The sequence below is a fragment of the Dermacentor silvarum genome, chromosome 7, assembly GCF_013339745.2.
Source record: "Dermacentor silvarum isolate Dsil-2018 chromosome 7, BIME_Dsil_1.4, whole genome shotgun sequence".
NCBI lineage: Eukaryota > Metazoa > Arthropoda > Arachnida > Ixodida > Ixodidae > Dermacentor > Dermacentor silvarum.
The window spans coordinates 130,865,873-131,010,051 of NC_051160.1; the positions used below are offsets into that span (position 1 = coordinate 130,865,873).

Genomic DNA, 144,179 nt, shown 5'->3' on the forward strand with positions numbered 1-144,179 from the left:
TGAAGCTGAAAATTGTTTCGACATAATCCGCCCATTCTCCTTTTTCTGTCTGTCGCAGCTTTGAACTATGGCAGCGCGAATATTCATGCCACTTTGTGACGGTACAGATAAGCTTACACCGAACAAAAGTAAAAAGAGAATTGAAGATCGAGTGTGAGCACATGGAAGCGAAATGGCATGCGGGAGTTGTACTTGGTTGGGTGAGGGAAACTCTTTTTTTTTAATATCACGCGATAATCTTTGTATCTCTTGCTTTTTTAATGGAGGTGCTGCAGCTCTTGTTTTTATGACCGTTGGTTTATTTCATTTGCATGTTTCAGCGGTCAAATATGTGCTCTCCTCGAGCTTTGCTAATGCCATATTTCATTTAATTTCTTACTTAGTATAATTTTCAGCTTCCTAGTGCCATCTCTTTGCCTAAAGCGCGCGCTGCATATACCAACAAACTTTGATTTGATATATCAAAGGTTGTAAACGCGCATTTGCGTCTAGAAGGCCGCGAAGCAGAATCCGCAAACGTAGAAGTAAAAAGTGTTGAATATCACCTAGGTCGCCTAAACATTCTCTCTTTCTAGCGCCATGCGTCGAACTTCAACACAGTGTCCACGGCTGTTGGCCTTAGCGCTATTAAATTTGCATTGCCTCCAATAGCACCTCAACATACAGGCATTTTGGTTGGTATGTTTTACGTTGGGACGCATTCAGTGGAGTGTACAAAGTGTACAGATACTTTTATGAGAGAGAGAAAAAAAGACGTTTATTAAATTTAAAGAAAATGTACATGTATACTAAGAGGCAACCCCAGTGGTTTTTCTGGTGTGGTGCCTAGATTAGGTTAATTGTTTCACTCTTTATAAAAGTAGATGAGCAAGGTGTGTTATATTATAGCTTTGCGGTTTAGAGTTGTCCCTCTTCGAAGGATCCAGTCATTGAGCGTGACGACTGAGCTCTGCAGCCCAGCAAGGCAGATTCTTAGCAGTGAGGATAGGCCAGGACATGTCCATAGCAAGTGGTGTGCTGTGGCTGGCGCACCCGTGGTGCAAGTTCCACAGGTGGGGTCAAGTGACTTGTTAATGTATTGGGCTTTGAACGCAGGCGTGACTGCCGTGCCTGTGCGTACACGGTGGAGTGCCACGCCGAGTAGGGAGGGGCTCACGGCCTTAGGGCAGAAGCGCTTGTAGAGCAAGCTTTCCATGCTGTCGGATCTGCAGGTGAGCATCGACAGCATCGACAACTTCTGCCAATCGGTCGGCAACGGAAACGGGGCAAGGAGAATGAACAATGAATGGATAATGCATGTTGAAATAAACAAACAAAGAAAAAAAAGAAATACCAGCAGTACATGGAACTCGCTGCTAACCTATCACAAAATCGTGTGCGCCGCGAACATCAAGTTATGGTAAAGAAAAAAAAGTGAAGCACAAGAAATTCAACTCAAGAACACATTGGATCTATGAAGAAAAGGAGCTCAAGAATGTTATGCATGTACACCCATGAGTAAAAGTACATGGACCACAGGGTCGCCGAAAAAATGAATTTCTTTGTAATCAACATGTATAAACTGAAATTGATGAGTACACTGGAAAGTTCGCAATGGCAAATTGGACTACAGTCCTCAATTTCACGTTGAATTCGCAAGCAATTGAAAAAATTTGCTTTAGCGTGCAATCCCTGGTCCATATGCATTTTATCATGGGTGTACGTTTGAAAATGTTATGCTATTGTTTGCTACTTATTGTCATTAGGAGCGAGTACGATTTCATTTCGTAACATGGTGCTGTATTGCGAGAAAGAAGGAAGAGTGGCTCAAGAAGTTAGTGCCCGAACGGGTTGCGCTGATGATCCAGCATCGGTAAGATATGACGGATAGGCCTTATATGGCATGCGCTGAAAGACGAATTATAGTGATAAAACTTGTCGAAGTTCTACGATTCTTCGATTTTGCATTAGAGGCAATTTATGTAGTTTAATGTTACTGTTACGTCGGCGTAGCCGTCGGTGGCTGCCTACGATATATTACATACAAAGAATAAGGCCCAACTGGAACGAGATCATCGCGTTGCCCTTCGACTAATGCTGACGTTACGTCGTGGGCCGCAATCTGTTCAGTTACTCACTGAAGCGCATCAGAAGCGCGAGGCCGCAACCACCTTGTGTTGCGGCGTGTGCTTCGCCTCCTGTCCGTGCCGTGCACACAACACCCCCTAGACGTGTTACGTGCACATGTTTACATGACATGGGACGTTAAGGAGAGCATGCGCGCGCCGCGCGCTATGCTCGGGAGTTCGCGCCGAACGCGCGCGGTGTCGACTGCAGCAGGCGCCTCTGGCGGCGGCTCGGCAGCTTTCGACTAGCCACACCCCGGCAAGTGTGGAGGTGCAGCTTTTCCGTGGCGTCACCGGAGAGATAAAGCTCGGAGTCGCCCTGACGGCGGCAGAACTCTCGCTGACTCTGTGGCGAGTACATGTAGCCTTGACAGGGGAAGACCAAAGAAAATTCGGACACCCGAAGAAGAAGCCGCTAACCTTGAAGCGCGTCGTGCGGCCAAGCGAAAATCTGCGCGTCGTCGGCGAGCCAAATTAGAATACTGTGTCTAGCAACACTTCGCACTTCCTAGCAAAACTTAGCCAAGCCTAGTAAAACCTGGAAGAAAATAGGTCGGTCACCAGCTCCGCTGTTTCCTCCAGTCTTGCACCACTAGTGCACGCTGCCCACGTTTTACAGCGTAAGCCGTTATGGTTGGCGATGGTGTCCACCGCCGGTGGTGTCCGGTGTCCGTAGCAGCTATCGCCGCGAATGAGAAAAAAATACCCAGTTCCCTCCGGCAACTGGGTATTTTTTTTTCTCATTCCCGGGTCCGCTGCGTGGGAGTCAGCTAGTCCACCACTGAGCCACACCAGCGCTTGCTACCTTTGAGCGGAAAAAATGCCCTATAAATGCGCACTAGCGCACTAGGAAACACGCGATGAGATATGTGCGACGCGTAGCGGCGATACGTGCACACTGTGCATTGCATTTGCATATTGTTATATCAGGTGTCTTGCAGGGGCAAGTTGGAATCAGCTAGCGCAAGACAGGGGTAATTGGAGATCACAGGGAGAGGCCTTCGTCCTGCAGTGGACATAAATAGGCTGATGATGATAGTGATGATGATACCAGGTGACATGCCATGTAGCAGAAGCACAGGTAGCGGTAGAAGGTTTGACGAAGAAAAGAAGTTTATTGATATGTATCTAAATATGATAGCAAAAATATACATTATGTACCTGATCAAATCAATATGGCTAGGTGGTTATGTCCCCGCCGCGTTTCGAAAGCAATGCCAGTGAATAATAATAATAATAATCATCAGCCGGCTAGGTGACTGTCTGTCAGTGCTTTGTTTTAAAAGGGATGCGAATAATTTCATGATCATTGCAACGTCCCGGTCAAAAGAAGAAGAGGAAGCGAAGAGGGAGACGAAGAAGATGATGATCGAATGAAAACAGTAAACAGTTGATCAGTCTCGGATCCTTTATTTTACATTTGGCGCAGCCGACACGAGACGGATAGAAGTACGAGTTGGTACTACTACACCGGGACAACTGTAGGTCACGTCATACCAAGCCGAAAATGAAGAACAAGTTGAGGTCCAGGAGACAGCGACGTCACCGAGGCAACTCCAGTTCATCGCAAGGCTAAAGTCACCGAGGCCGATCTCGTCAGCCGAGGTATGTGGAAGATCCATATAAAAATTTTCGACTATGAAAAACAATTCAGACAGTTATCTAGTAGCAAGCCCTTTCGAAATGACAATAGCCAGGACATTGCTACGCTTATGGAGCAGATGTTGAAAGAGCAGGCGTCTCAAATTGAGCAGCATGGACAATTGTTGCTATGCTAACAGAGACTCTGCGCGCTAACAATGGTCCCAAAGCTGAATTAGTGAAGCCGGACATGTTTGACGGGACGACCGCGCCGGCAACCACTTGGCTAAAGTTCTTTGAATACGCTTGTGAAAAGAACTGCTGGGGGACGTCAGAGGATAAAGTGCAAAATATGAGGCTGTTTCTTGTACACAATGCCAAGAAATGGTATGAGCTCCGAATAACAGACCATCAGGACGACCCCTGGGATCACTGGAGAGCAAGTTTTATCTCCGCTTTTGATCAGAACCCGGTCGACCTATGGAACAAAGGTATATTTTTCAAACAACGCTCAAGTTCACTAGTTGACTATTTCTACGAGAAGAGACGGTTGTTACTGTTAGCAGATCCTACTTTGCCATAGTCATCTATTGTGCTGTTAGTCATCCACGGTATGACAAAGGAATGCCAAAGAAAGTGCGAATAAGGTCGCCCAAGACAGTTGAAGACCTACTGGGGTGCCTTAAAGACGTTTGCCATGAAGCCCCTGGGCCCGTTGCACGGTCTAATTGGATCCATCGAGCCTGAGTTCTTGTGGATAATACCGCGACAGCGATGACAACATCCACCAGAAGCGCAGCTTCTGGCTATTCCCCTTGCAACCGAGACGTGAAGGAGACAAAAAACGAATAAACATGGATGAACAGCCCCACACGTATAACCAAAACGAGCCTGTCTACTTGATTCAATCAAACGTTTTGCAAACGGCACTGCTTATTAACGGAAAAGAAGTAAGTGCCCTAGTCGACACAGGAGCTTCAGTCAGTCTGATTAATCGAATCATGGTGAAGGCAGATAGCATGCGACAAGGTATAGTGGTAACGTTTAAGAGCTACGATGGATCGCCTCGCACACTGCACACCTGGACGAGAGTCAATATACATTTGGCTGGGGAGGACTTCACAATAGAAGCGCTGGTTATGCGTGATGCCGAATTCTTGTTTATACTATCAAGACCCGACATGAAGAAGCTACGAATGAACATTTCTTGGAAAGATGAAGTGACTCTAGACTCCATGGTTTCAAGTGTCCAGACACCGCCACAGAAGAGGACTGCAAAATGCGCTAATGATATATGGACAATGTTTCCCGAACTTATATGCCTCGATAAATATTCACCTGCACGATAGGGAAACAGCGCAAATAAAACACAAGACAAGAAAGGAGACACACACGAGCGCTGACTGACGACTGAATTCTTTATTCAGAAAGGAACACATACCAAAAGAAAAAAAAAGAAAGAAAAGAAGAGTGGATCACTGCGCATGGGCAAAAAATAGACACCGATTAGATTTGGATTCTCCCACGAATTATGACGGTTCCGGAGATATGTTAGTTCTGCCTCAGACAAGGCCACAGACGGAGTGCTGACGCACGACGCACCTTTCCTTGCAATGGCAGCAGCCTCAAAGATTTCTCGGGCACACGCGTCATAGTAGCGTTTGCGAATCCACCTGCAGCCTCTGTACCCGAAGTACCTTTTGAACTTCGCGACACAACTGTTGTACGGAAGAGAGCCTACAGGATTTCTCATGAAAAGAAAGTATGGCTGAAACAAGAGCTGCAACAAATGCTGAATGCTGCAATTTATAATAAGGCCCTCAACTTCACCTTTTGCGTCTCCTATAACTATTGTCCCTAAGATGATGGTTCACTGCGACTTTCTACTGAATATCGGCAAATCAACACCCAAACAGAACTGTATCCATTCCCTGTGCCTTTGTTTGATGACACCATTAATGACACTGGAGAATGCCAATGGTTCTCACGAATTGATGTGTGCAAAGGTTATTGGCAGGTACCCCTTCAGGTCAAATCAAAGAAGTACACGGAATTTATAACGCCATTTCATATATATATATATATATATATATATATATATTGTGAGCATTATTCATACGCTTCATATTCTCATCTGTACATTCTCATCATCACCGTTTTGGGGCCTGGTAGTGGGGCTCTCGCTCGAGAGAATAAATGAGAGTCTGACTGCCTAAACATCCTCTCACAAGTGGTGGAGTGTGCTGTCCGGTTCCTTCGTCCTCTCGCTGTCGGTCTCTCTCCAGCTTCACCTACGCTACATGCCTGGAGCTCCGCTCGGGTCGCCGCCTCTACCAAGTGCACTCGACCAGCAAGACCAGCAAGACCAGCAGGCCACTACCGCGACGTCCACCTTGCCTGCGCAGGCGGGAACCCCTGCTTGGACGGTCACCACCCCTCAGGAAGGATCCACCGGTGTTTGCTGGACTTCCCGGTGAACACGTTGAAGACTGCTTGGAGCTATACGAGCGCGTGAGTGACTTTAACCACTGGAATGAATCTGAAAAACTTGGGCACGTCGCCTTCTACCTCACCGGCGTTGCAAGAACTTGGTTTTATAACCATGAGCTCGATTTCGTCAACTGGAGCACGTTTAAACACCACCTACGCCAGATTTTCGCGAACTCTTCTGTCCGCTCAGATATCGCCAAGAAGAAGCTTGCTGAGCGTGTCCAGCGCTCAGGCGAATCGTACACTTCGTACATAGAGTACATGCTCACCCTCTGCCGCCACGTGAACACCTCCATGCCAGAGAGTGACCGTGTACGCCACCTGCTCAAGGGTATTGGGACTCTGGCATTCAATGCTCTTGTAGTGCTGAACCTCACTACTATCGCTGACATTATCAGTACGTGTCAGCGCCTCGATGAGCTTAATATGCTTTGCTTACACCCTGACACATCTGATTTGAAGGCGTCCAACGACAGCGAACTACGTGCCCTAATTCGCTCCATCATCCGTGAGCAACTGCACGCCCACGCATCGTCTACCCCTCCTGAGATCCATATGACCACTCCTGGTGGCGGCCTCCGCCATATCGTGAGGGAAGAGATAGCTGCCTTGACCTGTCCACAAGTCCCGAGCCCGCAACCCATCCCTACGCCCACTTACGCCCAGGTTGTCTCTATAGTGCTACCCTCCCAGCAGCCATCACAGCAGGCATCTGCACCGCATGGGTCTCTGAATCCTATCACTACAGGAGCACCACCTTCTCCGTCTTACAACGCATGGAGCCCACCTCGACCTGTTTGCTACTATTGCGGCATCCGTGGCCACATTTCAAGGTTTTGCCGGCGCCGTCAGCAAGATGAAAGGCGTGGCTATGACAGGTTTGAGAGGGATGAGTTTTCTGGCCCGATACCACAACGGCGGCGTTCTTACTACGATTATTATCCGCAACGTTCCCCATCTCCGCAGGAATTCAACGCTGCCGGTTCATTGCGTTTCCCGCGCCGTCGCTCTCCATCACCAATGCGGCGCTCCTCTTCCCCTCTTCGACCGGCTACTTCGTCCTCCGATCACCGCCCGGAAAACTAATGTTGAATTCCAATGGCGGAGCCGGAGCAACCGACGGACTCCGCGAGCGAGCACTCGACTCTGGCGTAGAGTAACGCCTCCAAATCCGCGAGAGGAACACAACCTGCGCCGCCGGAGCAAGGCGGAAGCGGAAGTTCTATCCTTCGGGCGCCAAGTTACCCAGGATACCTTGCGTGTTGTCATTCCCTTCCGCTGTTAGCTCCCAGTACAGTGGCTACTCCCAGCACCGCCGCACCGGTCACTTGTCTTTTCAGCGCCGTTCACCCGCTGCTTAAAACTGCAAAATGGATATCTTGCCAATTAAGCGTGCAACAGCTTTTGTTTGCTATGGTGAGCACACAAGATGCGGACAAACATGGTGGGTGTCTTCGCAACTTGAAGGACGTCCTCGATGAAGCTTACTACTTCGGGCCTCTTCGCGGGAATGAGGAATATCCTGTCGAATTCCCGCTCATAAGCGGCAGTTTCAGCGTCGCTGGCACTATCCGAGAAATCGCTCGTGTCGGAACTTGAGCTTTCCGACTCGGAGCTGTCGCTCTCCAGTAGCAGAAGCAATGCCGCACGCTCTGCCAAACTAGCCGAGCCGTTCATGCATGGAGGTAAAAATACTTTTTTTCCTTCCTCCATGCGTTCATGTCGTCCGCCATTACCATCGCGAGTCGCGACCGGCTGCGCCCCCCAGCAGACAAACGTCGTAAAGGAAATGCGTCACGCAGAGTTCCGGTCCACTCCGCCGATTTTGGCAGAGCATCTTTTCCTGCTCCACGGAGTCACTCCCGCTCCGAATCCACTCCGACTCTCTCATTGGAACATTTTACTCCCGCCCTCACTCTGTCATTGGAACAAACTTGCTCCGAAACGAGCAGAAAAACTTGTTCCGACTCCGCCATTGGAATTCAACATAAGTTGTGCAGCTTAAGGACGCAAAGCTGCATCCAGTGGACAATGTGAAACTCCTCCGACGCGCCCGTCAAATGTACTTTTGGTGTTTGTTGAAGGTATACGTACTGAAGCCTTGGTTGACACGGGTGCATCGCTTTCGGTTATTAGTAATGACTTGTGTTCTCGACTGCGAAAAGTGAAGACACCATATAATGGCCCTCCCCTTCGTTGTGCTAATGCAGTTCTTGTTCAGCCCTCCGGTGTTTGCACTGTGAGTGTTTTCATTGATGGCATCCTTCACCACATTCAGTTTGTGGTGCTATCTTCGTGTACCTACGCGATGATCTTGGGATGGGACTTCCTGTCCTCCGCTTCCGCTTTCATCTCTTGTCGTCAGCGCACTATTGATATCAAGGACACTGAATCTTCGTCCGCTGTCGGTGCTCATACACTGCGTTTCGTCACGTCTACCGACTGTTTAATTCCCGCGGGCAATGAGCATATCTTAACGCTGACTTCCGACACTATTGTTAATGGTGATGTGTTCCTTGCACCCAGCAGTCACTGTATCTCTGGTGGGCTTAGCATTACTCCTAGCCTGGTGCGTTTCCAGGACGGTAGAACGTTCGTCGCAGTTCATAACCCTACTTCTTCGCCAGTTGTGCTCTCCCAGGGCACCACTGTGACTTGCTTTACTGACACCGAACCTCTTTCGCTAGTACCTCTTCACACCGAATCACCACCTTTGTCTACCACAACTGATGATCATGCTGCTACCGCTGCTCTAAAGGACGCAATAAATCTTGATTTGACTGCTGCCCAGAAAGAAGACCTTTGGGCGCTACTGCGAAAGGACAGCGCCTTATTTGACGTTAACTCCAAACTTCTGGGGCGCACTTCTGTCGCAGTGCATCGCATTGAAACCGAAGGCAGTTCTATTGTACGCCGCCGCCCGTATCGCGTCTTCCGCAGAACGGAAAATCATTGCGGACAACGTTAACAACATGCATCATCATTAACAAGAGACATCATTCGGCCATTGTCCAGTTCTTGGTCGTCTCCTGTTGTGTTGTTCCGCAAGAAAGACGGCTCTGTACGATTTTGCGTCGATTATAGAGCACTTAATAAGATCACGCGCAAAGACGTATATCCGATGCCAAGAATCGAAGATGCCATTGACTCCCTCTAGGGCGCTGAATATTTCTCAAGTCTAGACCTCCGATCTGGGTACTGGCAAATACCCATGGACGAAGCGGACAAGGACAAGGCAGCCTTTGCAACGCCTGATGGGCTTTACGAATTCAACGTCATGCCCTTCGGTTTATGTAACGCTCGTGCTACATTTGAACGCATGATCGATACAGTTTTACGCGGCCTTAAGTGGAAGACCTGTCTGTGTTATTTAGATGACATCGTTATTATTCTACAACTTTTCGTCAGCACCTTGAGCGTTTGGACGAAGTATTCACATACATTTCCAACGCTGGACTCCAACTCAACAGAAAAAAATGCCATTTTCCCCGAGAGAACATCAAAGTGTTGGGGCACCTTATCAGTAAAGATGGCGTTCGGCCAGATCCTGACAAGGTTGCTGCCGTGCTTCGCTTCCCTCGCCTCGAAAATAAACAATTAAGAAGCTTCTTGGGCCTGGCATCCTACTTACGCCTATTTTGCTGCCATGGCGTCGCCGCTGCACAAGTTGCTGACGTCGGGCACTGCTCTCACTTGGACAGACGACTGCGAGCTTTCTTTCCAAGCCCAAAACCAAGCCTTGACATCCGACCCCGTCCTGTGTCACTTCGATGAGAACGCACCAACTTGTTTGCACACCGACGCTAGTGGCCATGGGATCGGTGCTGTCCTTCTACAGCATGATACCACTACACGAGAGAGAGTCGTTGCTTATGCCAGTCGCGCATTAACGACTGCCGAAAAGAACTACTCGATAATACAGCAGGAATGCCTCGCAGTAGTTTGGGCCATACAAATGTTTCGACCATATCTTTATGGACGCCACTTCACAGCCATAACCGACCACCATGCCTTATGCTGGTTGGCGTCAATGAAAAATTTGTCTGGACGCCTTGGTCGCTGGGTGGTCCGATTACAAGAGTACGATTTTGACGTTGTCTACAAGACTGGGAAAAAGCATCAAGATGTCTCGCAGCGAGACAAAGCATCAAGAGCTTTGTCTCGCTGCCCCCTGCCACTATTATCTTCGAGCACGTCTCTGCATTGCTCGCCACTTGATAATGAGACTAAGTCTCCACTTACGCTATAACCTCTAGCGGTTACTGACACGCCATCTTCTAATCGCGGAACTCAGTTCGCCTCGTGTCAACGTTCTGATCCCTACTGCAGCAGCATCATCCAACGCCTGCGCGGTACTATTTATGCACCAAATGCCCAATTACGTCGACAACTGCGACTATTTAACCTCGACAACGATGTGCTGCACCGCTACATTTACAACACCGACGGCCACCGCTGGGTTCCCGTTGTTCCACGTTTGATGCGTACACAAATCCTTGAAGCCTTTCACGACGACCCATCTGCTGGCCACTTGGGTTTCCACAAAACATACCACCGCGTTAGGAGCAGTTTCTTTTGGCCGGGCATGTCTACCTTTGTGGCTAAGTACGTCGCTTCTTGCGTCCAGTGTCAACGGCGGAAACAACCTACTTCACCTCCTGCTGGCCTTTTACAGCCCATCCCATGTCCCGAGACACCTTTTGCCATCGTTGGAATTGACCTGGTCGGACCTCTGCCCATAACGCCAGCAGGTCATCGATGGATCGTGACAGCTGTCGACCACCTCACACGGTACGCAGAGACCGCACCTCTACGCTCTAGTTCGGCCTCAGACGTTTCCGGCTTCTTTCTGGATGCCATTGTGCTGCGTCATGGTGCACCTCGTGTACTGTTGAGTGACCGCGGCAAGACTTTCATGTCACAAATGATCGAAGAAGTACTCAGAGCTTGTGGCACAGTTCATAAGACGACATCCGCATACCACCCTCAAACAAATGGCTTAACAGCGAGATTTCATCGCACGCTAACAGATATGATATCAATGTATATCGGGCCAAGCCACGACAACTGGGACAAACTTTTACCGTTTGTAACGTTTGCTCACAACACTGCTATCCAACGAACTACAGGGTACTCACCTTTCTACCTAGTTTACGGCCGTTCGCCGACATCACCATCGACGCCGCTTTCTTAACTGCACCCAACTAAACCTCGGCCAGTATACCAGAACAGTTCGTCTCGCGACTTGGCGAATGTCGTGACCGTGCTCGCTTCAACAAAGAAGTCAGTCAACTAGACCGCAAGCAACGTTACGACATCTCTCGTCGAGATGTCTCCTTTCGTCCTGGAGATGAAGTGCTCCTTTGGACGCCCATTCGTACACCAGGTTTGTGTGAGAAGTTTGAATCGCGCTTTCTTGGCCCTACATTATTAATGAACAAACATCCCCAGTGAACTATCGCGTTACTCCCATCGAGGTTTCTTCCGACCATCGTTATCGTCGTTCGGAGATCATTCACGTTTCGCGTCTCAAACGATTCGTTCGGCGCCTCCCTCCTGGCTAATTCGCGGCCTGGCTAGCCGCTTGCGCGCGCGGGGAAATTAGTGTAAGCATTATTCATACGCTGCATATTCTCATCTGTACATTCTCATCATCACTGCTGTGGGGCCTGGTAGTGGGGCTCTCGCTCGAGAGAATAAATGAGAGTCTGACTGCCTAAACCTCATCTCACAATATATATATATATATATATATATATATATATATATATATATTGCTACACGCGTGTGGTATTTGACTGTTTGAACGAGGTGCGCGGGCGCCATCACTCGAGCAAAGAGGAAGAAGAACGAGCTGGGCTCGCGCGGTGACTCTAACCTGTCAGCGCTGCAACCACTGTTGGAAATATAACCTGTAAATAGTTGCTTGTCTTACTGACTCGTCCTTTGCGCAACATTGTGGTGGAGGTGGAACGTTCCCCGTCCTCGCCACGGAGCTCCAAAGTGGCCGCACCGTCGTCTTCTCAGCCATGGCTTCCGATGGAAACACCCCGTCGCCACCTACACCTGCGGCCCCAACCACAACGTACGTTACGGTTCCTATAGTCTCCGTGATCCTGGGACATTCTCCGCCCAAAATGGCGTTGACGTCGACGACTGGCTCAGCATGTATGAGCGTGTTAGCCGAAACTACCACTGGGACCCTACCATCATGCTTGACAATGTGATCTTTTATCTGGACGGGTCACCGCAGGTCTGGTTTCGCACGCATGAGGTCGAGTTCTCCAGCAGAGACATTTTCGAAGAGAGGCTTCGCGACTTATTTGGCAACCCGTCAGATCGCCAACAGGCTGCGTGAAAAGAGCTTGCTACACGTGTCCAGTCGTCAACCGAATCGTATGTCTCCTATATACAGGAAGTGCTCGCGCTTTGCCGGAAAGTCGATGAGCGCATGACCGAGGTTGAAAATGTTGGCCATATCCTAAACGGCATTGCGGACGACGCCTTCAATTTGCTCGTCTATAACGACGTTTCTACTGTCTACGCCATCGTCAAAGAATGCCGCCACTTCGAGGTATAGCCGAAAGCCGCCGCGTCGTCCCACAGTTTTCCCGGCTCCCAAACACCCCTGCCACATCCTCTTGCTCCGCTCTTACTGCCACACGACCATTTCAAGAGAAGGTCACGCGTATCGTTCGCCGAGAGATCTAAGCGGCAAGTCCAGCCCCACTTTGCCCACGACCCCTTGACGGTACCTTTGACCAAGCGGCCCCTACTACTCCCATTATACAAGCAGTTGTGCGGCAAGAAATTGCAAACCTTGGCATCTCTACCACCTGCTCTGTCTCCCGACCTGATTCGGCACCCATTCCTATGTCCACAACCTTTAATGACCAGTATTTCACTCCCAGAACACGCAATCCTGCTGAATGGCGCACCACAGACGACAAACCGATCTGCTTCCGCTGCCACCGAGTTGGTCATGTATCCCGCCACTGCCGCACCACCTGGATGCTGCCGTACTGGAGCTCATTCCCTGCTCCTCGCCCACACGCTGACGCTCGCCGTTATACTCACCTAGCCGTCTGTACCCTACTGCTGATGCCCCTGACAGCCGCACCTCCGGGCGATCGCCGTCGCTCCCCGTCACCCCAACCTCGCCGCTTTTCCTCGCGAAACCACCGGACGGAAAACTAGGCCATGCAGCTCAGGCCATGCACTAGGCCATGCAGCATCAGGCGTTGCAAAGGCTTGGAGGCAGTGCTGCATCACGTTCGTCGTGTACAAATCCTCCGTTGACGCTTCTCACGAACACGAACCTAATTGAAGTAGACGTATATGGTGTCCCGTTGATGGCATTAATTGATACTGGAGCCCAAGTGTCCATAATGAGCGCTAACCTATGTTGTCGCCTCAAAAAAGTTCTTACGCCTGCCGTCACTCGAGCCGTACGCTTCGCAAATGGCGCCACTTTTGCCGTCAGGGGTATGTGCACTGCTCGCATTGAAATTGCTGGCTGCCAAGTTCCCGTCCTGTTCACCATGCTAACGAGTGGCCCTCATGAACTAATCTTGGGGCTCGATTATCTGACGACGCATTCTGCCCTCATCGACTGTTCCGCCGGTACGCTGTGCCTCGAGCTTCCTCTTCTTTCCGACGTTCGCCCCGAACAACCGAACACCCTCTGCACTACAGCGTTTGTTCGGTCACCTCCAAAAGCCCTAACCTTCGTCGAATTGATCTCAACGGCAACCGTGCCTGATGGCGACTATGTCGTCGCACCTATTCGTGATGTCCTCCTGGCACGCGACATCTCTGTGCCACACTCCGTCGTTACCCTTGCCGCTAATCGGATGTGTCTCCCCGTTATCATTTCGGCTTGGCGAAGCAAGTGTTACCTGAAGCCATAGCGGTGGCCACGCTCCGGTCAGTGACAGCCGACCACGTCACTGCTTTTGCAGCCGACGCATATCCAGATCCTCCTGATTACCCGCAGGATGCCTTGAACCTGGATGGCCCATTACATCCCATGGTCGCTCCGGCCCTCGCCCCTGACCAAGCAGCTGCCCTATATCGCCTTTTGCTTTCCTACCGCGACATATTTGACACTGACAATCGACCACTTCGTCAGACGTCCCTTGTTAAGCGTCGTATAAACACTGGTGTTGTTGTTCGCATTCACCGCCGACCGTATCGCGTGTCCACGCAGAGCTGCAAGAAGTAAACAAGATGCTCGCCAAAGGCATTGTTGAGCCCTCGTCGAGTCCTTGGGCATCGCCGGTCGTGCTCGTCAAAGAGAAAGATGGCACGTGGCGTTTCTGCTTTGATTACCGCCACCTAAACCGAATCACTAAAAAGGACATTTACCCTTTACCACGAATCGACGACGCTCTTGATTGTCTTCACGGTGCCAAATACTTTTCGTCCATAGACCTTCAATGTGGTTTTTGGCAGGTTTCCGTAGATGAGCAAGACCAAGAAAAGACCGCTTTCATCCCTCCAGATTGATTGATTGAATAACTTTTATTGTTTCAGTCCTGCAGAACGCGTATTAGCACGTCGCGGGCCGCTCCCACGTCGGGACCGACAGGCCTAGCCTGCCGGCCGCATCGTGGGCCTGCTGGACAGCCCAACGTTGCTCAGCCAGGAGTGGGCTGCGGAAAGCCGCCTCCCACCTAGCTGAGCTGAGGTCAGGGCTTGCTATGAAGATACATCCCCAGAGCATGTGCGAAAGTGTTGATCTATTCCCGCAAGCAGGGCACGCATTATCGGTGTGAATCTCCGGATATATCGCATGTCACGTGAACAGATTAGGATAGGTCTCTGTCTGCAAAAGTCTGAATGTCAGTGCCTGAGGCCTGGTGAGCTTGGGGTGAGGAGGAGGGTATTGTCGCCGCGAAAGATAGAAGTGTTTAATAAGTTCATTATAAGTGGCGGGCGCGTCCCTACCATCCGTAACTCTCTCCTCGGCCGATCCCTCCAGATGGCCTCTACCAATTCAAGGTTATGCCGTTCGGTCTATTCAATGCCCCCGCGACGTTCGAACGGATGATGGACTCTCTGCTTCAAGGATTCAAATAGTCAACTTGCCTTTGTTACCTCGACGACGTCCTTGTGCTTTCTCCTACGTTTGAGACGCACCTTGAGCGCGTCGCAGCTATTAACAGTGGAGCTGCTTAAGCCGGCCGTAATGTGTCCCTCCTGCCACTGCGTTGCCTAGCAACCACCTCGCGGAGCGTCGCGCGCTATGCTTTGGGAAAAGAAAGATAAAATGAGATGGAAAGAGAGTGCGCGCGTCGTGCGCTATGCTCGGAAGAGAGAAAGAGAAAACGATAGCGAGAGCGAGTGCGCGCGCTACGCGCTATGCTCGGGAAAAAGAAGGAGAAAATGAGAGCGAGAGAGAGACACACGGAGAAACAAATTGTAGCAGCACCAACGAGGCAACGTACAGAGGTGCTGCCGTCGCCATCCGCGCTTCTCTGTTTCCACAAATTAGTAACATTAGCGCAGAACGCTCGCAGTGTCCCTGACTGCAGCAGCCGCCTCTGGTGGTGGCTCGGCCGAGATACCACCAGCTGCGCGTTACTTCGCATGCACCGTGACTTTCTTCCCGGCGTGTCGTCTGCTGCGCGCCGCCCGTACACTGTGCATATATATATATATATATATATATATATATATATATATATAGCTTTCGCCCCACTTCCCCTGTATACGTGTGCTCGGACTGGAAGTGCTTTGCGAGGCATTCCCTGATACCACGGATGTAAGCCTGCTGCTAGAAGCGCTAGCTAGTTCTTTAATTGCTGCTCGGAGGGCTTAAGATGGGTGTTTTTGTTCAACCTGGTCTCGCCAAGTGAAACGGCTGCGAAGAAAGGGAAGAGACAGCTAGCGCATTTTTGTCAATGATCGTTGCTTGACAAGCGAAATACAATGGGAGGATTAAGTGCCAGTGGTGGGCGCCCATCGCGGCGACGGTGCCGAGATTAGGCAGAGGCGCAGCTCATGACATGCCAATTATACCTGACACGTTTTGAGGCGAGTAGAGCCGGCTGGCACTGAGCAAACGTAGAGGGTGCGTGACGACGCCATTAGCACCCAAGAGTACACAAAGCTGACCTAAAGAAGAGCGAATATCGGTGCTTCGTCACGTACATCGCGTGCTGTCGACCTGACAGCAAAAGCTTAGATGTCCGTGACTGTCGCTGGCTCCTGATGTGCGCGTGCCGGGCCTGTAATACGCACAGAAAGCGTGAACGTAGTGCTCATTATTCACCACGTGCACATTTTGCATGGTAACCACCGTTGACAACCCGTCTCGAAGACCGTTGCCAATTGACCGTCGTGGAAGGCTTCTCCGAGCAAGCATTTACTGAATAGGGGTACATGAGCCCAAAGTGTCGGTTGACAGGTTTCATGGACGTATGACCCGCAGCTACTATGCTATCGGTTTTTCTAAAAAGTGCAAGCGGGGAAGGGGTCACAGTAAAGGTCAAGCACTTCGGCTTGCAGGTACTGCCTGCTTATTAGGATTTTATGGAACCCATTGTGCTGGGCGCTGTGGCTTTGCCAGGGAGCACGCATGCTATGCATCTGTCACCCCCTCCCCTCCCCCCTTTCTTGGAGCGCTGTTTTTATTTGTATGTTGTTTTTAGGGAGAGGGAGAAAGACACCGTAAAAGGTGGTAGAGAAAAGGGCGCTTGGAAGAAGCGCAATGCTGGAAGCGCCGGCGAACAAGGCGATCCTAGCACAGGATTCGTGATTCGTGCGTCGGCGGACCACTCATAGCCACTCAGTGGCGATTGGGTGGTAAATGCTTGGGGCGGGGTACCGAAGGGTAGAAAACGTGGCCCCGTTGCCCCGTCCAAGCGTTCTGGACAAACTACGGTGCTGGACAAACTACGGCACCATCGACTATGTCGATGGTGCCCTATTTGTACCAGTTCCGCCTTGTATGTGTACTTGCATTTATAAATTCTTGTAAATAGTGGTAAATAGAAAGTGTTTTTGTTTTCTCGTCATCTCTGTCTAATTCAATCTCGGAAGAAGCACTCAGCGAACCCGTCGCCGCTATCGTTAGCGGCAGTACATCCTCTACTTGCGTAGACCGGCTCTGGCGGTGCGTCTCGGACGCTCAAGTAGAGGAGTGGTACAAGAAGAACCTGGACTTTACTACGGACTACGAGGAAGTGCTTATACACTTGGTATTATTTCGTATAACTTAGCATCCCTTCGTAAAGCCACGACCAGCTAGAAACCGATCAGCTCCGCTTTGTCTTTAGCCTTCCGCCACTAGTGCAAGTTACCCCGAATTTTTTCCTCGACGTCTTCCGCAAGGCTGGGTTCCAATTATCCAATTAAACTCATCGAAATGCCACTTCAGGCGCCGACAGATTACAGTGCTAGGCCATCTCGTCGATGCTTCCGGAGTAAAACCCGACCCGGAGAAGGTTCGTGCAGTAACGGCTTTTCCTGTACCTCAGTCTGTCAAAGACGTCCCGAGTTTTGTGGAGCTCTGTTCTTATTGCTGACGGTTCGTGAAAGATTTCGCAGCAATCGCTCGACCACTCACTGAACTTCTGAAGAAAGACGTGTCTTTTACGTGGGGTTCCCCTCAGGCTGCCGCATTTTCACGCCTTATCACGATTCTGACCAATCCACCGATTTTGGCCCACTTTGATCCGTCCGCACTTACAGAGGTGCGAAACGATGCAAGTGGTTATGGATCGGTGCTGTCTTAGCACAACGCCAAGACGGACACGACCGCGTTATAGCCTACGCTAGCCGGCTCCTGGACAACTGCAGAGCGCAACTATTCGATTACCGAGCGCGAAGGTATTGCTCTCGTGTGGGCTGTTTCAAAGTTCCGCCGATATTTATATGGCAAGCCTTTCTCAGTAATCAGAGACCATCATGCGCTGTGTTGGCTTTTGTCGCTCAAGGATCCTACTGGCCGGCTCGGTCGTTGGGTCCCTCCGACTACAAGAATATCCCTACACCGTGACGTACAAGTCGGGACTCCAACACCAAGACGCAGATTGCCTCTCTCGCTACCCAGTCGAAGACCTCGACCTCTACGTCTGAGCCTGACACCGACGCCTCCGTTCTCTCTGTTTTTCCGCTGGTCCATGTCGCCGACGAGCAGCGCAGTGACCCGTCCTTGCGTATTATCATTGACCGCCTGGAATCGCCACTTGCCGACAGTTTCCTTCACTTATTCACACTTCAAGATGGCGTACTCTACCGCCACAACGTTCACCCCGACGGCCCAGCGTTAGTCCTTGTGATCCCTAAACACCTTCGCTCGGCTGTTCTCCACGAACTTCACGATCTTTCCACTGCCGGTCACCTCAGTGTGTCACGTACCTACGACGGAATCCACCGACCCTTCTTTTGGCCAGGGCTTGCTCGCTCCGTTCGAAGATACGTACCAGCGTGTGAGAAATGCCAGCGACGCAAGACACCATCGACGCTCCCTGCTGGGTACCTTCAACCAATCGACATTCCCGCGGAGCCATTCTTTCTTGTTGGTTTAGATTTGCTTGGTCCTTTTCCTCTACCTCTGGGAGCAGGTGCATCGCTGTGGCCACAGATTACGCCACGCGCTACGCCATCACTCGAGCGCTCCCTACAAGCTGCGCCACAGATGTTGCCGGTTTTCTTCTACGCGACGTGATTTTATTACATGGAGCTCTGCAACAACTTCTCACAGACCGTGGCCGGACATTCCTGTCAAAAATTATCGCGGACATCCTGCAGTCCTGTGCCACGAGGGACAAGCTATCCACGTCATACCATCCGCAAATGGCCTCACGGAGCGTTTTAATCGCACTCTCACAGACATGCTCGCGAAGTATGTCCCTTCAGACCACACCGACTGGGACCTCACTCTGCCAGTTTGTCACCTTTGCCTATAATTCCTCGCGCCACGACACAGCCGGCTATTCCCATTTTTCCTCCTGTTCGGCCGAGAACCAGCACTGCCCCTCGACACAACTCTCCCTGTTCACGCGGCACCCACCAGTGAATATGCACTTGATGCCGACGCCCGCGCTGCTCACGCAAGGGAAATTGCCCGTGACCGCCTTCTGAACTCCTAAGAGAGTCAAATGTGTTTGTACGACCGGCGACACCTAGACGTGCACTTCCCGCCTGGTTCTTTGGTGCTTCTATGGTCTCCTGTCGAGTCAGGTCGGCCTGTCAGAAAAACTGCTGTCTCGTTACACAGGCCCCTACCGAGTGCTTCGTGCCGTGACACCCGTCACCTACTAGATAGCCCCTGACGCCCCATCTGTTTCCCAGTCCAGCGATATCGTGCACGTTACACGACTGAAGCAGTGTCACCCTTCCAGTGATGACATTTCGACGCTTCGGGACGTCACTTCTGCCGCCGGGGGATTATGCTACACGCGTGTGGTATTTGATTGTTTGAACGAGGCGCGCGGGCGCCATTCACTCAAGAAAAGAAGAGGAAGAACGAGCTGGGCTCGCTCTGTGAATCTAACCGGTCGGCGCTGCAACTGCTGCTGTAAATATAACATGTAACTAGTTGCTCGTCTTACTGACTCGTCCTTCGCGTAACAATATCAGTAGTAAAACAGACGATAGTAAACAGTATGACAACATTAATTAGTAGCAGTTATGGGCAGTAATTCTGAATTAAAGTGAATTAAGGGGAATTAAAGTCAAGTGAAATAAAGTTAGAACAAGTTAGAGTAAGGCGACCTAAGGTGGAGTAAAGTGAATAAAGTGAGTTAAAGTAGATTAGAACGGATTAAAGTGCATTAAGTTGGATTAAAGTGGATCACAATATTAACTCGTAGCTACTTGGCGATGAGTTCTGAATGGTTGCTGTCTGGTGATTATTGAACGCAGAGAAAAGAAAGCGGTGAAAGGATCACAAACAGGTTGTATAACTTTATTTTATTTTTTATATTACAATACTGTTAGCCCTTCCGGGCTGTTACATGGTGGGAAGGGTACATTCAATAAATACAGTACAGTTCCAGCTCTTTTTCAAAAGTTTCTAATGAACAAGTATTGTCAAATACTCGTCGGTCAAGGTTATTCTATTCTATAATTGTTTTAGGCAGAAATGAATATTTATGGACGTCAACGCTTGGCACGTAGGGCATAACTGCAAATGGATGGTTAGTACCTGATGACCGTCTACCGGGCGGCCGCAACTATAAGCCGGAATTCAAATTGAATGCATTGTGATAGAGCTGGTAAAAATACTTAAGCCTAGCAATTTTTCTGCGAACAAAGTTGGCAGCTCTGCACGTGCAAGAAGTTCTGTTACGGACTGCGTTCTTCGGTAACAGGGAAATACAAACCTCACTGCCATTCTCTGAATGCGCTCAAGCTTGTCAATGAGATATTTCTGATTTGGATCTCAAATTATACTTGCGTATTCCACAGTTGGCCTTACTATTGATTTATATGCTCTTAGTTTGACATCCGGTTGTGCATCTTTTAGCTTTCGCCGTAGGAATCCAAGTTTTGTACATGATCACTCCAGTTCATGTCATGAGAAATCGTAATTCCTAAAATATTTTAATTTACTGGAACGTTTAGTTCTATGTTGTTAATTATGTACGGGAACACAAATGGCGTCTTCTTCTTAGACACATTCATAGAAGTAGACTTTTCATAATTGATTAGCATGTTCCACTTTACACACCAGTCATATACAACTTTCAAAGAGTCATTCAACACGACCTGGTCTTGCAGGCTTTTTATGCGACAAAATAACACAATATCATCCGCAAACAATCGAACTTCGACGAGAGGATGTATGTCCTTCGCGATATCATTGATATATAATAAAAACAATATAGGACCCAGAACGGACCCTTGTGGAACCCCGGATGAAACTTATGCAGTCGAAGAGCATTCTTCGTCTATTACCACAAAGTGTTCTCTGTTAGTTAAATAAGCCTTGATCCAATTGATAATTTGTTCATCAATACCAAAGTCGTGCAGTTTGTGTAAAAGCTTCACATGACACACTCTGTCGAAGGCCTTGGACAGATCTATAGTAATAACATCAATTTGTTCTCTCGAGTTTAAGACTGTAGCAAAAGCATGAGTAATTTCAAAAAGTTGTGTTGTTGTCGAGAGACGGCTACGGAAGCCATGCTGCTTGCCGTAAAAACGTTGAGGACTTTCAATGTATTCTACAACATATTTAGATATTATATGCTCTAATATTTTACATGCAGAACATGTGATAGATATAGGACGATAATTGGAAATGTCCAATTTATCACCAGTTTTAAAGACGGGCACAACTCTTGCTAACAGCTAGTCACTCGGTACAGTGCTCTCACGTAACGATACTATGAATATCTTCTCTAAAAAATAAGAAACACATTCGCAGTAACGCCTCAAAACTCATAAGGTATCTTATCGTATCTTAAGTCTTTATTGGTGATAACTAAGACATGTCATAATGCTTTAGCATTCAAGTCACGTAAGGATATTTAAGCGACAGTCAACATTGTTTTTGCGTATGGGCCGCCACAGGGCTATCGATTAAAACCCCACCGCGCCTCAACCCGCGATATCAATCTTTGGAGTAAACTGTAATAGCATTCATGATCCAACGTTAAAACCCGCCGAGTTTGGCTACGTCATAGTGTACAGCTATCGCTTTAAAATCAACCATCCTTTTAATCTTCGGCGCCAACATCTGTCACATCCAATTACCCTTGCAGCCCCCGCCACATACGAGTTGCACGCCACCGCCCGTACTTCGGCCGGCAGCATGCTGCACTGTCATTGCTTGAAGCGCCTGCTGCGTCACGGCGCGAGGCAAGTTTTCTCCCCCTCGCCAGAAACCGCCGTAGTTTCTGCGCGCGCTAAGAGTGTCTTTTACATGCGAAGCAGCTTATGGCGGGGGCTTTGTCCGTCCCTCCGTCCCGCGTTGGCCCACACCCCCACAGCGCATGCGCGTCCCCTCCCCCTCTCTCTCCCCTCCTACGTTCCCCCATTTCTCTCCTCTAGAAATCCGGAGCGGCGCGCACGACAGGTGGTGCGACAGCTGCATACTCCGCTGGGGGCGCCACGGTTGTTCCGCGGTATGAAAATGACGGAGCGCGCGCGCCTCGTTCTCTCTCCTGTGCAGCGCCGCGATGAGCGCTCGCGCCGCTGCCTCGAAACCATCTCCCGCTCAAGCTAACCATCTCCCCGCTGCTTCGCATCTACACATGGTTCCATTTAGCGGGAGATGGAGTAATTTTTTTCTTTCCCCATAACCACTACGATTAGGAGCATCTAGGTGGCGTTGTTAGTAGAACTAGGAGTGCCTTCACGGCAACACCTGAAACAAAATGGCAGACCATTGCTCAACTCTCCGAATCAACTCTGCTGCTTAAAGTACGGGCACATCGAACGTAACGTATAACTAGTGATCACTAATGACTTGGCATCATCAGTTAATTATGATAACCAAAAACTACTCATGTAATCACTTTTTTATTTATACCAATGACGACGCGCGCGAATGAAGGCTACTAGTGTCATACTAAACAAAGTGAATTGATCGCAACTGACTCGGTTCTACTATATCGTAGTTTTTATAATTGGATCAGTGTTTATATGACTTTCATTTGACATCTATTAAACTATACTTTATAAAATGATAGAAAATTCAACTGAGCGCATCACTAGTAATCACTAATAACTGCCAGTAATCGGTCAGCAGTGGTAACCTAATAAATACTAATTTAATTACTTTTGCATTGATAATAATTACGACGTATGTGAATAAAGGCTACCGCTTTCACATTAAGTAAAGTGATCTGTGATCACTAGTAACTCAGTCGTGCTACTCCTAGTTATCATAATTCAGTCACTCTTTGAATGACTTTTCATTTGATATCTATGACGCAATGCTTTATGAAAGGTAGACTTGGCGTATCAGTTAATAATGTTAAGTAAAATGCTCATTATTTTAAAGTTCTAATGGCCCCAATGTCGACGTGCACGAAATAAACCGACTGCTGTACCAGGAAAATAACGGATTCATTATCACTATTGACTTCATCATTCATGTTACCAGCAGACCTCGTTGTTGAATTACTTGCTTTATGATGTTTCATTTGATATCCATTACATTGCAGGAGTGTAAAAGCGAGAGAACTAAACATAGTATGTAAATAAGTATTGCTAACGAGTTACTATAGTTCTATTATTAGCTCATTGCGTAATTACTTATTTAACGACATCGGTATTCATAGGTTAAGCTAGAACTTCATGTTTATCTTTCTAAATACCAAATAAAACATTTCAACATGCGCTGAAAATTTACAACATATAGCGCGCATATCCGGGCTTAAAGCTTGGATGTAATTCCATAAAGCCAATCGGTCCGCTACTCGTTGCAGAATTGGGCAGTGTCATCTTTGCTTGTACAACTGGGCACGAATGTGCATCTTGGCTGCACATTCGAGTCTATCAGTTCTAACGTGATCGAAGAGCTCTTTCCCTTCAATACAACGACAGACGAATGCTTTTGCCCCTGTAGTGCTGCTTTGCCGCATAGTAGCTTAACAAAAGCGTCCCAGGGAAGAAATTCAGCTAGCAGAAAAAAAAAAAAACAAGCTTGACGTAAATCTAGAGGGAGACCTAGAGTATACATTTGACGGTAGGTATACATTTGAAGTCGGTGGCGCACCGACTTAACCTGAGGCAGCCTTCGGCTCCCCCTGGCCAGTTTCTCAGGACCAATAAAAGTTCTTGTCACTGTCACTGTCACTTAGAGTATGTGCCACCAGAGTGCAATTAGCGGATGAGTTCTCGCTGCCCTGCAATCAGCATTTAAAAAATCACACTATGCATTTTAAACGGGTCTATAAAAGCACCCAGGAAAAAAAATCCAGCCATGAAAATTAAGCTAGACACCACATACAGCGTGAGACCACTGTCAGGATTAAGTGCCAAAAGTGCAATTTGCGAATAGTGAGGCATTGCTTAGCAATCAATTTTTAAAACATTCTTATACTTGCTATCCTGGACTCCTGGACTTGCTATCCAAACCAGCGGCGCACGCGTGGATGACAGGCCAACATGCTCCAATTTCAACGGGGTATGCTAATATTTCCCGTCATTGTCGCTATCATCAGCCGTCGTGACGTCGTTCCGCGTACACTTAGCACCCGGAAGAGAGCCAGTCGTTTTCGTTTCGTGCTACAATGACCCACCACACCCTGATGTTCCTGCACTGACTCCAAGATACGACCGCTCGCTATCCCCGCAGAACCGGAGTGCTCGCTTTCCGCCGTCGTCATACCCTCGTCGTCCATCTTCGGGAAAGTGACCAGTGCAGCTCCCAGAGGTGATGCTGCATTGCCCAACCGACCCGAAAATCACCGGTTGACCCTGGCTACACAACAAAACCTTTTTGACGTAGAAGTGGACAGCGTGCCTGTTTTGGCGCTCATAGACACTGGGGCATAGCTATCTGACATGAGCGGTCGCCTTTCTCGTCGTCTCCGCAATGTTTTTACACCCGCCAGCTCGCCTGTCATTCGCGTTGCCGACGGCGTTAAACCTTGCGTCGTTGGCATGTGCACTGCGCGTGTGAGCCACCAGTGTCCCCATGACGTCATCCTCGGCCATGACTTCCTGAGCACCCGTTCTGCCCTCACTGACTGTCCATCTGGCGTCTACAGTTGGAACTCCCTTCTGTATCTGACCTCAACACCAAGCTGCCTCGCGTTTATTTATCGTCGAGCTTGTTGATTTGCGACCAGCTACTACGACGTACGTCACGTTGACCTCAGAGCCCCCTGTTTGTGATGGTGACTATGTGCTCTCCCCTTCTCTAGACGCTGTTTTGACGCGGTGTTGCACTCCCTCACTCCGTTCTGACTGTTGTAGAGAACCGGGCGTGTATACCAATGCCTAACATTGAGCGTACCTCACAATTTCTTCCCGGAGGCATCACATTGGGCAGTATATCAGCTTTAGACGAAGACTGCCCTCTGACCCTAGAACATTGATGCTCCACAGGCGTAACCTGCAAGCCCGGACACAAGTACTACGCTTGACGACCTTCTTGACGGTATGATTGCCCCTGATGGTTCCCCTTCTCAGTCTGAAGATCTTCGCAGCTTGTTAGCAACTTACCGCGATGCTTTTGATTTTTCTTCGCCCAATCTTGGCCAGACACTCGTAACCCATCGCATCGATACCGCGGATGCTAGACTCATTCATACCTATTGTGTGCGTTCAAATGCCATGCATTCAAACAGATGTTGAGAAAATGCAGACTAAGGGCATCATTGAACCATCTGCGAGTCCTTGGGCGTCTCCTGTGGTGCTTGTCTAGCAAAAAAGACAACACCTGACGGTTCTGTATCGACTATCGGCACCTGAACAAGATAATCAAAAAGGACGTCTACCACTTGACGCGAATAGACTATTGATTCAACCCGCTCCATTGCGCAAGGTACTTCCATAGATCTTCGGTCCGGCTATTGGCACATTGCGGTTGATGAGCAGGATTGCGAAAAGACCAACTTCATTACGCCCGATGGGCTCTACTGTTTAAAGTCATGTCCTTTGGGTTGTGCAATGCCCAGCATTTGAATGAACAGTGGATTCCCTCCTTGGCGGGTTCTCAGTGGTCTATTCGCTTATCATATACCTTGACGAGGTCGTCGTTTTTTCATCTACATTACCCGGTCATTCATACAGCGACCATCAGCTATTTTGCAGCTATTTCGCAACTCTCGACTTCTACTAAACGACTCCAAATGTCGTTTCCGACGCCCAAAAATCACCGTACTAGGCCACCTTGTTGATGCGGCTGGTATCCGAAGTGATCTTGCCAACCTACGTGCTGTTACCAACTTTCGCATGCCCCATTCTTCGCAAGACGTCCGCTCGTTTTTTGGCTTCTTCTCTTACATTCGTCGCTTTGTGAAAAGCCTTGCACAGATAGCCAATATTGCTTTACATTGTAAAGCAATGATGTTTTCACTCTGATTTATTGGTTTCTTGTAATATTTTCACCATCTGTATTTAATACCGTACTGCTGCTGTACTGCACATGTACTATTTCAATAACTTCCGGACAGGAGGTCCCCATGCATCCTTGTGCTTTGGGACCTCCTACTGTAAGTTTATTGACATATTTTCTCTATTCGTGAAATAAACAATGATTGATTGATTGATTGCCATCGACAGTCGTCGTGAGATGAGTTCTGTGGTTTTTTTTATAGGAACGTGTTCTTTTTATTTATTTATTTATTTATTTATTTATTTATTTATTTATCTACCTTACAGGTCCATTAAAGGACATCGAGTAAGGGGGGTTACAATCAGAAAATACAATGAATGGAAGAAGCAGTAAAACCAATAACATAAGTACATATCACGTGTGAAAGCAATGAACAAACGAATACAAGTAGAACTAAAATAAAATCCTGCCAAGACACTTATAAAGAGGTCCCGCAGTGCGAGAATAACAGAAACACTAACAGTGCAACAGTGACACATCATTATACAGTAATTAGTCATACAGGGCGTGTAATTTTTCACGAAAGGCATCCCGGTTAGATAACATAGCGATATCATCGGGAAGGCTATTCCACAGGGTGATGGCACGTGGAAAAGCAGATGAATTAAACGCTTTAGTTTTGCCAAAAACGCGCTTGAAGCTAAATTTGTTATGAAGGCGGCTTGACGTGGTGTTCAGGTGTGTGAAGTGGCAGAAAGTGTGACGTATCATTGTGAACGTACCGATGGAACAGACATAACAAGGAGATAGTTCGGCGTATATCCAGTTCTTGGAGTGAGATATCTAGCTTTAATTGGGTTACGCTGGTATGACGGGCATAATTACGAGAAATAAACCGTGCAGCCCTGTTCTGAATACCTTCCAACATACTAATTAGATAACCTTGATGATGAGACCATACAGACGAAGCAAATTCTAGATGCGGACGAACAAACGAAAGGTAAGCTAATTTGCGCACATTGGGAGGCGAGTTGCGTAGATTCCTACGAAGGTATCCTAGTGTTTTGGATGCTTTAGAACAGATAGCAGATATATGCGTGCTCCATGAGAGATCCGGTGTTAGATGAACACCGAGGTATTTATATGATGAAGCTTTGGTAACCACGCTACTATTTATGGAGTAAGAAAAGTCGGAGTTAATGCGCTTACGACTAAAGGAGAGCACCTTGCATTTAGATGAGTTCATAGACATCTGCCAGGTGTCGCACCAGTTGCAAATTAGTTCAAGGTCATTTTGAAGGGAAAGGTGATCATCAAAATTGTTAATAGTACGGTAAATGATGCAGTCATCAGCGAATAGCCTAACAGATGAAGATAAACCGCAGGGTAAGTCATTTATGTATATTAAAAACAATAAAGGTCCGAGAACACTTCCCTGTGGTACACCGGATGTTACGTCGCAAATGTTTGAAGAAAAGTTATTTACTACGGTAAACTGCTGACGAAAAGATAGAAAGTTACGCAGCCACGACATTGTTAAACACTCTAAACGTAGTGCGGACAATTTCGAAAATAGGCGACAATGAGCAACCTTGTCGAAAGCTTTGGAAAAGTCTAAGAAAACGCAATCAGTCTGTTTGTTACAGTTCATGTTAAAATGAAGATCCGTTGTGAGTTCGAATAACTGTGAGTCGCATGAGTAACCTTTCCTTCCCTGCTATTCCTATGTTTCGCCTCAGTCGGTCGGCTGGTCTTTCAGTTGGTCGGTCGGTTCGTCGGAAGCTGGGTTCTCGCGAGCATGCCCATGAGCATGGCGGCATGAAGACGACTGTGTGACGCTGATGCAGCGACTACAGAATGAAGAAGAAGGGGTGATATCGACGGCATGACCGAGGCAGTATAACGAAGGTGGCATGAGGACAATCGGATGTCGATTCCTAAATTCTGACGATAGTCTGGCGACAATGCTGTGAGGAGGACGTCGACATGAGGAAGATGAGATGACGATGATGGTTTGACCAGGACGGTATGACGACGACCGGACGAAGATGGAATAGCCCCGATGGCGCGACCAAGGCGTCATGACGACGATGGTATGACAACGCATGGATGATGGCGTCGGTCTGAGGATGACACAATCACAACGATGGCATCACAACGGCGGTATAATGACGATTGAATAACGACAGCATGATTACAATAAAATGGCGAACAACCAATGACGTCAATGGATCGACGAAGGTGGATGACGAGAAGGGGATTACGTTGCTCAAGTTATGACGATGGTGAAATGACAGCGTTAGAACAATGACACGATGACAACGGTATGAAAGGAGACTTTGACGACGATGACTCGCAACGACGACATGACGAGAGTCGCATGATGTAGTTACCATCATCATCATCATTATCATCAGACTATATTTATGTCCACTGCAGGGCGAAGGCCTCCCTGCGATCTCCTATTACCCCTGTCTTGCGCTAGCTGATTCCAACTTGCGCTTGCAAATTTTCTAACTTTATCACCCCACCTAGTTTTCAGCCATCCTCGAGTGCGCTTTGCTTCTCTTAGTATCCATTCTGTAACTCTAATCGTCCACCGGTTGACCATCCTATGCCTTATATGGCCTGCCCAGCTCCACTTTTTCCACTTAATGTCAACTAGAATATCGGCTATCCCCGTTTGTTCTCTGACCCACACTGCTCTCTTCCTGTCTCTAAGCATTAGTCCTAAGATTTTTCGTTCCATCGCTCTTTGTGCGGTCCTTAACTTGTTCTCGAGCTTCTTTGTTAACCTCCAAGTTTCTGCCCCATATGTTAGCACCGGTAGAGTGGAATGATTGTACACTTTTCTTTTCAATGACAGTGGCAAGCTCCCAGTCAGGATTTGGCAATGCCTGCCGTATTTACTCCAAGCCAATTTTATTCTTCTGTAGATTTCTTTCTCATGATCTGTCTCATCTGTGAGTAATTGACCTAGATAAACGTACTCCTTTACATAATCTAGAGCTTGACTAGCGATCCTGAATTCTAGTTCCCTTGTCAGACTATTGAACATCATCTTTGTCTTCTGCATATTAATCTTCAAGCCCACTCTTACACTTTCACGGTTAATCTCCTCAATCATTTGTTGTAATTCGTTCCCCATTGTTGCTGACTAGGACAACGCCATCTGCAAACCAAAGGTTGCTAAGATATTTGCCGTTCATTCTCACTCCTAAGCCTTCCCAGTCTAAGAGCTTGAATACTTCTTCCAAGCATGCAGTAAATAGCATTGCAGAGATTGTGTCTTCTTGCCTCAACCCTTTCTTTGTCTTCACTAGGCAGTGAAACGTGGTGCAGACCGCAAATCTATGCGTAGCGTGTCTTAATACAATTAAAATAATTAATTTATTTCGTACAGCCCCATATTTCAATCAAAGTTTAACGGAAGGTAACGTGTAACCATAACTCTCCACTCTCGTATTGGACTTAACTGTGAAGAAATTGCACATTCGCCGGCAACATCAATGTTAATTTTGTCAATAAAAGAAAACAACATACAAAGCTTCGCTTACATCGATTCCCACAGTGCGTGGAATCCGCACATCTATTTAAATGCAAATTACTGTCCGTACGGCCGTGTAGCATTACCTTCTTTTTTTTCTTTGCTCTTTACATGCTAACAAGTGGAGAACTCTATTTTCAGTATCATAGAGCCTCAGTGAATATTTTGTTTCAGAACGAAGCAAAATCGCGATATAAACCACCTTGCGACCTGCAAAGAAGCTTCTAAGTAAGCACCTGCCGGGAAGTTCACTAGTCGAGGCCATTTAATCGTCCAATGGCGTTCGAACTGTGGCACTACACCTCGCTACTCAAAAATCTGCGCTCGTGGGTCGCGTAGTCTTTGATAAGCTGCACAGAACCACTGAAACAGAGGTACAATCGCTTTGGCGTTGCGGTTCATCATGCGCGTTTTCCATAGACTGCATTCCCATAAAGGAAATTCACGCAGAAACTCCACTGGAGCTGCATAATCATGCGTAAGCGTTGTGCCACTTGCTCATCTCCACGCGGCCCGGTGTCATTATCAATCTTATCAAACTTTATTCGACCAGTATAAACACTTGTCAACGCTTATGGGTCGTAATCAACGTCATAAGACTACATCCGACCATTATTATCCTTGTCGGTTGTTATAAACCCTAACTGACTCGATCCGACCCTTATTAACCCTTATCAGTTATCAAACTTATCGGAATCGATCTGATCCTTTTGAATCATGATATATTTTTCAACCTTATCGGGCATGATCCGACTCTTATCAAGCCTTATCAGTCCTTATCCAACTTATCAGAATTGCTCCGACCATTTCACGACCATGTCACTGTTTCGCAACTTATCAATCCGCGTCGAATCATTATCAACCGTGATAAGGCGAACCATGTAACCCTTCATCACTCCTTATCATCCTTATGGATTCATTGACTGGTTATCTGTCTTTGTTGCGCGACGCGAAACGCATGAGCCCTCACAGATCAATGGTACTTCGACGGCCGAAGGAACGCCCCTACGGAAGGCGCATCATGCGACTGCCGAAATGCATCGGGGATGTGGCGTGTTCCGCATTAACTTTTCGCAAAATAAAATTTTCTTTTATGTCTACAATGCTCCAAGTCGGGTCTACATGTGGTCTTAGAGATGGCGCTTATTGTACCATCACCAAATATGTCAAGCAAGGATTCATAGAAGCTGGTCTCCGTTTGCATTAATCTTGTAGTAGTTCCGAGCGCGTACTGAGTTCTGTGGCTAACATATGCTCCTATAGATACGTATAGCACAAAATTTGGCTGATGCTTAAACTAACCATAGACACTATTGCAAGTCTTGCATTCTGGTACCGTGATACCGGATTAAAATGATGACAGAGGTGAGAACTAAGGTCATTCATTGACGTGACTTTTGCCCTCAATTTTATTACTCTTATATCATCCCAAATCTTGCAGGTAGACGTCTTTTTGATGTTCTTTGACGTCTTTTTGATGTTCCAAATATTTCAAGAGAGCCTTCATAGAAACTGCCCACATTTGGCTTTTGTTTTGTAGTAGTTCTAAGCGTGTACTGTGTTGTGTGGCGAACATATGCTCCTATAGAAATTTGTAGCACAATTTCATCTGGTGGTTAAGATCAACGTAGTTACTGTTACAAGTGTAGCGCTCTGATTCCGTGATACCGAATTAAAATGATGATAGCAGTAAGAAGTCCCGTCATTCATATTGCTATTAATTTTATTATATCATCCCAAAGCTTGCAGGTTGGTGTCTTCTTGATGCTCTGGAAGCGCTGTTATGCATTCTGTCCGGTTGTAAACTGTATACACATGTTCGGTGACGCAGTTGCGCAGAAAATATTGCTCGCACGATGCATGATGATCGTCCAGTGCGTCTTGCTTTACCCACAAAACGCAGTGCCGTCCATCTGTCTCTTGCTGCGATGAACTTTTCTCTACCTTTAACACTGAAAGAGGAAAATGGACAGACGTTATTGAATTACCACAGTGCGTAAATTGCGTGTGGTCACAGATACGCCCCTTACATCCTCACCTACAGATGCAAACAACGCACACCAGAGGAACAAATTCATTAAACAAAAACTTTTCTGCGCTTTTCTTACCTACACGTTTATCACAGTACGGAATAGTTTGTAAATTTACGCAGTAGTTCATAATTTTTCAGCCCATTTACAGTTACAAATATATCTTTGTGATTTTCGCCGGCAAGGCTTATAGTATATACGGTAGCTGTAAAACATTGAACTAGTAAGAACAGATATCGCCCATTGAAGGTTTCTGCTAGGTTTTACTTGTACGCCACGCAAGTTCACATTAATCTGAATCTGCACTGGAGTAGGTTTGTTTATCCAAGTTCCTCGACAGAATGATATACTGAAGGGGTTTAAGATTAATAAGAAACACAGAATGTCCGAGATACACTGTGGCCGAGTGCTTGGGAATAATTTCGACCACATTGAGTTAGTTACCGCGCGCCCAAATCTGTCGTACGTAAAACTTTACGCCTTTCACCTACATCAAACTGTTGCCATAGCAGCCGGAAAAGCACAGCAATCCAACAGCCGAATATTACAGCCGTTGAGCCACCGGAAAAAAAGGGCACTTAGGTATCCCTACGTGGATCAATGCGAAAGCATTTCGACGGCCTCATTGGCGTACTCGCGCTGACGTCCAAAGCAGCAGGGTGCAGCTACTGACTCACTGGTCGAAGTCGAAGGTTCCTCCATCGGAGCACACGACAGAACTCCCCGAAATCACCGCACCTACTGGCAGCGTCGCAACGCGCGGCGCTATATATAGACCGAGCACCGCGGCGTGGTCTCTCTGACAATGTGATTTTTTCTACCATCTGCAGCCACGCCGCTGGATTTTGCGCTTCCTGAGCCATACGATGCTGTCGCAATAAAATTTGCTATCGCAGTTCACAAGAAACAGAAGGAACGTTGCTTCCTTCCAGATTTCATCGAGAAAGCTTGCAGTATAACCGTTAAAATGGTGTGTCGGCGTTTACTGTATTTTAGTAGCTTTATTTTCTTTCGAACTCTCTTCGTAAACATGATGCGCATGTTTTTTAGCAAGCTGTCAACAGAACACGTCCATCTAAAAAAAATCAAGATCAGGGAAGCGAATTGGCGCTAAGCATGTTCTATGTGCATGAAACCAACAATTTATTCTAACGTGGAGAAAGCTAAGTTGTGGAATCGAGGGCTTCCATCCATTTCAAGAAACAAATCTGCATAAGGAATCGTGAATGTCGGTTGGCTTCAGTCCATAAGAACATCATTCCAGGCAACCAGGTGAAAGTTTCTTGGGTATTCAATGGGGTAATGTTATACTGCAACGGCGTTGAGGTGCTTCACCATAAAACTTTCCAAAGAGAGTTAATTAATGGTCGAGCGTTCGGAGAAAGAAATTAGCATAGCTTACACTAGTGGCGCAAGGCTAAAGAAACAGCGAAGCTGATCGGAACCTAGCATTACCAAGTCATCCCCAGCATTTTCCGGAATTTATTGATAAATTATCGATTAGCTATTGATTGTATATCGAATTGGCTATCGCAAGGTATTCACCACGTATTTGGGCTAGGCTTAAACATCTTCGCAATTTCACAGGGGTATGTGCCATTGCGCTTGGACGCTTTCTGCACTACCGCCAGGATCGGCCCACATTTTCCTCGCTCTGCACGGACTAACGGTCGGGGTAAACAGCTCCGCTGTTAAAAAAAAATCACCGCATATCCACGAAGTGAATGATGATGAGTGGGTGAAGCACCGGGGGATCATTCGGGTAAACCACAGCAATGAACGAGAGAGAAAGAGAGCGCGCGTCGGGAACGAACGCCCTTGTGCACCGCAGCGCCTCTATGGATGGATGGAGAAAACTTTATTTCGTCAAAAAGCATGTGTGGACGATTCCGTGTTAGATGGCCACCAACCAATGGTTGAAGGCGACCTGGGTGGCCCACTCCACGACGCTGGTCTGTACGACCGGGTCTGAGCTGGCCAACACGGCCTCCCACTGCTCGAGAGAAGGATCAGACATAATATCCACTGGTGGCGGCAATATGCTACATTCCCATATAATGTGGTCAAAGGTAGCCAGTTCCTCGCACCATTTGCATTCCGGCTTAATCTCCTCCGGGTATACTTTGCTCAACACGTATGGATTCGGAAAAGATCTAGTCTGCAACCTTCTCCACATGCATTCCTGCGCCTTAGTCATCTTCTTGTCTGGGGGCGGGTAAATCGTTCGCTCCAGTTTATAATGGTTTGTAATGTCGTGAAAGACACCAGCCCATCTCTCGTGGACCTCCCTGGAACGACCAGCCCACCTGTTCGGCTGACGAAACCTCGAGCATTTATGTGAGCCGCCTCATTCCCAGGATTCTCAGAGTGTGCTGGTAGCCAGACAATTTCCACCTCCCTAGTCCCTCGTCTCGTGGCCCGATTCAGCAATCGTGCCGCCGTGACAGATATTCTGCCCCTTTCCAAATTACGGATGGCTGTTTTTGAATCGCTGAGAATCAGGTCAGATTCAGTATTACCTATAGCTAGCGCTATCGCCGCTTCATCTGCCGTTTCTCAGGAGCGGGTTTTTGACCGATCCAGAGGCGACCGAGCGTCACCGTCCGTCCATCGCCGCAATCACAAATGCGTCCTTGTCCTTGTACTCCGCGACGTCTACATAGACTGCCCCGTTGTACTTCCCGTACTTAGCATGTAAAGCTCTAGCTCTTGCCTTCCTGCGTTCCTCATGATGTATCGGATGCATATTCTTGGGCAAAGGCTTTATGCATAAGGTCTTGTGGAGTTCCCTCCTCACCTCAGTTTTCATGTCCCCGGCAGGAGCCTCAAACCCCAATACCGATCCTATCCAATATGGCCCTGCCCGATTTCGTTTTCGAAAGCCTAGCGAGCTGCGTCACCAAGTGTGCCTCCTGTAGTCCTTCCAGGGTGTTATGCACCCCTAATCTCAGCTGCCTTTCGGTAGGTGCATTGTTAGACAGCCCAAGGGCCGCCTTATACGCCTGCCTAATCATAGCACCCACCTTCCTTTTTCCGTCGCGTCCAACTTCATATAAGGCGTCGCATAAACTATCCTAGTGAGCACAAACGCCTGTACTAGCTCACACAATTCCTTTTCCTTCACCCTTCTCTTGTGCGATTGGCGATTCTCCTGTTTAGTCTCACGGTAGCGTTAACCGTATTCTTAAGCCTTGCCAAGGCCTCCCTATTCCTCCTGTTAGTCTGCAGATACAGACCTAGGATCCTAATCATTTGGGCCTCAGCGACCGGCATACCCCCCAACTTCACCTCTAGCGGGGGTGGCGGAACATAGTGCCTCGCATGTAGTCCTCTTGGTTTGTCCCTAACCACAAAAAATGTGGTTGATCCCTCTTATATAGGAATCGGTATAGAACACGAAAGTGAAACGTGTCTTCACAGAAGTAGTGTAATGTTTATTGCACATTGATATATAATGTCTATTGGTGTTTTGTGGCTAAAGCGCCCTTAGGCGTTGATGCACCCACGCTGACGCCTGGTGGCACGTCTCCTCCATCACGACTACCAACGTCGATGACCATGAGCAACCGTCGTGCATATGGAAGCTGCACTACGCTGCACACGCTAGCACAACGCGAAAGACGAAGCACGTAACTGACACACTAATACAACGCGCAAGACAAAGCACGTAACTGAATCGTCACCGAGTCAAATCAGCGCGTACAGCGCGTCGTAATTGCAGCCTCCGCGATCAACTTCAGAAACATTTTAAGAGCTAATTGCGGAGGCCACGCTCCGCTGTGCTGAGTACGGTGAACGCCACCTAGGTGGCGTTGGTAGTGCTTCTTGATGCCAGCGTCCCTTCGAATGCTGGCATCGAGGCGTCGTAGTGCTGAGACCACCGAAGCGTTCACTGTCGGTGCGCGTTAGTGTCATAATGCAGTACTTCTCTTTTCTGCTCGTAGGCGGCGGCACCGCCCCGAGCAAGAGCGCGGGTACACGGAGGAGTGTTAGATATATAAGGCGCGTCTGTGTAGCTCTCTGCAAATGCGTTTGTGGCGCAATGGGTTAAACGCTCGGCGATCTATCGTCGCGGACCGAGAGGTCGTGTGTTCGATTTCCAAATTTTGCATGTTTGTGGAACTTTTTCTTCTGGTTTCTTTCTTTGTATTATGTTCTATGACGTATTTCCGTGACGGAAATACGTCAGTGAAGTCTTGGTGGACCCCGGCATAAAACACTTTCGTGTTAAAAAGCTCGGACTTGGGCTGAGAGCACGTGAGTCCCGCCTCCCCCGCTAGCTCTTCCACAATATCCACTGCTCCTTGCAGTATATCCTCCAGTTGTCCGTCACTACCCCTGGTACCCATAGAGTAATATCGTCCGCATATAATGTGTGTTTTAGTCCCGATATCTCTTCCAGCCTCGGCGGTATCTTAATTAAGGCAAGGTTAAAGAGGAACGGCGAAATAACTGACCCCTGCGTTGTCCCTCTGGCCCCCAACGTGAGGGAATCCGATTTCACTTCTCCGACCACAATCTCTGCAGTCCTGCCCTCCAAAAATGATCTGATGTAGCGGAAGGTTCTATCCCCTGGTCCTATGTCCGATAGGTTCCTCAGTATTGCCTCATGGGCAACACTGTCAAAAGCTTTATTTAGGTCGAGCCCCAAGATAGCCTTGGTGCCCGTACCGTAACCAGGATCAATCACGTCCGTTTTCAGCTGTATCATGACGTCCTGCGTAGACAAACTAGCCCTGAAGCCAAGCATCGTTGCAAGCAGAAACTCCTTGTCCTCCGCATACCCCTGAAGCCTGTTGAGGACCACGTGCTCCATCAATTTGCCCACGCATGATGTGAACGAGATGGGGCGCAGATTCTCCATACAGAGCTTCTTCCCTGGCTTAGGAATAAATATATTCCTAGCATGCTTCCACTGTCCCGGGATCTGCCCGGCCGCCCAATACTTGTTCATCATGTCGGTGAGCGACCCCACCGACTTGAAATCCAGGTTTCTTAGCATTTTATTAGTAACCCCGTCCGGACCCGCGGCCGACGTAGTACGGAGCTGCCCCAGGGCAAACTCCACCTCCACCACCGTAAAGTCCTCATCTAGTACCGAATTTTCCTCTCCCGAGTAGTGCGGCAAGCAACCGCCTGACCCGCCGTTTATGTAACGATCCCGGAGTTCCTGCATAAATTCTCCAATTGTGCCTTGATACTGATGCACTAATCTAGCTATTTGTCCCTTTGTGCCCACTTAGTTACCGCCGGATCTAAAAGGTGCCTCAACAACTGCCATGTCTTTCTTACAACATTTCATTCATTACAACAACAACATTTCATTCTTGTAATAAATACCATGGTAAAAAAAAGTGGCTGTATAGCCTAGTGGTTCCGACGCTCGCCTTGGGAGCTAAACTCACGCAACTAGTAGCAGAGCCAATACTCATCATACAGGAATCGGCAAACATCTTAAATTTAATACTAACACACAATCGCGAAAGCCACCCAATTGCATAACTAAACGAAATCACCAACCACAGCGTATTCAGGGTGTATTCGGCTTCAAGACGGCGCTGCGCCAGACCTCGAAAAGGCGATTCGTCTCTGTGGTAAGGGCGATCTTGAAGTCAGAACTAGCTAATTGCGGCTAATTAAACTCTTTTGATACTACCTTCCAGAAGTGGTGCGCTAATGATAATTGGATACGCTACAAAAATAACGAGCTAGTAAATGAGTCAATCTCTAAAAAAACTTTTCGTGCTGACTCTCAGAAGCCATGGTTTACCCAGTCCCTTAAAGGTTTTGAAAACCACAAGGAACGTCTTCTTCGCGGCGAAAATCTGAAAGCCAACGCGCACTCATGGGCGATATACTGTGCCGCTGAGAGCGTTTATTTGACAGCCATCCGTTGGCGCGAAATATACGTTCTATCGTGTCGACTTACCTGAACTATCCCAAGATACCCCAGTAGTATTGGGAAGCAATAATACTCGCAGTACGCCTACGATGAATTTAACAAGGTTTTGGCCGACTCTGAATGTGCTAGCATGGTTAATGACAGTTGACAGTTGACAAGAACTTTATTAAAAGGTCCTGAGGAAAAAGATTGGGGGAGCCGAAGGCACCCCAATCAAGTTGGTGGCTCCGCCCATGACGGAACCGGAACTGGTGACTCTCGGCGACGTCGCGGGCCCTCTGGACAGCCTGTCGTTGATGCGTAAAGTCCGCGCTTTGCAGTAGGGCGTCCCACTTGGACTTGTCGTGAAGATCAGAGCCCGCGTTGGACGGGCACAGCCAGAGCATATGATCGAAAGAGCAGAAGTCGTGCCCACATTTGGAGCACGATTGCGGGAAGTTAGAATCTATCCGATTGAGCGCTCTGGGGGTGAGGTACGATCTCGTCTGTAAGAGCCTGAACGTGACACACTGAGCCCTGTTTAATTTTGGGTGAGGGGGAGGGAATTTCCTTCTGCTCAGTCTGTAGTGGGATGTGATCTCGTTAAAGGTGATAAGAGGGTCTTTAGGGGAGCAATCCTGTGAGAGAGCTGGACCGCTAGCCCGGGCGCGGTTCGTGAATTCACGCGCTAGGCAGTGGGCCTGCTCGTTGGGGTTGCATCCCGCTTGATTAACTACGCCTTTAACGTGGGCCGGGAACCAGACGATGTGGTGACCTCCTGTCTCGTTATCCGCAGTGTTTTCAAGAGATTTTTTTGACTAGGCTAGCCGTGTGCTTAGACACTAGGGCTGACGAGAAGGCCCTGACGGCAGTGCGTGAGTCGGAGAAAACAGTCGTTGGGCCTTTGGCAGCGTTAAGCGCCAAGGCTATCGCGGTTTCCTCCGCCTCGTTTGCGTGCTTAGTGCAAACGGATGCAGCGCTAATCAGCGTTCCGCGCGCGTCTACGACCGAGATTGCAAACTTATTTTCGCTGCCGTATTTGGCCGCGTCAACGAAGAGTGCATCTGCCCCGTACGGATTAACTCTTTGAAGGATGGCTTTAGCCCGTGCGATTCTTCGGCCCTCGTTATATATCGGATGAATGTTTCTCGGTACGGGATCGACCGTTATAGCTTCCTTGGCTTCTTTGGACAGGGGGTATCTGTCGAGCGGCGGTTGTATGGATGATATGCCTGCTTCGTTTAGGATTTTGTTACCCGGCTTAGTTAACGAAAGCCTGGTGATCTGTGCAGTTCGATGTGCCTCGATTAATTCGTCGATAGTATTGTGAACACCAAGCTCCAATAGTTTCTCCGTGCTAGCACATTGTGGGATGCCGAGTAGTCTTTTGATACCGGACCTAATGAGCGTGTCGAGCTTCCTCTTTTCGGCTTTACTCCAATTGAGGAAAGGCGCCGTGTAGTTAACGTGACTGATAAAGAAGGCCTGAAAGACTCTGAGTAGGCTGTCCTCCTTGAGTCCCCCCTTTCTACTTGTAACTCTAGCAAGTAGCCTGAGTATATTGTGCGCCTGTGCGCCGAGCTTCTTTAGAGCGTCTGCATTACATCCTTTGGCGTTTATTAAAAGTCCTAAAATTTTGATGGAGTTCACCTTCGAAATGGGGTGTCCTTCTCTAGTCGTAATTTTGACTGGCAGTGTTTCCAGAGGCTCAAGGTTCCTAACGCCTTGCCTAGCCTGCCTGTAGAGTAATAGTTCGGATTTGCTGGGCGAGAGCTTTAGTCCTGTGTCTGTGAGGAACTCCTCCGTCACCTCTATGGCCCCCTGTAAGGATTGCTCTAGTTCGGCCAGAGATCCCCCCGGAGACCAGATTGTAATGTCGTCGGCATAAATTGCGTGGCCCACTTTTGGGAGTTCGGCTAGCCTGTTAGAAAGTTTATGCATGGCGATGTTAAAGAGTAACGGGGATAGGACCGAGCCCTGAGGTGTTCCGCAGTTGCCCAGTTTGTAAGGACCGCCCGAGATCGTACCCAGTCGAAGGAGCGCCTTTCTTTTCGACAGGAAAGAAAAAGTGAAGTTAAAGAATCTCCGCCCTAGATTAAGGGAGGAAATCTCTTTCAGGATGTGCTCATGCGCCACCTTGTCGAAAGCTTTGGCGAGGTCGAGTGCAAGTATGCCTTTAACGTCACGCGACGCGTTGTCGAATATGGATCTTTTTAGAAGGAGCATTGTGTCTTGTGTTGAAAGTCCTCTTCTAAATCCGATTAAATTGTGTCTAAAGAGTTCGTTGTTCTCTATGTGATCTGTGATTCTGTTATGTATAGCATGTTCGGCCACTTTGCAAATACAAGATGTTAGAGAGATGGGACGCAGGTTATCCATATGCGGGGGTTTCTCCGGTTTGGGGATAAGCACCACCTTGGCTGTGCGCCATTCCAGCGGGACCTGCCCCGAACTCCATACTTCGTTTATCTCTGCCGTTATGATTTCTATGGCCTTGTCGTCCAGGTTTCGGAGGAGTTTGTTGGTAACTCCGTCTGGTCCAGGGGCGGACCTTCCGTTTAGGTTGAAGAGAACGTGTCTAATTTCTGATACAGTGAACGGTTCGTCTAGCTCTGGCCTGTCTAGCCCCGTGTATCCTGCTCTCACCGTTCCGCCTTGCGAATCTCCTTCCTTAATGGGGAGATAGGTGCGAGCCAGGATGTTGATAGTTTCTGCTTCCGTGAGGCCCGTGGCGATCTGCTTATGAATGAGTCTATCCACGGCAAGATTGAGAGTGCTCTTGGACTGTTTGTCGTTGAGGAGGCTTTTGAGCAAGTTCCATTTACTGCCTCTTCTCATGCGACCGTCCATTTCGTTACACGTCTCGTCCCACTGCTGTAGGGCCAGCTGCCTGGAGTACGACTCTATTTCCTTGTTGACTGACGTCAGCTTAACTCGAAGTCGGCGATTTAGCTTCTGCGTTTTCCACCTCTCCGCGAGGGCGTGTTTAGCCTCCAGGAGGTGCGCTAACCGCGAGTCCATTTTGGGAACTTCGAGCTGTGTTGTGATTTCCTTGGTTGCGCTCTTGACAGCCTGTTTAAGGTTTGCGATTAGTTCTGTGAAAGATTCACTTGAAGGGGCCATTTCGCCTCGAATTTTTCTGAAAAGATCCCAGTCAACGTAATCGTATCTGACTGGTGGTTTGGTTTGACCTGCACCGTGATTTCGAGAATGTAGTGGTCGCTACCCAAGTCCTCCTGGAGATTATCCCACGTACCCTCGATACCACGGAGGAACGCGAGGTCGGGTGTGGTGTCGCGACTGACCGAGTTACCCCTTCTTGTGGGAAACCTAGGATCCGTGATGAGTGTGAGGCTGGAATCGGCTGCACAACCGGCTAAGTTTGTGCCTTTCTTACTGCTAAAGCCGTATCCCCATTCTGTGTTTGGGGCGTTGAAGTCACCCGCAATCAGAAGGGGCGCGTTTCTGGCTATCCTGATTGCGGCGCTGAATAAGGTGTTAAAATCTCTTTTCCTGTCCGCAGGAGAACTGTAGACGTTAAGAATGAAGGCATTTGCGTTGCTTGTTTTACTGGGCACGATCTCGACCAGCTGGGCTTCGAGTCCAACCTTATATTTCGGGACGTCGTGCTCCACGAAGGAGACGTTCTTCTTAACTAGCATGGCTATGCCTCTTCCCTTTTCGCCTCTGTAGGCGATAGTGCGGTATCCCGACATAGAGATATCCTTTTCTCCGAGTGTTTCTTGTAATAAAATAACTTGTGGCTTATCTGCCACCGATCTGACGAGTTGACCTAATGGAGCCTTGCGCCTCTGGAAACTGGCGCAGTTCCACTGCCAAATTTTGACGTTGTTGCTAATTATATTCGCCATCTTGCCCACTGTAGATTTTTTAGAATCCTTTAGCGCCTCCGTCGGGGTTTGGAGTAGCTAAGGACGCTTCTGTTTGCACTACTTGTCTACTTTTAGGCTGAGCCCTAGGTCTTTCTAGTAACGTTACCCTCGACTCTATGGCGGAAAGCATTTCCATCATCCTACTCAGGGTCTTCTCCCATTTACCCTCATTTTGGGCGGGGGGAGCCAAGGTGGTGGATGGGGTCTCACAATCCTCCGTCATCTCCTCCTCCTCCTCTGTATCACTTAACGGATCTGGGTTTGGTGCCTTACGTTTCGGCTGCCCGGCTAACGGCCCAGGGTTGTTGGTGCTAGCCTCTTCGCGGTTTGTGACTTGTCCTCTAATGCTATTTAAAGCTTCTTCAAGTTCTGCGAGCTTGCGTCTAAGCTGCCTGTTTTCTGCCTCGAGCGATTGTATACGGGGATCGACCCTATGTTCTGGCTGTGCCTCACCTTTTGTTCCTTTGTTTGATGTGTTCTTCTTTCCTTTCTGAGACGGCTGCGTCACGCCCTTGACCTTGTCGGCCCACATGGTATGCTTGGCGGACTGGGAGCGGGACCGGGATCTCGATCTGGAGGCGTCGGCGCTCTCGCCTTTTCTTGACTTGGATCTTCTTCTCGAACGAGAACGCCCTCTGGATTCAGAGCGGGTTCTGAGAATGGATCCGCTTCGTGTAGCTGCCGCCGAGCTGTCGCTGGTGTCGGTGACATCGGTGACGTCCACCTGTGCTTTCCGGCGCCTTCGGCGCCTTCGGCGTCGACGTCGTACGATGTACGGGATCTGGTAGCGGTTCTTGCACGTTCGATCCCCTGTGACGTGGGGTCCTCCGCACGCCTCGCACTTCGGGGTGCATTGGTGTTCCTCTTCTTCGTTTTCGGATTTAGTCCTTCCGCAACCGCGACATTTGCTTCTTTCTTCTACGCTGCTGGTGCAGACATCGGCTCGATGGCCCACGTGGCCACACGCGTAGCAAACGTCTACTTGTCGCTTGTAAAGAAAACATGGCACTAGGGCCATGCCACATATCACGTTATTGGGTACACGCATGCCTTTGAAGAGAATCACGACCACGTGCGAGTTCTTGATTCGTCTTGCTTCGAGTGCTGTTGGGTTTCTCTCGTTGACAATCATTCTCTTGAGCGCTCCGTCGTCATGTGAGGGGTCGATGTTTCTTATAACACCCTTGCATGTGCCTTCGGGGGCTGCAATATACGCCGAGACTTCGTAGGCGCCGTGCTTGGTGTGGATCTTAGAGATTTTTGCATAGGCTATCGCATTACAGTCGTGCGGAGTGGAAATTACCAAAATGTTCTGTACCTTGTTCGGGCACACGGTGTCGTCCTTCGCTTGCTGCTCACTCAGGGCCGCCGCCATGGCTAGTGCTTGAGCGAGGAGTACTACGTCGGCTCTAGATACATCGAGGCCTCCCTTGGGGCGCACGATGATCCTGATGTGATCCTTGGGGAGCTTCGGAAGTCTCGAGGCTGCCGTGACCTGTTTCATCAGACTCTTCGCCGGTCCTTTGGCAGCGCGGCAGCCAGCCGGCGCGCTTTCAGTGCTACGTTGGCCGTTCCGTAATGGCGGCCTCTTCGTATCTTGCTTTCTCCGGGTGCTGAGAGCGGTAATCCACCCCGCACCGTTGAGATCTTCTTGAGTAACGTCCATTCCCTCCACGGTTACCACTGCGGGCATGGCTTCTCTGTTAGCGAACACACTTGGCATCGAATGACTCACGCACAAGGGCGGGAGAACGCGGGCGCGGGGCTAGGCCTAGGCCCACCTGCGCCGCCGCGCCGAGAGCAGGCTGAGCCCGTTAGGGTTAGCTCTCTCACTGGCGTGGTCGGAGAACAAAACCTCAGAAAATGGCGAAAAGTCCACCCACCGATAAAAATCTGGTATCAGCGGATTCCTTGCGTCTTGCCGGTTCATAAAATGTATATATTTCCAGGGTTGGTATATTCCAGGGCATGGTTAATAGTCATTTTTTATCTGTTTTTACCGTCGAAAGTGACGCGCCACATTCATTGGCTTTCTCCCATTGAACCAACAATCTAGCGACTGTGTTGGACCAACTAGCCTATTAGACGGTCCTTCGGAACATATCTAGAACGCGAAACAATAGTGTTGCTTATCTGAAGATCTCATGACAGCCTTTGGGCATATGGTGTACATCATATATCTATAACTTTCTCAAGGATGTGGTGAGCTTAACATGCGTGTATAAGTTAAAACTTTAAGGCATTAAATGTTTGAGGACAACGCTTTAGAATACAGAATTTGATATTGCCATCTTGAGATTTGAGGCACGAAATGATTTGTTTACGAGAGCATCGTTATTCAAGAATAAAGTTAATTCGCCGAAGCCATTGATATAATACACCGAAATACTGTCTAGAAAATTCGCAGTTATCAGCAAATAATCTGATCTCTGCTTTATCTTCGATAAAATTATCAAAATTATGATGTGTGAAATACAAAGCAGAAGACCCAGTACTCAGCCTGGTGTTGATACTTAGAATTTTTCACTGCTTGTACTTGCAAATAATGTACAGTTAGTTAAGCTAAAAAAGAGCATTTAATCGTTGACTACGAGAATAATTCTAGACATGTTTATGTATACGTCACACAGGTTGCGGGGCAATTTGGGAGGGGGGGGGGGGAAGGCGGGTGACGGGAGGGGGAGAGGGGGCCCAAAGTATTCGTCTAGTGGGTTTCAAGTTTCAAATAGCAAATTAAAGGGATATTTCCAAATCCTTTTGATTAGAGGCCCAATGTTGCATAAATTGCGATGTACATGTGCCCACGTATTTATTGTTGAACGACACGTATATATTATGTTTTAGTGTGTCCAGATGTAGTTTCTAGAGGTATAAACATAAGCCGTTGAAGGTTACGTAAATTCAGGCTGGAGGAGTCATTCAATCGCCTAGTGAAGAAAAAAGCAGAATGCTTTTTGCAGCGAAGCTGTTATAGGCTAGGTTCCAGGAGATCGCGTCCGTGTACACCGGAAGTAGGCAACAATTTTGTGGCGTATCGTTCACTTGGTACATACGAAAATTGGCATCGAAGAGTACGAATTTATGACTAACATGACCGACTGGTCACATTAGTAACATCACATGCTCGTAAGTTACGTCACGATTAACGGTAATAATATTACGCGTGGCACACACCTGCATTGGATATGCGGGTATAAGCCAAGGATATACGGGTATGAGCCAGGGACAAGAAAGAAAGAAAGTAAGAAAGGAAAGAAATGAAGAAAGAGAGAAAGAAAGAAGGTAAGAAAGAAATCCCGAGTGGCTCATACCCGCGTTGGATATGTGTGTATGAGCCACTGAGAACAGGAGCGGGGGAGATCTCGTCGGCGTCGCGGCGACGCTTCGGCAGAAGATGGGGACTTTGCGCAGCAAACGCACGACTTGGGCATCGCGCCGTGCGAAAACAAGACGCCGGTGTCCTTGTTCTTTGACGAACATGCTGAAGACGCTCAATATAGCCACTATTGGTAATATAAATTCACTATTGCAATAATGACTGCAGCAAACCCGCCGTATAGTACTGGAAAGGCACTGCATTTTTTAAACTCACCTGTCCGCTTGCTTCCCGAGTAGCTGACCTCCATGACGCAGCACTTTTTCGTCGCGTGTAAAAATGTGTAGGACATTTTAGGTCCAGCTAAAAAGCAAGAATACACAAACGTCTTACATCACAACATGTCTCCTTCTGAGAAATAGATCTTACAGGCACGAAAAAAACGTTACTATCGCCATGGAGTGTCACGAGTGCTGGCGACAGTCAAACCGGTATAAGGCGAACTTGGGAGAAAACTCTCCATTAGACAGATCAGTGCCCTCTAAACCACTGTACAACTTGTAGGCGGCGATAAGAACAATGTTTGTTGGATGTCATCGAATTGAATGATGAAGCCATCATATTGTGCCCTATTTAGAGGGCCGTCCTCTCGCATTCGGGACTATCTTCAAAAAACTAGCACACCTTTCAGGATGTGGCTACAACATTCGAAGCGCACTAAAATTTCCGGCGCAGAGAGAGTTGGCCTTTGTGCTATTAACCGAAAGTCAAATGCAGATGTCGGCGTATAGTAATACTGGGACTGCCTTGCACACTATCCTGCTGGCATCGGATTAACAAGCTGCAGCCCTGTTGAATAACATTAGCGACAGGAAACTAAGGAGCTGCTCATCTTTCACGGTTCATTCCAGTTACAAGACGCTGACCCTAACGTCACTTGCATTCGCCATCCACTAATGAATATATGAATCAAGCAGAGAAGCTACCCCCCGATCCACAAGAACGCCGTCCTTGTTAGTGCAACTAAGCGCGGAATCCAGAATCTAAGCTCCGCGAAGCACACGAAAACTTGCCCTTTAGCGCAACTTGGACGCTGTAAAAGCCAAATTCCGCGTCTCATTGTGTACTGTAGCTTTAGCACAATTTCGAGTGATTCCATTTAGGAAAACCTCCCCAATTCCCCAGAAATTAGCTCCCTCTACTATTTACTTGACTTGTTCTTGTTTTTGCTAGTTTTGACAAAGCTCTTTCAATTTGTTGGTTGTTTATTGTTATATATTCTCGTGCATCTTATAGGTGCACCACAAAGTTTGCCTCAAGAGTTTGTACTTGGCGCTGTCCTTGTGTTATTCTCTTCGCACGAGGGTTGAAAACAAGGTCTTTATTTCTGGTGGATATCAGAATGTAAATTGCCGTCCTTCTAACGAATGAAACACTATTGAATAGTGTTTGGGGAAATAAAAAGGGATGTTTGTCGAACATTCAAAAGTACCATCTGCAACGGCAGCAAACTGTATAGCAAGCCAACTGGTAGCGAATTTTTGTCGTTACCCTACTGCTTCTCATAGAGTTCCAGTGTCCGTTCTATATGATTGTCTACATGACAGTTTGTGTATGAGACTGGAACACCGAACAGATTGCATGTTCGATAGCACATGTGCTTTAGCCACTTTGTATATAGATCTGGTACACTTATCTCCTTCTTATCGCCATATACAGTGTACCACTGAAGCAAATAAGTGTGCCGATTGTATTGTCCGGATTGTGTCAAAGGGCCGCGGATAACCGTATGTGAATGCAGTCAAAGTCCGACACGATCCCGAGATGTTTTCATCGACCTTCTTTCTGTTTTCCCTTTTTTCTATAACATGACTACATCACGTCATTTAATAACAGAGACAACTGGCAACATCCTATGGTCACTACGTAGGGCAATTCGGCTAATACTACCCAGCTGTAATGTCTGTATGAAATGTTCCATTGTAAAATGCGTGAGCTTGACAAAACGAATGATGCCAATGGCAGAGTTACTATCAAGTTTCATAAAAATGTATATTTGTTTGGCTGGGCTCAAGCACCCCTTTTTTGTAGATAACCAACTGTTCTTAACGCAGTGATTGTCATGACGTGAATGCAGCGCAAGGTACCGACGTGCTGAAAAATAGGTGTGTCGTTAGCGGAAGAGGAGCGAATGCAAGTACCAAGGGAATATTATCGCTCAAAGAGCATATATACAGGAACATAGAGGGGAGAGGGTGATCGAACACCGGATCAAAGAACCCTGGCAATATTGGCAGGTCCATTTAACCACCAGCAACATTTTGAAAACACATGTTTGGAAAAAAATACCGAGGAATTACACATTGAAACTCAAGGTGGAACTGGAACACATTGGGCGACCCTTTATTGGCGGAGCCGAAGGTGCATACCACTAGAACCTGAAGTTGAAGTTGAGTCCAGAACGCTTGATCTGGGGTGCTATGCAGGATGTGCCGAGTTTCTCGTTCGCACGAGTTTTACCCGAGTTTGCTCGATGGCAGTCAGTGAACGGAGATAGCAAGCAACGTGCAATAACAGCAGGCAAAAAGAAATGTCGAGATAAAGCCGCGTATGACAACATGAGCACACTCTGCGCGGCACAGTGCTTCCGCATTCAAGCACAGAAGACTGCGCAACAAAGCGCGCCAGCACCACGTATTTTTATCAACGTATTATCGCAATTTAGCAATACCGTCACTGTCCCGATGCCTATATACACACTTGTCGGGAGCCACTTGCTAAACATTTCTCGGGCGCATCAAGGGCGTGCCTCCTGTTTCGGGCATTATCTTTCTATCCTCCGTCGAATGCAAACAGGGCACATGCGGTGCATTCTTGCACCTGCACTTTCCCTCAATCGAATACTGTAAATACAACTAAAATAGCGAACATTTCATTTCTTAATGTATCGGTTTTTCGTTTTGAATGCTATAAATTTGTGATGACAAACGGGGATTGAGCGAATTCTTAAATTTTCCACTTTTTGCCGCAAGTGGCGACAGTGAGGCGAAAGCTTACAAGCGGATACATTCTAGAGGGTCGCACGCACGAGGGAGTTCGTACGGTGAGCAGTCGCCAGGGGCGCTGCAGTGCTAAGTTCAATAAAGTCAGTCATGCCAATGATCTGTCCATTCCCTATCTATTAGGGGAATGGCAACGCAGCGCTGCGGCATGGTTGTTCACCGCAAGTGCTTCACTGAGGCGGCTATTAAGGCCGCCGCTTTACCAACTGAAACGACATTCTAGCCATAGAGACGGGAGCAGCGGCTGTCGCTCCAAAATGGCTGTGCAGTATTCCATGGTCCGTAGTGACTCAGCACAGTGAAAATATGCCAGTTTATGCATTACGATGAACGTTCATCGATGAATTACGATGAACGGCCTGCTGCCCAGCGACACAATTCATCGCTTGTCATCGCTTGCCCAGTGCAGGTGCCTCCATGCGCAAGTACACAGAATTTTAGTGCGTTGTTCACTCCAACGTGCTTGCTGATTTCCTCTGCTGCTGAGCTAAGAGCAATCGCAGATGAATATACTATAACGACAGCGCAGTAGTCGAATTTTGGCGGGTGAGGGCTGTTGTGTGCAGTTATTTATTTATTTATTTATTTATTTATTTATTTATTTATTTATTTATTTATTTATTTATTTATTCCATACTGCTAGCCTGGGTACCAGGCCTTAAGCAGGAGTGGGCATACATAATTTTCGATGACAAAAAGTTACAACATATAAGATCACAAAGACATAGCGAACAAAATTAAAATGTAACTGCACACAGAGCAAAACATTGCATTTTCTACAACGAAATGCATCATTATATAATTTTACAACAGGAACAAAAATCAGGATCGGTCCCTTAGTGCATTTATAAATAAATCAACTGTTTCACATCCTACAACATCATCTGGTAAACAATTCCATTCACGGGTTGTTCTTGAAAAAAAAATTTTGGAACGTATCAGTGCGATTTATCAAATATATGACTTTCTTATAATGACAAAAGCGCACTGCACTTTCATACGCTGGTTTTATATATAATGTCTTGTCAAGTCCAATCCTTCCATGAAAAACCAAATAAAAAAATTTCAACCTTTTCGTATTTCTTCTTTGTTGTTGTTCAAGTCCCGCCCTTTGTAAGAGGACTGAGGTTGACGTCTGCCAGCTATAACTATTAAAGACAAATCGGATAGATTTTCTTTGCACCTTTTCTAGTTTTTTTATGTTGAACGCAGTAAAGGGATCCCATACTACAGCTGCGTATTCTAACGATGGTCTAATAAATGTCTTCTTTGCTAGAAGTTTTATGTCCGGCGTGGCATTTCCAAGCCTCCTTCTTAGATAACCGAGCTTTTTCATGGCCCTTTTTTCAATGTACTCGACATGGTCATTCCATTTTATGTAAGATGTGAGTATTATTCCCAAGTATTCATGTGTAGAGACCTCCAATAGAGAATGACCATCAATGTGGTAAGTAAACAAAAACGGTTGTTTTTTTCGCGTCACTCTCTTTGCGACAGTTTTTTTTTTTGTAATTAATTGTCATGTGCCAATTTAAACAAGGTTAGGAAATTAGACTTCGAACGCAGGACGGTGTTGCAACTGTTTAGTGTGCCGTGCTTGTGATGAATAAATGCCATAGCACTGGGTCTAGAAAAGCGAGCGTTTCTCGACGGTGACCGTGCTTGCGACACGGCGGCACCGATACACCACCGATTACAGAGCAGCCATCTCAAACGACAGCTGCGATACGTTGTCGTTGGAAAACACTACGCGCTGCTCAGCATCGTCGTCCACTACAGCGCATCGACGCCTTGGAAGCAGCTACAATGACGTGCCGGTAATTATTTGCTGTGCACTGCGTCGCCACAATGCAAGCAATGAACCCGTGTTGTGGGGCCATGACAGCACAAGAAGATATATGCATAAGCCAGCGAAAGTAGACGCTTTGTTTTTGATAGAGGTGATCAGTACATCACCGATGACAGTGCGTTGTGCGTGTTTTATTTCGGCGGTCAAGATTGTTGATGCCTCTCAGTGCCGCACCACGTCGCTGTTGGCGAAAAATAAGTCGGGCGTGGCCCAACTGTAGTGGGCGCGCGCACAGGAGTTACGTGCCTCGCGCGGGGCGTGACCTATGGTTTTTATTGACAGGCGAACTCGTGCCAAACTCGTACATCGCAAAACCCCCCTCGAGTTGAACTCGCGAACATGGCAGCGGCAGCAGCACCCTGTGTCATAGCATCCAGCGGCAGCAAGTGTCAATATGACCGTCTGGACCCGTTCACCTACATGACCGACGTAGAGTTTCAGCGTCGTTTTTCTTTTTCCAAAACGTCAGTGCGCCGGCTCTGTGACGAGTTAGGCGAAGGCCCTCGTCTGCGGAGACTGCGCGGTGGGCATATTATGCTTTTCCAGCACAGAGTGGTGTGACTAGGCTGCGGAGGCAAAGCTCGTACGATCGCTTCGGCTATCTCCTGTTTCAAGCGCTGTTCGTCCACCGCGCCCCAGCGCCAGGCCAGGTCCGGCGTCGTCATCGGAGTACTGGAGCACCTGCGAGCAACTGGGGTTCAACCGGGACCAATCAAGGAAGACTCAGGATGGACGCCGAGCTGCCTTTCGGTGCAACAGGTGCCGGAAGCAGCTTTCGCACTTACACGGTACCGCTGCACTGCACGGGCAGAGAGCCGGAGGAAGTTATTTCGCCAACACGAACCGCCTCGGCCCTCCGAAAGACCACCTCTGCAGGCGGTAAATGATTTGGCTCACGTACTGCATGAGCAAACATATGGCTGTTGAAGGAGATGACCGGCGAGTTGCTTCCTCTATCGGAGCACGCTGCCGCCGACATGAGGAACTACCCCCGTGAGGTCACGATAGACGAGTTGCTGGCGCGACCTCCACTCGGTGGCCCCGGGAAGATAGTGCAAATTGACGAGTGCATTCTTAGCGGTGGGCGAGCAAATGTACAATCGAGGCCGCCTAATGACGGGCGACAACGTTCCGCCGAGCCGCCAAAACTACGGCGGTGTTAAAAATGGTGGCCCATGGTTCTTTGGCACGGTCTGCGCGACCAAAGGGTTGTTGCGACTTTTCAAGGTCGACCGACGAGAGGCTGGGACGCTAGGCGCCATTATTGCCACAAATGTTCAACCGGGGACCATTATTCATCTCGATGAATTGGCCGCATACAGCTGTATCCCAAATGTAGTGGATGCTAATGGGGCTATGAATCAGTTTGCACTAAGAGGTAGCCAACCACAAAGTGAACTTTATGGACCCCATCACGGGCGTTCACACGCAAATATGGAAAGTTATTGTCAAAAACAAAAGTGAAGCGCCACCTCATCAGCGGTTCAGGGTAATTGCACCGATGCTGGAGTCCCACTTGGGATGGATGTGGTGGCAGTCAACAGCGCTGCAAAAACCCTTTCTTGCGTTTGTTAGAAGCCACGGATCACTCGGGCTGCCCAGTATAAAGACTCCTGCGGTTGTTAGAAGCCATCGCTCGGCGCTATCTTGTATGAAGGTGCATCACAATGTAAAAGAAAACAAAGCGAAGTTTTCAGACTCTTGTATGAGTGCTTTCCGGCATTCCTGAGTGCTTACACGGTAAGCGCGCGGCAAACCACTTCTGCGCTAGCCGACGCTCACTTCGTCTCGCAGCCCTTCTTTAGTGCAAACAACGAGCGATCTGTTGAAAGCCCAGGGTTAAAACCAGGCGCACACCAATCGGTGCTCGGAAATGGGAGCGCAAGCACGTAGCGATCCGCACCAATACAATCCAGAGGAAAGAGAAGGAGCAACGAGTGATCTGTTGAAAGCCCAGTGCGAAAACCAAGCGCACACCAATCTGTGCTCGGAAATGCGCAAGGACGTAGCGAGCCATACCAATCCGATCCAGAGTAAAAAAAAGAGGGCGAGCGTCTCCTCGTGGCATAACTCGAAACGTATTAATCTACGAATTAGTTTAATACACATTCATGGTACATCCAAGGTAGATTTCCATAGAAGCCCATACGTTCAAAACATGGCGGTTCATCGGCAATTCATGGGGCTTAGCCATAGAGTTTCATATTACTATAACTAGAGGGCAATGTGGCGCTGCGATCGTTCAACTATCATGGGAATGATGGGAAGTACAGGCTATGGATTGGTATTCTGTTGACTGGCGAACTAGTCTACATGTATTTTTTGTCAGTTTTGGTTTCGCTAGTTTTGCTCCAAGCGCAGTTGCTACAATTCGCAGTGGGGCAGTGCGGCGCAAAACTCTCGAGCTCTCTGTATTTGTTTGGTCGCTCGAAGTAGCGATAGGGTTTTTTATTCTATGGCGATAGCGTGCTGAGCTAGCGGCTGGAACGATGCTTGTGTCGCGGCGTGTTGACGAAGCCCTTACGAGAAAGCGACTGCTGACTGCTTGCATAAAGCATTTTGTTTGCTACATGGTTGCTCTTCTACGGGCTTGACAATCAAATTTGATTGAGGGCTTCATTGCACATTACTCGTTTATGTGTTCATTGAAATGGTTGTTTCAGGACATTTCAGAACACAAACTTACTTGTGGTAGGAAAGGTTACTGCTTCCTGGCTGTAGTCTGCTGTCGCAAAACGGGTAAGCGCAAAGCCACGACATAACAGTTGCTGGCGCGCACTTCAGAAGAAGCGGTACGTCAACATAAAATATAGTGAAGCATGCTCGTAAGAGGCCACAAGCGTCCAAGATAGCACTGCAGCAGATGTGTTTAAAAGTACTCGAAGACGTTCATCAATCGTGACAGCCGATGTAGCCTTTCGAAAGAGCGAGAGAGTTCGCAAGTGCGTCTGCGCAGACGCAAGTGCGTCTGCGAGAAAAGTTCACTTTCCCCGCGTTCGCAGCGAGCAGGCGTCGTAGCAGACGACACTTGTAACATTTCTCTCAAAGGCGCAACACTTCTCTCATAATACAAAATTTTTATTCTCACAAATATTTGATGAGTATTTTTTATATAAGCACATGCACGGTTGTTATTGCTGTTGTGAAAGTAAATAAATAATTATTCAATGGCGCTAAATCAGGCACAATGATGCATACCCTGGTGGTAAACCATGCTTCAATCTCAAAGTCATACAAACTTTATTCAATGTATTATGCATTATATAAAACACAACATAAATAAAATTAATTTTTGCACAAAAAATGTTTTAATACAGCTTCGTTTACTGCGCCGCATGCAAACGCCACCAGTTTCAAGACAGAAGTCAATCCGAAGCCTGTACTTCCCATCATTCCCATGTAGGTTGAGGCGACGTTCAGGAGAACCCCCGTAGACACTAGCGCCACTTTTCCCTCTAGGTTTTTTATTTAGAAACTCTATGGGCTTAGCGCCATCTGTGTGAGGAGGAAACACTTCCGGCGGTAAAAAATTAATGTGACGTCATATCCATTAAAAACAGAAATGACGTCATTTTGTTCTCAAAGGCGCGAAATTTGTTTTCGGAGGCCTGCCACTGCAGCTGCATATTCAAATGCCCTGACATACGACTTGGTGGGTGTTCCGAGATTTCAGCATGGAAAGCCAGGCAGGAAAAGGTCTGCCGTACGGGTGTCAAAATCGCATCCCTGCACTAAACATACTTTCTTTGGAGGGCGACGAACGCTTTGGGCGTAGAGTGCTCGTCCTTTCATCGGACGCCAAGCCCGTCGGCCAGTGCTGTCGCACGAAAACAACTAAATTAAACAATTATCTGGCGGTCGCAACTTACTGCTTTTGACTGAGCAGGTTAAGAAACAATGCAACTATCCGCGTCACAAAATTTAGACAAACGTTGGTAAGCAAAAAGTTGTCGCAGTTTCACCTGAAAGGTGAAGCATCAATTGCGATAGCAAATTTGAAGACAGCTATACGGAGTAATGATAGCAGCTTTATCAGCTGTATAAACTTGGACATGCAGCAGCACCGGCAACACACAGAACTGTTGTCGACGCCGTCGGCGTTTTGCCCGCGTTCGCTCAAAATGCTTGCGGCGTTGGTGACTGTTGCCGGAGCCTCTGATATAAATAGGCACTTGGTGCCGCAGCTAAACGTCGCCTCCCTTCCCTCCCCCTCCCCCGCACGGCGTTTCGTGCGTCGGAAGAAGGCACGTTTGAGAGACGCCTACTTCTGCAGCCCTTAAGGGAGCACATAGCAGAACGCGCGTTTGTTCTCCGCCGTGCGTTCACTCCCCGTGAAAGCGCGCGTCCCTCGCGCCCTTTCACTCGCACATACAGCGTTCGGCGCGCGGCGCAGAAGATAGCGCCAACCTTTCCCTTTCCCTCAAGAACCACTTATCATCGGCGACGATTTCATCTCCATTGACGTCATACGGAACCTCACGGCGACGGCGACGGCGACGGCTACGGCGACGGCGACGGCGACGCCGACGGCAGAAATCTGCTTTTGAGTGTCCATATAATTGCTATCGCAATAAAACAACACATCTGAGGGAGGCGTATTGTAACAGCTGAGCTTTACGATCGCGCCTTTCTGCACGCTTTAAGAGCTGCATTGCATTGCAAGTGATAGCGGCGTGAACGTCCGCCGCTGTCGATGGGTGCTCTTACGGTGGGCGCTGAAAGAAGGTATTTATTGATAATGATCAAGTAAAACAGAATTGTCACTTCTTTTCTCGTCATGCGTATATAAAATTGATTAGGAACATTATTTTCGTTGAATGAATCTCTGTGTATCTCTTTAATTATAAAACGCTTTTTTCTTTCCCAATGTTCGTTCCCTCCAAACATGGTCACGCTTCAATCGCTGCTCCCATAACCACCCTTGCTGATGTCGGTGGCAATTCGTTCTGAACCGCTTTTTGCCCGAAGCTTCACGACCTATGTGAATCGACCTTGGTACATCATGTATACATTAAAATGCTTATAACCCACGTTAATATTGTATTATTCTAATATTATTCTAATATTATTGTACTAAATGCATTTATTTTATAACTTGTTTGTGCCTGTAATACACTCGTTGGAACGACAACCAAGTGAAAGAAGGCACGACCACGCACCGACCGTGTGATCACGTGAGCCCCAGTTAGTCGACCGCCCATATGGCAACGCCCAAGGCTTGATAGCCACCCAGAGTGAATCTAGATAAACCAATGAAACTGGAGGCGTGCCGATGGACAAACTTTGTCTTGTTACCATTAGTTCTTTCATCTTGAGGCGTCGCCAGAGCTCGTGAAGATCCTGAGTTTTGCCAAACTCAGCGCATCCTGCATAGCACCCTTGGACAACGGGGCAGCATTTTCTACCACTCCCGCCCCAAGCATTTAAAGCCCAATCACCACAGAGTGGTTGTGATGGTGCTCCGCCGGCACGCCAATCACCAATCCTGTACGAGTATCGTCGTTTGAATGGTAAACCAGCTATCCAGCATTGCGCGTCGACCACGCGCGCTTTCCTTTACCAGATTTTAAGGTGTTTTCTCCCCTCCCTAAAAACAACATATTAAAGAAAAACACTTGAGAGAGGGTGATATATGCATAGCAATCGTACTTCCGCGCAAAGCCAAAGAGCTGAACACAATAGACCCAATAAAATGCTGATAAACAGGAGGCACCTGCAACTTAAGGCAATTGGCTCATGCTTTCACCCCGTACCCCGCCCTATTACCTGTGTGCACCCTTTGTAAAACCGATAGCGTAGTAGCTTGATAATTGCGTACCATACGTGAACGAATGTTGTCAACGCAGTACTTTAGGCTCGCGTACACTTGTCGAGTAAACAGTTCCTCAGAAAGAGGTTCCCCCAAGGGTCAACTGGCCACGGTCTCAGAAACGGGTTTCCACAGCGGTTACAATGGGAACCGTGCGCACAGTGAATAATAGGTACGGAATTCACTCGTTCTCAGCCGAAGAGGCACCTCGTCCACGCACATCAGGAACAAGCGGTGGTCACACACCTCTTAGCTTTCGCTGTCAGAACAACCGCATGAGAGGGGCGTGCCGGAGCACCAATTTTACTATTCTTGAGGTTAGCTTTGAGCCCTAATGGGCGTTAATTGCGTCGTCATGCGCCCCCCTCGCCTGTTCAGGGCCAGCTGGCTCGCGGTACAACTGGTAATAGTTATCGCGTTCGTCCCGTGGGACCCCGCCTGAAAGCGCGTCTCCGAAAGAATTTCAGGACCATGCGCCGCAACCGACATGGGTGCAGTGTTGCCAGGTTTGGCTATATATAGCCAAATTGGGCTACAGGAAAAAATTTTGGCGTCGACTTGGACGAGTTGGCTATGTGGCTATATTTGGGCTACTGAAAATCTGCGACTTAGCTTTGTTGGGGCTATAAGTGGCGCCCTAATCCACGCTCCAGTGGTGGCTCTGATTGGGTAGACGCAAATCTCGAAGGCTATGTTTTAGCTGGCTAAGCCGGCCGCGTGGATGTGCGTGTGTGCGTGCGCGAAATTACGGCCCTTCCTTTCCCTATCTGCACGGTTGTCTGAGCCACTGGCTTTGATATTTGATGTACTTACACTTACACCCCGCTTGACCGTTATGCACCCGATCCCCGGGCATGGGTATGAACCTGGGAGTAGTGGGTTTTTCACAGGGTATACACTGTACGAACAAGGGTATGCTCAGGAAGGGAGAGCAATAACATAGGGTCGGGGCCGTCGGGCGATCGCGGCGCCGACTTGAAACAAGGGAAGCATGGGTGGATGACACGCCCCAGTGTGTTCATGGCCCTGTCTTAATTCTGGATGAAGTATCGCGCTGGGCACCACTTTCAACCTACTCCACGTATCTCGCGCGAAGTTTTACTTCCATTTTACTTCTCCTGCTAGATGAATTTTATTGCGATAGCAATTATATGGACACTCAAATAGAATTTCTGCCGTCGGCGTCGCCGTCGCCGCGAGGTTCCGTATGACGTCAGCGGCGATGAAATCGTCGCCGCGTGCCGGACGCTGTATGTGCGAGTGAAAGGGCCCGAGGGACACGCGCTTTCACGGGGAGCGAACGCACGGCGGAGAACAAAAGCGCGTTCTGCGCCGTGCTCCCTGAAGGGCTGCAGAATTAAGCGTGTCTTGCTTCCTTTGCAATCACCATATATATATATATATATATATATATATATATATATATATATAAGAGAGAGAGAGAGCGAACGCGACTTCTTCCGCCGCGCGAAAGGCCGTGGGGGGGACGGGAGGGAGGGGAGGCGCCGTTTATAGCTGCGGCACCAAATGCGTATTTATATAAAAATGTTGCGAGGCGAGAAGGTGGTAAAGACTTCCGACGCTGCTCGACGAGTTTCCCGTTCTGATCTCGTCCAAAACCTCCGAGCCGCCCCCAGAGACCCTGGCAACAGTCACCAACGCCGCGCGCCTTCGGTGCGAACGCGGGCAAAACGGCGACGGCATCGACGACAGTTCTGCGCGTTGTTGGTAGCTGCTGCATGTCGAAGTTTATACAGCTGATAAAACTACTATCCTTACTCCGTATAGCTCTCTACTAGGTTGATATCGCAATTGATGCTTCGCCTTTCGGGTAAAACTGCGACATTTTTTGTTCGTGCTTACATGCGAGATTCATTTCGATATATTGGCCGTAAGATTGGATCCTCCTCAAAGAGAAGAATGCAAACATAGGGAAGTGGGCCAAGTATGCGAGAACGTATAAAAAATAATGGGAGCAAGACCCCGAGCCAAAGTTGGGTTCCGGTGCTTTTACTTCTAGATGGTTTGCCCGTAACGTCACGGTTGATGGGTCATTGACGCGTCACGAATTGCTGCCTCTAATCGCCCCTCCACGTGCCGGAGATATCGGCCAGGGTCCTCAGCCGCACACCTGTCTCATCTCCCTGCCGTCACTGCGATGGGCGCCCGCCGCTGGCAATCACTCGTCCCATTGTACTTCGCTCGTTAAGCGAGGACCGTTGACCGCATACTGGTAGCCGTTTCTTCACCCTTTCATTCAGCGCCGCTTTGTGTTGCATTCACGCCAAGATAAAAAATTAAGAAATAATGTAGGCAGATAGTTGAGGTAATAATCATGGACATAAAGTAACGTACATGCGAAAATGTAAAGATATTGTTTAAGTATATTCTGTCCTTCAACGTTCGTGAAAGTTGACACTAATCGTGAAGTAGAGAATTCGGTCGTCGCATACGATCAAAGGCACCCCTTAAGTCTACTTCTTATACCGCGCGTTGGCACGAAAAGACAAGATGTAGCGCCGAGAGAGGTGGCGTGTGAGCATTTAAGATACCACACCATGCAGTAACTTATTGGACGAATGACGTTCTGTGACGTCAGTGACGTTCAGTGACGTTCTGGGCATCACAAAGAACTTCCCTTTGACAACATGGTGACGTCCGCTTTGTGCACCGACTCGTGTCGCAAGAAGGGAATTCACGTGCGGAGCAATCAGTAATTTAGTTAATTTCCTTATTTAGGTACTATTTTGCTTAGCAAAAAGGTCGCGATCGTGGCCATCAGCACCAAACTTCCAATTGGTGTGCAGTTATTACACAACCTAATCGAGGCAACCGCATTTTCATGCAGGCCGTAATCGCCAACTTTGTTTGACTTGCATATACGCGTGATCCAAAGAACTCTATGTGATCATAATTATTTTATGGCTACCCACAGTGGCAACTTCGATAGCCGCAGTTTAGGATGTTGAGCACCATTGCGTAGTTGAGCAATCCTGCAGTCAGCTAATAAGATAGTGGTTAATAATACATCCATTGTTAGCGCACCAAAAAAAAATAACAGCCGGAAAGGCGAATCCTCCCAAATGCTCCTCAGCTGCAACCGCCGGTAAATAAACTAATCTAAAGAAACACAGTTCTCATGTAGCAGCCCTTGTGGTAGTAACAGCCCAGAATAGTGCTTTGCCAACAAGTGTTTGCCGTGACTCATCTATGAATGCGATACCGAACGAGGCAGTCTCCATGACCAAGAACCTTTCATAACACAATATTCGCTATTACCTTAATAGTTTACAAATAATTTGAAAAAGTAACGTTATACGATATGTATCTAAGAAGGACAGCCTGTTCAGAAAAAGTTGTCGGTTGAATGATAATGGTGTATTAATGAGAATCTGCATTGGCTACGGTAACGTGAGAGGTTATTTATATTTTTGCTCACCTGAGTCTTCAGTAGTTTTCATGAAGTTGTGTATCCCTTCCTCATTACTAAATGCTACTAAACCCTGGTTAATGGACATCCTGAAAGAAAATAGAATAAAAAAGAAACTTTGTAAAAAATTACCTTTGTCATTATTGCTTAAAAATCGCAGCCATTCTCTCCCCTCAGAACATAAGGTTTGTTTTTTTGTTCACAGTAGATTTTTCTTGAGAGAAGAACCTTGGGGGCGGTGGCTGACGCAAAATTGTTTTGATATAACGCGCTCTTGGCCACTAAACAAAAGTTGCAAGGGCACTCGTTGTGATACCTTTCATGCATCATTTGCTCATGTTATGATTCAGTGGTCAGATTGAAAGTAATCAGCCACAAATCTACACAATGTGTAATGCTACATTACCGAAGTGGAAGCACCGAAACTTTCAATTTATTGTCAGGCTTTTGTTCATATTGTTATGAGCCAGTTGTCCGACGGACAAAGAAGATGCTGAAGCATAGAGCCGACGAGACGAGGAAGAACTGAAACTGTGGTTTGTCATCTTTGTTGTTGCTGTCCAACATTTAGTCTCCTTGTACATAGTGTAAATAAACCCCCTTTTTTGTAAATCTCCCCGTAACATCTTGGTGGAGGTGCGGGGTACATCACGAGCACATCACGAAACTTCTCAGCGGAAATCACGTGGGCCCTTCGACCATGTCGACTGAGAGGCCCACTGCTTCAGCTTCAGCTACCACAGCACCGATTGTCGTGACCCTACTCCGGGACCCGGCACCTTCTCGGGCACTGACAACGTGGACGTCGAAGGCTGGCTAATCGAATACGAACGCGCCAGCAAGACCAACCAGTGGGACCCCACTATAGTGCTGGCTAACATCATTTATTACCTCAAGAGAACGGTCCGTATTTGGTTCCGAACACACGAAGAGGAATTGACCAGTTGGGAGACTTGCAAGCAAAAACTACAGGAACTCTTTGGGAAGCCAGTTGGCCGCCAGCGAGCCGCCAAGAAGGAACTTTCGTGCCGGGCCCAAACATCTACTGAATCGTACGTTCTGGACATTCAAGATGTATTAGCACTCTGTCGGCGGGTCGATGACAAGATGCTCGAAGCTGACAAAGTCAGCCACATTCTTAGAGGCATCGCAGACGACGCCTTTAATTTAGTCGTATACAAGGACTGCTCGACGGTCGACGACATTATAAGAGAGTGCCGATGCTTTGAAGACGCAAAGAGCCGTCGTGTCTCTCAACAATTCGTTCGGCTCCCTATACCATCGCTAGCTCATCGTGTGAAGACGCCGAGCCGCCTAGTGCCGAAAACTTTCTGCGTCTTGTCCGGCGCGAGATTGAGGCTGCGTCTCCGTCGGTTCCCCCGGCACGTTCTTACGACGAGTCCCGCCCGGCAGTATCTCTGATTCAAGCTGTCGTACGCGAGGAGCTGGCTAACAAAGGCATCCGTCCGATCTGTTCTGTAGGTAGCCCTACGGTCGGCAATTTCTTTCGACCTCCACGCCCACAATCGACCTACCTCGGATACCGCGACCCAAACCAGAAGCCCACACATGAAGACAAGCCAATATGCTTTAATTGCAATGGTGTAGGTCATATTTCCCGCCATTGTCGCTATCGTCGGATTTCGTCTCCTCGTCCCGCGTACGCTTACCGCCCAGAAGACAGCCGGTCCTCGCCTTTTCATGCCCGCAATGACCCGCCGCACTGTGATGTTGCTGCTCCGACTCCACGCTACGACCGCCGCTCGCCGTCCCCACAGAACCGGCGTTCTCGTTCTCCGATTGCCCGTCGCTCACCGTCGCCATATCCTCGCCGTCCCTCTTCGGAAAACTGACCGATTCAGCTCCCGGAGGTGATGCTGCATTGACGAACTGACCCGGAAATCCTCTATTGACCCTGACCACCCGACAAAAACTTTTGGACATAGAAGTGGACAGGCGTGCCTGTTTCGGCGCTCATTGACACGGGGCGCAGATTATCGGTTATGAGCTCTCGCCTTTCTCGTCGTCTCCGCAAGGTTCTGACGCTCGCGGCGTCGCCTTTCGTTCGTGTAGCCGACGGCGGTACATCTTGCGTCGTTGCGATGTGGACTTCGCGTGTGAGCTTCGCCAGCCACCAGACCTTCAGTTCTTTTCGCCGTTCTGCACCAGTGTCGACATGAAGTCATCCTCGGCCACGACTTCCTGAGTACCCATTCTGCCGTCGTCAACTGTTCTTCTGGCCTTCTCCAGTTGGAACTTCCTTCTGCACCCGATCTCTCCACCGAGTCACCGCCGCGTTTATGTGTCGCCGAGTTTGTTCGTCTTCGACCAGCCGCCGCGACGTATGTCACACTGACCTCAGATTCCGCCATTTGTGACGGCGACTACGTCATCTATGCTTCCCTAGAAGCTCTTTCAACAAGGAATGTAGCTTTTCCTCACTCCGTTGTGACTGTTTCTGCGAACCGGGCATGTATCCCTATTATGAACATTGGACGCACTCCACAGTTTCTTCCCGAAGGTATCACGCTGGGAAGCGTAGCGCCTTTAGACGCACACGACCCTCTGGCTCTTACTATCAATGCGCCCCCGTTTTCTGGAAGCCTTCACAGCAGTACTTCATTTGATGCACATTTTGAGGCCATGATCGCCCCAGACCTTTCGGCAGCTCAGCCTGACGGCCTTCGTCGCTTGCTCAGCCGCTTACAGCGACGTTTTTGATTTTGCTTCACCCCATCTCAGCCAGACAAAATTTGTGACTCATCGCATTGACACCGGCAATCCAAGTCCCATCCATAGGCGTGCTTACCGAGTGTCTGCGACTTAACGGCGCGTAATTGAAACGGAAGTCAAGAAAATGCTTACAAAGGACATAATCGAACCATCTACGAGTCCTTGGGCGTTCCCTGTGGTTCTTGTCAGAAAAAACGACAACACCTGGCGGTTCTGCATCGCCTATCGCCATCTAGACAAGATTACTAGGAAGGACGTGTACCCTCTGCCGCGAATTGACGACGCCCTCGACTCTTTGCATGGCACACAGTACTTTTCTTCTATAGACCTTCGGTCCGGCTATTGGCAAATCGCCGTTGACGAAAAAGACAGGGAGAAGACCGCCTTTGTACCACCCGATGGGCTCTACCAGTTCAAAGTTATGCCATTTGGCTTGTGCAATGCCCCCGCAACATCTGAAAGAGTGATGGACTACCTTCTTCGTGGTTTCAAGTGGTCTACTTGCCTGTGCTATCTCGATGACGTCGTCATTTTCTCGCCTACGCTCTCCAGTCATATAAGTAGACTTTCGGATATTCTTCGCATCCTTCGCAATGCAGGTCTTCAACTGAACTCTGCAAAATGCCGCTTCGGTCGCCGTGCGATCACTGTACTTGGCCATCTTGTCGATGCTACAGGTATACGGCCTGACCCTGCCAAAGTTAGCGCCGTTGCCAACTTTCCGACATCTCTCTCTACTCAGGACGTCGATTCCTTTTTTGGACTGTGTTCTTATTTTCGGTGGTTTGTGAAAGATTTTGCAGCACTAGCACGGCACCTCACCTGCCTTCTTAAGAAAGACCCGACTTTTTCTTGGGGTCCTGCACAAGGGTCCGCCTTCTCACAGCTGTTTGGAATACTGACTTCACCAACAGTGTTGGCTCACTTCGACGAATCTGCGCCCACAGAAATCCGTACCGACGCCAGTGGCCATGGAAACGGCGCAGTTCTAGCCAAACGCCAGCTTGGTCAGGACTGCGTTATTGCTTATGCCAGTCGCCTTCTTTCCTCTGCTAAGCAAAACTATTCGATCACAGAGAGAGAGAGAGAGTGTGTGTGTCTCGCTCTAGTTTGGGCCATCGCCAAGTTTCGCCCTTACCTATACGGCCGACCCTTATCCATCATTACTGACCACCATGTTCTATGCTGGCTGTCTTCTCTCAAAGATCCCACTGGTTACCTTGGTCGTTGGGCACTGTGACTTCAAGAATACTCGTATACCGTCGTTTACAAGTCTGGCCGCTTGCACCAGGATGCCGACTGCCTCTCCAGATACCCCGTAGATCCACCGGACGCTGCCCTGAGCGACTCCAGCCCGTGTGTTCTTTCCATCTCTCAACTCTTCAACATCGCTGCCGAACAACGCCTTGACGCGTCTCTACGCAAGATCATCGAAAATTTGCACTCCCATGCTCCTGCTCCTTCCCGTCCGCCTCTTTGTACTCCAAAACGGACGTTATATCGTCGCAGTTTACTCCCTGACGGTCCTGACCTGACCTCGTACCTTTGGCTTTACATTTGATTGCACTTGAGGCCAGTGCGCAAGCACCTCTGTTTCCACTCTGTCTGTTCACTCCAAAGGTAAGCGAGAAGTGTGAGCGCGTGCATTGTCGTGCTGCAAAATTAGCGTTCGTGCCAGTATCTTATCACGAAATGAGCAATGAGGCTTCGGAAGAATTTCAGTGTATCGAGAAACAGCAGCTCCTATCTCCTGAAGTGCACTGTTCCCTAGTTCAAACATTCTAATTGCTGTTCTGTTGCTCGTATCGTTTTTTATACGCTGCTTTCCCATGGCGACAACTCTGAGGCTGGTCTTCAGTGCTCACCTGATTATCTTTAAAGGCGTGACTCATGTTCGCACAATTCTCGAGCTCATATCCCGTCAGTTATGAACGTTTGTGGCTGGAATTTGAGCTTTCACAAAACGCTTTATCGCTGCATGCTGACGAAACGAGACATCGTGTGCTGTTCCATTGTTTAACACACTGTTGGCTTGATCATTGAACCTGTTGATGCCGAATTGCCGTCCATCATTGCAAAAAAGATGGCGCCAGTACCCCCAAATATCTGTTGTTTTTTTTTCTTTGCTTTTTAAACCTGCATAGTGGATTTTTACTTATTTATAGCGCGACCCTCTTGTAAGACCGCGAACCTACGGCTCAAACCGAAAGCGGACGCTATTATTCTAGCTTATCAGCCCTAGGAGGTAAAAACCTCACCTTCTCTCCAGTTTTAATTTGTGTATTTTTCCACAAAGCTCATTAAAGAATCTTCCACACAAATACACAATCGGGGCTGCTTAAACCCGATGGCATCTCGTATGCCAAATTAAGTTGCTGAAATACAAACGGTGGAAAAACTTCCATGGAAAGGGAACGTTGTCATTTACGCGATACTGAAGCCGAATAATAGTAGAGCAGGAAACGAATCCTCCTGGCTCAAGACGTCGAATTCTCCGGGACCTCCGTGCATGTGAGGCTGCGACAACTCTGCCAAAATAGCAATTCGGCACAGCGTCCCACAAGAGCCGTTAGTACTTCACAGCGTTGAGTAGGTACATCTAGCTACACCAGAAAATGCAAGTATGTTTTAGTGATTTCCGTCTACTCCGTGCTTGCGCCGAGCCGATTCTTTATATGCATCCATATTTCCCAAACTTCTCACTGAATAGCGCACGACACTTTTCTCTCAACATATATTTCTTATCCATTCTGCGTGCTACAATGCCAGCAAATCTCCGCCGCTTCTTCTTAATCTGAACGACAAACATTTAGCTAACAGTCTGTGGGCTCGTCATCACACCAATGTAAGTGGTTGCGCATGAGGAGAAGGTATAACATTCTTTTAACATTCAGCAAAATGGAAGCGCACGTTGAACGAGCGCATTTAGTTAAGGTGGTTCCTCCATGAAAGCATCTTGAGTAGAACCTTACCATTTAGTGGCCTTGTGGTTCCAGAACTTCACGATTTGTGTCGCTGCATGGTTCCTGTTTTCCTTCTTAATGGTTGTGGTTGTTAGGCAGTCCGATACATTATTTCCCAATGGGTCATAATTCCTCGCGATGACGTGGAGAGTCACTCCTGTTTCTAAAAACTGAGAAAGACGCAAAACGTGGTTTACTTGGCATCACTAATTCACGGGGAGGTGATTGAATATCATTCTCAGTGCACATGCTTAAACTGACTATGGGCTTTTTACATGGGAACAGAATTTGCAATTGCTTTTGCTCGTTTTCAACTTGCATTTTACTTTGTAATTCATGCACCCCTGAACTGCTTCACAGTACAGTCAACCTCATGGTGGAAAAGTCATGAAAGCGTGTGTGAAACGGTCGGACAGGAAAGAGTCACATGGTCGTTCTTCACGTGGTTTTGTGTATTTTCCACCGCAAAAAACACGAACTAACTAGACGAGTGACAATTATTGATACAATACGGCCTTACAGATGACAATGATGACAATGGAACTTCCGAAATATACAAACTCAAAACTACGACAACATTGTAAGCAGAGAGTTGGTAAGGAGCGCATAACAACAGACGTATAAGTTGTACCTCTTTTCCAAATTTCGCCCACTCCCGTGAAACTCAACCGCACACTACTGGGGCGTGGAGAATATTATGTTTGACTACAATAGTCCCAAAGTTTATTACGAATGTCTCTCTTCACCCCGACACAACGTCACATGCACCAGAAAACAGAAAACACAAACCAATTCAATGGAATTTCTCACTGCTTGTGCGCCTTACAAGCAATAAAAATGAAGCGTTCAGTGAAAGATTAAGACCTTGCATTTTTATTTGTACTTCGAAATGGAGCCTTAGCGGCTGAACTATATTTAACATTCGAGCTCCACATAAGCATTTTAGCTGAAATACTTAAGAATAAAAATTCCCTTTTTCCACACTGCGATGCTACTTTAAAGTATGTGTGCTATTTACTAGTGTTGTCTTCCTACCGCGGGTATGACAGACACGTCGCCACTATGGGCTGGCCCTGGAATACCTTAGTAGCCATCGTTTTACTGGGTAACACCTATATGTTTAAATATGGATTGGCATTTTGAGCCACCAGCGCTACCTCGGATAAAACGTACACATCAGTTTTACTTTTGCTATCTTGTATTCTACAGAGTCTGTGTGCGCAATTGAAAAATCAGTGACATTCAGCAAGCTGAATTAACAATTTCAGATGTCTGATTGCTGTACTACCTGCTAAAATGCACGTTCATCCCGCCGAATGCACGCCTAATAGCCTTCTCGCTTGTCATTTGTAACACCAATTCAGGGCCAAAATTTGAAGCAAATTCGATGTACATGCTGACAGCATGCATATACAGGCAATAGAGTACGGTGTTGTGTTTGCCACTATCTGTACCCAGTTTCCTCTCGGTTGAAGTACCGCTGAGTGAACGTCATCGCCAAAGTTTGCTTCTTTTCAACACAAAAATGCGTTCTACCTACTACTACAACGAACTTTTTCTCACCGTTTGTCACGAAACATACCTCGCCTTTGGCGTTCAGTTTATTGAACTGCATTGGTGTAAAAAAGGCGTGGCTAGATTTTAACTTCCCCACGTGCAGCGCACCAATTTGTTAACGTTTTCGGTGATATCGTACAAGGATTCTTCAATAAAGATTACCACGGATCTAGTTCTCCTTAGAATGCACAATGAAAATTTCTCACATCACTAGACGTGCATTTCAGGTCAGAAAAAGAAATTCATCCTTTTCACGCAGATATTTTATTCTTGCAGGTCTGAGGACTGAGGAAGGTGGGAGGATGGAGCTACTGTTCGACCAGGCAGTTACTAGGCTTCTCTTTCCCGAGTGCAACACACCATAACAATTTTTTACCGAAACGGACGATAGTGCACGAGACAGATGCCCAATGATTTGCTGCTTTTAAATGCTGGCATCGGCAGTTGAAATGTTCAAAGAACTTACTCAGAGCCCCACCGATTCTTGGTCGACCTTATGCAGCCATTCATCGGACAGCTGTCACGAATGTGGAGGCCGCCTTATCAATAGAACACTGTATAACAATAGAACAAATGGCTGAAAAGATTATGAGCAGCGCAGAGTAAATAATATTCAGGAACATATGTCTACGTGAAATATGTCAGCGCATTGGTTTGCCTCCCTTGCCGTCTGCTTTTCACAAAAAGGACCAAGTGACCCTCAGCAGGGAATCTTTGACCACGTGCCTTAGCAAGACCAGATAATATTGTTTCAAATGTCATTACAGCGGATGCATAATTGGTTCGCCATTATTACCCCCCCCCCAAAAAAAACGGTCTAAATAATAAAGGCATTACGACTCACCACCACCTGAAACGACACGTTTGCAACCTCAGCTAGGAAGGTCATGCTGACATTTTTTGACACCAGCAAGGACAGTTGACAGATTTCCTGCCGAGAGTTACCGGTACCACCGTAGCATGACCTATTAGGCTAACGTGCGGACGAAATTAAAAGGAGCTATCAAAATCAGCAGGCGTCGCATGCTTCCAAAAGGCGTCCCGCTGCTTGAACAACAGGTAGTCTGTTGATGATGACGCGCTCATTGCCTAAATAAAGTCGTGGCTCCAACGCCAACATGAGGACATCAACAACAGTGATATTCTGTAGCTGCGTAACTTGATGGCAAACGTGGGTGAGTCTCTTCGACAGCTATGTAGAGAGAGATAAATAAATATGCCAACACATGTACTCCTCCGCCCAGAGGATGTGGTCAGGGTAAGCATTTCTGAACGCCCCCCTTAGCAAAGTACTTTTGTGAATCAAACGCCTCCTTGGGTTTCTAGCAATTTGTATTTCATTGCTACAAAGTTCTAACTTCATCTTGAACGCTTCCCTACGGGCTGCGTGTTTTATATCTTTATCTGCTGTTTCCTTGAGTCTCCCATCAACATGCCTTATAATTTCCTGAAACTATTTACAAAGTCACCGGGGTGCACTTGAATCAATTTACTTTACAGCTTCGCACACTGCGGTAACCTGTGCGTGTCGCACGACTGTTCAATTTTGCAACTTGTACGTACAACTTTGTTCAAGGATCAAATTGGTTTGTACTTCTCTAAGCGAAAAGTGGTTCATGATTTCATGTTCTAAATTCTCACATCAAAACAAGTAATAACTCAGTACTTACGCTCCACCCATCTAACTCTGCTTCGGCGACTTGTCGAGTCGGGTTTGCTGCAGCAGTAGCAAGACAGGCACACATAATGACGACGGAAAGCGTAGCCTTGTCCATTCTGAAGCAGCTTTATGGATGTCTTCCTTGAAAGGCACTCAGCTTTACCTGCACGCGGTGTAGGGCAATGGTTAGAAGCCAGATATTTCTTATAAACAGTTTAAGGTTTTTCTAAAGAACTAGCACAACTGGGACTTTTCAACATGACACAAACATTTCAGTTACAGGAGGTAAAAATGGGAAAGGTTTCTCGCATACCTTTAAAGCACTGTTTTCCGCTTTGAAAGGGATAGCAGTTAAAACTACATCTCCCTACTACGAAGTTTAGATTTAATGAAGCCCGCGTGAACAATTTTGCGTATGCTGTAAATTTCCATTTTTAGATAGGCCTTCAATAGCATAAAGAATTAAAAAAAATGTTTCTTGATAGAGTAAAAGTCTCAAATGTCTGATCGTACGTTTGCAACAACGACACGGGTTGCATGCAATCAGGTAACATTGATCACATCGGCATCCCTATGGTTTTCCATAGCTCACCGCTGGATAAGCTCCGGACATCTTTTAGAAGGTTCAAAATTTATGCAAATCTCCTGCGACAGACAGCACAGGATCTTATCCATCATCTGAATGAGGCCTCCATTATTTCTACGAAAGATCAATGTGTAGAAATAAATAATTACTATAATTAGCCTAGCTTAATATGTAATTATTTCGCGGCACATATTTTTTATCTGCGAATTATAGCCAGCATGTTTGCAAGGTGTATCCACTTGGAAAGAATTTTCTGGGCTGCACCAGTTTCTTGATAAAGCAGCGTTTCCTAAGAGAAGTGTCCCGACGAAATGCATTGGCGTTCCAGTTACTTATTAAGCTGTTTTATGCATTGAATCACAAAAGTATAGTAGGAACACCAATCCAGAGAACTCATTCCAAGTGGATACGTCCTGCGAACTCACCGGCTAAAATTGGTAGATTAAAATATGCACTGTAAAATGTTTAGAAAGTTACTTACGGTAATTATGCTAATTATACAATTATACACTTCCATTTCAGGTAGAAGTAATGGCTGGCTCATTGCGTAATTTCGATCGAGGATTAAAATTGGACCATCTGGCACAGGCAATTTTTAAAGCTTTCGGACCTTGTAACAACAAATACCTTGTATATACAGGGTGTTTCAGCGAACACTTTCAAAAATTCTTAAAGGTTGCCTGTGGCAGATAGCACAATTCTAGTTGATGATCTGGTCTACTCGTAGAGGCGGACATTACTTGCAAAAGAAATTGAAACGCATAATCGAATAAATAACGGAAATTCACTAATTAAGTTTTCAACTAATTACCTGATGGCCCATATTGCAATTTAGAAATTGTAACCATGGAGTTCCCAAGACGAATCCACTTGGAACGAATTCTTGGGATGACACCAGTTTCGAGATATTAATTGCCGAACTTTGCGGAGAAATGCATTGGCGTTCCAGTTAGGTTCATAACAAAAAGTCGCTTTATGCATTGAAACACAAAATTAACTGGAACGCCACTGCATTTCTCCGCAAAGTTCGGGAATTAATATCTCGAAACTGGTGTCATCCCAAGTGGACAGTGCATATGTGTGTGTGTATTGCAGATTATCCTTAAAACGCTGAACACAGGGTTGCCCAATACGGGAAGGTTTACGTGTGGCTAAAGTGAACGTTTTCTAATAAGCTGTACAACTTCGGAGGTTTTCCTTTAGGTTATCTTCGGTATTCGAATTTCGATGTTTAAACTTGACTAATTGTGCGCATAAACAGCCTGAATATACTAGCGCACATTTTTCAATAGAGCTGACAACACCCTTTCATTCGCGTCCTCCTATGGCACGCTTGAATATTTCCGAACCCTTGCTAAAGTTAGTATAGTTGGAAAAAACGTCGTGAGACTCCGCCACGGCAGGACAAACATATCACTTAGCAAGCTCGTCACGCCATGCAAAGTGGAAACAGATATAGGGAGATTGCCAGTGAGATACGGATTCATTACCACGGCAATCACAGGCCATACCGCGCCTGCGTTCCACATCCTAAGCACATGGTGTGAAACTGGAAAAATGATTTAGAGAGATGCTTTTTCATGACAACGAGAGATTTACCCAGTGGGACGCCTAGAATAAACGCGATGGTAAATGAAATGGTGAATGCGAAGCTGCCAGATAACTGCGATGGCGAATAAATGTTCTACACAGGACACACGGCAACTAACATGCACACAACAGGGTGGACTACTGGAATGAAACTTACACGCACAGAAAGTGCTCCGCTTTGGTCCAAAGCACGTGCGCCGATGTTAAGAGTAGTCGCAGTTAAGCGCAGTAGTCGCCAAGCGTTGGACGCGAATATGAGTAAGCCGTGCAACGAACGTTTCTTTTATAATCCCCTCACCACAAATACACGGAGCGCTAGTTAAAAAATATCAGCTTGCGACGGGGAATGCATTATACCCCTCGAACATCGCACCATGGGGATGCTATTGTGAGGGGCAACGCGAGGTCATTGATGCTTAAGCTATCGAAAGGAGAGAGAGTGGCCCCAGAGAAGCGCACCCACGAAATCTCCCTTCGACGTCTGATAAGAAGCGATATGGCACAGGTAAAACTGAAACGGCGCCTCCTCCTAAGGGAACAGCACGCGTCAGCGAAGGCCGGAAGCATGCTTTTGTAAGCTGCTCTGAACTTATCTTTTGAATCAGGCGCACTGCGCAAATTTTGCGACGTCTACCAGATTGGTAGCGTGAGCACTCAACAGCGATTACCGCCGTCATGTGTTCTTATGCGTAGAGATATCGCAACGATAGCTGCGGTATCTGCGATAGTGAAATGCGAAAGTGAATTCAATATGATGACACGTAGATCCCGGCCGTGGTGGCTGCATTTCTATGGCGGCGAATTGCAAAAGCGCTCGTGTGTTCAGATTTAGGTGCACGCAAAGAACGCCAGGCGAACGCCATTCCACAAATTGGGCCTGCCCGGTCATCAGATCATGGTTTAGGCACGAAACACCTTAGAATTTATTCAATTAAATCCATATCACTCGTTCGTATGCTTACCAACGCGTCCCGACTCCATCTAGCTAAACACTACCACGGCGTAGGTAATCGTAAGCAGTGTGGAATAACTTGTGCGAGAAATATCTGCAAATGTGCATAAATACCTTATCTTCATAAAAGTTTTAAGTAGGGTCATTCCATGCCAAGTGTCCCAGACTTGATGTCGAGTGTCCAGAAATTTTCCGACAAAATTCGTGGCTCTTTTTGTACTGCATATAGTATGCCGTTAACATGTTTGTGCCGAAAAAAATATTTTGTCATCTTCATAGTGCGTGTCAACTTTTCTATATAATTTCGCTTGTTCCCTAAAACTGCGCTACGTACGGAATTTGTGACCCCTACGTACTACCACCATATTTTAACGCGACAGCGTTGAGGGCCCCGTGTCACAGAATATCCGGCGTCGGCATCTGGCGTGTGATGTGGTGGCAGAGAAAATCATCCCCAACCATGCAGAACCTCCGAATATATTAGGTACATGTATATGTTCTATGATTAATGTTGCTCATACCTTGTCTTGCATTCTTGGCAAAGCTTATCCTCGGAATTTCGAGAATGAGAATCTACAAACAAATGTCAGGAAACAAAACACCCACAGAGCATGCCGTTTATGTTAAAGCTTCTCAGACTGAAATAATAAAAGTACGAAAATTAACCTGAAACTTATGTAAGTACGAAATACGAAAGTATACGAAATAAACCTGAAAATTATGCAATTTTTTTTTTTGGTGCGGCTGTGCAATATCTCCGGGATCGCCCCACGCAAGAGGCCACGTTTCTACCAGAAAGCTCGCCTTGGTGCATTGCGTTTGCCTCCAGTGCTTGTAACCATTACGGTTGCTTAAGCTGCAGTTGTCGGGAAGCATGAGAAGCAGTCGGGGATCCTTTGAATGCTATCGCATTCCACTCTTAAAAGCGAAGGTTAAGCGTCCTCCAAGTTTTTTGCATACAGGATCAAGAATACGTTACTTAAACATGTTACAGAATACATTAGTTCAACTGGCCTGTTACGTACTCTAGAAACCTAATGTATTACGCAAAGTTCCTGTACGTACTTTTCTTATTTAAATGAATTTTCTTCTGAGCATCCCAACACAACTTTATGCTTACGTTGAAAAATATAGTAATTGATAAAAATTTATTTTCCCGACATATATATACCTTTTACACAAAGTACTTATGAGTAAGTCAAAATGTGCGGCTTACATATTGTTTGGCCGTAGTTACCTGTTACGCGATCGATATAAAATACATTAATTACACAATGCATTTAAAAGCAATGTATTGAGATACTTTCTGAAAGTGATATGAAATAGAACTTTGTTTTAAGCGAGAAAAAACTGAAGTTGCCACTATAATCATATTTGGAATAATTAAGTGCTTTCGCTTCAGTTTCTCATGACGCCGGCCTTCTTTTCGTTTAGTATCGGTTCTCGCGGATGACGGAGCGCGCGCAAGGGAGATAGCAAGGAAAATGTATATGTGTAGCAAAACTCCGAAAGAAGCGCCTACGGTCAAAACATGGCGGTTCATGTGGATTCATCGATCGGCGGTTCACCGGGCTTAGGACCATGTGTGCGAAGAGGGAACACTTCCAGCGGAACCAGAAAGCGGGTGACCCCGTATCCGCTAACAAAAAAAAATTCCCGCGAAAAAATGCAGTGATGCCATTTTTGTTCTCACAAGGATGAAGTTTGTTTTTCTGACCTGTCGTTAGTATAGAATTTGGATTGTCCCGTAACTCGACTCGATGGGCAGATACGATGTTTTTGCGCAAAACCATGGCGAAATCGATACAATCGAAAGCGATACACCATGGCGAAATCGCATCCATGTAGAGAACATCATTGCTTTGCGGGTGAAGAAAACATTGGCAGTTGAGTGCAGGTTGCATCGTCGGACACCGAAGCCCATCGGCCAGCGCAGCCGCACGAAGCTAGCTATAAAGTGAACAATTATCTGGCAGTCGTTGCTGACTACTTTTGACTAAATACGTTGACTCACGATGAAACACACCTCACAAACACCGCGCGACCATTATTCAAACAAATGTTGACGACCAAAACTACCCAACTTGTGACCGGATTGTAGTGACAGTGCCACTTTCTGCACACTACAACAGCTGCATTGCCTTGCCATTGATAGCAGCGCGAACGCTCCCCTGTCCAGTGGGCGTTGAAAAAGATATCTTTATTGTTAATTATAACATGAAAGTGAGTTGTCTTGTTTTTGTTTCCTCGCCGCACCAAAATAAAATTGCTTTAAGTGGTTAGGTCCTGGTGTTAACTTTATAATTGGTATTTCTTTGACAATGTTTGTACCCTCCTGACCTAGTGGCGCTTCAGTTGCACTTCCCGCAACAGTTATTCTTTATGTTGGTGACATTTGGTTGTTAACTGCTCTTAGCCCGAAGCTTCGCGACCCATTTGGACTGACCTTGGAGATGCGGCGTTGTAACTCTTGCTTCGTCGCTTGCCCAGGACACCAAGATACCTGCATCTAAGAAGTGATTCTAAGCGCTTTCGAATTGCCCAACGAACTCTAAGTTAGCAATGCTCGCTACACAATGTTGCATCAGTACGCGGTGAGGTTAAAATTGTTCAACAGAAATTTCAGTAATTCAGTTGATTGTATGGCGTGACACCTAGCTGCTGTTTTAAAGCCTTTTAAGCTGATTGCGCAAAACATCGCGCCTACCAGCACAAAAAGACAAAGTGATGGTTTTCACACACGTTCCGATACTAAATAAATGAATTGCACTTAGCACAATCCGAATGTTTTGGAATGCATGCGCTCGCTTGAACATAGGAACTAAACAAAACAGTACTCGCTTTTGTTTCGCATGTTTCTATGTACGGTACATTCTTTTGCATTGAAGTGACTGAAATCTCAAGCCCAGTGCTGGAGAATATCGTGTCGGTCACATGTGAAACACGCTTTATGTTTGTAACTATGTTTTAAGTCCACATTTTGTTCGACACCGTAAATTAGAGGCACAGCAGACACTTGTGCATTTGTTAAGGTCCCCGCCCCCCAGAAATGAATGTAGAAAAAGAAAAGAATGACAAAAAAAACGTAATCTGCGTCAGACAGTTTCTGTGCAACGGCATTGTAGTTTACACATTGCAGTTGACTAAGCTTAATTTATGGTGGCATGGAGCAGATGGAGAGCACCCGGCTACTAATCTGGTGGTTGCAAGTTCGAATCCTCGTCCAGTTCATTACATTTTTCCTTCTTGGAGTTGCTCCTGACATCGACAACAAAAAAATGCCGAGAGCCAGTTGGGCATTGTATCATCATCACCACCATCATCAGCCTATATTTATGTCCACTGCAGGACAAAGGCCTCTCCCTGCGACCTCCAAGTGTTTTCGCTAGCTTATTCCAACTTACGCCTGCAAATTTCTTAACTTCATCACCCACCATTGTACAGGCGCAACCAAATTAGAAAGGTCTACTAAGCTTCAATATAAACGCTCCCTGGCCACAACAGGAATTGACCTACTGGTGCTGTATTCGTACACTACCTTCCTCTTCACTCATAAAATGAAATCGTGGCACGCAATCCCTAGCGGCTGCGAAGCACCTGACTAAGGAGGCGGTCAGACCTGGGACGCAGCAGAGGGTCGCAGGTCTGACCAAGAAAAAAAGAATCTCTTAATAAGGACACACCTCCGCTGAAACTGGAAACGTTCAACACGCGAACCCTCTCGAGTGAGGGTACCTTAGCAGGGCTTCCTTGAAGAATTATCAGGCATTGTCTAGGATATAATTGGCCTTAGTGAGGTTAGAAGAGCTGGTCAGGCTTGTGCAGTGCTTTTCCTCATGTACTCTGCTACAGAGGCCTTCCAGAGAAGAGAAAATGCATGGTAGTATCTGTAATTTATGCTGTAGTCATGGAGAACTCTTTTATCATTGTAGTCATGGGCGACTTCAGTATCAAAATGAAAAAAAAAACTGGATGGCTAACATTCAGTTGGCAACTACGGCTTCGATTCTAGGATTACTAAAGTAGTTAGGTTGTTAAAATTCGCGGAAAGAAATGGGCTTACAATAACGAATGCCTTCTTCAGGAAGCGCAGTAGCATGAAGTGGACCTATAAAAGCCTGAATAGATAAAATAAAACAAATGAAAGAGATTCCATAGTATCTGCCAATCCCAGCATACCGCAGCATCTAGAAGCGTTAGGTAGATTAAAGGGCAGTGGCCATAGGTTGGAGAGGCCTATAAGATTCCTCTCATTTTCAAGATAGAAAGAGAACAATCACTCAAGAAGAAACAGGATAAGGGTAAAAGCATACAGACCCAGGCTGGTGGTCGAAATGAAATATCCAGGTTTAGATAGGTAATATAAAAATAACATAGTAGCAATGAAAAAATCCGTAACTACATTGATTTCAGAAGGAGCAATTGAAAGGGGATGTAAGGCACCAAGGCAACCCGTAGGTAAGTTCTCCCAAGTCAAAAGCGACCTAATAAAGAAATGGGAAAGCATAGAAGTGCCGTACTCAACAGATCAGATAAATTTCGCTGGACTATCAAAGTTGATCAACAAGAAGAGAGTTAAGAATATTTTTAATTATAACGTCCGTAAATTTGGGAAGTAGTAAAAAATGGCCTCAGAATAAAAGCACTGCGAAGGAAATTTGACATTGCACAGGGCAGGATGTATGCTGTGACATTTAAGCAGGGTGATGCCATCAACAATTTCGATGATACAGTAAAAGCAGGAGAAAAAGTTTCTGAATACCTGTCCCACAACAGCCACGCAACTTTCGTTGAAGATAATGCCAAACTGGATACAGATGATCCTAGGAAATCTTGGGAAATATCAACAAATATTCCACCGCTACCTTGGCTCTCTACAACAAAAGTACAAAATTACATTTTAGGAAAAGGGCCAGACAAGGAGACAAGCCTCTCCACTGGTATTCGCTGCATGCGCAGAATAAGTATTCAAGCTTAATAGTCTTCCCAGTATAATGACTGGGAAGGTTTAGGAGTGAGGATCACTAGCGAATATCTCAAAAGCCTTCGGTTTGCACATGACATTCTCTTGTTCAGCAACACTGAGTATGAATTCCAACAAATGATTGAGAAAAAGGGAACGGCCGATATTCTAGTTGACAGCAAGAGATGAAGTGGAGCTGGGAAGGCCATGTAAGAAGTAGGACAGATAAACGAGGTATCATTGGTACCTCTAATGTACCTCTAATGGTACATTAGAGGTACCATTTAAATTGGTGCAAAGGGAAGGGAAGCGCCGTCGAGAACTGCGGGAAAATGAGTGGGGCGATGAAATGAGAAAATTTGCAACCGAAAGTTGGTATCAGCTAGCGCAAGACAGCGGTAATTGGTGATCGCTGGGAGAGGCCTTCGTCCTGTAGTGGACAGCAAAAATAGGCTGATGATGATGATGAAACGAAATTCTGGAGCTTAACGTGGCAAAACCGCAACTTAATTTTGAGACATGTGATAGTGAGGGACTCCGGATTGATTTTGAGCGCCTTTGGTTCTTTGATGTGCATGTGAAGCCCAGGGCCCTCTGTTGCGTATTATGAATGGAAGATAAATCAGTGCCTTATTCCCTGTGTTCCAGTCCTCTTTCTAAGCCCGGAACTAAAAGCGTGAACAACAATGATGTCAGCGAGAATACTAGCTTCAGTGCTCGGTGAACTTCTGTGAATTAACCTTTTCAGCACTCGCGTACAATTTGTGCTTGGTAGTCCCCAAATATCTTCCGAAACAGCTATGCCCTCATGCTTGAGAATACCTCAGCAATGCCCTCTCCGTGTTGTCGAGATGAATTATTATCAGCGCTATGCTTTAATGTCTATTATTGGCTTTTGAAATTTGTGTGCACGGAGTTAGTACAAACATATTATGGAAGCGTCTGCTCGGTCTGAGCCCATTTTTTAGTTACCAAGTATATCTCCTTTCTTCACCCATTTTTACAGCTGCAATTTTATGGAATTATATTGTCATTCTTTGTTTCACCGACGTTACTGTAAGTGATCTGTACTACCTCATCTTATCATTCTCACATTTGCCTCTCTAAATAAAATTTGTCACCCCTTCCTGCCACGCACACGAAATTTCATTGTTCTAAAATATGTGGTCTCTCGCACACATATTGCGGTGCTCCATGGAAACAGGTGTGTGATTATCTTTATTAGAATTTCGCCTGGTCGGGCAACCGTCTGATTTTAGATATCTGCTGCGCCTATCCGAGGTTGTTTAGTCTGGCAGTTATGGGACGACGTCTACGTTGTTGTGTGTGTGTGTGTGTGTTTGTCTGTCTGTGCGTACTGCAGCAAAGTTAAAGCTTTATTCGTACAGTTCGATCCAATCCCGAACACATCACAACAGGGAGATAAAATAAAGCATCGTACTCAAAAAAGCTTTACGCACTCAAAGCTCAATGCAAAATTGCATTTTTTTTCTTGCTCCTGCACTGTTTTGTAAGCCTAACCGATAGCATCTGCCAACTTTGTGTCCCCTATAGTATGCAAGAGAACAAACTGTTGTATGAAGAACAATTCAGAAGGTGGTGCTGCCTAAAGTGGGTGTTTCTCAAAGTGCTAACGTCCACGAGGGATGAGAGAAAGAAACAGTCTCACTCTTAATTCTATTGGCAAATCTTTTTATAAGAATCTAACATGACGCACGCAAAAATCAATGATGAGTCTGTGAAACGACAACACTATATAAATTATAAGGTTATGATAGAGCAATGGCAAAGGAAACTGGAGAGCTCGTGCGTGCTCTCGCGTCTACGTGCGCAAGATGGCGCTTTCTAGGTTGACGCAAGTGCAAATCGTTTCAATTTTTGCAGTTTTTGTTGACACAAGTATGCGTACATTTGTACCATACTGACACGTGAGCTTATTTATCCTTTTCTCGGGAATTGCATTTCACCCGCTAACAACTTAAGGTTATCGCTCAGCGCAAGATGCAACTGCATGATTGGGACTATCTCGAATGTTATCTGTGGTCCTATCGGTTGTCGGTTGTCACCGAAGCTTGTGTAATCAGATTTTGTGCGGGACGCGAATTGTGTAGTACTTTGTGGAAGACAGGCGGGCACCATCACTTACTCTGGAACATTCGATGACTCGCGTATAAAAGCCGACGTGCTTGACCGGCAGATATTTTCGACGATCGCCGACTGTTTTCGCCGCTATCATTGTGCCTTGAGGGTAGCCTGTTTTTCTTGGCACCGGTTCACCCGATAAAGAGTTTGTTTCGCAATTCACAGTCTTGCTATTGTGCTACGTGACTAGTGCTAGTGCTACGCGACAACTCAAAACAACAAACACACAATGCAGCGATGAATGTAAGAGTTCGTGGGTTAATCCACGATTTAAACCCCGTGCACTGTATCGCAAAGATGCCTACAGGACATCGCTCGATATACGTCCGGACTCTTCGAGCGGCGAAGTGCAACTGAAGATGGTCGGGGGCAGACCACCGTGCGTTGCATTATATGTATACAAATATATATATAAAAGAATGGCAGGTGCACCTAGACAAGCACAACCATTCAAATTCGACGTTTCGGCCGGGGTCCGTCTTCATCAAGAGGGTGATGCAAGCACCCTAACCTGAATTTATCCATTTTCACTATAGCAAATAAAAAGAATGAACGGTACCTGGCGTATGACCACAAGCCCGTGCGTGCATTTAGTGATAACATGCATACCACCAGGTACGTTGACGCATGTCAAACTCAACAGACATTGGAGAGAGAGAGAAATCAACGCTACTATAAGCTTATAAACTTGCGCGTGCATACAGTGGCGTGAAAAAAAGAAAGAAAAAACAACAACATTGATTGTTTTTTATTTGTGAGTAACCCACACGTGATCAGGTGCACATCCAGCCGTGTCCACAGGGGCCCGACAGCCAAGAGCACCGCATCTTGAATCGCCTTCAATACACTTGCAACGTTGTATATCTCCTCGAATGCACCATTTGCGTGCACAATACATCGGACACACGGAAACACCTTTTAGGCTACGGTTTAATGAGCACAAATCACATTTAAATGAATACCGCAGCTCCCCCTCTCCAAACATGTGAACACACTGGGCCATCCTTTCGAAAAACTTAAGGCACTACTTTGAAATCAGGATTCACCACTCACCACGACAGAGAAGCTTGCGAATCATATCTAATACAGAAGTTCCGCACACTTTCAAAGGGAATAAATGAAAGCATAGTCAGGGTGACATGCATGCCTCACGCATAAGGGAAATTCTTTGGTATGATTGGCGCACCAATGAATATTTTAATGGTTGTTTTAAGTATTTCGTAACGATTATATATGGCACAAGTCATATGGCATACTTAGGAAGTGATGTGTAAATTTCCGCCTCATTAATTAAAAATTCTGCTACTCATTCTGTTATGTTGATGTCTATTACTTCACCTTGTCACATAATTTCTACTTATGTTTTACTTTGTTATTGCGATAGCAATTATATGAACACTCCAAGCGGTTTCTGCCGTCGGCGCCGTCGTAGCCGTCGCCATGAGTTTCCGTATAAAGTCCGACGGCGTTAAATCGCCGCCGCGCACCGTATGCTGTATGTGCGAGTGAAAGCGCGCGTCCCTCTCGCGCTTTCACTGGGAGCGAACGCACGGCGGAGAGCAAACGCGACTTTTTCCGTCATGCGAAAGACCGTGGGGGGACGAGAGGGAGGGAGGGTAGATGACGTTTAGCTGCGGAACCAAATGCGTATCTTGCCACCGGGCGCGAGGGGAACTGGCGACTCAATCTCCAATGCGAAAGGATGAAAGCGGGAAGGCAGTGCGGGAAGGAGGGGTAGCAACCACGTACTTGTATTTCGCGCGGCGCAGGGCGGTCGCGCGCACCGTATCTTGAAAGCGGTGTGCAACACGGCTCCTACCTTTGTATGCGCTGTGATTTTGCCGCTCACTTTCTGTTGAAGCGATAGACCGCACGAACCTTCGCTCTGTGCTGCTGGCGCGCTTGCTCACGCCAGCGTTTTGACAGCGATTGTGAGCGGTTTGAGTGTGATCTATTGATGTTTTCTTGTGCGCACTGACACCACGCTTGTAATTCAGTTAATAAGCGAATGTGTCCAACTTCATAGAGCCGATAAAACTACTATCCTTACTCCGTATAGCTCGCTACTAATGTGCTATCGAGATTGATGATTCGCCTTTCGGGCGAAACTGCATCCTTTTTTATACACGCATAGAGTTTGTAAAAAGAACAGCATACCCTCAAACACAAAGAATACCACTTGTTTGCTGCTCCAATTGACATTTTTCCTAGTTGCCTTATGCATTACTTAACGATCATATATGCATATACTTCATATATGGCATGTTTAAAAAGTGATATATCTCCGCACCATACGCGCCAGATCAAGCGCCACCGCGGAGGCAGCAGCCATAGCCCTCGCAATCAAAGAAGCAGAACGAAGAGGTCGCACCCCATATATCCTGACGGATTCACAGGCCGCCTGTCCGTTATATCTTAGAGGCACACTTCCAAGGTTCGTCACCGATATCCTGGGCCCCACGCTGACTGAGGACCATGGGGTCGTCTGGTGCCCTGGGCACACAGGCCTGGAAGGCAACGAGGAGGCCGACTGCGTAGCTCACGGACTTGCTGGCCGAGCCGCAGAATACTCTTCGAGGCCCCTCACAAACCACCATGAAGATCCCATCACGAGCAGGCAGATTATGGAGGACCAACGCCTGACCAGATCGAAGTACGCTCCTCCACATCCCAAGTTAAACAGCTAACAAGCCAGGGACTGGCGCCGCCTTCAAACCAACAGTTACCCGCACATATCAAGGTTGCACGCAATGTTTCTAGAGGTATACACAACCAGTTTATACCCCCGGTGCAACGACCACACAGCCACACTGACACCCATTAAATGCCAGTGTACGGAACGCCCAGCCGAGGCCGTATCCAGGCTGGTGAGCTCCTCACAGACACAACGCGGTCTTGGGAGGCACGGCTTTCCGAGCTGGCGCTGGGAAGCCAACTGGCGAGCCCGGACCAGGCGCGGCGAGCCGCCGCGGCCAGTGGGGCTCTCCAAGAGGACTCCACCCGAGATTAACTACACCACTCTTCGTACAGTAAAGTTTGTTCATTCATTCATATTTGCGCATCATTAATTACAAATTTTTCTCGCCCTTTTGTTACGTTGATATTCATTACTTCTACTTGTCATATATTTTTTATTTATCATTTATATCATTTTTGATACACTCATAGACCTTGTATAAGAAGCACCTTGTCCGCAAATACATAGAAGTCCACTTCTGCAAAGAATGCAATAGAACGCAGTTCGTGGAATTAAGAGGTCAGTGGAGGTCACAGAATAGGTGTCCAATAACCAGGTGGGGGTCCATTGACGGTCTTGGTGGTCATACAAAAGTTTCAGTAACCTCAAAAAAATAGGAAACGCTCTCCTTGCAGCGGCCACCGCTCGCACACCTTTTGTTACCACGTGACCCCTCTCCCCTACATTCGATTGGCTGCGTCGTTCCCCCCTTGTGGACGCGACTGAATGTGCACCAATGCGCCGTGGTTGCTTAGTGGCTATGGTGTTGGGCTGCTAAGCACGAGGTTGTGGGATCGAATAGCGGCCACTGCGGCCGCATTTCGATGAGGGCGAAGTACGAAGACACCCGTGTACTTAGATTCAGGTGCACGGTAAACAACCCCAGGTGGTCGAAATTTTCCGGAGTCGCCCAGTACGGCGTACCTCATAATAAGATCGTGGTTTTGCCACGTAAAACCCCATATTTAGAAAAATTTGCACCTACCCACGTGTAGGTTACTCACGAATTACCCATCTATCTTTTTTTTACGCCGCTGTATGCGCGCGCAAGTTTGTAAGTTTGAAGTCACGTTGATTTCTCTCTCCTATTTCCGCTGAGCTTTACATGAGTTAAGGCATATGCTGGTATGCATGACGTCACTAAACGTGCACGTGATTGTGGTCAGAGACCAGGTAAGGTTATTTTTTAATTTTTATTGCTACAGAGAAAATGTATAAATTAAACTATGTGTGCTTGCAATCGCACACTTGTTGAATGCCGGATCCCGGCCAAAATCTGGAAATGCAATGTTGGTTTTTTCTACGAGCGCCTGCACTTCTGTTAATGCATGAAACACCGAAGCTGAAGAAATACTTCTCTCATATATATATATATATATATATATATATATATATATATATATATATATATATATATATATATAAAGGGGGAGAAGTGTTCGGCCACGGCCACCGAATCTCGATAGGCGCGAAATGCGAGTACACCCGTTCACGTAGACTCACGCGCCCGTTAAAGACAACCAGGTGGCGCAACGTATTCCGAAGTTCCCCACTACGGCGTGCATCTTAATCATATCGTGGTTTTGGCACGTAAAACTCCATAATTTATTTGTGAAAGTGTTCACACATCTTCGAAAACACAACTTTGACTTTGTAATGTTTCATCCGTGGCAGAGCCTTTGTCAGGATATGAACACAAAAGTAATAGGCAGCTTTTAAGGGCCATCACATTCATTAACGGATTCATAAACTTCTTTGTGAATGATGAATTTCGGGTCCGCATTGCATGATCAAGACATTTAATTTTTTCAATAGAGACCTCCAAGAGTGGCCTTCAAAGCCAAGGAAGGCTAGAAGTATGGGCCCTGTGGTCCTGCGGTGGACAGAAGCTTGTCTTTCTATTAACGACAGAATGGGGCAGTTGGAAAGCAACGCAGATAGCCTATCGGCTCCGGTTGCTGGGCAATCATGCTTAGAGCAATCAGGTGATAGCAACAGGCCGCGGGCGGCAGTCGCCGAACAAACAAAACTGTCTACAATGAAGAGCCTATCCTAGCACTTCACAGGACATTTCCGAGTGCGCCTTGCTAGCTTCCCCCTCCCTACCCACTTGCACTATTTTGCAAACGTTTGCAGGTGCAAACGTCATTCGAACCAACGTCTCCGCTATCGTTGTCGGTCTATACCGCTAGACTGCGCATGGGCGGCTCGTGCGCGGAAGCTTAGATGGCGTCCAGAAGCGCAGAGTGCCGTCTTGCCTCCAACAACGACAAAGCTAAGTCAACATACCAGCAACGCTCTGCGCACAATAGTATCAGTGACGGAGACAGGGGGCAGCCTTCTGTCGCCCGCTGCTGGTATAAACGGTATTTTGTCATTTATGCCTTTTCCGATGCTAATGCCTTTCGGCGCTGTATCGCGTTCGTAAGGGGCCTGTGTTCGACCCTCCGCCCCGGGTGGAGCCGTCACTTGGCCACTCACGAACATAAGAAGCGCCGAAAGGCATTACCATCGAGAAAAAGCATCGCTAGAAAGTCGCAGCCCAGCGTTGACGGAAACGAAATTCTGGGGTTTTACACTAGCATTCGTGCTGAGCTGCTGTGTATATGCACTTATCTTAGACAAACGAACGAGCAGTAAACGTCAAGCTAACATTGACGCGAGTGTAAGGTTCTGAAATTATGACAAGGTCGATATGATGCTGCGTTATATAGTCGACTAACAGTAAGCTCGGCTGCCGAGAGCTGTGCCAAATTAGTCTGCAAAAATGTGATTGGGGTAGTATTAGCCATGCTGAATGGATCGAGCAGTCGCGGGAAAAGAAGATAGGGCTAGGGTGAATGCGAAGTGTATGGATGAGAGCACTAAAATGTTAAGAAGTAAGGTGAAATACGGAAGAAAATAATAGATGAGAGTAGGGGAATGACAAAAGAAATCGACAAGGGTGACAAGGTGAAAATATTGCAAATTGCAAAAAAGGACAATGTAGTGTGAAGGATGAAAATAAAATAAAAACAAAAGCAAAAAAAGGCGAAAGCTTGCACTAGGCCGCGCAAAGCTCAAGACACAGCGAAGCTGGCCGTAATGCCGACACCGAGTTCTACCGCGTTGCAATGCCGATACCGCGTTCCAGCAGACCCGCACCATGATCGCGTTTATCTCTCTCACTCTCTGGGATTTACGGCCGTCACTGCGCGTTGCATAGCGCAGCTTGCAACACCCACACCGCGTTCAAATGCTGGCACCGCGTTCCAGCAGACCCGCTCCGTGAATGCGTCTACTAAGCGGTTCGTTTGAGAAAGGAAAGGTTGGCGCTATCTGCTGCAGCCCTTGAGGGAGCACGGCTCAACGCCAACGGGGAGGGGGGAGTGGGAGAAAAGAGGAGATAGGAGAGGAAAGGTGTGAATGTCACCACGGCCTCTGCTGCCTACCCATGTGCGGACGAGCCCCTCTTCTCTTTTTCTTTACCTCCTACTCCCCCTATCCCCTACGACGCTGCGCCGTGCTCCCTTATGGGCTGCAGAATTAAGCGTCTCTTCCTTATGTATAATAAACACCTCCGGCAGGAGCGAAGCAAATCGGCAGACAGGAACGCGGTCAGGCCATCCGGTGGTATGGGCCTTGTCAGCTGGTGTCAGGCCTGGTGCGGACAGCCAGTCAAAGGCCGGATGGCTGGGCAGGGCTGGAAGGCCTGCCTGAAAGGAGCCAGCACACATGGGTAGCCGCGAGGCTATCTATGTGTGCTGGCTGTGTTGGAGAGTTGTTGAGAGCTTCGGCAAGTCAAGGTACTCAACTACGCTAAGCATAGCCGAGAGGTGGTTTGGGCAGGGGTTACTCTCTCTCTCTCTCACTCTCAGTTTCTTTAACTCTCTTCCGACCATAGCGCGCCAAACCTCCTCTTCACCTCGCAGATCATTGGCACGAGTGCGTGCGAACGCGCCAGCTGTCGACGAAGACGACGGCGCACGAACGCAATCATATCGTTCGCAAAAATGCATGTTCTGGAAGCATGGCTGCATAGCCTGTTGGTTACCACGCTCGCCTCGGGACCATAAGTGCGCTGGTTCGAATAGCGCCGCGGCAAAAAAGTTTATTTTTCTGTTATTTCTTTCTTAATGCCTGCTGTTCCTTGAAACGAACAACAAATTACAGCTGGCTTAAACAGCTTCGCTAAACACAGAGACCGAGCAAGCCGGCGGGTAACGCGTGCATGACCGTCAAGAAGAGAAACGCCATGTCTACACCGCCCTCCACTAAAACTAAAATGCGTCTTCTTACGCCCACTGTAGTGTTGCCTGGTGACGCGAGAACGCGGACACAGAACTGTACAACTGGCTGCCGAATGTCTAAGGAATACCTCCCGCCACGTAAACGACTCACTCATCACCGCTCAAGCCCGGTTACCCTTTTGTTATTTCCGTTTTCACTTATCTCCTGACAGTAATTGTGCCTGCGGTGATACATGCACAGATCTGCTACACTACTTTAATCATTGCCCGTTAACCTCCGAGATTGCTGGTTTACTTAAAGATCACTGCGACTTTGCTATAACACCCGCACACTATACTTTACTTCTAGTCAACCAACGGAAGAGAGCACTTTTAAACCGTCTTTATCGCTTCATTTCCTCTTTTACCTTTCCTGTTTCTCCTTTATTCTTTGGGTTTGGATTGCATGTATACCTTTTCTTTTTTTCGCAACCTCATATATTCGTTGCTTTTTGTTTTTGTTTTGTTTGTTTTACCTTTCTTTCTTTTCTTAATCTATGCACTCAGCTTTCGCTCATTAGTTTCCTTGCTTATGCCGACTAAAGTAGAGCCATGCTCCGAGGATGCTATTGGCGGAATGCCTGCTGTCAATCCTCATACTTGTCACCACCATTCACGACATCATCATCATCAGTCATTTGACTCCGCCACCACGTGTTTACGTTTTCTTCTGGTTTTTTTTTTTTCCTAGCACTTCACATTACCCCAATTTTCCAGCACAACCACGACGTGCCATCTACCTGGTTTACGTGGGTCACCTGCCTACCACCTGGACGAGCGTGCTTGTCCTCTCCTCTTGGTGACCTGCCTGGACGCCTTGGACAATTTCCTGTTCATTATCCGCGGCCTTCTTTACATTTCATTATTTCTCTTTCACCATATTTTCTTTAGTACTTTTTGACAACTATGCTTTAATAAATATTATCGAGATGCATCCCACCATGATAATGCTGACCTTTGGTGTCTCTGACTTTTAGTAGACGAGCATACAATTGCGGAAGTTGGTTCGGCTACACCTCGCGTGTTTACTTTATTGAATTGGCTTTTCTCTAAAACCTTGTTTGGGTTTATACGCCTTTTCATTTATTTTTAATGGGTTTAAGCCTGCCATAACTTTGGCGATGCATGTCTCTCTCACTTTTATTTATTTACGCCTTTCAATTCTGAGGGGCCCAATAACTAGCCGTGTACTGAGATTTAGGTGCACTTGAAATAACTCCAGGTGCTCCAATTTATTCCGGAGTCCCCCGTATGGCGTGCCTCACAATCCTATTGTGGTTTTTGCACGTAAAACCGCATAATTTTAATGCTGTGCTTGACGTCTCAGCGTTGTGAACCTAAGCTTCAACGTTCGTTACTCTGGTACCGCTTAAAAACGTTGTTTCACAGTTCACCAGCATTTTTTCATATGTTCCGCAGTCAGCTGCGTTAATCGGGAATATTCCTTGTTCGAGGAAAACCGTAATCTTTGCGGAGTGTGACAAAGTATGGGTGCTGTAGAAAAAAAAATACAATAACCAACGGCCTGTACCATTCCACGCTTCCATCCGCCTTTAAAGTCAAGATACAATGCGAAAATTTTTACACCTTTTTTTACGTTTTGGCGAGACAGTTGGCTTCAGCGTGATAAAGAAAGGGGAACATTAAGAAAACACGTACTTTCTGCACCCGAATGGTGTCGGAGAACAAATATAAGAAAAGCACCACACTGGCACCAGCTGGCCGGGACAATCGGGCCGCGGCTTGCCCAGACGGTGGAGTTTGTCGCTTCGGATTACTGGTTCAATGACAGCTAATACAACTTGCGTGGTTTTGACTAAGCCACTTTTGAACAGCGAAATCTAACAGCTTGCACGTTCTGAGCACCTTCAAGAGACACTAAAGGCAAATACTAGGTCAAGCTTACGTGATAGATTAATGCCCGAGAATGTCTACTAAGGCTTCGATATTATTGCGAGCAGATCTTCAGTGTCCGAGAAATTAACGTAAACGCGGGATACAATTTGCAACTCACACGGGACTGGAAAGTACTAGCCCGATGACGTAGACATTCCTCATTATAATTCTGTCCCAGCACTCAACCAATCGCAATAAAAAGATCAGTGCATTACATTGTGAGATGGAAGAAAGTGCTACTTGAACAGTTGTGTTCGAATTTCAGAAAAAATTAACTAATTTACATTACCCTTGACAACGACGCGAGTGGCTCTTTGGTTTCGTTTTCGCTCGAACTTGCACTGCCCGTACTTTCGTGTTTCAGTAGTTTCGTTATATTGTACTGCGGCGCTGATATTGCTGGTTCGCGAAACCCACACAAACTGGAAGTAGCAGAGAATTCCACGTCAATGTAATGTCGCGCGACGCCCTAACATTCCACGCAACATGGTCAAGAGCACCAGTGGCGCCGAATCGAGTGCTCTGTTTTGGCTCGGTTTCTCCATCGCCGCGCTTTTGCATATCGCGCGAAACACCGTAGCGCCGTCTATCGGGTGCCGTTTTACTTAGCAACGGCCGTAAAGGGCGGTTGTGGCGGATTTTACTTAGGAGAGTATAGGCAAAATCGGCTTGGCTTTGCGGTTCATCATTCGCGCGTTCCACCAACTATGCATTCCCATGAGGAAATTTCACGTAGAAACTCCACTGGAGTTGTCTGATTATGCCTAAGCATTGCGTGAGGTGCTCATCTCTACGCAGCCCGTTGTCATCATCGATCTTATCAAACTTCTTCCGACAAGTATACACACTTGTCAACCTTTATGAGCCCTAGCAACATAATCGGACTACATGCGAGCCGTAACAAGCCTCATCGGTTGTTATCAACCTTATCGGACATGATCCGACCGTTTTCAAACTTTATCGCTCTGTATGAACCTTGTCAGAATTGATCCGTCCATTATAAGTCGTTATCGTTATTTCACACCTTATCCACCCGCGTAGAACCATTATCAACGGTGATGAGACCCATACAATCCCTCATCAATTGTTATAATCCTGCGGAATTCATTGACTGGTTATATTTCCGTGCTACGAGACGCGAAGCGTATCAGCCCTCACAGATCAACGGTAGTTCGATCTGCGAAGGAACGCCCCAACGGAAGACGCATCACGCGACCGCCGAAACGCATCGGGGATGTGACAGGCTTCGGCTTATCTTTTCGCAAATCGCAATTTTCTTGATGTCTAAAGGGCTCCAAGTCGGGCCTACACGCAATCCTAAAGATGTATTTCATTCTACCATCACCAAATATTTCAAGAAAGCCTTCATAGAAACTGCCCACATTTGGCTTTTGTTTTGTAGTAGTTCTAAGCGTGTACTGTGTTGTGTGGCGAACATATGCTCCTATAGAAATTTGTAGCACAATTTTATCTGGTGGTTAAGATCAACGTAGTTACTGTTACAAGTGTAGCACTCTGATGCCGCGATACCGAATTAAAATGATGATAGCGGTAAGAAGTCCCGTCATTCATTTTGCTCTTAATTTTATTATATCATCCCAAAGCTTGCAGGTTGGTGTGTTCTTGATTCTCTGGAAGCGCCGTTACGCATTCTGTCCTGTTGTAAACTGTGTACACATGTTCGGTGACGCAGTTGCGCAGAAAATATTGCTCGCACGTTGCATGATGATCGTCCAGTGCGTCTTGCTTTACCCACAAAACGCAGTGCCGTCCATCTGTATCTTGCTGCGATGAATTTTTCTCTACCTTCAACACTGAAAGAGGAAAGTGGACCAATGTTATCGAAATATCAGAGTGATAATTTAGCGTGTGTTCACAGACAACCCCCTTACCCTTACCTACAGATGTCAACAACGCACACCAGAGGAACGCATTCATAAAAAATTCTTTAGTACGCTTTTCCTACGTACACTGTTATCATAGTACGGAATAGTTTGTAAACGTACGCAAGGCGCCAATACAAAACAGTTCACAAATTTTTCGCGCATTTACCATTCCAAGTATCTCCTTGAGATGTTCGCCGGCAAGGCTTATAGTACATACGGTAGCTGCCCCTTCCGTTCTTGCTAAACATTCAATTGGTAACAATAGATTTCGCCCTTTGGAGATTTCTGGTAGATTTTTACTTGTAGGCAACGTGACTTCACATAAATGTGATTCAGCACTGAAGTAGACTGATTTATCTAAGTGCCTCGACAGAATGATATACTGATGTGGTTTAAAATTCATAAGGAACACCGAAATCCAGCATTCCCATACTGCCCCTCACGCTCGTACCTCTGCTCGCGCGTTCATCGTAGCCTTGCAGAGCTAGCTCCAATGCCGCTCATAATGCCAGCGTTCCCATAATACCCCTCCATCTGCGAAGGCGCTTACGGCCCTGGCCCGTCAAACCTTATTCTGAAACGTGTAGCACTTGCTTAGTTTTTTGACAGCCATCCGTTGGCACGATACATGCGTACTAGTGCGTCGACTTACCTAATCTATTACAAGATACCGCAGGCGTTGTTCGGAAGTAATTTATCCTCACAGTACGCGTAATATGAGTCTCACTGATGAGTTCAACGAGGTTTGGACCGACGCGGAATGTAATAGCATGTTTAAGAATACTATTTTATCTGTTTTAACCGTCGAAAGTCATCCACCATATTCTTTGGCGTTGTCACATTGAACCAACAATTCCGTCCATTGTACTTTCTGTCTGGGGTATATCATCCCAGATTGAAAGTATTAAAGTTCCATCATCAGCTGGTATAGGTGAGTTTAACTCAATGTTTCTCAGAAATTCCAAATGCATTTCGGCTACTCGTCTATGCTTGTTATACCTACAGGAATGGAATGTGGAAAAGGTCCTTCCTATCTACAAAACACGTAACAAAGACTCTCCAATGTGTTACCGTCCCATCTATTTAACAAACTCCCATGTAAGTCAGTGGAACACGTCATTTGTTCTCACATCATGACTTTCCTAGACTCGATCTAGTTCTATAGTTGATTACAGCATGAGTTTCATAAGACGTTTTCGTACGAACCTCAGCTGGCGACCTTCCTTTCCGACTTACACACTAATCTCAATCGTAACGCCAAGACGGGTGCTATCTTTTTAGACTTTGCAAAGACACCTCTCAACTACTACAGCTAAAGATTAATTATATGAATATGCATCCTGTCATTTTTGCATGTATCAAAAAATTTGTCACTCACCGTCCTCAAATCATTTTTATTAGCAAACGTCAACTTTACATCCCACCACTTAGCGTCAGGTGTCCCGCAAGGATGCATCCTGGCGTGCTTTTTGTTCTTGATCTATGTATTACTTATCTGCCTCTACATGTGACCTCCCGCATCGGCATGTTTGCTTACGACTGCGTCTTCTCTTGTACCGTCATTAACACCTCTGACCAACAAGCTCTACAGACTTACCTTAACTATGTACCACAATGAACCCTAATAACTGTAAATCAGTATTCTTATCCCGCGGCTCTAATCCCCTACATTTCCCTACTCAATTTCCGACGTTCCAACAGAAGCCGCTTCCTCATTCAAATACTTGGGTGTCAAGTTGTGTTGTAACTTATCCTGGCGTACACATATTACTAACATTATCTCATCCGCCAAATAAATGCTAGGTTTCTTGAAAGGCGATCTACGCCAGGCCCCCGTATCATGTAAAACTGCTCGTTTACAAATTACTAATTAGACCAAAGCTTGATTATGCATCGGCGGCTTTGGAGCCCCCACCAATAAAGCTCACCAACGCTCTAAAAGCAGCACAAAACGATGGCGCTAGATTAGTTCATTCCATTTATCAATATCATCTTACCATTTCATCATTAATGGGAGAATCCGGTTCATCGAGTCTTTTTCTTCGCCATCGTATTGAAACACTGTCTTTGTTCCACGAACTCTTTTACAGCTCTCTCGGTCACCCGCCTTATATCTATCCAACCTTAGGTACGCATATCTCATCGCACAAGCTATGTGCTTCAAGTGTCACGCCCACGCGCTCATACTGGTCAATTTTCCTCGTAGTTTTTTCGGGCGCAGCATCAGCATGGAACGGCCTTTCCGACCGAATCGCCTCTGCCATTCGTCCACGAACTTTTCTGAAGAATGTAGATTAATAGGTAGTGACTGCCCCACATTATGTGGCAGTTTTATTGCGATAGCAATTATATGGACACTCCAAGCATTTCTGCCGTGGCCGTCATCTTCGCCGTGAGGTTCCGTATAAGTCTATGGACGATAAAATCGCCGCCGCGCGCCGTACGCCATATGTGCGAGTGAAAGCGTGCGACGTTGAGCCGGCAATCACAGCTCGCGCTCGCAAGGGCGGGAAACAGGAAGGAATTGCGCAGTATTCCCGTCACATACAACACTCCGGAGATAGGGTAGGGAGGTGGAGGGGCCTCGCTGTACTGCGGCCACGCGCTCCCGCCGAGCTGGAAAGCTCCTGAGGGAGAGTTTGGAGGCGGGAGCCCGTGTACTCCGCCGCGCACTTCCACCCGGGCGGCTTAACTTGAAAGGCGTCTGCGACGGGGGCAGAGTGTGCCCTCCCTGTGTTTTCGCGGCTAAGATCGCGTTGATGCGAGCGCCGGCACAAAGCTCAATTTGCTCGCTGCTGCTGCTGCGCTGACTCACTCCAACGTTTTGACAGAGTTTCTGTGGTCATCGAGTGAGATTCGCTCACGTTTGCTTGTGGGCGCGTGACACCATGCTTGTTAATTTAGTTTGTTTGCCTATGTTTACAAGTTTATAAGGACGATAAAACTACTATCCTTACTTTGTATAGCTGTCCACTAATTTGATATCGCAATCGATGCCTTGCCTTTCCGGCGGAACTGCGACTTTTTTTTTGTAAACACCCCTTACGCATTGGCTCCTAAAAGAGTTTTCAAGGAATTAAACTGATGTGATGTGAAGAGTAATCGGGATCTGTCTTAGCATTTTATCTTAGTCCTACCCATCTAGCGACAATTTTGGTATGGTGAATCGTCTTGCGCAACCTATTCTGTATACCGCCCAGTGTACTGCAATTTCATCCCCGTAGCTCTCGTGCAACCCAGCAACCGTAGTGTGCCCCTTTTGGTGATAGATATGATAACCAGGTAGCCAAAACGACATTTTCATCGCCTTGTGAATGCACTTACGCACTTCAAATTGGCTTATGCGGAAAATCGATCGTAATTGAGCTATGTGAATTCATATCCTGTTCCTTGTGTGTTTTCGAGTATACTGCCACGCCTTTTCTTTCGGGAGTCAGTCGCACTTCCTTCAATTTTGAGAAATAAGAGCAGTGTACCTTAACGCGAAGTTGCGAAAGCGTAAAGTGAATTTCACTTCCTCGTTTCTTTTTTCAAACATCAAAAGTTTCCATCCAGGTAATCTACATAGTATTTATGAACGTGATCCCGCGCTTTTTGCCCACATCTGCTTGGAGTTGAGTCGAACTATTAAGTTCCCCAGTGCAGTTTATAAAAATCCTTTCTTGAGAAATATTTTGGGCAGTAACTATTACAAACTTAATAGCTAAAGCTGAAGTATGCTGGTTTCGAGCAGGAATTTCCATTGAACAGACAGTGCTGCATTGTTTTCTTCCTGCGTTTTCTATAGTCATAATCGTATCTAGTGCTGTATCTCTGGAAAGCTCGGTTATCGTCCCAGTAGGCACTACAGCACAAACAATTGCGATGCTTTCTCATTTGCTAAAGAATCGTATGCGTCATGCGGACGTTGTGGATTGGGCTCCCACTGGCAGTAAGTTTATTTCCAAGCACTTTCATTTTTGTTTTTCTCAATGATTCAATTGGGAAAAGCTGTTATTCCCTCCCTAATTTCTGGCTTCCTTCGAGATCTGTTTGAATATGTTGTTCTAAATTAAATTATTCGGGCTTCTTTATTCTTCCAGCTATCTCTTAATGACTAAAAAATCATGCTTAAAACGGCCACGAAAAGTGGCATAGCAGCAACTATATACAGGGTGTTTCAGCGAACACTTTCAAAAATTCTTTAAGGTTGCCTGTGGCAGGTAGTACAATTCTTGTTCATGAGCTGGTCTACTCCAAGAGGCGGACATTACTTGCCCAAGAAATTGAAATGCATAATCGAATAATTAACAGAAATTTAATAATTAAGTTTTTAACTGATTACCTGATGGCCCATATAGCAATTTCCAAATTGTAGCCGTGGAGTTCGCAAGGCGGATCCACTTGGAACGAATTCTCGGGATGACACAAGTTTCGAGATATTAATTTCTGAACTTTATGGAGAAATGCATTGGCGTTCGAGTTAGGTTTTTAAAAAAACGTCGCTTTATGCATGGAAGCACAAAATTAACTGGAACGCCAATGCATTTGTCCGCAAAGTTCGGGAATTATTATCTCGAAACAGGTGTTATCCTGAGAATAAATTTTAAGTGGATACGCCTTGCAAACTCCACGGCTACAATTTGTAAATTGCAATATGGGCCATCGGGTAATTAGTTAAAAATTAATTAGTGAACTCTTGTTACTTAGTCGATTATCCATTTCAATTTTTTCTCCAAGCAATGTCCGCCTCTTCGAGTAGACCAGCTATATCATTATCATCATCATCATCAGCCTATATTTTATGTCCACTGCAGGACGAAGGCCTCTCCCTGCGATCTCCAATTACCCCTGTCTTGCGCTAGCGTATTCCAACTTGCGCCTGCAAATTTCCTAACTTCATCATCCCATCTGGTTTTCTGGCGACCTCGACTGCGCTTCCCTTCTCTTGGTATCCATTCTGTAACCCTAATGGTCCACCGGTTATCCATCCTGCGCATTACATGGCCTGCGCAGCTCCATTTCTTCCGCTTAATGTCAACTAGAATATCGGCTATCCCCGTTTGTTCTCTGATCCACACCGCTCTCTTCCTGTCTCTTAACGTTAGTCCTAAGATTTTTCGTTCCATCGCTCTTTGTGCGGTCCTTAACTTGTACTCGAGCTTCTTTGTTAACCTTCAAGTTTCTGCCTCATATGTTAGCACCGGTAAAAAGCAATGATTGTACACTTTTCTTTTCAGCGACAGTGGTAAGCTCCCGGTCAGGATTTGGCAATGCCTGCCGTATGCACTCCAACCCAATTTTATTCTTCTGTAAATTTCTTTCTCGTGATCAGGGTCCCCTGTGAGTAATTGACCTAGATAAACGTACTCCTTTACAGACTCTAGAGGCTGACTGGCGATCCTGAATTCTTGTTCCCTTGCCAGGCTATTGAACATTATCTTTGTCTTCTGCATATTCTTCTTCAACCCAATTCTTACACTTTCTCGATTAAGGTTCTCAATCATTTGTTGTAATTCGTCTCCATTGTTGCTGAATAGGACAAACTCATCTGCAAACCGAAGGTTGCTGAGATATTCGCCGTTGATCCTCAGTCCTAAGCCTTCCCAGTCTAAGAGCTTGAATACTTCTTCTAAGCATGCAGTGAATAGCATTGGAGACATTGTGTCTCCTTGCATGACCCTTTTCTTGATAGCTAACTTTCTACTTTTCTTGTGGAGAACCAAGGTAGCTGTGGAATCCTTGTAGATGTTTGCTAAGATATTCACGTATGCCTCCTGTACTCCTTGATTACGCAATGCCTCTATGACTGCTGGTATCTCTACTGAATCAAATGCCTTTTCATAATCTATGAAAGCCATGTAGAGAGGTTGATTGTACTCCGCAGATTTCTCGATTACCTGATTTATGACATGGATATGATCCATCGTAGAATAACCCTTCCTGAAGCCAGCCTGTTCTCTTGGTTGGCTGAAGTCAAGTGTTGCCCTGATTCTATTGGGAATTATCTTGGTGAATATTTTATACAATACTGAAAGCAAGCTAATGGGTCTATAATTCTTTAACGTCTCCCTTCTTATGGATTAGTATAATGTTGGCGTTCTTCCAGCTCTCGGGTACACATGAAGTTGTGAGGCATTGCGTATAAAGGGCCGCAAGCTTTTCAAGCATGATATCTCCTCCATCTTTGATTAAATCTATTGTTATTCCATCTTCTCCAGCAGCTTTTCCCCTCGTCATGTCTTTCAAGGCCCTTCTAGCTTCAGCACTAGTTATAGAACGAGCCTCTGTATCCGGTTCATCACTATTTTGAATGAAAGTAGCTTGGCTGTTTTGGGCACTGTACACTGTATAGAATTCTTCCCTTGCTTTTACTATGTCATCGAAATCGCTGATGATATTACAATGCTTATCTTTCAGTGCATACATCTTGCCTTGTCCTATGCCAAGCTTTCTTCTTACTGATTTAATGCTGCGTCCATATTTTACTGCTTCCTCAATCTTTCCCACGTTATAATTTCGAATATCCCTTACTTTTTCCTTGTTGATTAGTTTTGACAGACCAGCTATATATATATATATATATATAACTATAAAAGACAGGCGTTGTGCCTCTTTCTATTTCAGCTCTCCTCTTTCTTTTCTGTACAGTGGTTGTCTGCACCCGCCAGTTCCAAATCGCCTAGCTTTTTGTTTTGCACATATTGCACATGGCAGATGCAGTCTGGTTTTGTATTTCTTGACGACATATGTTTGATCACAAATGGCGCATGCCTACTTCATGTCGTCTGTCTTATTAACAACATGTAGTAGTCAAGCGCCTTGATTAATGAACGTGCTATTGTTTTTGCTTGAAAGAGGTCTGTAACGCGAAGGAAAACGTGTTGCTTATCTGAAGGTCTCATTAAAGCATTTCAGATTATGGCGGTTGTTATTAGCTATAACTTCATCAAGAATGTGGTGTGAATAACTTCTGTGTACAAGCTAAAGTTGTCAGGTATTTAAAGGGTAAGGTCAATACTTCGGCATACATAATTTGATGTTGCTATCTTGATATTTAAGGCACGAACTGTTTCGTTTAATAGGGCATCGTTATTTAAGAATATTCTTTACTCGCTGAAGTTATCTTGATAATCCACCCATACCATGTATCTAAAAAACTCTTTATTGTCAACTAAAAAGTCTGATCTGTGCTTTACCTTCGATGGAAGTAGCAAAATGAGTATATGTGAAACGCAACGCAGAAGACCCAGGACTCGGCCTTGTCTTGATGCTTGAAAGGTTTCACGGCTGGAACTTAACTATACATAACTTAGAAATTATGCTTTATCACATAACTTAGAAATTATGTACAGTTAGTCAAGATACAATAAAAGAGCATTTTAATAACGTTGTTTCCAGGAACAATTCTACGCATGTGTATGTATACATCACGCACGTTGCGGTGTTATCGTTTTTTTTTCGGGGGGGGGGGGGTGGTCGAAAGTTCTTGTCTAATCGATTTGAAGTTTAAAATATCAATTTGCACTGAAAACGCTAAATGTATGTCACAGTAGACTGATTAGAGGCCGAATGTCTGCATAAATTGGAATGTGCACGCGCCCATGTATTGTTGCACAACTCATATGTAATGTGTTATAATATTAGTCTAGGGGCGCGGGATGTAGTTTCTAGTGGTCACTATGACGAATAAGTGGTTGAATGTTACGCCGATTCAAGCTGGGTAAGGACATTGCCTCGCCTGGTGAAAAAAAAAAGACGGAATACGTTTTTTAACTCACCTGTACGCTTGCTTCCCGAGTAGCTGACCTCCATGACGCAGCACTTTTTCTCCGTGTGTAAAAATGTGTAGGACATTTTTGGACCGGCTAAAAAGGAAGAATACACAAAAATTTTATTCCACAAAAAGTCTGCTTCTGAGAAATAGAGCATAGAGGCACGAAAAAAATAATGTCGCCATGTGGTGTGACTTCAAACCGGTAAGAATCAAACTTGGGTGAAAACTCAAGTTTTGTCCAATGGACGAATATAGGTGCCTTCTAAACCAGCGTTCAACTTGTCCGTGGCGAAAGAAACTGTCTTCGCTGTCATAAAACTGAATGGCCAGGCCATCAAGCTGTGCCTTATTTAGAGGGGCGTCATCTCGCACCCTCGACTATCTAAACATGTTCAATCCACTTAAATATTGTGCAATTATATTTTGTTATTACGTTCACGGCTGCTGAGAGGACTACCGCGCCTTTCAGGATGTGGCTACAACATTCGAAACGCACTGAAACCCCCGGCGCAGAGAGAGTTGACCTTTGTGCTATAATCCGAAAATCAAATGCAGATGTTGGCGTATATTTATACTGGCACTGTATTGGACACTGTCTTGATAGCATCGAATTAAAAAGCTGCGGCCCCGTCGAATAACATAAGGGACAGGAAGTTAAGGAGCGGCGCACCCTTCGTGGTTCATTCCAGTTACTCTACACTGGCCTTGACGTCACTTGCATTCGCCATCCACTAATGAATGTATGAATCAAGCAGAGAACCTACCCCCCTATCCACAAGAGCGCCGTCCTCTTTACTGCACCTAAGGGGGAATCCAGAATCTAAGCTCTACGAAGCTGACGGAAATTGCCGTTTAGCGCAGCTTGGACACTGTAAAAGCCAAATTCCGCGACTCATTATGCACTGTAGCTTTTGCACAATGTCTAGTGATCCAATTTAGGAAAACCTCCGCAAGTCCGCTGAAATTATCTCCTTTTTCGATTTACTTGACATGTTCTTGTTGTTCCTAGTTTTGCCAAATTTCTTTCAATTTGTTTATGGTTTATTGTTTTACTCTCGTGCAACCACAAAGCTTGCCTCGCGAGTTTTTACTTTGCGTTCTCTTTGTGTTATACTTCTCTTCACACGAGGATTGAAATGAATGACTTTCTTTCTGGAGCACATAATAATTGGCGTCCTTTCAGCTCATCTACTGAGTAGTGTTTGGTGTAATGAAAAAAGAAGGGTACTCGTCGAAAATAGGAGTGTTCGACGAATCAGCTAATACTACCCGGCTGTAATGTGTATGGAATGTTCCACCATAAAACGTGCGAGCTTGAGAAAACGGAATGACGCGAGTAGGTGTGTAACTACCCAGTCTGACAAAAATGTCTATTTACTAGGCTGCGTCGAGACGCCGCCTTTTTAGATGACCGAGCATTCGAAACGGAGTGATTGACACGTAGCGAATGGAGTGCAAGTTACCGAAGTGCTGGAAGATAGGTGTGTGGTCAGCGGATCGAAGAGGGAAAAATACAAGTGCTAAATACCTAGTGAATATTATCGGTCAAAGAGCGTATGTAGCGGAACATAGAACGGAAGAGAGTTATCGAACACGGCATCACAGAACCGAGGCAATATCGGCAGGTCCAATAACTACCAGCAAAATTTAAAAACACATATGTGAAAGAAAATACCGGTTAAAACTTAACAAAACACACTATATATTTTTCTCATACATCTCACCTCTCATGTCACCCTCTCACCTTCTATTTTCCAATACATTCTTCCTCGACCAACGAAACGGGGTTGGTAGTCAGCGTTAGTGTATGTACCTCTTTCTGTTAACCACACACCTATTTTCTAACCAACACCAAAGGCACTACGCGATGGCGTAGTGGTTTTAAGGTTGCATTGCTCAGAACCAATAATTGAATTCTTGGGTCTTAGATGCCAAAACCACGATTTTATTATATATTGCACGCCATAGTTGAGGACTCCGGAATAATTTTGACCAGCAGGGGAACATAACGTGCCCCAAATGCAACGGGAACGGTGGTTTTTTGCATTTCGCCCCCACCGAAATGCGGCCGCCGCTGTCGGGATTTGATCCGGCGACCTCGTGTTTAGCAGCACAACACTATACCCGCTAAGCCACTGCGGCTTAGTACACGGGCGCGGGATAAAAAACCGGCCTCGGCGGCCAAATTTCGATGCGCCAAAATGCCGGAACACCTGCCTACCGTGCAATGGGCGCATCTTAATTAAGCCTAGGCAGTCCCCTACTACTGCATGTCCCATAATTCTATCGTTGTTTTGGCGCGTAACACCCCAGAGTGTACTTTTCATCCACGCCTATCTTCGCGTATTTTGGTACTTTGCGTTGCATTCACGCCAAGAACAAAGCAAGAAAAATATTGGAAGCAAGAAAGTAATATTCTTGGACATCAAATCACGTGCATGTGAAACTCTAAAGGTAGTGTTTAAGTATATTCTGTCTTTCAGCGTTGATGAAAATTTACACTTATCTGAAGTCGACAATTCGGTCGTCACAGGTGATGTATGGCACCCCTTGATTATGATTCGTATACCGCGCGTTTGCACGAAAACACAAAATGTAGCATCAGCATGATAACCCAGCACGCAATATCACATCTTCAGCTCTGTGTTTAGGCAACAGGAGATTTTTTTTTTACGAAACCAACGTGAGATGAAGGACACTTTCTTTACGCACAGTGCTCAGTGATCGAAACGCGATACTGGACTCGCATTTTTTTTCACCACCGGCGAGCGCTGGGTAATCGCGGGGCGAGCCAATCGGCAATCGCATTGCCTCACAAAGGCCTTCGACTTCCACGCATGCTAATAGGTCAGCTCAATATCATCAGCAGCCACCTGTGACGCAAAATGCTTCGGTCATATATGTGAGCTTTCTGAAGGTCTGAGGATGTTGCAAACGGTGTTTGCTGCTTCCGTCTTTCGTTTCCGATATGCGCTTGGCCGTGGTATCGTCACTGTCTTCTGGCCACCTCGTTTGTGTAGTTTCGCCTTCAACGTGTGTCAATAAAAAGACAACCGACATCACGGCGAGTAAAAATACTGTTTATATGTGCAGCTGAGAGCCAGATGCACAAACCGCGGATCTGCTACGCACCAGCCAACGTTGGTAATGTTGGCGGGGCCTTGTACGCCGAGAGAGGTGGCGTCTCAGATTTATTTAGGAGGCCACACCACGCAGTACCTCGTTGGATGAAGATGACGTTCTGGCCAACACATTCCCTTAGACCATATTGTAACGCACAGTTGAGTGAAGGTACTTTAATTAGCTAACGTTAGGCGAACTTGTGCCCGACAAACAGCTAAGTGAGAGTCTCGCTCCAACGTACACAGTCTTCGCGCAAGCTTTCCACATGTCTTCTTCTTTTTCCTCGTGCCCCGCGCTGATGACACCTTGCTCCAATCGCACGTGCCTTGTGAGCCCGTGTTGGCCGCTTCGCTGCTGCTATCTTTCGTACGTAGCCGTAAACACATGGACGGACGCGGGAGACGGCTGTCGCGAGATTTGAAGGCACCTTGTGTCATTGTCCCCCTTTCAAGGGTGCATCGTCCCGATGCTCTTAAAGCAGGCGGTGGTTTCCATGCTGTCATTCGCAATGCTTGTTGGCCGAAGCAGTTATTGTCTGTCGTAGTAAGGTTTCATGCGGATGACATTAACGACTTCGGTGTGATGCCGCCGTCGTGATGTTATCTGACCTTCTGGAAGAACTTCGTAGTTCAAGGGGCTAAGTTGGCGAATTATCCTGTACGGGCCAAAATAACAACGAAGAAGCTTTTCGGATAGGCCGCGCATCCGTACGGGAGTCCACACCCATACCCTATCTCCAGGTGCGTACTGGAAGTCTCTTCGTCGCAAGTTGCATCGATTTGCGTCGCTTTGCTGTTTCTGTTGAATGCGGTGTCGGGCCAGATGCCGTGCCTCTTCAGCTCTTTCTGTGAAGTCGCTGATATCACGGTCATTTTCGGAGGTTTCATCATCACGGTCCGGCCAAAAACGAGTTGGAAAGGTGTCATTCGAGTCGTCTCTTGCACTGCGGTATTGTACGCAAACGTTGCGTATGGTAGAATCTTGTCCCATGTTCGGTGTTCCATGTCCACGTATATTGATAACATATCGGTCAGCGTTCTGTTGAGTCGCTCACTCAGTCCATTTGTCCGCGGATGATATGCGGTGGTTTTTCTCTGACTGGTGTGCGTCAGTTTCATAATGGACTGTGTCAAATGGGCAGTAAACATGGCTCCTCGGTCCGTGATCACAACTTTAGGAGCGCCATGCTGTAGTACTATGTGAGTGACAAAACATTCAGCTACTTCAATGGCTATTCCCTTAACAAGAGACCTTTTTGCATATCGAGTTAGGTAGTCCGTCGCAACTACGATCCATCGCTTTCCTGACGACGATGTAGGAAAGGGGCCAAGTAAATCCATGCCCACTTTTGCGAATGGAAGTTCCGGTGGCTGTATGGGTTGTAGGAGACCTGCTGGCTTCAATGGTGGCGTTTTACGTCTTTGGCAATCCCGGAAGGTTCTCACATAGTGTTACACGGAATTAAACAACTTTGGCCAGTAATACTTCGTGCGGATGCGTGCGAAGGTTCTGCTCACTCCTAAGTGTCCTGCTGATGGGTCATCCTGGCACGCTTCCAATATCTCTGGTCGTAACTTTGAGGGAACGACGCGCAGAAATGTCTCAGCACTACGTTCAAAATTTCTTTTGTACAGGACGTTATCCCTCAGAGCGAACGACGACAAGTTGCGGACAAAAGCTCGTGGAATGTCGACAGTGTATCCTTCTACGTGATCAATGAGCAGACGTAACTCCGCGTCAGACTGCTGATGCTGCGCCATTTCCCATGATGTCACAGCTCCTAGGAACGGACAATCCTGTACATCTTCATCATGTGTAGATTCCGTGGATTCGATCGGTGCACCCGACAAGCAATCAGCATCACTGTGCTTGTGACCGGACTTGTATACGACCGTTATATCGTATTCCTGCAGCCGCAGGCTCCATTTTGCAAGGCGTCCAGATGGGTCTTTGAGATTCGCCAGCCAGCACAACGAACGATGGTCACTTATAGCTCGAAATGGTCTGCCATATAAGTATGGTCTGAACTTGCTGATGGCCCATATCACCGCGAGGCATTCTTTTTCTGTCACTGAGTAGTTCAGCTCAGCCTTGGAAAGAGTTCGACTAGCATACGCATTGACTCGTTCCTCTCCATTTTGCCACTGAATGAGGACGGCCCCGAGGCCCAAATTGCTTACGTCTGTGTGGATGTCAGTTTCGGCTTCCTCGTCGAAATGCCCAAGAACTGGATGATTCTGAAGACGCGTTCGTAGTTAATTGAAGGCATTCTCCTTTTCACTCGACCAGAAGGCACGTCTTCATTTGTTAGCCGCGTTAGTGGTTCGGCAATCCTTGAAAAATTTTTGACCAAGCGTCTGTAGTAGGCGCATAGTCCTAAGAATCGCCTAACGGCCTTTTTGTCAGTTGGTTTTGGAAATTTTGAACTGCCGCAGTCTTCTCAGGGTCTGAACTGACGACATGGCCAAGGAAAAAGAGCTCGTGAAAGCCGAAATGGCATTTCTGCGGTTTTATCGTCAAACCTGCTGATCTAATAGCTTTCATCACAGCCCGCAGTCGTTCTACATGCTGCTCGAAAGTAGCAGAAAAAACCACGACATCGTCAAGATAAACGAGACAGGTTTGCATTTCAGACCGGTGAGCACAGTGTCCATCATCCGCTCAAATGTTGCAGGTGCAGAACAAAGACCAAATGAAAGTACTTTGAACTCGTTAGTCTGTCTGGCGTCACCAGAATTGTAGCGCACAGTTGAGTGAAGGTACTTTAATTAGCTAACGTGTGGCGAACTTGTGCCCGACAAACAGCTAAGCGAGAGTCTCGCTCCAAGATACACAGTCTTCGCGCAAGCGTTCCACACGTTTTCTTCTTTTTCCTCGTGCTCCGCGCTGATGGCACCTTGCTCCGATCGCACGTGCCTTGTGAGCACGTGTTGGCCACTTCGCTGCTGCTATCTGTCTTACGTAGCTGTAAACACATGGACGGGCGCAGGAGACGGCTGGCGCACGAGATTTGAAGGCACCTTGTGTCAATTTGGCGGCGTCCCCTTTGTTAATCGACTGCTGTCACAAGAAGTACATTCAAGAGCAGAGTAATCACTCATTTTCTTACTTTCATTAGTTAGGTACTAAATTGATTAATAACCAAAACGTCGCGATCATGGTCAGCACCGGCCTACCCATTGGTGTGCTGATATCAGACAACGTAAAAAAGCGACCGCATTTTCATGTGGGTCTAAATGCTAGCTTTCATTGACTTGGATATATGCGTGCTCTAAAGACATCTATGTGATCATAGTTATTTTATGGCAACCCACAGTGGCAACTTCCATAGCCGCAGTGTTGTTCAGGATATTGAGCACCACATCGTAGTTAAGCAATCCTGCAATCACTTAATAACTTACAGTTGTTAATAATGGAGGCATTTTTAGTGTGTGAAAAAAAAGCCGGAAAGGCGAATTCCCTAAATGTTCCTCAGCTGTAACAAACTCAATATACAAGGTTCACATGCAGCAGACGTTGTGGTTATAATAGTCTATAATAACGCTTTGCCAGCAAATATTTGTCATGCCTCCTCTACCAATGCGATACCGGAGGAGGCAGTGTCCATTACTAAGAATCTATCATACAGAATATTTGCTATTACATTAACTCTTTGCAAATAATTTCAAAATGTGTAAAACTTGATCTGTATCTAACAAGGGCACTCTAGTGATGAAACTTCGTTGGTTGAATCGTTGTGGTGAGAGTCTGCATCGGCAACGGTAACGTGAAAGGTTATTTATATTTTTGCATACCTGAGTCTTCAGTAGTTCTCATGAAGTTGTGTATCCCTCCCTCGCTACTAAATGCTAGTAAACCCTGGTTAATGGACATCCTGAAAAAAAAGCATAAAACAGAAGCTTTGTAAAAAATTACCATTTGTCGTTATTGCTTAAAAATCGCATTCATTCCCTCCACGCAGAACGTATAACTTTTATGTTCACAATAGTTTTTTTCTTCCGAGAAGCACTTTGAGCGCGGTAGCTGGCATTAAATTTATTTCGGTATAACGTACCCTTAGCCATTAATAAAAAGTTGCAAGCCACCCGTTGTCATATTTTGCATGCATCCTTTGCTCATGTCACGACTGAAGCGTCAGACTGAAAATAGTGAGCAACCACTTCACACAATCTGTAATGCTGCATTACCGAAGCAGAAACACCAAAGCTTTTGTTCATATTTGTACGTCGTCTCCATTTCTCTGCCTAAATGTTTGCCACAAGTTGGCAAACCTTAAATACCGTTCCGAAAGAGCTCTATTCGTCACTGCGCCCTTCCAGTTTCTCACTGTCACTTGCCATGACACTTGCAGTGACAGTGACAAACTGCTGCACAGATTGCCACTGCTGGCTCGTAGCTTTGGCCTCACATTGAATTTGAGGCCCGTACACAAACACCTCTATTGCAACTCTGTCGCTTCTCTCCAGAGATAAGCGAGAAGAGTGACCACGTGCATTGTCGTGCTGCAAAATCAGTGTCCAGGTCAGTCTCTTATAGCAAAATGAGCAATGGGGCTTCGGAAGAGCTTCAGTGTATCGAGGAACAGCAGCTTTCAATCATCTGCTGAAGTTCACTGTTCCCTTTTTAAAACATTCTAATTGCTGTGCTGTTGCTGTTATCGTTTTTTAGACGCCGCTTTCCTAAGGCGACTGCTATTAGGCTGATCTTCAGTGCTCAATTGATCATCTTTAAAATGCCTTGTTCGCACATTTTTGAGCTCATATTCCCGTCAGCGCACCAAAGCTCAACTGAGCCAGTTGTGAATGTTTGCGGCTGGAATTTGTGCTTTCACAAGACACTATCACTGCACGCTGACGAAACGAGGCGTCAGGTGATGTTATATTGTTTAACACAATGTTGACTTACGTAGTGAACTTGTCGAGGTCCAATTACCGTCCATGATTGCAAATAGATTGCGCCAGTACCCCCAAATATCCGTTATTTATTTTGTTTTTTAGAACTCCACCAACTTGATTGGGAGCCGAATCTTTTTTTCCTCAAGACCTTTCAATAGAGTTCTTGTCAACTGTCAACCTGCATAGTTGATCATTACACACTTTCAGCATGTCCTTCGCACAAGAACGCGAGCCTACAGCTCGAACCGAAACCAAACGCTATTATTCTACATGTTCAGCCCCAGAAGGCTAAGGCCTTATCTTCTCTCCAGTTTTATTTTTGTGGCATTTTCCCCACGAAGCACATAAAAGAACGTTCCACACAAATTTACAATTGCGGCTTCTTGCAACAAGTGGAGTCTCGTATGACAAATCAAGTTGCTGAAATCTGAAAGGTGGAAAAAGTTCCATAAAAGGGCATCTTGTCATTTAAGCCATACTGAAACCCAATAATATTAGAGCAGGAAATAATCCTCCTCACTGAACACGTCGAATACTCCGGGAGCTCCATGCATGTGAGGCTGCGACAACGTCTGCCAAAATAGCAATTCGGCACAGCGTCGCACAACAGCCCTTTGCCTTTCACAGGTTTAAGTAGGTATATCTAGCTACACCAGAAAACGCAAGTATGTCTTTCGTCGACACCTTGCTTGTGCGAGCCAATTCCATTATATGCACGTATTTTCCAGTCTACTCACTGAATAGCGCACTGTCCTCTTCTCTCAATACATTCTTATCCATTCTACGTGTAACAATATCTGCGAATCTCCACTGCTTCTTGTTAATCTGAACGACAAACCTTTAGCTAACAGTCTGTGGGCTCGTCAGCTCATCACTCTAATTGGTTGTGCATGAGGGGATGGTAGAACATTCTTTTAAAATTTAGGAAAATTGAAGCGCACGTTGAATGAGCGCATTTAGTGAGGGTGGTTCCTCAATGAATGGATCTTGAGTAGAACCTTACCATTTACTGGCTTTGTGATTCCAGAACTTCACGATTTGTGTCGCTACATGGTTCCTGTTGTCCTTGTGGATGGTTGTGGTGGTTAGGCAGTCCGATACATTATTTCCCAATGGGTCATAATTCCTCGCGATGACGTGCAGAGTCACTCCTGTTTCTAAAAACTGAGAAAGACGCAAAATATAGTTTACTTGGCGGCACTAATTCACAGCGACATAACTGAACAATATTCTCTGTGCAATTGGTTGAACTGAGTATGGACCTATTACATGGGCACAGAATTTGCAATTACTTTTGCTCGTTTTCTACTTGCATTTCATTTTGTAATTCATGCACGCCTGAACGGCTTCATAGTACAGTACAGTACGCTTATGTAGTTTTCTTGCCATTGTATTCTCAAGCAAGTTAAAGTTCATGGCCAAATTTTCGTAAAATTCCTCCGAATGCACGCCTAATAGCCTTTGTCATTTTTCATCCAAATTCAGCGAAACATTTTTTTAAATCTGATGTACCTGCTAAGAGCACGCATATAAAGCCAATTCAGTTTGCTGTTGTTTGCCACTATCTGTACCCAATTTCATCTCGGTTGAAGTACCGCTGAGTGAATGTCGCAGCCAAATTTTGCGTCTTTTCAACACAAATACGTTCCGCCTACTACTACAACGAACTTATTCTCATCGTTTGTCGGTCGGCCGAGAACGTAGTAGGTCGATCGACAAACGTAGGTATGTCGATATGTAGGTCGACCGAGAACGCCAGCGATTCTCGGTCGACCTTATGCAACCATTGATGGTAAAGCTGTCACAAATGTGGAGGGTGCCTTATGAAGAGAACGAAGTTGAACAATTCAACAAATAGCTCGAAAGATTACGAGCAGCGTAGAGTCTGTGTAAAATAATATTCAGGAACATCTGCCCACGTGAAATTTGTCAGCGCAATGATTTTCTCGCTTGCCGTCTGCTTTTCACAAAGAGGACCAAGTGACTTTCAGCCGTGAACCGTTGACCCCGTGTCTTAAAAAGACCAGATCACATTGTTTCAAATTTTATTACACAGGATGCAACATGGATTCACCATTATGACCCAGAAAATACATCAGAGATTAAACAATGAAGGCAAACCACCCGAAAACATGCATGCAACCTCAGCTAGGAAGGTCATGCCGACAGTTTTTACGCCAGCAAGGACAGTTGATGGCAGATTTCCTCGCGAAGGCTGCCGGTACCACCGTAACATAACCTGTTAGGTTAACTTTCTGACTCAAATTAAAACGAGCCATCAAAATAAGCAAGTGTCGCATGCTGCCAAGAGGCATCCAGCTCCTTGAACAGCAGTCAGTGTGTTGATGATGACGCGCTCAATGCCGAAATCAAGTGGTGGCTCCAACGCCAACCTGAGGACTTCAGCAACAGTGATATTCTGTAGCTGCGTAAATTGATGGCAAACTTGTGTGGGTCTCTTCGACATCAATGTAGAGAGACATAAATAAATACCCTAACACATGTGCTCCTCCCCCCAGAGGATAGGATGTGGTCAGGGTAAGCATTTTTTAAACGCCCCCCTTAGCAAAGTACATTAGTGAATCAAGCGCCTACTTGATTTTCTAGCTGTTTGCACTGCATTTCTAGAAAGTTCCAACTTCCTCTCGAACACCTCGCTAGGCGATGCGTGTTTTATGTCTTTATCTGCTGTTTCCTTGAGTCTCCAATCAACATGTCTTATAATTTCGTGAAACTATTTACAAAGTCACCGGGATGCACTTGAATATATTTACTTCACAGGCTCGCCGATTGCGCTACCCTGTGCGTGATGCACGACTGTTCAAGTTGGCAACTTCCAAGTACAACTTCATTCGAAAATCAAATTGTTTTATATTTCTATTAATGAAAAGTGGTTTATAATTTTATGTTCGAAAATATCGCATCAAAAAATGTAATAGCTCAGTACTTACGCTCCACCCATCTAACTCTGCTTCGGCGACTTGTCTAGTCGGGTTTGCTGCACCAGTAGCAAGACAGGCACACATGATGGCGAAGGAAAGCGAAGCTTTGTCCATTATGAAGCAGCTTTATGGATATCTTCCTTGATAAACACTCAGATTCACCTGCACGCCATGTAAGACAAGGGAATGTTTCTGACAGCTGGATGTTTCTTGTACAACTTTTAAGGTTCAACTTTAGGGAGAGCACAATTGGGAGTTTTCATCATGACACAAAAATTTCAGTAACACGAGGTAAAAATTCAATTAGAAAGTTCAGCTTCTGTGGAGTAATGGTTTAAATGTTGGGCTTCTGTATTAGAGGTTCTGGGTTCGAATCCTGCCGTCGGATACATTTAATAATGTTATTTTAATAACTTATTTTACAATACTTCGTTGAAAATGACGAGTTTACAAAGTCAAGAAGCCGTGTGTACACTTGGTTCATTATTCGATGGCTACACCGCGTTGGAACCTCCGCTGCGCTGTGACCACCGAAGCGGTCCCTGTTTGCGCTCGCTAGTGTCAGGATGCAGTACTTCGTTTCTCCGCCCCTAGATGGCGGCATGTCACATCCGTGGCAGGAAAGTCATTAGCGTCAGGCTGGCATAAAACACTTTCGTGCTAAAAATTTTCCGTCGTGGAGTAGAAATCTCAAATGTTTCACCGTACGTTTTTGAAAACGACATTCTTAGATTGCGGGTCAATAAGGAAGGCATTTATCACGTCGGCAGCCCTTTGTTTTGTCCATAACTAGCAGCTCAGCAAGCTCCGAACGGCATTTAAGATGTGCTGGCCTGACAACGAATATATATATATATATATATATATATATATATATTCGTTGTGTCAGATAGCACAGTTCTTATCCTTGCTCTAAATGAGGCCGCCAATACTTCTACGAGAAATCTAAATGTCTAATTAAATAGTCACCATAAATAAACAACTTATTATTTAATTACTGCATGGCACATATTTATGTCTGCGAATTATATCCGGTGAGTTTGCAAGGCAACAAGGCACTTGGAAAGACTTCTCTGGACTGCAGCAGTGGCGCCATAATATAGCGTTTCCTAAAAGAAGGAACCTAAAAGAAGTGTCCGACTAAATGCATAGGCGCGACAGTTACTTCTTTTAAGAAAACGCTCTTTTATGCATTGAAGAACAAAAGTAGCGGCAACACCAATGCATTTCGTCTGACACTTTGAAAATTAGGATCTCGAAACTGGTGCAGTCCACAGAATTTTCCCAAGTGGATACCATCGCCTTGCGAACTCTTCGGCTAGAATTCCTACATTTAAATATGTGCCGCAAAATTTTTATACTGTTACTTAAGGTAATTGTGCTAATTATACAATTAGACATTTTGATTTCGCATAGAAGTAATGTCCGCGTCATCGGGTAATTTAGATAAAAGATTACAATTGGCTATCTGACACAGGTATTTCTTTTTGTTTCGGACATTCTAACAACAACCCTGTGTATTTATACATGTGTATTGCAGATTTTCGTTAAAACCAGGAACTCAGGTTTGCACAATATGGGAACGCTTAGCTAAATATGGCTAAAATGAACGTCGTCTAATAAGCTCTACTTCTTCGGAGGTCCTTCTGTAATTTATCTTCCGTTTTGGAATTTCAATATTTAAGCTTGACTAATTGTGCGCATAAACAGCCTGAATATTCTAGCGCACCTTTTTCAATAGAGCTGACAATACCCTTTCATTCGCGTCCTCCTATAGCACGCTTGAATATTTCCGAACCCTTGCTAAAGTTAGTAGAGTTGGAAAAAACGTCGTGAGACTCCGCCACGGCAGGGCAAACATATCACTTAGCAAGCTCCTCACGTCCTGTTAAGTGGAAACAGTTATCATGAGATTGCCATTGAGATGCTGATTCATGACAACGGCAATCACAGGCCACCCTAAGCACATCCTAAGCATATGGTGTGAGACTGGAAAATTGATATAGAGAGATGCTCTTTCATATCAACGAGAGATTTACCCAGCGGCACAGGCCTAGAATGCTGCTCCTGATAACTGCGAAGGTGAATAAATGTTACACACAGGACACACGGCACTTAACACGCACAAAACAGGGAGGGCTGCTGCAGTGAAACTTACACGCACAGAAAGTGCTCCGCTTTGGTCCAAATCACATGCGCCGATGTTAAGCGAGTCGCAGTTAAGCAGAGTAGTCGCAGAGCGTTGCCCGCGAGTGTGAGCGAGCCGTGCAATGAAGGGTCCTTTTATAATCCGCTCACCACAAATACACGTGGCGCTCGTTAAGGAATATCAGCTTGCGACGGGAAATGCGTTATACCCCTCGAACATCGCACCATGGGGATGCTATCGTGAGGGGCAACGCGAGGTCATTGATGCTTAAGCTATCGAAGAGAGAGGGACAGAGTGGCCCCAGCGAAGCACACCCTCCAAATCTCCTTTCGACGTCTGATAAGAAGCGATATGGCACAGGTGAAACTGATACAACGCCTCATTCTAATAGAACATGACGCGTCAGCGAAGGCCGGAAGGATGCTTTTTTACACTGCTCTGAAATTATTTTTGGAATCAGACGCACTGCGCAAATTTTGATTGGGAGCGTAAGCACTCAATGTTATGCAATTATCACCATCGTGAGTTCCGAGTGCGTAGATATATCGCAACAATAGCTGCCGCAGCCCTTTTCTATTTGCATTGAAACGCAAGATTGGGAGCGTGAGCACTCCACGTTATGCAATTATCGCCGTTTTGAGTTCAGAGTGCGTAGATATATCGCAACAATAGCTGCCGCAGCTATTTTCTATTTGCAGTGAAACGCGCAACTGAAATCAATATGAGGACGCCTGGATCCCGGCCATGGTGGCCGTGTTTCAATGGGGGCGAATTGAAAATGCGCTTGGTGCATTTGGATTTAGGTGCACGCAAAGAGCACCAGGCGAACGCCACTCCACAAATTGGGCCTCCCTTACCATCATCAGATCATAGTTTAAGTACGCAATATCTTAGAATTTATTAAATGAAATGGATTTCAATCCTTCGTTTTCTTTCCGACGCCTGCCGCCTCCGTGTAGCTAAACAATACCATGGCGTAGGTAAGCGTAAGCATTGTGGAAAAATTATTGCGACAAACATCTGGAAATATCAATAAATATATTGTCATAAACGTTTGAAGTAGGGTCATTCTATGCCAAGTGCCCCAGACGTGATGTCGAGTGTCCAGAAATTTTCTGATAAAGTTCATGGCTCTTTTTTGTACTGCGTAGAGTATACCGTTAAAATGTTAAAAGCAGAAGAGCCTAGCTTCGCTAAAAGCTTCAATGCTCGTCAAATGATTTCGCAGCGACAACAGCCAAGCACCACCCGGAATTATACACCGTCGGATTCAGCTTGTAACCGGGTACCCGATGATACCAAATTCTGGGGTGGGTGACCGTTTTCGAGATTTTACGGCCAAAAACCACCTCGAGCCTGGTGCCTGCTATTACCGCTATCGCTCCGAGCTGCCTCGAGCCGCCTCACGAGACCCAGGTCTCGCCGCTCGCACCCAAGAGGCAATAATCGTCAACGATGGATAATGAGCAGGATGATGAAGTCACCCCATGGGAGGACGACGTAGACAACGGTTGGAAAGAAGGTAGATACAGAAAACGTGCAAAGGAGAGGAGGCAGCATATCCGTGCTAGCCCTAGCCCTACCCGAACGCCAAGAAGGCATGGCGCACAACTTATATCCAAGATAAACAGGGCCAGCAGAATGCCAAGACTGCCGACAGGAGACTACAAGATAGTCATCAGGCCAAGAGGAGGACAGCAGATATCCCAGCTAAGCTTAACGGAGCTAGACGAAGCTATGTACGAAGCAGCCGAAATCCGTTATGAAGAACGAGATATGGACACGATCTACCCGAATAACTTCCAGATCATCTTGGTTGTCAGCACCCCAAATCAAGAGCCTACAGACAAATACCAAGGGATCAAGCACATCAAGGCCAATGACAAGGTGTATGAGGTGGGAGCTGACGAGACGGCACCAAAAATCACCGCCAAAGGAGTAATAAGAGGTGTCCCCTTCGAAGAAACCCCGCGAGGTATCACCGCGGCAGTTATCACACCCAGAAATCTTACGGCGATCGCAGCTAAACGTCTCAGAAACACCACGACGGTGATAGTCCTTTTCGACGGCTACAGAGTTCCGTCATACGTCCTATACAGAGGAGTGCTCACGCGATGTTCCCTAGACAGAAAGCAAATGGACTTTTGCAAACAGTGCAACAGACTTGGACACAGGAGCGTTGTGTGCCCGAGACCAAACGACAAACTATGTGCGGGATGTGGAACGCCGAACCCAAGTGAAGACCACATGTGTCAGTCAAGATGTCAGCTATGCGGCACGGATCATCCCACGGCCGACAAAGCCTGTCAGGCCAAGTTCAAAAAACCCTACATCGTCAAGCAATGCCAATGGCTCTGACAAAATGCAACAGCAACAACTGGAGGAGCATCTCCTCACCACCGGGCCGACCGATCGCGGGAAGTCCATATCCAGGAGAAGGGCAAGGCCTGGGTCCAGATCCCGATCTGAGTCCCGCACGACGCCAATAGGTCGCACCCTCCCCCCCCCCCTCAGTCTACCGGACCGAGCCTGAGAGGAGGCCGGACTCCCTCCCGCTCCAGATCCCGGTCCCGACCAAGGGGCGGCAACGGCCATCGAGGACGACCCGCCACTCGCGGTGAGCTCATCAGACACGGTTAATGGGACGCGCCCCGGGTCTTCGGGGGAGTCCGCACATAATTCCATTGAAATTGCCGAGATCAAAAAAGAAAACGCTCAGCTTAGAGAATTAATATCGCAACTCAGTAGGGAAATTCAAAGCCTTAAAAGCTGTACTTAAAGAACTGCCAGTCAAACACGTTCCGCGGACCTGGAGAGACACGAGTAAATCCCAGATAAACGAATGGAAGAGGACAGCACCCCTCCGCCAATGAAAAGAAAAGCTCAGGCGTCAAGTGACAAAACCGCGATGCAGAATTCAAACCTGAATCAAACATTGTCCGAAATACAGAAGGCAGTTAAAGAACAGGCAGAGACAACCAACAACCTCTCCCTTGCAATCTCCATGATCGTGAATAGACAAGATAAACTCGGTGATAACGTAGCCAGTCTCAACCCTAGGGCATCTCCGGCGCCTCCAGCCAACACTCTGGCGATCAGAACCGTGGGCAATTCACAATTACCGCAGGGCACCACAACAGCGGCTGTCCCAACTAATGTCATGACACCTGCCTCCTTCCATTCCCCTCCCGCCTCAATACCCAAATCAAAATAGGGACGTAAAGGAAAAACGACTTAATACCCAAATCAAAATAGGGAAGCACAGGAAAAAAGATTTAATTATATGGCAATGGAATTGTAGGAGCTATGAGGGGAAGAGAGCTGTCCTGCAACAAAACCTTAGGAGCAAAACCAAACCAGATGATCTAATTCTGCAGGAAACGCACGGTTTCGCTAAGCTATCGGGATATAAGGCGATCGGCCCCACGACCGGGGATAATAGAACACTAAGCACCCTGGTAAGGAAGGGATTCGTAGCAATCCGCCACGACACCCAGATCATCAGAAATCGAGCACATACTCGTAGAACTTCAACCTAGAAGAAAAAAACTTCCCAGCACGTTTATCCTAAATTTGTATAGCAATCTTGCGTACATGTGACAGCGCTTCCTTTCTCTCTTTAGGAAGGCAGTCCTAATAGCGGGACCCAACCCCCTCGTCATTGTAGGAGACTTTAATGCCCCACACAGCGCATGGGGATACGTATACGCAAGAGCCAGAGGCAAAATGCTATGGAAGGATATTCAAGAAACATGTTTAACTCACATCACCGACCCCGACTCCCCCACGCAACGCGGGGACCGCCAAATGGAAAACACATTTGAAGATTTGGGGAACGATCATCGTATAGTAGAAAGCAAAATTCAAGAGGCGGTAGACGGAGAACTCAATAGACGACAGGTTCGATGGACGGACTGGGATAAGTTTCGCAAAGTCAGAGATGGCAAAAAAAAAAACAAGCTTCCATCAAGAATATTGCGCAATGGGTCAAAGAAGTTGTAAAAGATGTCAGCGAGGATACGCAAACGATCACATCAGATCCCCTCATAGAGAAGATTGATATCCGTCTCGCGCACATGTTCGAGGCCAAACAATCACTACAGAAGTGATTCTACAGAAGTGGCAGAGGCACAATAGGAGCTTGCGCAAGCGTATAGCCAAGTTCAACAAGCAGATTGAAGAATATTGTCAGCAGCTAAGCAAACAACAATGGAACGAGGTTTGCAATGCTCTGGATGGGCAAATGCACGCAGGCCAGACATGGCGCATGCTCTAAGCTCCTGCTCGACCCAGATAACACCAAATTGGAACACACGCAAACCTTGCGTAAGCTGGTGCACGAGTATGAACGCAGCGAGGAGGACTTTATCGCCGAGGCTAGCAACATAAAGCCCGTCATAGAGCACGGGCAATATACCGGAGGCACAAACAAGCTCCTAGACAAGGAGTTCACCGTAGCTGAAATTAGGGCAGCGCTACAGAATCTCAACACCAAATCCGCACCGGCGACCGCACGGGATTACCAACGAAACTCTCCGGAACCGAGACGATCCAGCAATAGAGAACATCACGCAAAATATAAACGAATGATGGGCCGAAGGCGCCATCCCCGCACAATGGAAAGATGCTAAAGTAATCCTTATTCCCAAGCCCAGAAAACAACCCGATCGGTCGAACTTACGTCCCATTTCACTCGCGTCCTGCGCTGGAAAGCTGATGGAACACGCCATCTTCAATAGAATCAATAACTATCTTGAGGAGAAGGAAATTTACCCAGACTCCATGCTGGGGTTCCGCGCCCAGCTATCCACGCAGGACGCCATGCTGCAAATTAAACAGCAGATCCTAGACAATAAAACAAGATAGACTAGGGCGATACTAGGATTAGACATCAAAAAAGCATTCGACAAAGCAGCGCATGCAGCTATATTAAATCAGATAAGCCAATTAAGCTTAGTATCGAGAGCATATAATTATGTCAAGGACTTCCTAACGGACAGAACGGCATGCCGTGTATTGGGAGAACTCAGATCTGAGGAGAGACACATGGGTAGCACTGGCACCCCGTAGGATTCAGTCATATCGCCCATGCTGTTCAATCTAATAATGATAGGACTCCCGCTACGGCTCAACTCTGTACACGGAATACATCACTCCTTATATGGAGGTGATATGACCATCTGGATGTCTGAAGGTAGCGACGCAGAGATAGAGCAGAGACTCCAGGAGGCCGTCGACATGATCGAGGAGTATCTCGAAGGTACTGGCCTCCAGTGCTCGCCGGATAAATCCGAACTCCTCCTCTATCGACCCACGCTCAAAGGCAGACCACCCAAGGGCTACAACCGGAACCGAGCCTACGAAGAAATCCAAATTTGCACCAGAAATGGCAGGACTATCCCCATAGTGGAACACATCAGAATACTAGGACTCATCATCGAATCCAAGGGCACTAACGGAGAAACCGTCAAGAGGCTAGTAACTAAAGTCACCAACGCACTAAGGCTAATCAAGAGAGTCACAAACAAACACCAGGGAATAAAAGAAGCGAACGTCTTCAGACTTATATATTCCTTCGCCATAAGTCACTTTATATACGTGGCGGCAACCCTCAATTTGTATTCAGCCGAAAAAGCTAAGATCTACTGCACTCATACGAAAGGCGTACAAGCAAGCTCTAGGCCTTCCAGATAGCACCAGCACCGAGCGACTACTTCAAGTGGGTGTACACGACACGTTAGAGGAGCTGACGGAGGCTCAAGAGATTGCTCAGTTGGAGAGACTAGCCGGTTCGCGAACGGGCAGGAGTCTCTTCAGAAAATTAGGGATAGGCTATCACAATCCCCAAGGATGTAAAGTGTTGGCTCGCAAGGTAATCAGGGAAAAGATCCAGGTCCCCATTCTGCCCAAAAGCATGCATCCCGAACTTTATCAGGGAAGTAGGGAAAGCAAAACTAAAGCTCTACTCAAGCCATACGGTAGAGACAAGGAGGCGTTGTTCGTGGACGCAGCGGAGTACCCGAGTCACGTATCCTATGTCGCAGTAGTAATAAACTCCGACCACGAGTGCATAAGCGCGTGCTCGATATGCTCTAATAACAGTGAAATTGCAGAAGGAGTAGCTATCGCTCAGGCCTTAATTTCCCCCAAATGTAGATACGTCATTAGCGACTTGCAGTCGGCCATCAGAAACTATGCGCGAGGAAGAGTATCGTCCGACGCCGCTAACATACTCCACGGGAAAGCCCAGCTCATATCACCACAGGAATTCGAAGACAGATACATCATTTGGTTCCCAGCCCACACCTCCTGTGAGTTCCCCGCTCCCAACCTCAACGAAGAAAGCCCACCGCATAGCGAGAGGTCTCATTTACCGCGCTCGCGAAGAAGCTTCCCCTGAAGGAACGGGAAGGGAGGCCTGGAAGGAGAGGGACAGAATGTTCAGATTCTGCGACATCACCGGCTTCTACCAAAAATCGAGGTGCATATTCCCACCTCCTAGCTCCAAATTAGACAGATCTCAGGCCGTTGACTGGAGGCGACTTCAAACTAAAACATTCCCAAACCCGATGCACTTACATCACATCTACCCCGAACTTTACCCAGATGACTTGTTCAAATTATGTAGGACAGAACACGTCACCCTTGATCACATTCTATGCGATTGCGCACATCTACAAGATAAAAATGCAGTCTTCCCAGAACAGCTTGGGGCGCAGTGGAAAGCCGCGCTGATCAGGTCACATCTGCAAGATCAACTATGGGCCGTCCAGCGAGCTCGAGAGGCGGCCGGGAGACAGGGTCTTTCTACCGCCCCTGGCGTGGCCTAGCCCCAGGCCCCAATCCGCTGGTCCCAGTAAAATTGTTTCACTCACTCACTCAAAAAAAGACAGTCATCTTGGCAGTGCGTGCCAACTTTTCTATAGAATTTCGCTTGTTTACCAAAAAATGATTTCCTACGTAGCCCCGCCATCATTTCCATGTACTATCAAGATATGCATTACTTAGGCATGTTAGAATACAAGACTTCCACTGCCTTGTAACCAAGTCTAGAAACCAAATGTTTTACGCAAGGGTATTGAACTTTTCTTAGTTATTTGAATTTTATTCTGAGCATTGCAACACACCTTTATGTTTCCGTTAAAACTCTAGTAACGGACAAGAAATGTTTGTTTTGCTGAAATATATATACCTATTCTACAAAGTAAGCCAAAAGTAAGTCAAAATGTGCGGCTTAGATAGTTTTTCGCGGTAAAATTTGCGGTTACCCTATCCATGTAAAAATACCTTACATAATGCATTTTAAAACACTGTATTCAGAAACTATTCTGGAAGGGTTATCAAAAGGAACTTTGTTCTAAGCGATAAATACAAAAATGAAATTGGCGCTATCACCATATTTCAGATAATGAAGTGTTGCGAGCCGCCGAGAAGGCACCGCTGCGTTATTGAAAGAACACCGGACTCAGTGACAAATTGTGATTCCACACTGTGGGAAGTCGGATTAGTATGTTTACACTATGCAACGCTAGAACGCCTTCGCAGACTGCGTGACAGTACCCATAGAAACAGATGCTTTGTGTTTCTGAGTGGTTTTCTCTCATTTTTATTTATTATTCTTTTTTCCTCTCTCACCCATCGCTAACCCTTTACCCCTCCCCGCTACAGGGTAGCCAACCGGAGATAACCTCTGGTTAACCTCGCTGTCTTTCCTTTGCCTTTCTATCTCTCTTTCTTTCCATTTTGCCGCTGATGACGTCAACCTTCTTTCTATTTATGTCGGCGCTCACCGTCAAGGCGCATGCACAAACGAGATGGTGATGTAAATGTATCATCATCATCTTCTTCTTCTTCTTCTTCAGCCTATAGTTATGTTCTGAGGCAACAACAACAACAGCAACAACGAAGGCGATCTCTACCTGCTATCTTCAATTACCCCAGTCTTGTGCAAGCTGATTCCAACTTGCACCTGCAAATTTCCTAAGCTTCATCACCCGACCTAGTTTTCCGCCTCCCGCGACTGCGTTTCCCACCTCTTGTTATGCATTCTGCAACTCTAGTGGTCCACCGGTTATCCATCCTACGCATTACATGGCCTGCCCAGCTCCATTTTTAAATGCGAAGCATTTGTTTGCGAACTTTTGCTACTTTGACAATATCTATCTATCTATCTATCTATCTATCTATCTATCTATCTATCTATCTATCTATCTAGCCGCCTGCGTATTAGTGGTCTCATGCTCGTTTCGTTAACTTGGTAGGTACAAAAATTCGCATAGTATGAGACGAGTGTATGACGAACAAAAATGATAGGTCATGATAGGAATGTCATCACATGCGTGTCATGTAGGTCATGACAATGACTCATCGAAAAAAACGATGAGCACAAAAATCACGGGAATGGAACTGAGGTTTGAACAGCGCGAATAAAACAAGGGAACGAAGAAACAAATACCACAAACAAGCGCTGACTGCCAACTGGAAGTTTACTTGAAATTCAATCAGCCATTTATACTTCTTTTCCAGCATAGGCATGCCTGCACCAGTCAAATAAACATCAGCAACATCATTATCTATCATGAAAAAAAAACTGTTTTTTCTCCGACAAAGCGAGAGAGGGACAACTTACACATTTGTCTCCTTCCTTTCAAATTTGATATGCCTGTATTATTTCTCTGTCCTTCTTACTTTTTCGTTTCTCTGTGAATTTTGTCTTTTTGAATATAGGAGTGCATGGACACTTTTTGGAATGTCCCGTTAAATGACTTCCATAGCCATTCTTCACGTTATCATTGTGCTGACGAGCTCTATCATAGAAACACTGTCCTGTGTGCCCAATATAATTTCTGCCACAGCTCAGCGGCATCTGATAGATAACGTTGCGCGTGCAGTCAGTGAAACGAGATTTAGGACCGATGGTGCACAGGCGCTTATTGAGCGTTTTCATACGATTGCATATTGAGGAAAGCTTGCACAGGGCACTGAAAAGTAAATTAACATTATGTCTGTTGGAGACTTTCTTTAGATAGTGCGACAACTTATGTATGTACGGCACCACATCCACTGGTCTCATATCTTTTTTTTTATTTTATTTGTGTGCTGGTTCCATACATTAGACGCAGCATGAAATCAGTGAGAAGAACACTAGGCATAGGAGAAGGCGGGATGTACGCACTGAAAGATAAGCAGGGTAACATCATGAGCAATTTCGATAAGATAGCAAAAACAGCGGATGAATTCTACTGAATTGTACAGTCTCAAAAGCAGCCAAGCTACTTTCATTCGAAGTAAGTGATAAAAATGATACAGACGCTACTTGTATAACTAGCGATGAAGCTAGCAGGGCCTTGCAAGACATGACCAGTGGAAAATCTGCTGGACAAGATGGAATAACAGTCGATTTAATCAAGGATGGAGGAGATATCATACTTGAATAGCTTGCGGCCCTTTATACGCAATGCCTCACGACTTCAAGTGTACCATACAGCTGGCAGAACGCCAACATCATATTCATCCACAAGAAGGGAGACGTTAAAGAACTGAAGAATTATAGACCCATTAGCTTGCTCTCAGTATTGTATAAAATATTCACCAAGGTACTTTCAAATAGAATCACGGCAACACTTGACTTCAGCCAACCAAGAGAACAGGCTGGCTTCAGGAAGGGATATTCTACGATGGATCATATCTATGTCATAAATCAGGTCATAGAGAAATGCTGAGTACAATCAACCTCTCTATATGGCTTTCATAGATTTTGAAAAAGCATTTGTTTCAGTAGATATACCAGCAGTCATAGAGGCATTACGTAACCAAGGAGTACAGGAGGCATACGGAATATCTTGGCAAATATCTACAAGGATAACACAGTTACCTTGGTTCTCCACAAAAAAAAGTTGAAAGTTACCTATTAAGAATGGGTCAGGCAAGGAGACACCATCTCTCCAATGCTATTCACTGCATGCTTAGAAGTATTCAAGCTCGCAGACTGCGAAGGCTTAGGAATCAGGATCAACGGTGAATATCTCAGCAATCCTCGGTTTGTAGATGGCATGGTCCTATTCAGCAAAAAATGGGGACGGATTACAACAAAAGATTGAGGACCTTAACGGAGAAAGTGTAATAGTTGGGTTGAAGAATACTATGCAGAAGACAAAGATAATGTTCAATAGCCTGGCAAGGGAACAAGCATTCAGGATCGCCAGTCAGCCTCTAGTCTGCAAAGGGGTACGTTTACCTTGGTCAAATACACATATGGCACCCTGATCATGAGAATGAAATTGACTCAAGAATAAAATTGGGTTGGAGTCTTATGGCAGACATTACTAAAATCCTGACTTGGAGCTTACCACTGTTGTTGAAAAGAAACGTGTACAATCATTGCATTTTACCGGTGTTAACATATGGAGCAGAAACATGGAGATTAACAAAGAAGCTCGAGAACAAGTTGAAGACCACACAAAGAGCGATGGAACGAAAACTGTTAGGCCCAACGTGGCAGGAAGAGAGCGGTGTGGATCAGAGAGCAAGCAGGGCTAGCCGATATTCTAGCAGACATTAAGAGGAAAAAAGCCAGCCGATCCCACGCCCTGGGGGAATCGATGTTATGCGAAGCATTGTGCGGAGAGCCTACAAAGTTTACGAAACGACCATGAGAGCCTACATGACACGCTCACGACTGTGACATGCTCACGACTGTGACTTCGACCATCAACCTTTAGCCTTTTCCTTCACTTTTTACCACATCCGAACCCATTCCATTGGTTTTTTAGTGTTAATCTTTTTTTACACTGAGTCATTGACATTTTTGCTAAATCATGCTCATGACTACGACTTCAACCACCATACTTTAGTGTTTCCTTCACTTAGTATCCACGTCTGAACCCATTTCATTGGTTTTTGAGGGTTCATCTTTTTTCGCTGAGTCATTGTCATTTTTGCTCAGTCGTGGTTATGATTCTGACTTCTACCAACATCCTTCAGTGTTTCCTTCACTTAGTGCCCACGTCCGAACCCTTTATAAGTGGTTTTTGAGTGTTAATCTTTTTTCACTGAGTCAGTATCATTTTTGCTCAATCATGGTCATGACTATGACTTCTACCATCATTCTTTAGTGATTCCTCACTTAGTACTCACGTCAGAACCCATTTAGTTGGTTTCTGAGTGTTTTTAGCTGAGTCATTGTCATTTTTGCCGAATCATGGTCATGACTATGACTTCTACCATTATCACTTAGTGTTTCCTTCACTTAGTACCCACGTCCGAACTGATTTCAGTGGTTTATGAGGGTTAATCTTTTTCGCTTGGTCAGACCCACATGACACGCATGTCATGACATTCATGTCTTGACCTATCACTTATGTTCGTCATACACTCCTGTCATACTACGCCAACTTTGGTACCTACCAAGTAAACGAAACGAGCATGAGAGCACAAAGACGTAGGCGGCTAGATAGATAGATAGATAGATAGATAGATAGATAGATAGATAGATAGATAGATAGATAGATAGATAGATAGATAATGTCAAAGTAGCAAATGTTCGCCAAGAAATGCTTCGCGTTTACTAATGACGCTGGACAGGCCATTTAATGGGCAAGATGGATAACCGGTGGACCATTATAGTTACAGAATGGATGCGAAGAGAAGGGAAGCGCAGTTGAGGACGGCAGAAAACTAGATGGGGTGATGAAGTTAGCAAATTTGCCGGCGCAAGTTGGAATCAGCTAGCGCAATGGGGTATAATTGGAGATCGCAGGTAGAGGCCTTCGTCCTTCAATGAACATAACTGTAGGCTGATGATGATGATGCTGATATGCCATTTATGCGGTAAATGTATGCGCGGGAACAAAGCTCCGAAGGAAGCCCTTGCGTTCAAAACATGGCAGTTCATCTGTGGTTCACTGGGCTAGAACCGTGTATCCGACGAACGCTTCCGACGGTACAAAGTATCGGGTGTCTCCGCGCCCGCTAAAAAAAATTATGGTTGATCCTTCGTTCAAAGGAATTGGTAGAACACGAAACCAAAACGTGTCTTCGCAGAAGCGGTTGCTTGTTTGCTTCACGAACTCACGGTCCGCTGCTGCGGAAGGCGCACGATTTGCGGGGTGGGGACCGTGTTGCACGTTCGCATCGCGCGCGGCGTCCAGTTGGCGAGCGGAGTTGAAACGCGCTGGCTTGCCCGCGAGAAACTGATAAGGACGTTCCAAGCCGTGCGCCGATGCGTGTGTCCGTGGCCTAATTTCTGACCTCGTGAGCTCTGTGATATGCGATTCAATAAAGGGGGAAAAAAGATAGCGTCGATGGCGTAATGGTTTCAATATCGGGCTTCTGTACTAGAGCTCCTGCATTCCAATCCTACCGTCGTACACTTTTAGTAACGTTTACTTTATTATTTATTAGACTGTACTTCATTGAAAATGACGAGTTTCCAACGTCACGAAGCCGTTATTCTATGGCTACACTGCGTTGAAGTCTCCACTGCGCTGTGACTACCGAAGCGCTCGCTGTCGGTGCTCATTAGCATCGCGGTGCAGTACTTCGCCTCACTGCTCCTACATGGCATCCGTTACATCCGTTGCGGGAATTCAATCGGGGAAACCCAGCACTTCCGCGTTAAAAGAAAAAAAATGCAGTGACCCTATTTTTGTTCTCAAAGCCATGAAATTTACTTAGTTGACCTGTCATTATTAGTATAGCATTTTGTAATATCCCGTAGCTCGACTCGATTGGCAGGTTCGATGTTTCAGCGCCAAAGGTGATGCAGCGATACACCAGCTATACAGTTGTCGCAGTCGCACCCACGTAGAGAAGATCATTCCTTTGCGGGCTGAACAAAGCATTGGCTATTGAGTGCTGGTTGCATCGTCGGACACTGAGGCCCATTGACCAGCGCAGCCGCACGAAGGTAGCTAAAGTTAACAATCACCTGGTGGTCCTTACTCACCACTTTTGACTAAACACGTTGACTCACGATGAAACACACCTCACGAACACCGCGCAAACAGAATTCAGTTAAACATTCACGAGCTTCATTGAAAATGACGAGTTTTAACGTCACGAAGCCGTTATTCTATGGCTACACTGCGTTGAAGCCTCCACTGCGCTGTGACTACCGAAGCGCTCGCTGTCACTGCTCAGTAGCGTCGCGGTGCAGTACTTCGCATCACTGCTCCTAGATGGCATCCGTTACATGCGTTGCGTTGTGACTGGGTTGTACAGTAGCAGGCGAACATTACGACAGCGGCTTACTGCACACAACTGCTGCTTTCATTGCCTTGCAATTGATAGCAGTGCGAACAACCCTTTGTCAAGCGGGTTATGAAAAAAAGATATTGATTGTTAATTATAACATCAAACAGAGTTTTCTTGTTTTTGTTTCCTCGCAGTGCAATAGTAAAATTGGTTAGGATTAGGAGTTCTATTTCGCTTTATTGAAATAAGGTTATGTTGTCTTTTTACCTTTAAACATGGTATTCTTTTAGAGGGGCAGAACCTCTTTTTATCTAAGGGAAGAAAGGCATTTGAAGCGAAAATAGGCTATTTCAGAAATACGTTGCCGCAAAAAGTACTTGAATGCGTTCAACAGATGCGGCGCTATTATCAATTAAACACGGCTTCCACTGTGCTCCCATTCCTTCTTCAATGCTTTGCACTGGGAAGGCTAGGGCGGAGTGGGGCGGGGCCACAACGCTCCGCCTTCGAAATGTCACCGTGGCCCACAGTTCAAATTTCATTTTGGATGACAACGTAGACGCCACGACTTCCGATTTTGGTGCCTGCGACGCGCTAAACCTTAGCCAAACGCGTTGTCCTCGGCGAGCCGTAGTGCGCTTAGCCAGCGGACTCGTGGCGGCACCCCACGCCGGCCGCGGTGTAGCCAACCGTAGCGACCAATAGCAGCACCGTATGGGAATGTGCGTTCTTACCAAATAAAGCACACAGCTAGAAAACAGTGAGGATCATGGCTTCTGGTGAAACGAGAGTGTTTGAGAGAAAGGTGACTTCGCGCTCCGCTTGCGAGCTCTATGCACCGCGTACTACAGCAAAACATGGCTGAGATGTTAAAAGCAGCATATGCTACACGCGGACTATGTTATTTCACCAAGTTCTAGGGGTGGTTCAGGGCCCCTTATGTAATATTTTTTCCCTCTTCACCTAGTGGAGCTTCAATCGCAGCTCCCGTAACCATCCGTGTTGATGTTGGTGACATGTTGTTGCTAACTCCTCTTCGCCCGAATATTCGCGACCCATTTGGATTGACCTTGGAGTTACGGGGTTTGAACTCTTACCTCGTCACCAGCAGGCGACACCAAGGCCCCTGCATTTGCGAAGTGATACTAAGCGCTTTTAAACTACGCAAGGAAATCGAAGTTAATAGCCGTAGCGCTAGTTTAGCGGCTAGGGTGTTGGGCTGCTAAGCAGGATCAAATCCCGGCCTCGGCGGTCGCATTTCGATGGGGGCTAAATGGACAAAAGCACGTGTCCCGTGCACTGGGTGGACGTTAAGAATCCCCTGGTGAACAAAATCATTCCAGATCGCCCTACGACGGCACGCCTCATATTGAAATCATGGTTATGCCACGTAAAACCCCGGAATTCAATTCAACTCGAAGTCAGGAATGCTGGGCACTTTACGTTTGCGTTTTAACCTACTCGGTGAGGTTACAATCGCGGAACAGAAATTCCTGTAATGCAGTTGTTTGTATGCCGTGATGCATGGCTACTGTATAAAAAAAAACTTTTAAATTGATTTCGAAATACATCGCGTCTACCAGAATAAAAAAAATAAAAGAAGGAAGTGGTGGTTTGCACACACTTGCATGCACCGAATAAATGAATGGCACTTAGCACAGCACGAATGTTGCGAATGCACGCAGTAGCTTGCACGTAGGAATGAAACAAGACAGTACTCGCTTTTGTGTCACATATTTCTATGCAGGTGCCTTCTGTTGCATCTACCAAATAGGAATAGTTGCTCAAACGTGTTTTCACCCATGTTATCTACTAAGAGAGATTTACTAAAAGTTCTATAATATGGTGGTTCCGTTCATGTGTATAATATGATGCCCATGAGAAGAAGAGCAATACATTATTTGGGACTGTGATCACACAAGCTGATTACGACGGCAAACACTCGGAAAGATCACAGCAACAAGCTGCGAATGAAGCCTGAGCAAATTGCGGCGTCAAGATTTCGGTACCGGCGATTGCGGATCTTGTCATCGCGTACGCGATTCCTCACGCTTGGTCACTCGATCTGGCAGCGCAAAGTTCTACAGCTGCCGCCTTTTCTGTTTGTGCGAAATTAGTTTCTAATATAACCCTCAGCTCGACCGGAGTCGTGTGAGTTTCTATGCAAGGAGCCAACAGCTGCGCCCCCATAAGTCACCGGGAATTGTAAATTCGCTTGTATCTGAAATAGACAAAATGCTACCAGCTACGGCGTCAAAGGTTGTAGAGATTTATCACTAAGCTTTTGCAAACGCGACCTGCCACAAGACTTAACTACATGTCAGCTCTAAATTCAACACCAAGCGCAACATCCTTGCTCGAAATGGAATTCGCACTCGCCCCGATGGCTCGGTGGTTACCGTTGTGTTTCTCATGGTCGTGGGTTCGATAATTATGCCTGCCATGGCGACCGCATTCCCAGTGTGGTCAGAATCCAAAAATTTAGTGTATTTAGGTTTAGGTGCACATTAAATATGCCCAGGGGGCAAAAAAGTAATCTAGAGTGCACCACTGGGGCGTTCCTCAAAGCGCGCGTGTTAATTGCTTCTCGACGTTAAACCTCACTATTTATATATTTATAATATTCGAACGATACTTGCATGCACCAAATCTACAGAAAAGAACTACGCGCTAATTTGCAGCTTAAAACTCCAAAATAACTTCGCACTTGTTCGAAACAGATAAAACTTCAGTCGGAGCTTCATGCCTGGAAGCTCGAAAAAGAATAATAACACCTTCCGTTTTCTGACAATATCAGAATTTCCCTTAAAGTTTTGGATGCACTTCTCAGAACGGTATTTGAAGCGTCCATCGTAGCTGAAATCAGCGGCAGCGATATCCCCTAATAGTCCCTTGTCTATAGTGCGCACGGACCAGGACACGCGCGGGAGCACTGTGATACTGACGTGATGATGATGATGATGATTTATTGGCATCCCCTTTGAAACGGGGCGGCGACAAATAGTCACCTGGCCTGCTTGATTTAATCAGGTATACTGTACATGTTCTTTATCTATCATTTTTATATACCTCTCATTATTATTTTTCTTTCTCAAAAATTTGCCTTGTACCGCTACCTATGATTATAAGAGATCAGGTCGTATCCATCTTTTCCCTGCTTTTTTTCCACCAGTACTCTAATCGTCTCTTGCTTATCTCTACGGCTGATCTGTTGATGTTTCCTTCCACTTTAAACCCAAGCGCTTCTGGGACTGGCACGTTACCTACGGTTCTCGCTAGGTCGATCCCGTCGCATTCCATTAGGATGTGCTGAGTGGTCTCTGGATCTTTACTGCAGCATACACATGCCTCATATAGTTCCGAATATTGGCTCCGGTATGTATTGGTCCTTTGGCAACCGGCTCGAGCCTCAAATAGCAAAGGCAGTGCCATTTGTGTTATCGTACAGATTTTCCCTTCTAATTTCTATCTTCTCATTCTTGTAAATCTCTATTGTCATTTTTGTTTCCATTCTTTGCATCCAATTCACGGTCTCTATTTCTCTCACTTTCTTTCTGATGACTCCTGGTTGTCTATTTACAGTTTCGATTATCCTGTGCTTGGTTGCCAACTTCCTTGACCTCTTCCTCCATTCTGTGGTCACGCTTTTCATGAAAATCACCCGCCGTGGTTGCTCAGTGGCTATGGTGTTGGGCTGCTGAGCACGAGGTCGCGGGATCGAATCCCGGCCACGGCGGCCGCATTTCGATGGGGGCGAAATGCGAAAACACCCGTGTGCTTAAATTTAGGTGCACGTTAAAGAACCCCAGGCGGTCCAAATTTCCGGAGTCCCCCACTACGGCGTGCCTCATAATCAGATCGTGGTTTTGGCACGTAAAACCCCATAATTTCATTTTTTCTTTTCATGAACAGATACTTGTGCACTTTAGCCGCCCATATATTTTCATCCATGTTCCTGAGCCTTTCTTCAAAACTAATTTTGCTCGGTGCCTCTCTGACTTCAAAAGAGGCCCAACGCATGTCATCCTGCACTGCCTCATTTGTGGTATTACCGTGGGCTCCCAAAGCCAACCGGCCTACTGATCTTTGGTTAACTTCCAAACACGCCAACATATCCGATTTTAAGCATATAATGGCATTTGCGAATGTTTGCGCTGGCACCATTACTCATTTCCAGATTCCACGCACCACCTCATACTTATTGTGGCCCCACAGTGCTCATTGTTTCATTATTGCAGCATTCCACTTCCCCTTTATTGTCAGATTATCTTGGTGGTTGCTACAGTAATTCTTTCCTTCGTTTATGTGTACGCCGAGGTACTTATATTGCTTCAATATGGGTATTAATTGCTGTTGAATTGACACCACGAAGTTACTCGTCTCTTCACTAAAGATCATAATTCCTGATTTCTCTGTGCTAAAGTTTAGGCCTAAATTTGTCGCTGCATTCCCACAGATATTCGCAAGTATCTGTAAATTTTTTTTATTGACCGTTGTAGCACAATGTCGTCTGTGTACATCAGTCCAGGGACCTTCTGTTGCACTATTTGTCCATTACGCATGTAGGATAAATAAAAACCTAATTCGCTGTTTTCCAGTCGTCTTTATATACCTTTGACGTAAAGCGTGAACAACAACGGTGACAGAGGGCATCCTTGCTTCAATCCTTGGTGAATTCCCACCATTTAATTTCCTTTTCGACCTTCCTACACCACTTGTACTTGGTTGTCTCTATATATCTCCCTCAGCAGCTCCACGAAATCCTCATCTGTGCCTTCGTATTGAAGAATGTCCCACAACAATTCCCTTTCAACGTTGTCATAAGCTCCTTTAATATCTAGAAATGATATCCATAAAGGTCTTTTCTGAGCTACTGAAATCTCTATACACTGAGTTAGTACAAACATATTATCATCTAAGCGTCTGCCTGGCCGGAACCCATTCTGTAGTTCCCCCAATACATCGTTTTTCTCCACCCACTTCGACAGTTCTAATTTCATGGCTTGCATTGCCATTCTATATATCACCGACGTTACTGTAACTGCCCTGTACGAGCTTGTCTTATCCTTATCTCCTTTGCCTTTGTAGATGAGATTCATCTTGCTTTCACGCCATCCAACGGGAATTTTCTTTGTTCTAATCACTTGCTCTATGGCATTTGTCAGCAGTGCTTTGCTTTTTGAACCGAGGTTTTTGATTAGCTGTATTGGGATTTCATCGGGTCCTGCTGCCGTGTTGTTAGGGACATTTTCTGCTGCCTTTTTCCAATAAAAGCTTTCTATGCTAAATTTTCATCTCTCTGGCCTCTCTGCTGTTGCTGGATCTGTTGTCTGAACTACGCTTTTTCTCGTGCCGAAGTTATCCCTAATAACGTCTGTGATGTACCGCAGCGCATCGTCTCCATCGTAGATGTTACCGTCTTCATCCCTTATTGCCGTTTACGAGTTTTTAGTTGGAACTCCAAGTGCTTTTATATGGTTCCAGAGTCTTTTTGAGGCGCCTTTGTCTCTTTTGTGAATGTTATGGACCCAACGTTCACTTGCGCATTTAATTTTCTTTTGCACGAGCTCACTCGCAACCCTTTTCTTTTTTCGGTATGTATTCCATCTAAGGAGGACCTCTTCTTCTTGTAATCCCAACTTTTTGGCTTCTCGATGAGCCCTAGATGCCTCTTTACGCTCTTCTATAGATTGTTTAATTTCCTTGTTCCACCACTTACGTGGTTTGTTCTTTCCAATCCAACAATTCTTTTGCCGTGTCCGCCTTATTTTATGCTGCATAACGTCCACCAGTTCCTTATATTCCCAGACTGCTGTAGGAAAAGCCTCAATTTTCTTCTCTATGTTGTTTGCGATCTCTGTTATTTGCTCGTCATTGATTTTTAAAAACTCTGAGGCTATTCTTTCGTGTTCTGCGCTGGTATCTCACCCAAACTTTAATTCTAAACCTCTCTGATCGCTTCCGACGCAAACAGAGCATGACGCAAACATAGCAGCGCCGTGGTTGCGTCATGAGGCGGAGAAGTGGTGAACTACGCTCGGTCGGCACACCTACTCCTCTAGCCACCATCACAGGGGTAATTGATCATCGCTGGGAGACGCCTTCCTCCTCCAGTGAGCATAAAAAATAGACGGGTGATGATGATGATTATGATGATGAAGGTAAGTTCTGGGGATTTACCTGCGAAACCCACAATCTGATTATGAGACACGTCATATTACGGGACTTCGGATAAATTTTCACCACCTGTGATTCTTTAACGTGCATGTGAAGCCCAGGGGCTTTCTGTTGCGCATTACGGATGGAAGATAAATCGATACCGTATTCACTGTCTTCCTGTCCCCCTTCTATGCCCGTAAAGAAAAGCGCGAACAACAATGGAGACAGCGAGAATCCTAGCTTCAGTCCTCGTTCAACTTCCACTAGTTATTAGCATTTCCAGCATTCGCGTACAGTTTGTGCTTGGTTTTCCTTAAGTATCTCCCTAAGCAGTTCAACGAAATAATCGTCTATGCCCTCTTGCTTGAGGATATATCACTGCAATGCCCTCTCCTTGGTATCGAGCGAGATGCATTATTATCGGTGCTATCCATAAAGAGGTATTCTGGGCTACTGAAATGTCTATGCATGGAGTTAGTACAAACATATTATTCTCTAAGCGTCTGCTCGATATGAACCCATTGTGTAGTTCCCAAGTACATCTCTTTTTTTAGAACTCCAATTTTATGGCTTATATTGTCATTCTTTGTTTCGTCGACGTTATTGTAACCGGTCTGTACGACCTTTGCCTTTCTGGATAAAGTTCATCGCGCTTTCATGCCACCCCCTCAGAATTTTCTTTGTTCTAGAAACTTGCCCTCTCGTACTATTCAGCTGTGCATTGCTCTTTGGAACAAGCTGTGTGATTAGCTTAATTAGAATTCTGCCTGTTCCTGCTGCCATCGTATTAGAGACATCTGCTGCGCCTGGCTCAGGTTCTTGAGTCTACGAAACGTCCGGCATGACGGATGTTTTTGTGTGCGTGTGTGCGTGTGTGTGTGCGTGTGTGTGTGTGTGCGTGCGTGCGTGCGTGCGTGTGTGTGTGCGTGTGTGTGTGTGTGTGTGTGTGTGTGTGTGTGTGTGTGTGTGTGTGGTGCGTGCGTGCGTGCGTGCGTGCGTGCGTGCGTGGTGCGTGGGTGCGTGCGTGCGTGCGTGCGGGTGGGTGCGTGTGTGTGTGCGTGCGTGCGTGCACTGCGACGAAGTAAAGTAGCAGCTTGTTTCATTATAGTTCGTTCCAACCCAGAAGGCACTACAATTGGGAGGTTTAGAAATATCATCACACTCAAAAAATAGCTTTGCGTACTCATAACCCACACCCACCTTGCGTTTTTCTTACTGCTTTTGCATTGTTTTCTAAGCCCGACCGACACCATCTGCGAACTTTGGCTCCCCTAGTTCTTAAATTCTTAAACTCACACAGCCTTTACAAAGCCTGTACGTACAGGAAAAATCTGTGGAACGAGGGCCAATCCAGAAGGTGGTACTGCCTAACGTTTGTGTACACTAAAGCGCTAACTAAGAAATATTCACGCTGCTAGTGTTATCAGCAGCTGTTTCTAAAAGTAACTAACACGACGCATGAGAAAAGCAATGATATGTCTATGAAAAGGCAGGGAAAAGTCAAGGATAAGGTAATTGTAAGGCAATGGTAAGGAAAACTGGCGCGCGCGTACGTGCTATAGCGTCAACGTGCTCTATATCGCGCTTTCTAGGGTGACGCATGTGCCAGTCGTTCCTAATTTGATAGTTGCTGTTGACACAAGTATACTTGCGATCGTAGCATATACAAAAACAAATAAAAATTTTTGCTGCGAATGTAGCGGTTAAGGAGACAAATGCGCTAGCATTACGACGCACCTCTTCAGACCTCTGATCTGTGATTTCAATCCCGTTCAAGGCATCGCAAAGTGTTCTTCAGGAGTTCAATCGACTCACGTGCTGCCTTTTCGAGGAGCCAATTGCAAGTGACTGTGGTCTCGAGCAAACCAACGTCAGTTGCATTATATGTATGCTGTATATATTTATAGGTGTAGAAGCCGTCACACATACGAAAACGCCACTTAGCTTTCTAATGTTTCGGCCGTGGCACGGCCTTCGTCAGAGTACGAACATAAAAGGAATAAGTCGGTTTTAAAGGTCATCACATTAGCACTATCAAATCGCTTATGACGATTAAAAAACGCGAATTCGCCTCTAAAAATGACAAATAAAACCAGTTTTGAAGCTTTATCATTAACTCACATGCTAAACAACGTCAGTGATAAAACTGAACATGATAAAAGGCGTATCACAGCAGACAGTGTGGGTACATGTTGTGCACACAGCACGATGCGTAAATAGATAGCGTAAATAGGACCCCCAGTCATTAAGAATGCTGTAGAGAAAACGAAGTAGAAGAATAACAGCAATCTGTGAAATAACTATGCAAACCTAAGCTTTAAAAAATTATTACACTGGTAATGTTTCAGCAGAGAAGGAAATGCAACTTTTCCCGTGCTTTCGTTTAGGACAGAATATTAAGTTGAAGTTAAGTTGAAGTTATTATTCAGAAATTATTCATGAACTTCCCTGTCATGATGAGATTTGAAGCCACATTGCATGATCGTGACTTAGATTTTTTTTCAAAAGAGTGACCAAGCATATAGACATTCTTTGACCGTGGAAGCTGAGGAAGGCTAGCAGCATGGGCCCTATGGTTGTTGAAACGGTATCTAAATGACGTTTCGATTTGACCAGCCCATTCATTACAAGTTGATCACTCAAGTATGTAGATGACATTGGTGCTGTAGCAAGGGGAGTTTCCGTGGATTCTTAGGCAAAAGTTCGAGGCGGTACTGACGGCAGTCGGTGAACTGGCCATTTACGGCGCAAACTTTCCAGTGGGGTCTATTGCAGGGGTGACAACCGGAGTAGATAGAAGGTTCGTCGTTTCTGAGGATGTTAAGACGCCGCGCAGGTTGCGTGAGCAGCGATAAATCACTGTTGGTAGTTCGCTGAAAACATATTCAGGCGATCGCTTAGAGCCAAGATGTTATGGTGTTTCTTGAAACTATGGGTCACGTTAGCAACCGATGCTGAGTGGGTATAAATACAAATGATAATATTGTGTGGAGAGCACGCTGATCACTTGTGTCTTCCAAGTAAGTACTTCCGGTCAAGGTTGCCCGCCATCGTCAGTGGCCGTCGTCAGTGATTTACTAAGGTATCCTTGTCTCGTCAGTGCATATCACAGATCGCCGCAGTTACGAGTGAATTCACTGTTGTCTGAACAGATGGGTTTAAATCGAATGGCGTGACTATATGGAATGCTGGTTTTGCAGTATCTTGTATGATTGCTGTCAAAATACAGGTACTGATGTCTGTCGTTTATTTTCAGGTAGAGCTTCGTCGTCAGTTTTTCGTTGCACAGGGTTGGTGTGACATCAAGAAAGCTGATATTGCCTGCCGAGTGGGAGTGCGAAAAGATATGGTTGGAGAGGTAATATTAAAATTCACGCTGAAAGCATCCAACTCTGATGATGCCAGATAAGAAAAATGTATTTTCTTAGCGACCTCATAGTGCCAATGTGCTGGCCTTTAAAAGTGACCTATTTCTTGAATATTCACACTCTGACGAAGGCTGTGCCACGGCCGAAAGGTTAGGAAGTAAAAGCTGCGTTTTCGTACGTGTGACCACTTCTTCCCCTGCATACGCACCAGACCCACTGAACCTTCCCAGACACATAGACTATGTACACTTTTTTCACTTTGACATTCCTAATGCTAATGCTAACGCAATGAATATTGTGGCCTAATGATTAGAGCAAGACACTTGTGCTGGAGGCCGAGGTTTAACTCTCAGACACTTCCTCTTAAATCGTGACACATACGAACTAAGGGAGACTGGACAAGACTGATCTGGGGTCGGACTAAATTCTCTGCCGATGCAAAGGCACGCGCTCGCGCGTAACCGATTAGCGAGGCGCGTTCGCCACTGCCAGCCAACGGGCTCTTTCAGACGCACGTGCTTTCACAGGACAGATTTGTAGCGTGAGTGGCATGTAGAGAGAGAGAGAAGAAATGTATTTATTTCCGGCAGATTGCTGGGCTGGGTTCCCACCTAGGAGCCAGCGGACAGACCGTGTCTCCCGGCAGCTTCCTCGGCCTGCTGGATAGCCCACAGTTGCTGGTCCAGGCCTGAACTGAGCAGCGCAGACCCCCAACGCGCCCGAAGGCCCTCATTGGAGGCCGCGACCCCAGTATTGCTGATTAATGCTGGACATGCCCATAGGATATGATCTAGTGTGGCTCCGGTGTTACAATACTGGCATAGATTGGTTGTATATAATTCGGGGTATATATTGACACAATGATGTGGGGCTCACGCACAGCGGGACGGCGCGCGCAAAGGTCGGCGCCGTGAAAGACGACGAAGCGCGTAGGCTGCACGTTCTTCTTCTGGCCCGCCATTAAAGAGAAGCATCTATTTTTCAAGACTCCGTCTTCGATCTACGTTACATTTTTCTGGTGGAGGTGCGGGGTACATGCTACCACTCCCAGATCGAACCCCGCCTACAAGCCCAGTACGAAGTCCGGTCGAGCTGACTCCTGTTCACGTACGGACAAGCCGTCGACTTCAAGGACTGCCACCGGAGCACGAGCCTCTACCCAACCGAGTCAGAACGATGAGTACATCAGTTCCGTCTTCTTCCTCAACTGCACCGACCGAGGTCGTGCTTAATCAGCCGCTAATCCCCAAATCCTTCCATGGGGACACCTTCGAGGATGTTGAGGACTGGCTCGATCACTTTGAGCGTGTCGCAGAATTCAACGGCTGGACTCCGGAGCGCAAGCTACGCAACGCCTACTTTGCCCTCGAGGACTATGCGCGGACATGGTTTGAGAACCGTGAGGCGGCCCTATCAACATGGGACGAATTCCGACGGCAGCTAATCAGCACATATGCCAGCCTCGATCGCAAGGAGCGAGCTGAATCTGCAATTCAGGCGAGAGTACAGCGGCCGAACGAAAGCGTCGCAATGTTTGTCGAGGATATGTGCCGACTTTTCCGACGCGCGGATCCGTCCATGCCGGAAGAAAAGAAGCTCAGGAACTTAATGCGTGGTGTCAAGCAAGAGCTATTCGGAGGCCTGATACGCAACCCACCAAGGACCGTTGCAGAGTTTCTCGCGGAAGCCACATCAATGGAAAAGGCACTGCAGCAGCGAACAAGGCAGTACAACCGCGACGTGTCGACCCTATCACGTGACCATCTCACTATACCTGTTGACAATACCGACGCCTTGCGGGAGCTCATTAGGCTTGTTGTTAGAGAAGAGCTCCAGAAGCTTCAGGTGGCTCCGGCACCGGTACCGCGACTTGCTCTGGCTGAGGTCATCCGAGAGGAAATCAGGCAGGCAGTCCAAGTCCCAGAGCGAAGCGAGACACCACAGCCCGAGATACGGCAGCCACAGCCTCGCATGTCGTATGCGGAAGTTGCGCGAAGTTCGTTGTCGCCGACTTTTCACGGTGTGAGCGACGTGCCGGACTTCCATGGAGTGCGCGCCGTGGAACAAGCAACTGGCGACGTCAGGCCTCGCCGCACGCCATTCATGGCTGAAGCGCGACCACCCCGCAAGAGCGACGTATGGCGCACTGCAGACCGGAGGCCCTTGTGTTTTCATTGCGGTGAAGCCGACCACCTCTACAGGGCATGTCCTTACCGCCGAGCTGGGCTCCGTGGATTTTCACTGAACGCCCCGTGCCCACGAAATGGCGAACGCCCTCTAGAGATTGAAGCCTGCCTCGCGGACGCCAGGACCTCGTTTGCCCCACGATTCCATGACACCCGGTCACCGTCACCCGCCCGAAACAGGTCTTCCAGCCCCCTCTTCACGCCGAGCGCAACAAGGCGTCGCTCACCCAGCCCTGCTTCCCGGGAAAACTGAGTCCAGCGACCTGCGGAGGTGAGGTCGCTGACGTTGCGAACGCTGAAGATCCTCCACTACGACGACCGCGATATGACGCAATTGAGACGCAGAGAAATCGGTGCAGTTCGGTGTCAGTATCTTGCGACGTGCCAGTTACCATAGATGACCACGAAGTCACGGCGTTAATCGACACGGGTGCGGACACGTCTGTCATCAGCCAGAATCTCGCACGTATGCTGAACAAAGTTTCGACGCAATGGGCCGGAACTCAGATTCGTACTGCGGGAGGGCACCTCTTAACCCCAATGGGCCGGTGCACGGCACGAGTCAACATTCGAGGCTTCACGTACATCGGCGACTTCGTCATTCTTCCTGAATGTTCAAAGGACCTTATACTCGGCATGAATTTCCTTCAGGCGAACGGCGCTATCATCGACCTGCAAGAGTCTAGAGTCAGTTTCGCTACTACGCAAGCCATAGCGCACAGTAATGACAACGACCGTGACATCGCGCTACGCGTTGCAGACGATCACGTCACGTTGCCACCCAAGAGCAGTGTGCTTACCCTTGTCCGATGCGACATGGAGGACGTCGCCGAAGGAATTGCTGAGGCAAACATCCCCCTGCTTCTTGAGCGCCACATTTGCATAGCCAGAGGACTTCTTGAGGTGCAAAACAAATGTTCAGTCGTTTTGCTAACAAACTTTAGCAACGAGTATCGGCATGTACCACGAGGAACGACAATCGCATTTCTTCGAGAAATCATTCATGTTACTGACATTGGCACATTGGAAATCGCATCGTCTCAGCAATCTGAGTTACCCAGCCTAAACGAACGGATTCACGTTAACGATACGCTGCCAAACCATCAGAAAGACCAACTACTGAGTCTCGTGAACGAGTTTGCCGACTGTTTTTCAACGTCGTCCAAAGTACGGCGTACGTCCATCACAAAGCACCGCATTATTACGGATGAATCCGCACGTCCTGTTCGCCAGCATCCTTACAGAGTGTCTCCAGTGGAAAGGGAAGCGATCAAGCAGCAGGTGAAAGAGATGCTCCAAGACGACGTGATCCAGCCGTCCACAAGCCCGTGGGCCTCCCCTGTAGTGTTAGTCAGAAAGAAAGACAACACGTTACGCTTCTGTGTAGATTACAGAAAGTTGAACCGTGTCACCAAGCGCGATGTTTATCCACTGCCACGCATCGACGACGCATTGGATCGTCTACAACATGCCAAGTTCTTTTCTTCGTTGGATCTTAAATCCGGATATTGGCAAATCGAAGTTGATGAACAGGATCGTGAAAAAACAGCGTTTGTGACACCTGACGGCCTTTATGAGTTCAAAGTTCTCCCCTTCGGTCTCTGTTCCGCACCTGCCACCTTTCAGCGGATGATGGATACCGTGCTTGCTGAACTCAAATGGCAAACCTGCCTCGTATACTTGGACGACGTCGTCGTGTTCTCGAGCACGTTCGACGAGCACCTCGCACGACTCGAGAGCGTCCTCGCTGCGATCCGTACTGCCGACCTCACCATCAAGCCCGAAAAATGCTACTTTGGGTTCCAAGAGCTCAAATTTCTCGGCCATGTCGTTGGTCCTCGAAGCGTCCGACCAGACCCCGACAAGTTAGCTGCCGTCGCCGAGTTTTCACCACCCACAGACAAGAAGGCTGTCCAACGCTTCCTTGGTTTGTGCGCCTATTATAGACGCTTTGTCGAGGGATTCTCGACAATTGCTGAGCCTCTCACACGGCTTACACGCGACGATGTGCCATTCATTTGGGCGGACGAGCAGCAGCAGTCGTTCAATGAATTGCGCCAGCGTTTGCAAGCTGCCCCAATACTTGCTCATTTCGACGAAGACGCAGACACAGAAATCCATACTGACGCCAGCAATGCGGGTCTCGGCGCAGTTCTTGTGCAGTGGCAAGATGGTGCGGAACGTACTATTGCTTATGCAAGCCGCAGTCTCACCAAGGCTGAGAAAAACTACTCAACCACTGAAAAAGAATGCTTAGCGGTTGTGTGGGCAATTAGTAAATTCCGACCCTACTTGTACGGTAGACCCTTTAAGGCTGTCAGCGATCACCACGCCTTGTGCTGGCTTGCCAACCTCAAGGATCCTTCAGGCAGACTAGCTCGTTGGAGCCTGCGCTTACAAGAGTACGACGTTACCGTTGTCTACCGATCTGGAAGGAAGCACAGTGACGCTGACTGTTTGTCCCGCGCACCGCTCCCTACGACATCGTCGGACCCTGACTATGACTTGCCATTTGTCGGCGTTGTCGACGCCGTAAAGATGGCTGAGCACCAGTGCGCTGACCCTGAGCTGCTGCCGCTGATCGAGCACCTTCAAGGAGTTGAAGGTGTTTTACCTCGCTCGCTCGTGCGCGGCTTATCATCGTACTGTTTGCGCAACAGCGTCCTTTACAGGAAAAACTGCGGAAGCGGTCCAAATACGTACCTCCTTGTCGTGCCGTCGGCGCTGCGCCAAGACATTTTGCAAGCCTGCCATGATGAGCCATGCGCGGGACACCTGGGATTCGCTAAGACATTAGCAAAGATACGACAGAAGTATTACTGGCCCCGGCTTTTTTCTTCTGTTCAACGCTACGTGAAGACCTGCCGCGATTGTCAGCGCCGCAAGAAACCGCCCTTTAAACCGGCTGGCTTTCTCCACCCTGTGGACCCTCCTCAAGCTCCGTTCCAACAAATAGGAATGGATCTACTTGGGCCATTCCCAGTGACCTCTTCGCACAACAGATGGGTAGTCGTCGCTACCGACTACTTAACCCGGTACGCCGAAACCAAAGCTATTCCGCAAGCAAACTCGTATGAAGTGGCCAAGTTCTTCGTTCACCACATCGTCCTGCGACATGGTGCGCCTTCTGCTGTCATCACGGATCGCGGTACAGCATTTACAGCCGAACTTATGCAGGACGTTCTCCAGCTAACACATAGCTCTCACCGCAAGAGCACTGCCTATCACCCTCAAACCAATGGATTAACGGAACGTCTGAACAGAACGCTGGCTGATATGCTCTCCATGTATGTCGACGTAGAGCACAAAATGTGGGACGAGATTTTACCCTATGTCACCTTCGCGTATAACACTGCTGTACAAGAGACTACACAGTTTACGCCGTTCGAACTTGTATACGGGCGCCACGTCACGTCAACACTTGACGCCATGCTACCTGTGGATGATATTAGCCCGACCAGCGAACACGTGGAAGAGTTCGTACAAAGAGCCGAAGAAGCCCGCCAGCTTGCTCGACATCGTATCCGGAGCCAACAGCATACCGACACCCTTCGATACAACCAGGGTCGCCGCGACGTCCATTACAATACCGGCGACTGCGTGTGGGTCTGGACGCCCATCCGTCGCCGTGGACTCTCGGAAAAGTTGCTCCGCCGGTATTTCGGTCCCTACAAGGTTACACGCCGCCTCAGCGACGTCACTTACGAAGTCGTCCCCTGCAGTTCCGACCCCCGTTCGCTCCGTCGTCGTCCTCGCGCTGAAGTTGTTCATGTAGTACGCATGAAACCATACCATGCGCGTACGTGAACGCCCAGATGCACCTGAAGAACTCCATCTCTTGTCATGGCTGACAGAACTTTTTGACGCGACCGAGACGGTCGCTTTTCGCACGGGGGGCAATTGACACAATGATGTGGGGCTCACGCACAGCGGGACGGCGCGCGCAAAGGTCGGCGCCGTGAAAGACGACGAAGCGCGTAGGCTGCACGTTCTTCTTCTGGCCCGCCATTAAAGAGAAGCATCTATTTTTCAAGACTCCGTCTTCGATCTACTTTACAATATGGTTCATGATGACAGGGTTCGTGTATGTTCGTGTTTGTAGCTGCCGCCATTGAACGGACTGGGCCCTATTGAGCTTGGGGTGAGGTGGTGGATACTCACGCCTTTGCATTCGATAATGTTGAGTAATGTCACAGAATTTAGTGAGCCGATCATCCCATTCCCACACCACCGCGGAGGTGTCCGTTCGAGTGGCTGCTTCTTCGAACGCGGCTCGGAACGTGAGACCTCGAACCACGTTGTGCGCCACCTCATTTGGATCCAACTCCGGTTGATCAAGAGGTGTGTGGGCTGGGATCCAGAGGATTTGTACGCATTTGTCTGCCTCATAAGTTTTGCCTGTATTAAGGATCCGCAATGCCTCAGGGGAGATTCTGCCGTTGGCGTAGTTTCGCACGGCCGTTTGAGAGTCGCTGATGATATACGAGGCATAGGTGTGAGCTATCGCCAGAGCGATAGCCACTTCCTCCGCCATTTCTACGTGTCTTGTGGCGATTGATGCGCTTGCTTTGCATTGGTGCGTGTGGTCTACGACCGCAGCTACGAAGCGGTGACGGTCCCGATAGCGTGCTGCATCGACAAAGACCGCTTCCTCGTTGTGACCAAAAATCTAGCTTAGTCATAGCTTTGGCTCTACTGAGCCTCTGAACGTTTCGATGCTGTAGTCGGTGGCGGCACTGTGCCGTGTTTCTGCGTGATGCCCCTAAGTTTTTAAAGCGAAGCTTTCTATGTCTCACTGATTCATCCGTGAACACCAAAACGCACTGCAGAAAAGCCAACTTACACAATCTAACTATCTGCGCATTTGCGCACACATTAGAACAATCTGCGCATCTGCGCACACAATCGTAGACCACTACACTTAACATTCGCAGTTGCACCGATAAGAACAACGGGAACTGCAACGCCATCCTACCCAAACGAACTGTATATATCTGCATTGCATTACGCGCGTCACGCAATGCATTACCGGCCGTCCCCATGGGTAGGCCGCGGGTGCAGCGCACGGCAGAAGAAGAGGCTGCCGTACACGAACGTAAGCGCGAGCGCGAACGTGTCCGTAAGGACGATTCCGTGTATCGGCAACGGCATGAAGTTCGTGAAATTGAGAGTATGTGCGTGTTATCTGTGACTACGTGATATAAAATAAAGGCTATGCAAACTAACGAAATGTGTCTTCATTCAACTTCAACGTTCAAAAAATACAATCTTAAACAAGCAATCAAATCACATATGCATCGCATCCTGTTGCTCAGCATTTCTTGGGTTCGTTGCGTGGTCGTTGGCTTTGGTTTTGGCACGCAAAACCCCAGAAAGAAGAAGAAGTCGTTGGCTTTGGACGTTGACGTTGATTCAGTTTGCATGGGAGAAAGCTTCGCGTTCAACCATCTTTCTTTAAGGGGCTTTTATTTTTTTCCCAGGGGCTTCATTTCTGCGCCGTCTGCACTATCAGTGGCTGGGCGCGTTTTGTCGCCGAAGTGCGCTGCGCGTCTGTTGTATCGTCTTGCCAGCTTCCACACAGATTCCTATAGATTGACTCCCACAGTGGTGATTTTTGACAAGCAGTTATATGCCAAATCGGATAAGTAGCGTTTGTTCCAGATTAGCACCTGGCTGCTACGGCTTCATACAAGCCCCTAAACGCTTTGATGCAGAAGTTTTGCCTAATGTATTTGGCTTTCATGTAAAGTCATTTAATGTACTGTATCAATTCGTGAGGAAGGCCATATATGAAACATTTTCGAATCCCATAACAAAAACTTCAGAAACGAGCGACTGGAACTTGTCTCTTATAACATACGGATCACGCGGCCCCATTGTTTAACCACTATCGCATATTACCGTTTGATGTACTACGGGAACCGAGCAAAAAACATGTGCGTTTATCGGGTGGTGAGATACAACAATCCGTTTAATGTGTCAATGTTCCTTTCTTGATCCCGCACCATGTGATAACGTATATGGACAACGCCTATAGAAATTTGCCGGTATAAAACATTGGAGTAAACTACAAATTCAAACTATTAAATCCTCAAAGCTCCTAGGAGATCACGGATAATACTACTTAAACTTGATCACGGCTCCACGAATATTTTCAGTGTCAAAGGTGAAGTACTCTGCATGAACTGCCCTATATTGTATTCGTGTGTATTGTGTTAGTATGTACCATTACAGAAATTTGTATTTTTCTATGCTGGGTTATGCTATGATAACTCAATTATAATGAAATCCTCATACGATTGTGCACTAATTTGTCCTTGTGGTATTTTTAAGTGCTACACCTAATGTAGTTCATAAGTCAACTAGCTATTGTCTGTTTTCTAATTATGTAATTGCACTAGTGACTAGTCTGTTTGTAACGCTAGCTTCTGGCCTTGCGTTTGGTAACTCAAGTATGCTACCTTCATTGTACTGTTTTTTGTTTTTTTTTTCTTTTAAGAATTCACACCAATCTTCTCTGCATTGCTTATTACCTTTCTTGCTATGCTAGATCTTGCATGTGTTCTCTTAATCGGACCCCCAGCTAGCCTTAGACTACAGATCAGACTAGTGTGTATTTAGTTGTTTTTGTGTTATGGAAATAAATCAAATATATCTTCTCCTTCGAAACGTATTGATGAGGATGCCCGTCATCAAGTGCAAATTATCAGCATTAACATGCGAATTTTGCCAGATGCTAATCATAGGATGTATAGAACAGCAGAAGCCCTTACAATGGCAAGTTTTTTTTTTTTTTTTCAGTCAACAAAGTGTAAGTATTTGTGAAATGTAGAGCTGTCCTTTTGTTTTTGTTACGGCTAGCGGAGTTGTGAACCGGGCGTCTTTTTTTTTTTTTACTTAAAATGCAGCTCAACATGGCCTCCTTGTGACAGTGCCACAGAGCAGCGGATGGAACAACTTCTCGTAAAAATGCTCGTAATACTCGAGCTAAAACGATAAGCTGGTGGACGTAAGCTTATCCACTTTGCCCGAATGACACAATGTATCCCTTTTCAAGAAACGCAGATAACCTATCGGCTCCGATTACTATACAAACATGCCTGGAGCAAAAAGGTAACAGCGACAGCTGTGGGCGGCACTCGGCGAACAAAAAAGAAAAAAAAAGTAAGAAGAACATGTGTGTAATTAATAGCCTATGAAAACATTTCACAACACTATTCAGAGTGCGTCTCGTAAAGCTAACATGTTACAGTACGCCCCCCTCAATTGTTTTGTTTTGCTTGTCGACGTTTTTCTAAATTTAGTGACGCGGGTAGTTTCATTGTTTCTTAACCTGTTCAGTCAAAAGTAGCCAGTTGCAACTGCCAGATACTTGTTACTTTAGTTGTTTTCGTGCGACAGCGCTGGCCGAAGGGCTTGGCATCCGACGAAAAGACGAGCACTCTACTCCCAAAGCGTTCATCGGCCTCCAAAGAAAGTATGTTCTGTGCAGCGGTGCGATTTCGACACCCGTTCGGCTGACCTTTTCCTGCATCGCTTTCTGCGCTGAAGCTCGGAACGCCCATCAAGTCGAATGACGGGGCTTACGGCTAAATATACAGCTCTAATCGCAGGCCTCCGAAAACAAATTTCGCCCTTTGAGAACCAAATGATGTCACTTCTGTTTTCAACGGATATGATGTGACATTATTTTTTTTCTTCAGCCGGAAGTATTCCCTTCTCACACAGATGGCGCTAGCCCCATGGACCGCTAAAGCCGATGAACTGCCACGTTTTGAGCGTATGGGCTTCTATGGAAGCTTCGCTACCAGGTATATTTACCTTGCTGCCATGTCCGCTACCGTTGTTTGGCTCCACCGCTCGACGGCGCATGCGCGACTCTTGCCCGGCAAGTTAGAAGGCGTCGAGGAGCGCGGAGTGCGTCTGGCTCCAACAACGACGAAGCTATGTCGACGCGCCGTCAACGCTATGCACTCATCTCAGTGACGGAGACAGGGCATCGTTCTGTCGTGAATCTTTTAATCCTATTCCCCCACCTAATTTTCCGCAGTCGAGGACTGCGGAAAATTAGGTGGGGTGCTGAAGTTAGAAACTTTGCAGGAAGTTGTAATCTGCTCAAGATAAGGGTAATTGGAGATGGCTGTGGGAGGCCTTCGTCCTGCAGTGCATATAAAAAAAGTAAGGATGATGATGATGATGATGATGATGATGATGAAGCAAAAGTCTGAGGATTTGAGTGCCAAAGCCACAATCTGTTTATAAGACACGTCATATATAGTGAGCGACTCCGGATTAATTTTGACCACCAGCGCTTCTTTAGCGTACATGTGAAGCACAGGGGACCTCTACGGATGGAAGATGAATCAATACCTTATTCACTGTTTTCCAGTCCTCTTTTTAAAAAGCGTGAACAACAATGAAGACAGTCAGGATCCTTGCTTCAGTCCTCGGTGAACTTCCACTAGGTATTAGCATTTCCGGCATTCGCGTAGAATTTGTACTTGGTTGTCCCTAAATATCGCCCTAAACAGCTCCACGAAAAATCCTCCTATGCCCTCATGCTTGAAAATATCCCATAGCAATGCCCTCTCCCTGTTGTCGTAAGATGCGTTGTTATCGGCGCTACTCATAAAGGTCTATTCTAAGCTACTGAAATTTCTATGTACGGAATTTGAACAAACATGTTATTCTCTGAGCGTCTGCCCGACCTGAACCCATTGTGTAGTTCACAAGCATATGGTTTTTCGCCACCCATTCTTAGAGCTCCGATTTTATAGCTTATATTGTGATTCTTTATATCACCGACGTTACTGTAACTGGTCTGTACGACCTCGTCTTATCTTTACCACATTTGCCTCTCTGTATAAAGTTCATCGCGCTTTCACGCCACGCAATCGGAATATTTTTTTTACCGCTAACATACTCTTTCGAACTAATCAGCTGTGCGTTGCTCTTTGGAACGAGCTGTGGACTTTCACCTGGTCCTGCTGCGGTCTTATTAAAAATAACTGCTGCGCCTGGCGGGGGTTGTTATGTCTAAGACATTTACGGCACGACAGTTGGTTTGTTGTGTGTGTCTGTGCGTACCGCATGAAGTACTTGCGTTCCATAATATTACCATACCTTCCATTATCATTGTCTTCTGCATAATAATCTTCAACTCTGCTCTTAAACTTTGCCTGCTAAGGTCCTCAATATTTGCTGCAAGTCATTTCCAGCGTCGCTGAAATGGGCAATATCATCTGCAAGCCCCAAATTGCTGAGAGATTCACCATCGATCCTTACTGCTTAGCCTTACCAGTTTAATAGCTTGAGTACTTCCAGGCAGGCACTGAGTAGCATTGGAGAGGTGGTGTGTCTTTGCTTGACCCCTTACTGCTGCGGTATAGCTGTGACCATTGTACACCGCTGCGCGTTTCCCGCTAACCTTTCACATGTAAATATGCTTGTAAATACGTTTGTGCCTTGCGCTGCCTTTTCGTAACATTTAGTAGATAATACGGGGTAACGAC

General features: G+C 46.6%; 2 protein-coding genes across 2 annotated transcripts; both read right to left on the reverse strand.

Annotated features, from left to right (window-relative positions):
* Nucleotides 1-31,403: 31,403 nt before the first annotated feature.
* Nucleotides 31,404-70,320, reverse strand: LOC119458442 (uncharacterized). Its single transcript, XM_049671214.1, has 6 exons — nucleotides 70,209-70,320; nucleotides 67,886-68,038; nucleotides 64,668-64,828; nucleotides 58,972-59,051; nucleotides 45,089-45,175; nucleotides 31,404-31,644 (listed from the first exon to the last, which is right to left on the reverse strand). The coding sequence occupies exons 2-6, from the start codon at nucleotides 67,988-67,990 to the stop codon at nucleotides 31,424-31,426; spliced, it is 654 nt and encodes a 217-aa protein (XP_049527171.1). The 5' UTR covers nucleotides 67,991-68,038; nucleotides 70,209-70,320; the 3' UTR covers nucleotides 31,404-31,423.
* Nucleotides 70,321-88,582: 18,262 nt separating this feature from the next.
* Nucleotides 88,583-109,869, reverse strand: LOC119459737 (uncharacterized). Its single transcript, XM_037721366.2, has 6 exons — nucleotides 109,770-109,869; nucleotides 107,621-107,773; nucleotides 105,673-105,833; nucleotides 103,569-103,648; nucleotides 96,656-96,742; nucleotides 88,583-88,823 (listed from the first exon to the last, which is right to left on the reverse strand). Exons 2-6 carry the CDS (start codon nucleotides 107,723-107,725, stop codon nucleotides 88,603-88,605), a joined length of 654 nt encoding a protein of 217 aa, XP_037577294.1. The 5' UTR covers nucleotides 107,726-107,773; nucleotides 109,770-109,869; the 3' UTR covers nucleotides 88,583-88,602.
* Between the last annotated feature and the right edge of the window lie 34,310 nt (nucleotides 109,870-144,179).

Coding starts and splice junctions, on each gene's coding strand:
- LOC119458442 (XM_049671214.1), bottom strand. CDS start 67,990: ATGGACAAGGCTACGCTTTCCGTCGTCATTATGTGTGCCTGTCTTGCT. Junction 45,176..58,971: donor GAAAACTACTGAAGACTCAG/GTGAGCAAAAAT, acceptor CTTGCTTTTTAG/CTGGACCTAAAATGTCCTAC. Junction 31,645..45,088: donor CTCGGGAAGCAAGCGGACAG/GTGAGTTTAAAA, acceptor TTCCTCTTTCAG/TGTTAAAGGTAGAGAAAAGT.
- LOC119459737 (XM_037721366.2), bottom strand. CDS start 107,725: ATGGACAAAGCTTCGCTTTCCTTCGCCATCATGTGTGCCTGTCTTGCT. Junction 105,834..107,620: donor CAGAGTTAGATGGGTGGAGC/GTAAGTACTGAG, acceptor CGTCTTTCTCAG/TTTTTAGAAACAGGAGTGAC. Junction 103,649..105,672: donor AATCACAAAGCCAGTAAATG/GTAAGGTTCTAC, acceptor CTTTTTTTTCAG/GATGTCCATTAACCAGGGTT.